The following is a 144179-nucleotide window of genomic DNA, read 5'->3' as shown; positions in this document are numbered from 1 at the left end:
TAGAAAGCCCAGAGATAAACCCACCCACATATGGTCACCTTATCTTTGATAAAGGGGGCAAGAATATACAGTGGAGAAAAGACAGCCTCTTCAGTAAGTGGTGCTGGGAAGACTGGACAGGTACATATAAAAGTATTAGATTAGAACACTCCCTAACACCATACACAAACGTAAGCTCAAAATGGATTAAAGATCTAAATATAAGGCCAGAAGCTGTCAAAGGCTTAGAGGAAAGCATAGGCCGAACACTCTATGCTATAAATCACAGCAAGATACTTTTTGACCCTCCTTCTAGAAAAATGGAAATTAAAATAAATAAATAAATAAACAAATGGGACCTAATGAAACTTAAAAGCTTTTGCACAGGAAATGAAACCATAAACAAGACAAAAAGACAACCCTCAGAATGGGAGAAAATATTTGCAAATGAAGCAACTGACAAAGGATAAATCTCCAAAATTTACAAGCGGCTCATGCTGATAAATAACAGAAAAACAAACACCCCAATCCAAAAATGGGCAGAAGATCTAAATAGACATTTCTCCAAAGAACATATACAGATTGCCAACAAACACATGAAAGAATGCTCAACATCATTAATCATTAGATAAATGCAAATCAAAACTACTATGAGAAATCATCTCACACCAGTCAGAATGGCCATCATCAAAAAATCCAGAAACAATAAATGCTGGAGAAGGTGTGGAGAAAAGGTAACACTCTTGCACTGCTGGTGGGAATGTAAATTGATACAGCTACTATGGAAAACAGTATGGCGGTTCCTTAAAAAACTACAAATAGAATTACCATACAACCCAGCAATCCCACTACTGGGCATATACCCTGAGAAAACCCTAATTCAAAAAGAGTCATGTACCAAAATGTTCATTGCAGCTCTATTTACAATAGCCAGGAAATGGAAACAACCTAAGTGTCCATCATCAGATGAATGGATAAAGAAGATGTGGCACATGTATACAATGGAATATTACTCAGCCATAAAAGGAAACGAAATAGAGTTATTCGTAGTGAGGTGGATGGACCTCTAGGTCTGTCATACAGAGTGAAGTAAGTCAGAAAGAGAAAAACAAATACCATATGCTAACACATATATATGGAATCTAAGGGGAAAAAAAAAGGTCATGAAGGACCTAGGGGTAAGACAGGAATAAAGACACAGACCTACTAGAGAATGGACTTGAGGATATGGAGAGGGGGAAGGGTAAGCTGTGACAAAGTGAGAGAGTGGCATGGACGTATATACATTATCAAACATAAAATAGATAGCTAGTGGGAAGCAACCACATGGCACAGGGAGACCAGCTTGGTGCTTTGTGACCACCTAGATGGGTGGGATAGGGAGGGTGGGAGGGATGGAGATGCAAGAGGGAAGAGATATGGGAACATATGTATATGTATAACTGATTCACTTTGTTATAAACCACTAACTAACACACCATTGTAAATCAATTATACTCCAATAAAGATGTTAAAAAAAAAGAAAAACTAAATCAACTAGAATTTACTGAAAATCTATTATATATGTGATGTTGTGCAGGGACAAACGTTCAAAACTGTGTTGGGCAAAAATTGTTACATATAAGACACACAGAGGATAACATAAAACAAATGTAATCAAGTGCTAAATATTGTGGAACTGGTAACAAATACCTTAGGTATTTAGAAAAGGAAAGGTTACTATATTTGAAATGATTAAGGAAGGCTCCATGGAGGAGCATGAACATAAGGATGGGTAAATTAGAAGAGGCAGGGAAAGATTTCATTAGGCCTTCAAATTATGGCAATGGCATATTCCTGTGTAATCTGTTATATATATACATATGTGTGTGTGAGTTTGTTTATTATATATCTATGTTAAATTGGAGACCCTATTGCAATTTTTTTACAGTATACATGGATAAAACATCTACTGATACAACTGAAATGTTGTTTTTGCAGAGATAAATTATATATTATTAATCTGTTTTATATATAATATATAAAATATAGCAAATATTATATTTATGCAATAATATATATTTATAAGTATATATTTATATGCATATCATATATAAAACAGATGTATATTATATATATAATTTATCTCAATAAAAACAGAACATTTCAGTTGCATAGCTATTTTACCCACGTACACTAGAAAATTGCAATAGATTCTACAATTATTTCTTCCCCCTTTCCTATGATTGTACATCCTCATTCTATGTCATGTGATTTGCAGCACCCTCTGTGGAAGGAATATACCTCCTCACACTAATGCACAGAACTTGTTTTGGCCCAAAGAATGTAAGCAAATGTGAGGTGTACTATGTCTGAAAAGAAGCTTTAAGAGCTACCGAGAATTCCTTTTCTTCGCCTTGAGAACAATATGTCATAAATATGGACTACTTCTTCAGCCTTAGCCCTGAATGGAAAATCATGAGTAGAGTCACAGCAAACCCACAGGCGATGTATGAAGTAAGTCTGAAATAAACATTTGGTTTTGTGAGTCACTGATTATTGGTTCCAAAGATTGGAGATCAATCACTGGAGATTACTACAAGAAAATTAACACCTATACTAAAATTTGTTGTTTCCAAATGAATACAAATGAGATTTTAAAAATTAAAAAAAAACCAGAAGGCATGTAGAAAAGAGCAGAAGACTTATTCCCAAGAAGGTGCAATTAAAGAAGGTGCAATTAACAAACAGAGCAATTAAATAAGTACTGGGATGCTGACAGTGTTGTCGTTGTTATTCCAGGCTGTCAGGAGCAATACCTGTATATAACCAATACCTCATCTGCTAGTTGAAGTACTCTGGGCACTTAAAGAATTCTGTCCAAACCCCTGCACTGAAAAACTTGACCAAAATGTAAAGTGGCTTCTAGCAACCTCAGGCTATGTCCCTGGGATGGCCCAAACAACTTTTGAGTCCCTCTCTGGAAAAGCTAAATGCTGTCACAAGAATTTGTTCTAGTCAACACCTGATGATATGTGTCCAACCTCCCCTTTCTTAGAGCATTTACTACAAAGGGTTTACAATTGTGAGTCCTTCCTTTGTCCCTTGAGATGTATACATATCTCCTACAGCCCTAGAGTGCCTTTCTAAAGGATCTGAAAGCCATTCCTTTGAAATTTAATCATCAGAAAGAATAGGGCTTCTGTCTCCTAGTCTCAGTGGGAGGTTATAACCCTAATTTAGGTAACTGTCAGCTAGCAAGCACAGCTGGCCTAAATCCATTTACTTTGCCAATCCTTTATAATTTTTCACTATCCTGACTCTACTTGAGCCCTGTTCCTCTGGTCTTCATTCTCCCTTTAAAGCACTCAGACATCTCTGCACAAATAAGAATGAAATGCAGTTCTTTACTCTTAGTAGTTACTGAATAAAATCTGTTTCCACCACTTTAGCTAATGGCTGGCTTTGTTAGTCTTTCACAGAGTACACTGGCATGTAGTTTAAAGAGTAAGTTATGACTATTTTATATCAAAGCATGCATCACAACATGTGTGTTTTTATAGGATTCTACTAACCACATAATAATAACAACAGTAATTAGCATCTACTATATTTACATTTACTGTAAAATTTTGAAACTTTACATTTATTCACTTTTTTTCAGTATTTATTTCTGTGCTAATGGTGTAGGGGCCCTAAGTCAGCATCTGTGAGATTCTCTTGGCCTTCTCAAGGTTGCAAGATTGCCACTACCAACTACAAGCATGAAATCCTTACATGTCAGCCTTCACAGCAGGGAAGGGAGGAGGGAAGTACACAAAGGGAGGTCTCCTCACATATTTGTCTTTTTTAACTATGAATCAAGCAAAATATTGTCCATAAAATATAATCACATTAGTTAGAACTAGGTCACATCCCTAGGCCAAGGACTAGATACACTTTCCTTGAAATAGGGATCTCTGCCAATACCTGAGCAAAACAACAGTTAGTACTAAAAGAATGCAGGAGGGTGGGCATGATTCTGGATAAAAAACAAACAGTATCTTCCATAACTACTAAACTGTACATTTTTCTCAAATTGTTCTCCATCCCATCTTCTAGAACTCACATCTAATTCCTAGGGAAGGGTATATGCTACATAAATAAGTAAATAAAAACAAAATGAACTGATGTAGTAAGAAGCTGAAAATTGTGTGCAGTATTTTTGCCAGCAGTCTTAATAGTAAAATCAATGCACCAGTGCCCTCAATATTGGGCAGTGTCAGACACTGCATGAATGTCAGCTTGCATCGAGAGCAGTGATGGATGCCTTCAGTGGTCATCAGCAGTGTAGTTACAACTTTTGGTGTTGGCATCAACAGAAGATATACTCACGGCACTCCAAAACAAGAAAGAAGGAAAATGACCAATATCAGGTCTGGTTCAAGGAATACATGTAAGATACCCTCTGAAGATACCCAGACAATTGAACAGACATTTGAAGGAGCCTGGAATTCTACAGAGCCAGATGGGGGCAGCACCAACAATGTCTATATTGAGACTGTTCCTGTGAACTACATTTACCCTCAGGCTAGTATAACCTGGGCTACAGAAGTTGGGATTTTTTTTCCCAAGACAATAATGTATGTCAGTTTAAAAATGCATTCTGTGCTTCAATACATTCTCTCTAGGAGTCCAGCTAAGGCTAAGATTTATAATAATCCTTTAGATTGTTTTCCTCCCTGGGGCTCACTCTGGTGTGTACCCCTTCACATTTAGATGACTTTTTGTACATGAGTTGCACCGTAAGTAACTAATAAATACAGGTCACTAAAGGAATAAAAAAACAACATTGAAATAAGTGTGATTTAATTCAAGTTTTCTAAAGAAAGAGAAATAGCTGATTAAAAGTATAGGCGAGGGCTTCCCTGGTGGCGCAGTGGTTGAGAGTCCGCCTGTGGATGCAGGGGGCGCGGGTTTGAGCCCCGGTCTGGGAGGATCCCACATGCCGTGGAGCTGCTGGGCCCGTGAGCCATGGCCGCTGAGCCTGCGCGTCCGGAGCCTGTGCTCCGCAACGGGAGAGGCCACAACAGTGAGAGGCCCACGTACCGCAAAAAAAAAAAAAAAAAAAAAATGTATAGGCGAGAAAGAAGCAATCTCCAGTACAAAAAGCTGAGAGGCAGTCCTGAAATTTCCAATATAAGCAGCTGGAAACACATTTAAAATTGTCAAAAATCAAGAAAATGAGATTAAGTCTTATTTCAACATACGCTATCTCCATTTTTTTTAAATGATAGCTTTCAAAAGTTTAAAAACATGTTTGAGAGGATTAGTATGGGTAAAAAAATATATATATATGATTTTAGCCCTCTTTTCTTCAGATAACATAATTCTGAGCTCTGAACCTCAAAAAATATAGAGCTGTAACACAACCAAAATGAAAGATGCAAGGATTTATCTTTTGTGCTAATAGAGCCTGCATCTCCCTCTCGAACAAGATGTTCCTGACCACAAATCCAGACCCTAATTCAGCTTCTCTCTTCTATCAGGTTGAAAAAGACAAAAACCGAACAAGTAAGAAAACTGATTTCATGAAAATTCTTGCAATAGGGAGAGTACTCCAGATCCAAAGATCAGAGTATCTGAGCACAGTGGTTTTTACCTTAAACTTTTATAGGGACAAGCTGGCAAATTATAAGAGGGGTGATTTATGGTTGTAACTTCTTAGAAATCAAGCAAAGTTTTGTTCAGTTAGCCAAACAGAAAACCTTTCTTTCTCTGTCTAGCTAATTTTAGGGAACAGTTGTAACCTCAGCTAATCATGTATAAGACAAAGAATGGGGAGTTGGAGGGCAGAATTAGGCAAGAGCAGAAAGATGTATTTAGCCTTGTCACAGGTAAACAAAGGATCATCCAAGTGTCTTATGAGAGTCATGAGAAAGAGTGGACAGCAAGTCTTCTCTAAGTCTTAAGGGGAAAGGTGGCTATCTGTCTGCAGTAAAGAGTTTCCCATAAAACAAAAGTGGTGGGGGGGATTACTTGACCTGCACTGTTTTCCAGAAACATAGGGCTCAGTTAAACTTCAAAATTGTCAGTTCTCCCTTTTGATTAAGGTGAGTGAATATCATTTGTTGCTGAGCAACTCAGATGTGATCATAAATCTGAGTGGGGTGAAGCAGGGTCTAAAAAGTGTCTTGAGGACTCTTGTTGACGTTTTTCCTTCAAAATCAGTTAACAAATCTGTTGAGAGTTAGTAACAAAGATCAGTTGTTTTGGAGTCCTGGGAGATCAGGCATCTTAAAAGAGGGGTGTCTGAAACTGTAAAAGAGATATTGTACAGAAAAGAGTTAATATAGCAGGCCTGAGACTCTCATCCTCAGAAAACCATGCTTGCAAGGTTGACCCTTGGCTGGTATCTGTAACCTGAATGAATGGTAACAGTTCCCTACATTGAAATAAAACTTTCCCTAAATGAAAAGAGTGACTCACTATGCCTAGACTTTTATATATATATATATATATATATATATATATATATATATATATAAAATCAAAGTGGTTTATGCTATACCAGCTTTTTTTCTGGGAATCTGGAATTTTGGTACTTACTAGGCAATAGGTCCCTATATGGCCAGCCACCAATAAATTCCTTGAATACTGAGTCGCTAATAAAATTTCTTGGTAGACAATAATTTATGTGTGCTGTAACACTTTGATACTAGAAGAATTATGTACATCCTGCGTGACTCCACTGGGAGAGGACTTTTGGAAACTTGACCTAGTTTTCTCTGGAACTTTTCCCATGCACATTTTTCCTATGACTTCCTTTGTATCTTTTCACTGAAACCTTAACTGTAACTACCCCATGCTGAGTCCTGGGAGTCATCTAGCAAATCATCAAAACTAATGGTGGACTTGGGGACACCCAACAGAAATAGTAATAAAAATGATTGATTGTATTAAAATAAAAACCCACTAACCTAATCCTGAGGGTATCTGGTCCAGCAAATTCTAAGAGGTGAGTAGATGGACATCTTTCAACTATATATCACTGCTTGCTGAATTCCCTGAAGCTAAGATTTCTAATGCTCTTGGTGATATCCATCGTCATGGTTACCTCTTATATAAAAGGGCATGCATGGCCTGAACATTTCACCAGATTTCATAAGTGGTCCAGAGAGTGGCTCATTCAAGGAGAAATCTGGCCCATTCATGATACCTTATGGTGATGAGTCTTTAGAGGCCTATATCAAGTTATCAGACTGTATCTCACAGAGCTCATTCAGATCCTGAAAAGGCCAGCTACAAGAAAACCTAAGCAGAATCCTGACAGGGATCTGAGTAGTCAAGATTTAGCTCTTAGCTATGAGTCAGGCAAGAGTGAAAAAGACTGGAAATGTCAGTTTAGAGTGTTGTATCCAGATACTGAAAATAACCATGTCTCTCCCTAAATTCACAGGTTAAAAACCTAACCCTCAGTGTGACTATATTTGGAGCAAGGGCCTTTAGGGGGGTAATTAAGGTTAAATGAGACCATAATGGTGGTGCCCTAATTCAACAGGACTAGTATCCTTATAAGAAGTGGAAGAGATACCAGGAGCATATGCATACAGAGGAAAAGGCAATGTGAGGATACAGAGAGAACACAACCATCTGCAAGCCAAGGAGAGAGGCCTAACCAGAAACCAACCCTGACAGCACCTTGATCTTAAGAGCTCCAGCCTCCAGAAGTGTGAGAAGATTATTTTTTATTAAGTCACCTAGTCTGTAAGTATTCTGTTATAGCAGTGCTAGCTGACTGATACAGAAGAAAAATAAAATAATTAAAAGTTTGGGTAACAGTTATCAATTTGTGCAGAAACTAGTACAATTTATAGGTAGGTACCAAAACTGATCTTTCCACAATGGGAGAGGAAATCACTTTAATTTCAGCCAGAGTTCCACTTCCAGAATGGCAATATGAAAAGCTGTGTGGTCCCATTCCCCAATGAAAACATTAAGTGGTGAAAATTACTTAAAAAAATAACAATTTAAAGCCTCTGGAAATTGATCTAAGATCTTACAGCAAATTAAATAACATTTCTAAAAGAATATATGCTAAAACTCAGTGAAAACAGTGGAGTCTGTGGAATTTGAACCATGGTCCACTCTTGTCCTACCCTCTCCCATTTCTCTTTGCTAGAAATTCCACTCCAGGTGGGTACTGCCAAAAACACAGGATTCCCTCTATTACCAGCTCCCAGTTAGAAAATTACATTACCTTCAAAGAGGGGTGAAATGCCAAGGGTTCTCACTCCCCTACTGTTGCTAATGCTAAAGTCCAGATGAATGCAGCCAAAAGGTGGGGAGCTTCATTTTTTCATCTAATCCCCACTCTAGAATTGAGGCTCTATCTCAAGTATGTCATAATGATAATACTGGGGCCCCAGTGGCCCTCACTTCATGTAAGGGATGTCAATGCCAGAAAAGGCAATCCGAGAAGTCCAGAGTTACCTCCCACACTTGGATCCATGCTCCTAAAGCAGAGGTATCACTATGAGGGAAGTTGGTCACTGGTCACACCCCTAAATCCACAGCCATGGCTCAGAGGTTTTTCAAACATAGGGGGAAACATCTTAAGAATGGAGAGCTCAGAAGATCTCCTAAAAGAAAATGACTTTTAGGGAAGGGGGGATTCAAGACTAAGGTCACTCTCAGAATGGAAATTTTGGTGGTAAGCAATTAAGAGGAGGACAGTAATTTCATGATACCAACAAGCGAAACCACAGGCAAGCTATTTTATCAGAGAGAAGAACAGAGAAAAAAAGAAAGAATAAGAAAAATGAACAGATCCTCAGAGAAATGTGGAAAACCATTCGGCAAATCAACATATACACAATGTGAGTACCAGAAGGAGAGGAGGGTGAGAAAGGAGCAGAAAAAAAAAAAAAATTCAAAGACACAATGGCTAAAGCCTTCACAAATTTGATGAAAAACAATCCATATATCCAAAAAGCTTAACCAAGGCCAAGCAGGATAAATACAAAAAGACCCACACCCATGTACATCATAGTCAAAATGTTGAAAGACAAAGAAAATTAAATTCTGAAACAGGAAGACAAAAAGGACTCATTACTTACAAGGGAGCCCCACTACCATTAATAGATGACTTCTCATCAGGAGTAATTAGGCCAGAAGGCAGAAAAAGTAATATATTCAACATACTGAAAGAAATAAATTGTCAACCATTAGTTTTGCATGCATCAAAACTAACTTTTAAAAATGAAGGCAAATTAAGAAATTATTTGTTCAAGATAAATGAAAACTGAGAATTCATTCCCAGCAAAACTGCCTTAAAGCAAATACTAAACAAATTTCTTCAGGTTGAAAGCAACCTGGTAATTTGAAATTACAGCTGGTAATTTGAAATTACATGAAAAAAATAAAGGGCACTGATAAAGGTAATTATGAAATTATGAAAGTCAGAATAAATGCATAGATCTTCTTTCTTATGTTAACTGATTTCAAAAGCAGTTGTAGAGACTATCTTTTCTCCATTGTATATTCTTGCCTCCTTTGTTGCAGATTAGGTGACCATAGGTATGTGGGTTTATCTCTGAACCTCCTATCCTGTTCCACTGATCTATATTTATGTTTTTGTGCCAGTACCATACTGTTTTGATTACTGTAGCTTTGTAGTATAGTCTGAAATCAGGGAGCTGGGAAAACTGGACAGCTGCATGTAAAAAAATAAAATTATAATGCTCCCTAACACCATACAAAAAATAAATAAACTCAATATTGTCACGATGTCAGTTCTTCCAAACTGGATCTATAGATTCAATGCAATCCAAAGCAAAATCCCAGCAACTTATTTTGTGGATATTAACAAATTGAAGTTTACATGGAAATGCATAAAGCCCAGAATAGCCAACATAATACTGAAGGAGAACAAAGTTGGAGACTGACACTACCTAACTGTATAACTTAGTTTAAAGCTACTGTCTTCAAAACATTGTGGTATCAGTGAAAGAAGACACAAATAGTTCAAGGGAACAGAATAAATAGTGCAATAATAGACCCACATAAATATAGTCAACTACCCTTTGATAAAGGAGCAAAAGCAATAAAATGCAACAAAGACAGTATACTCAACAAGTGGTGCTGTAACAACTGGACACTCACATAAAAAAAAATAGAATCTAGACACAGACCTTACACCCTTCACAAACTTAAATCAAAACCGATCATAAACCTAAATGTAAAATGTGAATCTATGTAACTCTCAGAAGGTAATGTAAGAGATGACCTTAGGTATAGTGATGTCTTCTTATATACAACACCAAAGGCACAATTCATGAAAGAAATAACTGATAAGCAGGATTTCATGAAAATTACAAAGTTCTGCTCTGCAAAAGACAATGTCAACAGAATGAGAAGACAAGCCACAGACTGAGAGAAAATACTGGCAAAACACATAGTTGAAAAAGGACTAGTATCCAAATATATAAGGAACTCTTAAAACTCAACAATAAGAAAATAAACAACCAAATTAAAAATTTTAAATGGGCAAAGATCTGAATAGACACTTCACCAAAGAAGATATACAAATGGCAAATAAACATATGAAAAGATGCTCCACATCATATGCCAGGGAAATGCAAATTAAAACAAGATACCACTTCACACCTATTAGAATGGCAAAAATCCAGAACAATGACAACAGCAAATGCTGGTGAGGATGTGGAGCAAGAGGAACTCTCATTCATTGCTGGTAGAAATGCACATGGTACAATAACTTTGTAAGACAGTTTGGCAGTTTCTTATAAAACCAAACATACTCTTACCATGAGATCTAGAAATTGCACTGCTTGGTATTTACCCAAAAGAGCTGAAAACTTATGTCCACACAAAAACCTGCACACAGATATCTATAGCAGTTTTGTTCATAATTGCCAAAACTGGGAAACAACCAAGATGTCCTTCAGTAGGTGAATAAACTGTGATACATCCAGATGATGGAATATTATTAAGTGCTAAAAAGAAATGAGCTATCAAGCCATGAAAAGCTACGGAGGAAACTTAAATGAATGTTACTAAGTGAAAGAACCCAATATGGGAAGGCTATATACTATAAGATACTATATACTGTAAGATTTCAACTTCCTAGAAGATAAAACATTCTAGGAAAGGCAAAACTATGGAGACAGTAAAAATGTAACTTGTTGTCAGGGGTTGCAGAGTGGGTAGATGTGGTGGGATGAATAGGCAGAGCACAGAGGATTTTTAGGGCAGTGAAAACACTGTGTGATACCATAATTATGGATACATGTCATCACACACTTGTCCAAAGCCATAGATTGTACAACACCAAGAGTGAACCATAATGTAAACTATGAACTTTGGGTGATTATGATGAGTTGATGTAGGTTCATCTTTTGCAATAAATGTAGCACTCTGGTGGGGGCTGTAGATAATGGGGGAGACTGTGGACATGTGGAGTAGGAGACATTTGGGAAGTTACTGTACTTTCCTCTTAATTTTGCTGTGAACCCAAACTGCTCTAAATATATAAAGTCTTTTAAAAAAAGCATAAAAGTTTATTCATAATAGCCCAAAATAGAAACAACCCAAATGTCCATCAACTGGTGAACTGATAAATATATTGCGGTTTATTCATATAATGGAATATTATTGGCCATAAAACTAATAAAGTACTGATTGATCCATGCTACAATGTGGATGAACCTTGAGAACATTATGCTAAGTGCAGGGAGGCAGCCACAAAAGACTACATATTATGATTCCATTTATATGAAAGGTTCAGAATGGGCAAATCTATAGTATAGATATTAGATTAGTGGTTGCGAGGTGCTGAGGATAAGAGAGAAATGGAGAATGACTCCTAATGAGTATAGAGTTAGATTAATGAAATATCCTAAAATTAACTGTGGTACTGGTTGCACATTTCTGTGAATATACTAAAACACAATGAACTGTATATTTCAAATGGGTACATTTTCCAATAGGTGAATTGTTATCTCAATAAATCTGTTACCAAAAAAATTTCTATCAGCTAACACAGAGTTTGCATGCCTATCCATTACCTGCAATTAACAAAGTGTTGCAAAATAGCTTGTAGATAATAAACAGAGTCAGAATCTGATAACCCAGATGAATGTGCAACTGATTTTCATAAAAACACAATATTTTCATCTACAGTTAGCCTCTTTGATAAAAAAAATGTCAAAGAAGATTTTTCATGGTCACAGAATAAAGTTGGTTTCATTACATTTGACCTGATTATTTACATAGTTGCAGCAAGAATGTTAATTTACCATATAGGCATCCTTAAAATTGTTTTGCTAGAAGTTTTCATAAGGAATCTCAGACTGAACTCTTGAGGCTAGAAAGCCAAACCAAGATCAGATGTCACTGACAGTATCTACAAATTTGGGTGAATACCTCTTTTCTCAGGATCCCCCAATTATCCTAAAATTCCTGTAAGCTAGGTGCCAGGTCAGTTTCCTCATAAGAGCTTTGCAAATACTGGCTCCAAATAGTCAATATTATTTTCTTAAATGTATCTGGTCATATCTGATTAAATGAGCATCATTCTCAAATATGACATTTCAGAAAAGTCCTTGGTTGCAGAACCGAGGTTTCAAATTATGTCCTATTAACAAGAAGGATATAGTTTTAACTCAACTTATTCCAACAACAACATTGCTATGGGAAAAATAAAATTCAATAAGAGTTTCCAGATACTACAGGCACCATGCAAGGAGGAAAAGACTGTTTCATTTACAAAAGCATAGTCTATTGACTGTTATGAATTATAGATGGTTTAAGAGGAAAGAGAAATGGCTTCCTTTAGAAATGGGTTCTACTCCAGAGAGAAGAACAATAAAACATCAGGAATTCCAAAATCAAACGTACAGTTATTGCTCCATTTCATTTATTTCTATGTAATTGGTTTTTGTTCAGCTCAATTTTGGGTTAGCAGTCTCATGAACCCACTGGTTTCTCAACAAGAGTTCTGTTAATCCTGACTCAGTCAACTGGGTAAGGTCTCAAAGCTGTTTTAGCAATACCATCAGAAGTCTGTGCACAAATATTATTCTTTTCCCTGAGTATCTGAGACAGTCCTTCTTTGAGACAAAGCCCTCTGGCTTATGGCTGATTTCTACTGCTTTCAAGCATCAGAGTTGCTATGGACTGAATGTTTATATGCCCTCCAAATTCATATATTGAAGTTCTAACTCCCCGCCCAGTGCTGTATTTGGAGATGGGGCCTCTAAGGAAGTAATTAGGGTTAAATGAGGTTTAAGGGTGGGATCCTGATCCTATATGCTCAGTATTCTTATAAAAAGAAACACCAGGGAGCCTTCTCCCACTCCCCCCTCCCCAGCTGAAAACAACAACCTAGAATATACTAGATTCAAATTAAAGAAGTCAAGTTGTGACCAAGATAACATTTTTTAAAACAACTGCAATTATGACCAAGAGCACTATACTGTTTTGGTCTAATATCAGAGAATACAGTATCAGGTTTCTCTTAAATAGAAACATCTCATGGGTCATGAGGGAACTGATAAATATCTAGGAACTTCATACAATTTATGAAATATTTATGTTAATAAAATTTTACCCATACATATTTAACCTAGTATATCTTCTGCTTTGGCAATGCTTTTCATGCAACCATAATGTATCAAAAAAAATCTACTGATTTCTAGTTCCTCTTGTTTTACAACGTGAAAGAGTAAGTCCTTTGTGATTTTCAATGGACTCTCTGAGCTATTTCAAAGAAAGTCTTAGATATAAAATATATCATTTTGGATTTGAATTTGGGAAGGCAAAATATCAAAAGCTGTCAGGAAATTTTGAACATTTGATTCAATAGTATCATGGGTTATTGAAAAAGAGCATCATGGTATCAATTTGATCAAAATGACAAAAGATTTTAAAAGTAAACATGAGAAGTAACATAACTGTAAGGAATCTTAGCTCTTTTAAAAGTGAGAAGAATTTATTCACTTAATTAAGGACATTATAAGTCAACATAAATCACAGAAAACTATTCTGAAAAAACACAGAATCTTATCCTTCTAGGCAGATTATTCAGAGGTAAAGAAAAACATTTTATAACTTCTTATTAAAAGGAGACCAACAATCAATTCTACAAGAAGATAAAACAATGTTTAATGTACCTCCACTTAACAGCAGAATATCAAAATATTTGAGGCAAAGTGCAGCTCCCACCATGGCTGAAGAGTAAGTTGCTGTCCCGATGGAGAAAGTTATCTGGATTCAGAGGGTGTTTATAAACCTGCTGGACTCATACAGCAGCAGAAACATTGGTAAGTTTCTTTCTAACTGTGTTGTCAGTGGCCTCACTTGAAGAAATTACCAAAGAGGAAGAGGAAGATGAAAATATCTGTGATGCCAGAAGCCTCCTCAGCCAAACTGAAGAAGGCATATTCCAGATCATGGGCATGCTTTCCAAGCTTGAAATCCCCTGGCCCAATTGTTCCATGGAGACATTGTGCCATCTCTTGAGAAGACCTTCTCGTGTGTCTGCTGGAGTATGATGTTATCATATATAACATCACTGAGAAGCCCCAGCAAATGGAGGAAGCCATCTGGGCAGTCTCTGGCCAGTGAGATGCACCCTTGATCTCCAGGGACAGGACTTTTATGCAATTTACTTTACCTAAGAGTCATCTAAGGAGAGCTAGGCAAATTAGGACCATGGAAGAACTGATCTTAGACTCACTTAAAACACAAAATGAAATCAGACTAGTGGATATGCCTAGCAGTTACAAGATAAACTGAGGCATATGAAAATCTTTAAGAGTTTATGTGAGCAAAAATTGATTCGTATTGGGCAGCACCAAGCTGGAAGTGGTTAGGAGCTTCACCAACAGGAGGTAGGGACAAGACTTTCATAGAGAAGAGCCAAATGCAAAGCAATTATTTGATTGGCTATAGCTGAAGCATTTCCCTTATTTGGGAGAGCCTAGTTGGCTGTTTGTGATTAGTTGTTCTTAGGTTTGTGTTTGCTTATTTAGGCTGCTAAGCTATTAGGACCACCTCAGTCTAAAAGCTTCCTTTTTTAATTAATTTAGCAATAGGTCCTTCCAAAGAAAAGAATTTTTTAATTGAAGTATAGTTGATATACAGTATTATATAACTTACAGGTGTATGATATAGTGATTCACAATTTTTAAAGATTATACTCCAGTTATTATAAAATACTCCCTGTATTCCAAGTGTTGTACAATATATACTTATAGCTTATTTTATACCTAATAGTTTCTACTTCTTATTCCCCTACTTCTATATTAACCCCCCCTTCCCTCTCCCCACTGGTAACCACTAGTTTGTTCTCTATATCTGTGAGTCTGCTTCTTTTTTGTTATATTCACTTGTTTGTTGCACTTTTTTAGATTTAATATATGAGAAACATCATACAGTATTTGTCTTTCTCTGACTTATTTCACTTAGTGTAATGCCCTTCAAGACCATCCATGTTGTTGCAAATGGCAAAATTTCATTTTTTATATAGCTGAGTAACATTCCATTAGAATATATATATACTACTTATTTTTTATCCATTCATCTGTTGATGGACACTTAGGATGCTTCCATATCTTGGCAATTGTAAATAATGCTGCTGTGAATATTGGGGTGCATGTATCTTTTCAAATTAGCATTTTTGGTTATTTTCAGATATATACCCAGGAGTGGAAATGTTGGGTCATGTGGTAGTTCTATGTTTAGTTATTTGAGAAACTGCCATACTGTTTTCCACAGTGGCTGTCCCAATGTACATTCCCACCAACAGTGTAAGAGGGTTCCCTTTTCTCTACATCCTTGCCAACATTTGTTATTTGTGTTCTTTTTGATGATAGACATTCTGACAGATATGAGGTGATACCTCATTGTGGTTTTGATTTGCATATCCCTGGTGATTATCAATGTTGAACATCTTTTCATGTGCCTGTTGGCCAGCTGCATTTCCTCTTTGGAAAAATGTCTATTCAGTTCTTCTGCCTGGTTTGTAATCAGGTTGTTTGTTTTCTGATGTTGAGTTGTATGAACTATTTATATATGTTGGATATTAACCCCTTAACATTCATATTATTTGCAAATATTTTCTCCCATTAGTAGGTTGTCTTTTAACTTTGTTGATGGTTTCCTTTGCTGTGCAAAACCTTTTAAGTTTAATTTGGTCCCACTTGCTTATTTTTTGCTTTTATTTCCTTTACTTTAAGAGAGAGATACAACAAAATATTGCTACGATTTATGTCAAATAGTGTTCTGCCTAGGTTTCCCCCTAGGAGTTTTTTGGTTTCCAGTCTTACCATTTACGTCTTTAATCCATTTTGAGTATATTTTTGTATATCATGTTAGCAAATCTTCTAATTTCATTCTTTTACATGTAGCTGTCCAGTATAGCTGTCCAATTTCCCCAGCACCAGCTATTGAAGAGACTGTCTTTTCCCCATTGTATATTCTTGCCTCCTTTGTCATGGATTAACTGACCATAAGTTCACGGGTTTATTTCTGGGCTCTCTATTCTGTTCCATTGATGTATGTGTCTGAAGAATAGAATATTTTTAATCATTGAAAGAAATGAAATATTAAAGAAAATACTTGAGGCAAAAACTGATACAATTGCAAGGAGAAATAGAAAATGCCAATATTTATAGTTGGAAGGTTCAGCATCACAACTGATCTCATAGACATTAAAAGGATTTTTAAAAAAGAAGACTATGAACAACTCTATGCCCACAAAATTTATAATTTATGAAATAAGCTGTGACCTAGGACCCTCTACCAGAGTTCATGCACCTGGACAAATGTCTCCTGAGCAACAGGTTACAAAGAAACTATGAGTGACTAAAAATAACTGTACACATGTGCAGTTGGGGCAATTATGAACAATAGGATACAAAAAGGCCACAAACCAACTACCATTTCTGAGGTACTGGGAGCAAAAGCAGGGTACTGTACATGATCTCTGCACACAGTACCATCAAGGGGGATGGACAGACCACCTAAGCTATGCCTCCTGCCCAACCCACCAATCCAACCCTACCCTCATCCCATTTAAGGAATCAGCTCTACACCCCACCACACCCCCACCTGCAGAGTAAGCAAGGGCACCTGTTTCTTGTTTTTGCTCCCTGATGCTATGGCACAAGCCCCCAAAAAGCCTTGCTTGAAATTCTCGTCTGGCCTCTTATCAATTTCCATTGATTGAAGAGTCCAAGGGCTGGGGTCAGTAACACTTAGATGAAACAGACTGATTCTCTGAAAGACACAAATTACCAAAATGCACACAAGGAGAAATAGATCATCTGAATAGTCCTATATTTATTAGAAAAAATTAAAAAATAATACTCTTCAAAAAGGAAAGCACCAGGTCCAGCTGCTTTCACAGGTAAATTCTACCAAACGTTTAAGGAATAAATGGTATCAGTTCTCTATAAGTATAACCAGAAAATAGAAGCAGAGAGAACACCATCTAATTCATTCTATTAGGCCAGCATTACCTTAAAATCAAACCAGAAAAATACATTATAAGGAAGGAAAACTGCATAACAATGCCTCTCATGAATATTGATACAAAAATTCTCATGAAATATTAACAAATCAAGTCCAACAGTGTTTTAAAACAATTATGCACCACAACCAAGTGTGATTCATTACAGGTATTCAAGGCTGGTACAACATTTGAAAATCAATTTATGTAATCCAGCACATCAACAAGATAAGAAGAAAAATCATATTATTATATTGATAGATGTAAGAAGCATCTCACAAAATCCAACACTCATTCAAGATAAAAACTCTCAGCAAACTAAGAATAGAGGAAATGTTCTCAATTTGATAAAGTTCACCTACTAAAAACCTGTAACTAATGTCATATCTAATGCTGAAAAACTGCACTTTCTAAGATTGGGAACAAGTAATGGATGCCATTTCTTACCATGCTTATTCAGCATCATTCTGGAATTTCTATGTAGTGTAATAAACAAGAGGAATGTATATATATTGGAAAGGGAAAAGTAAAAGTGCTTTATTCACAGATAACATGACTGTCTGTGTAGAAAATCCCAATGAATTGGTCAAAAAGACAAAAACCTTCTGAATCCAATAAGCAAGTATAGCAAGGTCTCAGTATACAAGGCTTATAGACAAAAGTCAACTGCTTACTTACATATCAGCAACAAACAGTTAAATTTGAAATTTTGCAATACTACCATATATAATAACACCAAAAATATTTAAACAGTCAAATATCTGACCAAATATGTACAAGATCTACATGTGAAAAAAACACAAAAATCTGATGAAAAAAAATCAAAGAAAATCTAAATCAGTGTATAGATATTCCATGTTCATGGATTGGAAGACTCAATACTGTTAAGATGTTAATTCTTCCCAACATGATGTACAGATTAAACACAATCCCAGTCAAACTCCCAGCAAGTTATTTTGTAGCTAGAAAAAATAATCCTATGTAGAAAAGCAAAACACCTAGAATAGCTAGCACAATACTGAATAAAAACAAAGCTGAAAGACTCAAGACTTACTATAAAGCTACAATAATCAAGGAGTGTATGGGATTAGTAAATAAATATACATATAGATCAATGAAACAGAATGGAGGGCCCTGAAATTGTTGGACACAAATATAGTCATCTGATCTTTGACAAAGGAGCAATGGAAATTCAATGGAGAAGAAACAGTATTTTCAACAAATGGTGCTAGAACAACTGGTTGTCCATATGCAAAAGAAAATAATGAACCCAGACATAGAGTATACACCTTTTGCAAAATTAAACTCAAAGTGGATGATAGGCATAAGTGTAAATACTTAAAACTATATAACTCCTTGAAAAAACATAGAAAATCAATGTGACTTTGACTGATGAATTTTTAGATACAATACAAAAAAGATGATGAATGAAAGAAAACATTAATAAATTAGACTTCATTAAATTTAAAAACTTGCAATCTGTAAAAGTCACTGTTAAGTGAATGAAAAGATAAGCCACAGACCAGGAGGAAATATTTGCAAAACACATAAATGACAAAATAATGTATAAAAAATATACAAAGCCCTCCCATAATGATTTCATTTTAATTATTTAATAATTAATTAACTAATAATAAATAATTATTTAATTATTTCTCTAGAGACCATACTTCCAAATAAAGTCACATTCTGAGCTACTGGGGTCTAGGACTCTAACAACAACTACTACCTTTTTTTGAGGGTGTGTGGGAAGAGGAGGAGGGGCACAATTCAATCCATAAGCTTATATAGTATATTAATCATAGTCCTAGATATTTACCAAACTGATCTGAAAACTTATATCCATGCAAAGACCTGCAAGCAAATATCTATACCACCTTCTCCCTTGGGAGGAAAGAAAAGAATGAAACTTATGTCCAATTTTCTGTTTCCTTGAGTCTGCCTGAAAGGCTGGTTTCAGAGTATTAACAGGGAGCCATATACTTTGCATGCATGGTGGCCACTGAGAGCAAGGAGAGCTGCTGGGTTTGTTGCAGCACCAGAGAACCTGCAGTACAACAGAGAGACACCAGAGGTAACAAGAGATTACAAACTGCTCAAAATGAAACCCCAAAATTTCTCTAATTGGGAGATTACATGCACAAACCCAGGGAAGACAAATTCCCAGAAAATGTTTACAAGGCCCACAGAATCTCTAGCTGGGAGCACTGGTGAAGGTCTTCCCATGTATACAGCTGGTCAGTAAAGACTGGGACAGGTGAACGTTTTTTCAAATGCCCAAATTCAACAAAAGATCACGAGGCATACAAAAACAAAAACACACACACAAAAAGCTGGGAAACATGGCCCAATCAAAGGAAAACAATATCCAAAAACCAACCCTAAAGAAACAGAGATCCATAAATTACCTGACAAAGAATTCAAAATAATTGTCTTAATAAGCTAAAACAGAACACAGACAACTAAACAACATCAAGAAAATGACACATGAATAAAATGACATTATCAACAGCAAGTAAGGAAAACAGGGACAAAAGAACTACAACACAGACAGAAAACAATTAAGAAAATGACAATAGTAAGTTCTTCCCCATCAAGAAATACTTCAAATATAAATAAAGTCACCAATCAAAAGACAGAGAATGGCTAAATGGATTAAATAAAACAAGATCCCACTACATGCTGTATACAGGAGACTCACTATAGATGTTAGGATGCACATGTCGATGTAAGGCTGAAAGTAAAAGGATGAAAAAAAGATATTCCATGCAAATAGTAACCAAAAGAGAGCAGGTGTGTCCATCCTTATGTCAGATGAAAGAGATTTTAAGTGCATAACTGTCAAAAGAGACAAAAAGAACATAAAATGATGAAAGGGTCAATTCACCAGGAAGACAGAATAATTATTAATTTATGCAATTAAAATAACAGCACACAAATATATAAAGCAAATAGTTAAAGAGCTGAAGGGAGAAATATATAGTAACAATAATAATAGATGATTACAGGGCTTCCCTGGTGGTGCAGTGGTTGAGAGTCCACCTGCTGATGCAGGGGACGTGGGTTCGTGCCTCGGACCAGGAAGATCCCACATGCTGTGGAGTGGCTGGGCCCATGAGCCATGGCTGCTGAGCCTGCGCGTCCAGAGCCTGTGCTCCATTACAATACCCCTACTTTCAATAACGGATAAAACAACCAGACAGAAAAGCAGTAAGGAAACAGAGAATTTGTACTATAATATAAACCAATACTACAGACCAACAGACATATACAGAAAACTCCAACAGCAGCATACACATTCTACTCAAGGTCACATGGAACATTCTCCAGGATAGATCTCATGTTAGATCACAAAATCAGTCTTAACAAACTTAAAAAGACTGAAGTTATACCAAGTGTCTTTTCCAACTACAGTGGAATGAAACTAAATATCAAAAGCAATCTAAAGTAGTCAAACTCATAGAATAATGGCTGCCATGGGCTAGGGGGAGGGTAAAATAGGGAGTTGCTATTCCATGCACCTACAGTTTGAGTAATACAACATGAATAAGTCTTAGAGATCTGTTGCACAACATTGTGTCTACATTTAACATATTTTATTATGCACTTAAAAATCCACCAAGAGGGTGTACCTAATGTTAAGTATTCTTAACACAATATAATAAAAATTAAAATTTTGAAAAAGGGAAATGGGAAAATTTACAAATATACAGAAATTAAACAACACACTCTTGACAACCAAGGAGGCAAAGAAGAAATTAAAAGGGAAATTAGAAAATATCTTGGGATAAATGAAAACAATAACATAACAAAATTCATGGGATGCAGCAAAAGCTAAGAGGGAATTTTATAGTGGTAAATACTTACATTAAAAAAGAGTAAAAATCAAATAAATAACCTAACTTTACAAATCAGAGAAATAGAACAAGAAAACTAAATATAAATTTAGTGGAAGGAAGAAAATAATAAATATTAGAGCAAAAATAAATGTAATAGAGGGGAATGGCCAAGATGGGAAGACTCTGAGCTCACCTCCTCTAATGGGCACAGCAAAACTATAAATATTTACATAACAGCTATTGATAAGACTGAAAGACTAGAAGAAGAGATCTTCTACAACTAAAGACATAAAGAAGGAACCACAATATGACGGGTAGAAGTAGGGGACACATGGTATAGTCAAGACCCATACTCCTGGGTAGATGAGCCACAAACAGGAGGTTAATTACAATTGCAGAGATTCACCTCAAGGAGTGAGGGGTCCAAGCCCCACATTGGGCTCCCCAGCCCAGGGGTCCTGTACCAGGAAGATGAGCCTCCAGAATGTTTGGCTTTGAAAGCCAGTGGAAACCCAGAGGGATGAAAGAAATAGAGACTCCACTCTTAAAGGGTACACAAAATCTCACACATTCCAGAACCCAGGGTCGAAGCCATTATATGAAAGGAGCCACCTGCTGATCTTAGAGAGACTCCTGGAAAGGCAGGAGGCAACCAGAGCTCACCCTAGGGACACAGACACTGGCAGCATCCATTTGAGGGAGCTCATTCTTCCATGCGGACACTGGTGCTGGCAAGAGCCATTTTGGAATCGTCTCTCTAGCTTATTAGTGCCAGGACCCAGCCCCACCCATCATCCTGTTGGCCCCAACACTGGGACACATTAGGTCAAGCAACTAGCCAGGTGAGGACACAGCCCCACCTACTAGTAGGCCTGCTAATTTAAGACCCCCTGAGCCCACAGCTACCCTGGGATACAGCCCTGTTTAACACAAGGCCCAGGACCCAGCCCCATACACCAATGTGCTGGCACTAGCTGCAGGAACACATGGACCACAGCCTCGCCCACTAGCATGCCAAAACACTAACTCTGGGACCCTGAGGGCCCTGCAGAGACCCTGGTACCTGGCTCGACTCACCAGCACGCCAGCACTAACTAGCTCAGGGAGCCCCCTGGGCCTCAACCCCACCAACAAGCAGGAGGACACCAGCTCCAGGGATCATTGGGCCCTGCAGCCAGAGACCCCAGGACCCATCTCTGCCCATCAATTGGCCGGCACTAGCCCCAGGACCCACCAGTGGGTGGGCACCAGGCCCTGGATCACCTGGGCCACAACCCCACCCACCAGTGGATGGATACTAACTCTGGAACATCTTGGACCCCTCAGCCAACCACCCCAGGATCTGGCTCCACTCACCAGGCAGCCAACACCAGCTTTGGGACATCTAAGTCCCAGCAGTCAGCCTTGTCAGGAATTGGCCCAGCCACCAGCAGGCCCACCAGCTCCAGGACCCTCAGGGCCCTACAACCAGAGAACTCAGGACCTGGCTTCACCTACTGGTAGGCTGACACCAGCTCTGAGACACCTTGAACTCCTCAGCCAGCCATCCAAGGATCCAGCCCCACACACTAGCACTCCAACAATAACTTTGGGACACCCTGGACCTGACAGCAGAACCGTGTCAGGAACCAGCCTGCCCACCAACAGATTGATGCTAGATCTGGGACCCACAGGCAAGCAACCACTTACGCAGAACCCAGCTCTGCTGACCATTGGGCAACCTGTACCCCAGAATGTCCCAGGGCTGCACAGACAAGTGCCTCATAACTTGGCCCCACAAACCAGTAGCCAGCATCCTCTGCACAAGGCTACCTAAAACAAAAAGATGTAAAATATGATGTTAAAAACAATAAACATGAAGGAAGACAGAAAATTGCAGGGCTGTTAAAATGCTTCTGAACTTAAGTGATCAGCAACTTAATCATGTGTATACACAGATTGTTATATATAAACCTCATAGTAACCACAAACCAAAAATCTGTAATTGATACACACACACAAAAGAGAAAGGAATCCAAACATGACACTAAAGATAGTCATCTAATCACAAGGGAAGAAAGCAAAAGAAGAAGAAAGGAACAAAAAAGAACTATAAAAACGACCCAAAAACATTTAACAAAATGGCAATAAGTACATACTTATAAATAACTACTTTAGGAAGAAAGAAGAACTACAATCCTGCAGCCTGTGGGAAAAAAAAAAACACATTCACAGAAAGATAGACAGGATGAAAAGGCAGTGGGTTATGTACCAGATGAAGGAACAAGTTAAAACCCTAGATAAACAACTAAATAAAGTGGAGATAGGCAACCTTCCAGGAAAAGAATTCAGAATAATGATAGTGAAGATGATCCAGGACCTCAGAAAAAGAATGGAAGCAAAGATCGAGAAGATGCAAGAAATGTTTAACAAAGACCTAGAAGATTTAAAGAACAAACAAACAGAGATGAACAATACAATAAATGAAATGAAAACTACACTAGAATGAATCAATAACAGAATAACTGAGGCAGAAGAACGGATAAGTGACCTGGAAGACAGGGTGGTGGAATTCACTGCTGTGGAACAGAATAAAGAAAAAAGAATGAAAAGAAATGAAGACAGCCTAAGAGACTTCAGGGATAACATTAAACACAACAACATTTGCATTATAGGGGTCCCAGAAGGAGAAGAGAGAGAGAAAGGACACAAGAAAATATTTGAAGAGATTATAGTTGAAAACTTCCTTAACATGGGAAAGGAAATAGCCACCCAAGTCCAGGAAGCACAGCGAGTCCCATACAGGATAAACCCAAGGAGAAACACGCTGAGACACATAGTAATCAAACTGGCAAAAATTAAAGACAAAGAAAAATTATTGAAAGCAGCAAGGGAACAATGACAAATAACATACAAGGGAACTCCCATAAGGTTAATGTGTTGCAGATTTCTCAGCAGAAACTCTACAAACCAGAAGGGAGTGGCATGATATACTTAAAGTGATGAAAGGGAAGAACTTACAATCAAGATTACTCTACCCAGCAAGGATCTCATTCAGATTCTATGGAGAAATCAAAAGCTTTACAGACAAGCAAAAGCTAAGAGAATTCAGCACAACCAAACCAGCTCTACAACAAATGGTAAAGGAACTTCTCTAAGTGGGAAACACAAGAGAAGAAAAGAATCTACAAAAACAAACCCAAAACAATTAAGAAAATGGTCAAAGGAACATATATATCGATAATTACCTTAAACGTGAATGGATTAAATACTCCAAACAAAAGACACAGGCTTGCTGAATAGATACAAAAACAAGACCCATATATATGCTGTCTACAAGAGACCCACTTCAGACGTAGGGACACATACAGACTGAAAGTGAGGGGATGGAAAAAGATATCCCATGCAAATGGAAATCAAAAGAAAGCTGGAGTAGCTATACTCATATAAGAAAAAATAGACTTTAAAATAAAGAATGTTACAAGAGAAAAGGAAGGTCACTACATAATGATGAAGGGATCAATTCAAGAAGAAGATACAACAATTATAAATATATATGAATCCAACATAGGAGCACCTCAATACATAAGGCAACTGCTAACAGTTATAAAAGAGGAAATCGACAGTAACATAATAATAGTGGGGGACTTTAACACCTCACTTACACCAACGGACAGGTCATCCAAAGTAAAAATAAATAAGGAAACAGAAGCTTTAAATGACACAATAGACCAGATAGATTGAATTGATATTTATACGACATTCCATCCAAAAACAGCAGATTACACTTTCTTCTCAAGTGCACATGGAAAATTCTCTAGGATAAATCATATACTGGGTCACAAATCAAGCCTCAGTAAATTAAAAAAAAATGGAAATCATATCAAGAACCTTTTCTGACAGCAACACTATGAGATTAGAAATGAATTACAGGGAAAAAAACATAAAAAACACAAACACATGGAGACTAAACAATACGTTACTAAACAACCAAGAGATCACTGAAGAAATCAAAGAGGAAATCAAAAAATACCTAGAGACAAATGACAATGAAAACACGATGATCCAAAACCTATGGCATGCAGCAAAAGCAGTTCTAAGAGGGAAGTTTATAGCTATACAAGCCTACGTCAAGAAACAAGAAAAATCTCAAGTAAACAATCTAACCTTACACCTAAAGGAACTAGAGAAAGAACAAACAAAACCCAAAGCTAGCAGAAGGAAAGAAATCATAAAGCTCAGAGCAGAAATAAATGAAATAGAAACAAAGAAAACATAGCAAAGATCAATAAAACTAAAAGCTGTTTCTTTGAGAAGATAAACAAAATTGATAAACCATTAGCCAGACTCATCAAGCAAAAGAGGGAGAGGACTCAAATCAGTAAAATTATAAATGAAAAAGCAGAAGTTACAACAGACACCGCAGAAATACAAAGCATCCTAAGAGACTACTACAAGCAACTCTATGCCAATAAAATGGACAACCTGGAAGAAATCGACAAATTCTTAAAAAGGTATAACCTTCCAAGACTGTACCAGGAAGAAACAGAAAGTATGAACAGACCAATCACAAGTAATGAACTTGAAACTGTGATTAAAGATCTTCCAGCAAACAAAAGTCCAGGACCAGATGCCTTCACAGGTGAATTCTATCAAACATTTAGAGAAGAGCTAACACTCATCCTTCTCAAACTCTTCCAAAAAATTGCAGAGGAAGGGAACACTCCCAAGCTCATTTTATGAGGCTACCATCACCCTGATACCAAAACCAGACAAAGATACCACAAAAAAAGAAAATTACAGACCAATGTCACTGATGAATATAGATGCAAAAATCCTCAACAAAATACTAGCAAGCAGAATCCAACAACACATTAAAAGGATCATACACCATGATCAAGTGGAATTTATCCCAGGGATGCAAGGATTCTTCAATATACACAAATCAATCAATGTGATGCACCATATTAACTAATTGAAGGAGAAAAACCATAGTATCATCTCAATAGATGCAGAAAAAGCTTTCGACAAAATTCAACACCATTTATGATAAAAAAAACTCTCCAGAAAGTGGGCATAGAGGGAACCTACCTCAACATAATAAAGGCCATATATGACAAACCCACAGCAAATGTCATCCTCAATGATGAAAAACTGAAAGCATTTCCTCTAAGATCAGGAATGAGACAAGGATGTCCACTCTCACCACTCTTATTCAACATAGTTTTGGAAGTCCTAGCCACGGCAATCAGAGAAGAAAAAGAAATAGAAGGAATCCAAGTGGAAAAGAGGAAGTAAAACTGTCACTGTTTGCAGATGACATACTATACATAGAGAATCCTAAAAATGCCACAGAAAACTACTAGAGTGAATCAATGAATTTGGTAAAGTTGCAGGATACAAAATTAATGCACAGGAATCTCTTCCATTCCTATACACTAATGATGAAAAATCTCAAGGAGAAATTATGGAAACACTCCCATTTATCACTGCAACAAAAAGAATAAAATACCTAGGAATAAACCTACCTAGGGAGACAAAAGACCTGTATGCAGAAAATTATAAGACACTGATGAAATAAATTAAAGGTGATAGCAACAGATGGAGAGACACACCATGTTCTTGGATTGGAAGAATCAATATTGTGAAAATGACTATACTACCCAAAGCAATCTACAGATTCAATGCAATCCCTATCAATTTACCAATGGCATTTTTTACGGAACTAGAACAAATCATCTTAAAATTGGTATGGAGACACAAAAGACCCCGAATACCCAAAGCAGTCTTGAGGGAAAAAAAACAGAGCTGGAGGAATCAGACTCCCTGACTTCAGACTATACTACAAAGTTACATTAATAAAGACAGTATGGTACTGGCACAAAAACAGAAACATAGATCAATAGAACAAGATAGAAAGCCCAGAGATAAACCCACACACCTATGGTCAACTAATCTATGACAAAGGAGGCAAAGATATACAATGGAGAAAAGATAGTCTCTTCAATAAGTGGTGCTGGGAAAACTGTAGAGCTACATGTAAAAGAATGAAATTAGAACACTCCCTAACACCATACACAAAAATAAACTCAAAATGGATTCGAGATCTAAATGTAAGACCAGACACTCTAAAACTCTTAGAGCAAAAAACAGGAAGAACACTCTTTGGCATAAATCACAGCAAGATCTTTTTTGATCCACCTCCTAGAGTAATGGAAATAAAAATAAACAATGGGACCTAATGAAACTTCAAAGCTTTTGCACAGCAAAGGAAACCATAAACAAGATGAAAAGACAAACCTCAGAATGGGAGAAAATATTTGCAAACTAATCAATGGCCAAAGGATTAATCTCCAAAATATATAAACAGCTCATGCAGCTCAATATTAAAGAAACAAACAACCCAATCCAAACATGGGCAGAAGGCCTAAATAGACATTTCTCCAAAGAAGACATACAGATGGCCAAGAAGCACATGAAAAGCTGCTCAACATCACTAATTATTAGAGAAATGCAAATCAAAACTACAATGAGGTGTCACCTCACACCAGTTAGAATGGGCATCATCAGAAAACCTACAAACAACAAGTGCTGGAGAGGCTGTGGAGAAAAGGGAACCCTCTTGTACTGTTGGTGAGAATGTAAATTGATACAGCCACTATGGAGAACAGTATGGAGGTTCCTTAAAAAACTAAAAATAGAATTACAATATGACCCAGCAATCCCACTACTGGGCATATACCCAGAGAAAACCATAATTCAAAAAGACACATGCACCCCAGTGTTCATTGCAACACTATTTACAATAGCCAAGTCATGGAAGCAACCTAAATGCCCATCAACAGATGAATGGATAAAGAAATTGTGGTACATATATACAATGGAACATTACTCAGCCATAAAAAGGAACAAAATTGTGTCATTTGTTGAGACATAGTTGGATCTAAAAACTGTCATACAGAGTGAAGTAAATCAGAAAGAGAAAAACAAATATATATTAATGCATGTATGTGGAACCTAGAAAAATGGTACAGATGAACCAGTTTGCAGGGCAGAAGTTGAGACACAGATGTAGAGAACAAACATATGGACACCAAGGGGGTAAAACCGATGTGGGGTGGGGATGGTGATGTGCTGAATTGGGGGACTGGGATTGACATGTATACACTGATGTGTATAAAATTGATGACTAATAAGTACCTGCAGCATAAAAAAACAAACAAACAAAAACAACTAATACTAAACTTTCTTTGGGTTATTTGTATGGAAATATGTTAATATAAATATTTCAGACATTACATGAAATTTCTAAAAATCTTATATGTTCTTGTATAATGTTATAGGTCATAATTCTAGTTATTACTTTAAAATGTATATCTCAGAAGTAACTAAATTTCCTTGTCAATTGCATTATTATGAACTTTCATCAAATCTTTAACCATGGTCATTTTTAAGTCTTTTGTCATTACAGACAATTCTGGTTGTACTCTGATGCTTTTGCAAAATTGTTCCTATGAAAGGGTTTCATCTTCAAGGAATTCATGGAAAAAACTCTGACAAGTACAGGTTTCTGGTAACTGACTATACTACTGAACTGAATGAATAAGCATTTTCAGAACTCTAACGGAAAACTGATGAATTCATAAAATTGCTAACAAAAGATCAAGATGAAAAAAAATTAATTACATGGGACTGAGTGAACTGATGAGGATGATTATAATTTTTGTGACTTTCTGTTTGAATAAAAAAAAAATCCCACAAGGACTCAGAGGCAAAAAATATACAAATCAATTTTCACTGCAAAGTAAAGGAGCTGTTACAGTGGAGGATTACTGGCATGAATGTCAATATTATGACATATTATGTGTGGGTTTCGTGTTTGGTAATTGCAATCATTGTTGCTTTTGTTGTGGTCATCCATTTACAATGTTTGGTGTCAGTTTATACAAACAAAAAAAAGATCAAAATACAAAACATTAGCTTATATATGTATCTGTATATAAATATATTGTGAAACTATGTTTCAAATTTCCAAACTATTATATGCTCTCCTTGTGACATTCTCTAAACAACACAATCTACAAAAAATGTGAGCATCTGATAATAGATATCAAAATGTATTATGAAAAATTGTGTAAAATCATCACATAAGCAGTCTTTTACCGATACCTCTAGAACAAAATATGTGGAAAATATTCTGTGGTTCTGAAAAATGACTCTTTAATTCACAGATGGTTGTCAGTAGACACATTTAATTTTTAAGTAAGATGTATGTCATTGTAATAAAAAATTAGCACCTTCAGAACATACGTTAAAACAGAGCATTTCTCAAAGTGTGTTCTAAGGAACAATAAGTCCATGGGATATTAATAGATATCATGCCATGAAACAATGGCGGGGGGGGGTTGTGATCAAAATACCAAGTAAATTTTGGAAATGACATGTTAAAGAAGTTAAATAGATTACTTTATTGCATGATTTCTCAAAGTTTTTATATTCTAATTAATATCCACTGTGAATCTCTAAAAAGAAAAAATATATATCTTTTTTTCCCCAAATTTAATTGTCCATGGAACAAACCCTCGTATCTTGGAGCATCTTAAGAAGAAGAAGGTCCTACGGAGGATTCTTTGATACATGTTGCTCTAATATATAAAAACCTATGTGGTGACATATATTACTAATAGCATAGTCTGGGATACAGCAGTAAATTAGTTTAGTAGAGATGATCATGTACTGACAAGGCAAATCAGAAAAAGGCAAATCAACAAAATATCTTTTTTTCTGTATCTGACCTTCTCAACGAGGATTCCTCATCTTAATCAAGGACAAAGAAAATAATTTGATTGACTATCTTCTCAATTCTTTCAAGGATAGTACATGACTACAGATCTTCTTCAACTTACAGTGAGGTTAAGTCTCAATAAAGCAATATTGAGGCAGGGTGTTTCCAATGACAGATTGAATTCACAGTGAAAATAGCCCCCATTTTCTTCTTTTTAAAAATGCTTTAGATATTGTACAGCATAGGGAAATATAGCCATTATTTTGAAATAACTTTAAATGGAGTATAATCTATAAAAATATTGAAACACTGTGTTGTACACCTGAAACTAATATAATATTGTAAGTCGACAATACTTCAATTTTTTTTAAAGTAAAATGTTTCTAAAACTAAAACTGAACTTCCAGATGACCCAGCAATCCCACTACTGGGCATATACCCAGAGAAAACTATAATTCAAAAAGACACATGCACCCCAATCTTCATAGCAGCACTATTTACAATAGCCAGGAGATGGGAAAAACCAAAATGTCCATCAACAGAAGGATGGATAAAGAAGATGTGGTACATACATACAGTGGGCTATTATCCATAAAAAGGAATGAAACTGGGTCATTTGTAGAGATGTGGATGGACCTAGAGACTCATACAGAGTGAAGTAAGTCAGAAAGAGAAAAACAAATATCGTATATTAACACATATATGTGAAATCTGAAAACACTGGTATAGATGATCTTATTTACAAAGCAGAAATAAAGACACAGACATAGAGAAAGATCATATGGATACCAAGGGAGAAGCGGAGGTAGGATGAATTGGGAACTTGGATCAACATATATACACTATTCCTACTATGTATAAAATAGATAACTAATGAGAACCTACTGCATAGCACAAGGAACTCTACTTAATGCACTGCGATGACCTAAATGGGAAGGAAATCCATATATATATATGATTTATTTTGCTGTACAATAGAAACTAACACATTGTAAAGCAACTATACTCCAATAAAAATTAATTTAAAAAATAAAGTAAAATGCTTTACAGGAATGTCTCATATAAAACTCTTATGAATTGGTGTTAATTAGCCATATGACCACTCTGCCATATATTTAGCATTTAAGATACTAGGGGTCAGGCATGATAAGGCTATTTGAAGTTCAAGATTTACAGTCTCTTAGGATCCAGCCTAAGTAGCACTACACAGAGGATTATAAAATGGCTGCAGTGAAGTCATACTGCCTGCACTAGACTAGATTTAATTATTTAGCAAAGGAAAATATCTATTTTATCCACCCAGATGTAGTTCATTCTTTATTCTTGCAATTCCTCAATTTGTTATCTGAGAGAATTCCTAACCTTCAAGATCCAATTAAGTGGTTCTTTCCCTGGGAAGTATCTTTGGTCAGGCTTCATTGATCACTGTCCTTCATGCTACCATTATTCCTTGCACTTACTTCTTTCATAACACTGGTCACACTAAACTACATTTTTTAAAATTTAAGTGTCTCTTTTTTTCCCATTACAATGTAAGCTAGAACCTTGTTTGGCCTTAACTTTGTGAAGGCAGGGGCCAAGTTTATTTCATCATTGCTTGATGTGTCTCCCCCAACTAAATTATAAAGTACAAGAGTGTAGGGTCCACATCATTTCTTTTAATCACCACCGTATTCCATTTCACAGGCATTTATAAAGTGCTTTCTTCTATGCCAGGCCCTATTCTAAGTACTTTACAGATATTTACTAAGGTAATCTCTACCACTTAGCATAATTACTACCTCCTAGTAGGTGCTCAATAAATATCTGTCAAAATAATGAGTGAAAAGAAACGAAGGGAAATTCGTAAATGAAGCTGCCAATTTGCTGTTATTCATCTCTCATTTCAATTCAATTCAAAGATCATCCATTGGGATCCTAAATGTGCCAAGCATTATGCTAGACTTTTAGCATACAAGGATAACTATCACAATAGTTATGCCTTCAAAAGGCTCAACGAATGGTTTTCAAGAGTTTTGGTACTGATTAAACTGCAGACATGAAGCTACTTTTTTCATCTATCCATCCATCTATTAATTAATTACACAAATAAATATGCATTGTGTACTTACTCTATGCTAACCACTCTGGGAAGCACTAGGAAATCAATGGTGAGCAAAAGAAAATAGCATAGTCACTTCTGTTTTATGTCTTGTAGTGAAAAGGAAGAACAGGCACTGATCAAAAATTCACAGACATAACGTAACAACTACAATCAGTGTTATTACTAAGAACAGGTAAGGTAGATGGACAATGACAGCATAAAATGAGAAGAAACCAATCTAATCATGTAGATTAGGGATAGCTGAGACCTGGAGTTAACAATAAAGAGAAGAGAACAATAAAGAGAAGAGAACTGTTTTATATTTGTTCTATTTGGAAGAAGGTGGAACATTCAAATCCTAGAGAGCTGATTTCAAGGTAAAGCAGAAGGCAAATTCTCACCTGGTCCTCACCTCCATAGTTCTCTGACTTACTGACTTTTTGCTGTCAATTCTAGCTAGCATGCTGGATGCCACCTCTCTGGTCCTTCCTTGTGGGACAGGAGTTTATCCCTTTGAAAGATGGGAGGCTAGAGAGTAGAAGGGACTCAAGGTAGGCACTAATACAGTGAAAAGTTATACCCCTGAAGGGACATCTCTAGCCTTGTAGTGATGTAAGGACATGTTCTGTAATACCTCTCTGGATTATCAAATCAAATCATTGAGAACACTTTTCAAGTACCAATTTAAAATAAAGACACTGTTCTGTATTCTAAATATACAAAGGTTGTATAGTACCTCCTTCTTCAAGGAGCTCACAAACAGTGCTCATGAAGATAAAGGGAGTTCACATTCTACAAGAATATTAGTTCTTGGCCACAACTGAACTGATTATCCAACCTTACATTACATGGGGAAAAGTAGACAATCCTAATAGATTTATTTACACTACAATATTTTTTAGGGGATGGATCGAGATGGCAGAGTAGGAGGACATGAAACTCACCTTCCCCCAAAACAAATCAAAAATACATATACATGTGGAACAATTCTCACTGAAAACTAACTGGACACTGGCAGAAAGGCTCCTGTACAACCAAAGCTGTAAGAAAGATCCACGTAGAATCATGTAGGAAGGAAAAAGAAGTGATCAAGTTTGGACCTGTGCCCCTGGGAGGGGATTGATGGGGAAAGGGAGATTAAATGGGCAGAGATCCTCTCTGAGGAGTGAGTGGTTCAAGTCACCTATTGGGCGCCCAAGTCCTGGGGTCTGACACCTGGAAGATGAACCCCCATGGCTAGTTGAAGGGCTGGTGGGATGAACAAGAGGGCTGTGGGAAGACTGGATTCCAGTCATGAGGAGTTCAAGCACACTGACTAGCTCCTAAATCAAGGTAGAGAAGGCAAGTTGAGGACTGCTCCAGTGGCTGTTAAGTTTCCTCGATTGCCCTGGTGTGTGTGCCAGCCTGAGCCAAGCAAACGCTCCAGACCTGTTTACTTCATGTCACAGTTCCACATGGGGTGAGGGTTGCCATAGCAAATATAGCAGATCACAATGAGTAAAGATCTATGTGACTTGAAATAATTAGTGAAGACTTCAAGGAGGAAGTGGGGCCTGAGCTGGGCTTTTAGGGATGATCAGGATTTTAAACTGTGATCAGAGGTAAGGGCATTCTTAGGAAAACTGACACAAAGAAGGGTGTGAATAAACATAGTATGCTTGAAGGATTATTGAGAGCGTGACTGACGTAAAAGATCATATTAGGAAAAAAGAAGTGAGTTTTCACACGGCTAATAATAGATGATAGAGGCTATCAAAAAATAAAAGCCCATTTTTACAAAATTGTGAACATTGAAAAAATATGATCTCAAGATGGGTCAAATACCTCCCTTTTAAATGTCACTTTATCTATAGGACATTTACTCCTTTTCTCTTTCTGTGCCATGACTGAATGAATCCTCATAAATCTCATAGATGCTCAGAACTTGCCTCTCAATAGTGGGAATAATAGAGCTTTTGAGTCAAACAGACATGGATTTGATTCCTAGCTAGACTATCTATTAGCTATGGTCATTCATTTGGAAGTAACATTTCCAGGCCTCAGTATCATAAATTTTAAAAATGAAACTAATAAACCCTAATCTACATGGCTGTTGTGAAGATTAACTGTAGTTTCTTGAAATCCCTTTGCACCATATCTGGCATATAGCTGACCCAATAAATGTTAAGATCTCTTCTCTTCCCCTCATCATCATCTTCGTTAATAGCTATGCCTTTCCATAGATACATTTGTTTTATTTCTTCAACTGAAATAAACCTTTCATAACACCTCCCCCCAATTACAATTACAATCACTAACTTATTTCATTTATTTTTCTCAGGATTTTTGAGTATATGCTGTCCTAAAAATGCCAAATTGTGTTTATAATGTTAATGTTCCCTTAACTTTCTCTAGATCAATTTATGTCACAGCCACAGCATTATACAACCCAATGACTAAAACAAAAACACCAATTTTATATTCTATTACCTAGTACGGGGATTCATCAAACTACGGCCATGGACCAAATCTGAACCACCTCCCATTTTTGTAAATAAAATTTTATTGGAAAATAGCCACACTCATTCATTTGCATATTGTCAAGGGCTGCTTTTGTACTACCAAGGCAGAATTTGAGACTTGCAACAGAAACTGTACGGCCCACAAAGCCTAAAATATTTAGTATCTGGCACTTTTTAGAAAGTCTATTGACACCTGACCAAGAATGCACAGAAAGCACCTCATTCAGGTGATAAAGTACTGTTATCAATAATAACCTATACCCAATTATTTTCTGACAAAACTTTTGTTTCAATATAGTGAGAAAGTATTATTTCAAGTCAACAGCTACTTAGATTTTTCTATAGACTGTCAGATACAGGTAGAAATGGTATCAGTAATATTTCTATCATCTTGCTACAACAATTTCCATAGTACCTTGCTCGCCAGAAAATGTACATGATTATTCAACTTAAGACTGAGAGTGTCAGAGTTCTTACCAGGTCTCTTTCTATGAATTGAAAATATAATCAAAGAAAAATAATATTTTTTCCTATCTTATTTTTTAAAAGCCAATACATCTGTTAAATATTTTAAATGAGATTTATGAAAAGTCAGGCTATTATATTGATTACACAGGGGACACCAATGCAAGACATTTGTATATCCACTTGGAATTCACAGAGAAGTCTAGAAATATGTAAATCTATACTATAACCTATATGTAAACCAGCACCAAACATGGGCTTCTTTAAGTATAAAAAGTTTAAGTTTGAAAGCAAGAATGATTCAATATCTAGAAATATAGCCAAGTATGGATCAATAAAAAGAATATAATTAAGTGCTAATTGTAGGTAAGTAGGAGAAATCTTGACTGGCTTTCCATGTTCTCGTGCTGACCCAAAACATTTTCTGAAAGAGACAAAATAATCTTCTCCATAACCAGAACCTTAGGATTTTTTATATTCCTTTGTACATATTTAGTTCTCTGCATGCTAATAACTTCCCAGTGAATGTAAAATAAAACTTTTAAACTGTTTCTTCAAGTCAGAAGAAAATGACAATGAAAGATATTTCCTTTGATAAGCAGAGAAACATCTTATAGGGAGGTACCAGATTAGATGTTTAGAGAGGAACAAAGACAAGGTCTATATTCTGTGTTCCCCCTTCATGCTCACCACATTAATGGGAATACCATAATTCAACATCAGTGAATATTGGTTTGGTGGTTGTTGAATAAAAATCTTCTAACAAAAATGTTACAAAGCAATTATTAGAAATCAAAGATATTCTTTGGAGTTAGGAGTCTTATCCCCCCCACCCCACAAGACAGCTAAAAAAACATATCTAGGAACTATACCTCTCATCATAAAGCAATAGCATAACATAAAAATAATTCTGTATGAATACATCACCTCCTTTTTTTTGCTATTTATAAGTCCTTTTTCTAAAACTTAGAATCATGAAGTTTTATATGATATCTGAAATTCATAAACAGACTTCTTAGAAGCAAACGTCTATGATCTAGAATCAGAAAGCAGACTCACTTAACCCACAGCAGAAACATCCTCTGTGGGTTTATAAAGGAGAAAAGTTTCCTATACAAAGAGTAATTATTTGGAGGCTGTAACTTATCCCTATCATTCAAGGATTAGATTAGGAATTTAAAATGTAGTAAAATAACATAACATGAAAATAATAAAATAAGTAAAAATTTTTAATAAAATAAGATTTTAAAAAGTAACATGAAATCAATTAAATTTGAAAAGAAACTAAATTAATACAAAATAAAATAATTTAAATAAAAATAAAACACAAAATTAATTTAATTATAAATAAAATAAATAACATAATATAAAATGAAAAAGTTGACATAAAATAAAACAAAATGTTGTGCTCAAAGAGTTCTACTCCACTTTAGAGTACACAAGAATAATAATCAAAGTAGCATTACTATAGCTATATACTTCCAAAGTTCTGTTGCTCAGTTTGTTTTGATTTTTTTGAGAAATCAGTGTAATTCTTTAGTGAAAATTTTGTCTCATGGGCAAGCAGATCACAATTTAAGAATTAACTTTTAAAACATCAGAGAATTTCAAACCATTTCCATAAAATTAAAAACCAACATCCTAACCCGCAGTTTCTCAACAGCAATACTATTGACATTTAGGGCAGACTAATTCTGTATTGAAGGAGACAGGGACTTTCCTGTGCATTATAGGATATTTAGCAGCATCCGCCTCTATTCACTAGATGCCAGTAGCACCCTTTCATCCCAGTTCAGACAACCAAAGCTATCTCCAAACATTGCCAGCTGTCCCCTGAGCAGAAAATCATTCCAATTGAGAGCTACTGCTAAGCTAATTTTCTCAAATTCTATTAAAAAATTTTATATTCAAATGCACTCTATCTGTAGTTAAACCAGGCCCTTGTTCCTTTCGTTTACAGTATTCTACTGTTCTTTCTTTTCTCCATTTAGTTGTTGTATAGAATTAGATTTGTTTTCTGGAAGATGAAATATTGGGGGGTGAATTATAAACTGGACTGGCTACCTGGCACTACTGTTCTACCTTTGTTTAAAACATGGCATAAAACATAAAATATGAAAACAAGATATAAAAATTTGGGGAATATATGCACTAACAGCAGAAGTAGAATTTCTGTAGCACCCTAATTCCTAGTAGACTGTTTAAAATACGAATCACTTCCTAAGATAAACAGGATTCTACATGTCAAATTTAGAACCACTGTAAATGTTTTATCCCCTACAAAGTTAAACTATTTATTCTGCCCATAAAAGTTGAAATTAAAACTTAGTAATTTCTTTTCATAGCATAACCTCTTAAAAATGTCAAATTGTATTTATAATATTGCATAACAGAGTACATTTTATTATTCCCAGACCAACCTTGTGCTAAGTAACAAAGAGGTCATTATATTAGCTTGTACTCCTTAAATTTCACAGTTATACATATCTAAGAAGTAGCCTTATTTATAGGGTCAGGTTTTCTATGGTACTCAAGCCAAAGAAAGCTTTTCCTTAAAACACCCCAGTGAACTGAAATGTTTAATGACTTTTCATAAAAAACCTAAACAGTAAGCATAACGTTACTAATTTAATGTAAGCTCAGCTGATGTATAAAGGAATTCCATATTTGAGAGAAAGTAATATTCTTTCATATAAACCACAGAAACATAATTTTAAGATTGTTCAGAAACTATGGTCCTAGCATATTTAGGAGATAAGTATTAAATTTAATTTGAAACAATGAAAATAATATTTGCTAGTAATATAGTATCATTAAGCTCTTTTCTATTTATTATTTATTTCATTATCACAATGTTAAAAGACTTACCAGGGAATAAATTTCCAGATGGTCTCTTCCATTTAGCTGTTAAAATGAGAGTAAGACTATGACTGACCAATACCACTTTGTTACTTTCATTATATAAATTGTTGAATATTACTGACCTTTCAGTATTCCATTTAACCCTTGGTGATCTCTTTGCTACTAACCAAACCTCTAGTTAATCTGAATAATAGAACAAAATTTGATTTTATGACATTCCATTGACAGTTAAGGGAGAGAGGACCCTGAGAGAGTGAATAAAATACTAACCTGGTGAATTCTGCTTAGAGTGGGGAGAACAACTAGAGATGGGGAGGGGGCCAGTAAGCACCTAAAAGAAAAAGACTTTAATGCTGACAAAAGGCAACTAATCTCCTGAATTTAACTGCTCCCTGAATTAGCTTATGCACCACAAGTTCCACTATATCCACTTTTTGTGTATTTAAAGACCAGAGAAAATAAGTTCTGTAATTTCTGTAATGAAAATTCTGACAGATATTTAACTGTGGAAACATGAATTCTGACACAATAATTATAGATAAGGATGTATTAAACACTTTATGAAGTGTCAAGCAACAAGTTGCATGAATCAGAGTACTGCTTATGCACTTTAGTGGCAATCAGTTTTGCTGACAGCAAAGCTGAATGACAGTAAGCTTCTTAGTTTAGGAGACCAAAGATGACAAAGGACTTTTCTTTAGGAAATGTGACATGCTCTATCTCTCTTTCATCCCTTGTATCTACTATCTGGGACATTTTAAAAGACACACTGAGCTGTATAGAGTTCTTTCATAAATCTGGTATTTTTATTTTTGTGGCATTGCTTATAGCATGTATTAAAACAGTAATGAAATGAAACAAGTATTTCTCCACAAGAGTAGGCCCACGTCTGTCTTGCTCATCACTATTCTTGAGTCAGAAAAACCTAGGTTCCTCCTACACTGTTGGTGGGAATGTAAGTTGGTGCAGCCACTATGAAAACCAGTATGGAGGTTCCTCAAAAAGCTAAAAATAGAGTTTCCATATGATCCAGCAATCCGACTTCTGGGCATATATCGAGACAAAACTAATTCAAAGAGATACATGCACCCCTATGTTCATAGCAGCACTATTCACAATAGCCAAGACATGGAAGAGGAATGGATAAAGAAGATGTGGTACATATATACAATGGAATATTACTCAGCCATAAAAAGGAGCAAAATAATGACATTTGCTGCAACATGGATGGACCTAGAGATTGTCATATGGAGTGATGTAAGTCAGACAGAGAAAGACAAATATGATATGATATCATTTATACATGGAATCTAAAAATATGGTACAAAATAATTTATTTACAAAACGGAAACAGACTCACAGACTTCAAAAACAAACTTATGATTACCAAAGGGGAAAGGTTGGGGGTGTGGGGATAAATTAGGAGGATTGGGATTAACAGATACACATGACTATATGTAAAATAGATAAGCAACAAGGATCTACTGTACAGCACAGGGAACTATATTCAATATCCTGTGATAAACCATAATGGAAAAGAATATTTAAAAAGTTTATATATGTATAACTGAATCACTTTGCTGTACAGCAGAAATTAAGACAACATTGTGAATCAACTATACTTTAACTAAAAAAAGAAATAAAAAGAAAAACCTGGGTTCAAATAGAGGCTCTTCCATTTAAGAGCTGAGTGAAAATGGATACATTATCAACCTCTGCACCTCTGTTTGTAAAATGGGTATATTATCCACCTCATAGAGATCCTGTGACAATATAGGTAAAACATGGTAACAGGCATACAGCAGTGACCCAGTGTTGATTCTGTTGTTCTGTTCTGCTAGATAAATTTTGCACTTTACATCCTGCCTCAAGGTCAATCTAATGTCAACTGAACTATGAGATATTTGTGGCTCAACTTTCAAGATCCCTGCTTCAAACTGAATATGCCAATGCCTGGGGACCAGAGCCCCAGACATTCCCAGTTACAAAAGCACTGGTAAGGTAGTTATAGTGCTTCCAGCACAGCCTACACTTCATGAGAAATCTGAATGCATTGAACGCCACAGCAGCCTTGGTAAAGAATGGACAGAGTAAATGGGCATAAAGGTGGCAGTGGGGGTACAATACACTGCAGATGTAATGCTTTGATGAGGGGGCCAACTGCCTTGGCCATCCATCCCTCTGCTGGAACACTCTTGCCACTGATAACCACATGACTCAGATCTCCTCATCTTCCTCAGATCTAAATCCAATGTCCAGTTCTCAGCGAAAAGCCTTCCCTAGACACTATATATCAATAAGAGACAAACCCTCATATTCACTACCTTTCTTGTCTGCTTTACTTACTCTTCAGGGTTTATCACCCACTAATAGCATATACGTTGCTTATCAGTATGTTTACTGTCTGTTTCCCTCCATTAGAAAAGTAAGTTCCAGAAGAGAAAGGATCTTTTTTTTTCCTCACTGTTTTATCCCTAGCACCTAAAATAAAGAGTGTTTTGGCACAGAGTGGTGGATCACTAAATCTCTTGATTTAATTACTTAAATCAGTAAGTACTGGTTAGTTGCTATGTTGGACACACAGTAGAAACAGAACCCGTTATTTGAAAATGATCATTATATGATATTGTAAGGGAAAAAAACTTGCCACCCCAAGTATCTCTTCAGTATACAGATTATTTTCAACTGCAAACATCAAGGCCCAAAAGACTTAAGAAGGAACTCTGACCTTCCCCCTAATTACCTACAAAAATTAGAGGGCTAGTTCCTGGAATAAAGCTATCACCATAGATATCTACAAGGAATATGGGCTAGGTGTGGTGGTCAGAGTCCACTCTGTGTCCCATTGTCTCTGCATGGCCCAGGAAACATTTATTTACCAAACATTTGCTTTTCCATCTCCACGTGAATTGCCTCCCTCCCCTTTGAAGTCCCAAATCACTACCCACAACATCTTTTGTCTTTAGCTGAGGATGGTACTTAAGGTGAGGGTTTCAGTCATTTTGGTGAGTTAATTAGTTTTTTTGGTCTCTCCCATGTATACATATTCTAAAACCTTGATGATTTTCTCCTGCTAATCTGTCTCATGTCAATTTTAATTCTTAGACCAGCCAGAAGAACCTAGAAGGGTAGAGAAAATTTCTTCCTCCCTAAGTATATATGTATTTTTTTTCCTAATTATATTTTTACATAAATTAAAGCCTCTACTAGACAATCTTGGTTAGTCTACTTCAAGTTCATGTACAACACTTAAAGTAAAAGTGCTTTTCTTCTAACATATCTTAATATTCAAATAATTCACAAAACCCTACATTGCTTCACTACTTTCTAAATTACACAGATTTTCTTGTTTTAAGTTGTATTCCAGAGCTCTTTTTAAGGCTCTTGTCTAGAACCTTAAGCTCTTGTTATCCCTCATATGAACTGTCTCCTGAAGTTTCCCAGTAACCAGTTTCTCAGTATCTAGTCTAACTATGCAACACACTTCTGTCATCCTCTTACCCAATAAATGCACTCAAACTGCCCCAGTGATCTTTATCACTAAGCTGTTCAAAACCTTTTAATGATTCTCCACTACCATCATGAGAAAATATAAAGCCCTTAGTATAAATCCCCAGATTTTCCATGGCTTGTTTGGTCCAGCTTGCCAGAGATCTTTAGACAACCCATTGGGGATAGGCTGCACGCTTTCTTGTTATTATTATACCACTTGTGTATTACTGTGTAATTATTATACCACACATGTGGTGTAATTATACTTCATCTGTGAACATGGGAAATTACTAAATTTTCACTAGGTGGCCATGGTACAGCAAGGCTTAAGCATTCCATTCCTATGAGATAATTTATGTAGGTTTCTGTTTTTGTTTTGGTTTTTGGGTTTTTTTGCCGTAGCGGGCCTCTCACTGTTGCGGCCTCTCCCATTGCGGAGCACAGGCTCAGCGGCCATGGCTCACGGGCCCAGCCACTCCGCGGCATGTGGGATCTTCCCGGACCGGGGCACGAACCTGCGTCCCCTGCATCGGCAGGCGGACTCTCAACCACTGCACCACCAGGGAAGCCCTTTATGTAGGTTTTAACAAGTTAATAAATAAGATTATGCTATGTTCCCTTGTTTTATTTCATATTGTTTAATATTATATTATCTTTATAATTTCTGTTTGTTACTTCATACTACCTCTGGAGAGAATGGAAGTTCCTTTTTGGTGATACAATTAAGAAAAAGAAAACTTTAGCTGTGTGAAATAAAATTCATATTTTACAGCAAGACAAGAAAAATTCAGAAATAAAAATTCTTTTCTGCCCTTTGGCCTCCTCTCTCCCCTCACTGATTGGACCTCATCCAATCAGTTCAAAGCCTTAAGAGAAAAAGACTGAGGTCCCTGAAGAAGCAAGGAATTCTGCCTCCAGACTGCCTTCGACTCTTGCAACATCAGCACTTCCCTGTGTCACCAGCCTGCATGCCTGCCCTGCAAAATTTGGACTTGAGAGCCCCACAATCACACTAGCCAATTCCTTAAAATAAATCACTCCCACTGTCTAACCAACCACCCTCTCTATACATAGCATTCACATCATATTGGTTCTGTTTCTCTATAAAACTCTGGCTAATACGGAGTTCAACAGTTAGAGAAACTTTACTATTGAAGGACCAAGAAACACATCCAGGTAATATCTGTTCATTTCTTCCCCTTGCCTTTGGTAGAAAGTAGAGAGAATCTACTGAAAAAATTTTCTCACTAATATCTGCCTTGGTTGTGAACATTTCACCCACTGACTCCTGAAGGAGAGGAGTCCCCTAATTTTGTCCTAAAATTTAGAATAAAAAGTTAATTTTTTTTTTGCGGTATTTGGGCCTCTCACTGTTGTGGCCTCTCCCGTTGCGGAGCACAGGCTCCGGACGCGCAGGCTCAGCGGCCATGGCTCACGGGCCCATCCGCTCCGCGGCATGTGGGATCCTCCCGGACCAGGGCACAAACCCCTGTCCCCTGCATCGGCAGGCGGACTCTCAACCACTGCGCCACCAGGGAAGCCCTAAAAGTTAATATTTTAATAAATGTTTATTGAATCAAAAATATCAACTTGCTGACAATTTTGAAAAAAATATTTGAGAAACTTGCAATTCATAGTAATATGAATATAAAAATCTTAAGTGAAGATTTCATGCCATATGAGGATATTAATTTTAATAACCCTTGCTTTGTCAAATTGCCTTTGGGGAAAAAAGAGATCTGCAGTACCACCTGTAAAGTAACAAAGTTGTGCCACCATTCGTTTCCATTTAGCCTTAAGAAACTTGACAATACCTCAGTATTCTCACTCATTCTAATAACTTCTTTACCACAGGCACAAAGAGGATAAAAGACTGCCTCTAAAAGTTAGAGGAGAACCAGGAAATTGTATTTCTGGCTTCCAGCCCAGCAGACCTGACTACTTCTCCAGAACAATCTTATCTAATTCAGTGGTACTCATTCACATTCTCAACTTGAAAGAATTTTTATATCCCTAAAAAAAAAGGTACATTAAATTGTATAGCTTTAGCTAAAATTGTGAACTAAAAATGTATAAATGTATTTTAACAATTAGTCTTTTCTAATTGAAACTATTAACTAGTCCTTCTCAGTATAAAGATTTGAGAGCTTGTTATTCAATTATTTTCCTTATTTTGGAACTTATCTCACATAAGGCCTAGAAGTTCATTAATTTCAATCCTTTTATAGAAATTTGTTTGCAACATATAAAAATTGATAGCCACAGCACAGAGCAGTCCAGAAGAAAATTATAAAAAACAAAACAAAACAAAAATCCAAAGAAGAGGTTTCTCCTCATTAGGCCATGATATTACAAAAATGCATAGGTAAAAAACCCGATACCTTTTCCAAACTAGTCTTTAAGGAATCTATTTAGAGAAGAGGAGGAGGGACCAACCCAAATGTATATAAATCTCAACCATTATAAAAACAATTTTATTAATCTGAAACTATTGCCTTGTACTTTTGACTTTAAAGGTTCACTGCCATTTTCCAATAAGAATGGCCTGAAAACATTCCATCTTTCTAAGCCATGATGAATGAACATCGATTAAAGGCAGCTAAAAGAAGAAAAGCCACTAATGTATTTTATACAGTCACTGATCAGTTACTGACATGTAATATTTCATTTTCTTTAGAACATTAAGAGATGTTGTGTACCGAAAAATAACAGCTTTCCTGATAGTGCATCTATCATTACATGCATCATAAAAGCAAGAACATAAATTAGTTTCTGCCTGTTAAAGTCTAATTATTTGTAAAATCATTACTTGGCAGTTTAACAAATTGACACAATGAAGTTAATGATCCTTAACATATTAAAATCTGCAGTGTATTTTTGCTAACCATATTCCTAAACCTTAGTCAAAGTTTAGTGGTGTGGGTGACATTATATGGAGCATACTAGCTTAAATTTCTCTGCTAAGTGATAGTAGTGCCACTACTATTATTCATGAATGTGTTTCTACAACTCTTAATGAAAATTAAACAATGAAACAACTCAATGAAAATTAAAACAATACCATTAGGTCACAGTTCATTTTTCATTACACTGCTAAACCTTATTGATAATATAGCTACATGGATAATCACAGTATAAACAACTATAAACAAGGGTATTACCTTGGCATAGAAAATGACCAAGAATGAGAGCTTACTGTAAAATATTATGAAGTAGATTTTTTAAACTTCAAGTTCATTTTGAGACAATATTAATTTTAAAAAGACAATAGAGCTAAATCTAATATTAAAATATACAAAGTACCCATACATATTTAGCTTAAATACAGAAGGTATAGCATCTTGCCACAAGTATTCAATGTGTTTGGAAGTTTGAAAAACTCTTTCAAAGCTCAGCAGCTGTACAATTAATGAGAAAACATCTGATCTTAACAAATGTCCTAGAATTGAAGTGTGAATAATCTGCTCAACCATATATAATAGATATATTTGAAAACGGTTTCAAAGTTTTAGACAGTGCCAAGCACATTAGTAGTTGTTAATGAACTCTAGATTATCTTAGAACCTTAGATTTCTTTCAGTATCTGTGGTACTATTTTTTCAAGTCCCACAGAGGTTTAAATAATTTGAAATGTATAGTGATAGGTCATATAAAGAGAAAAGAAAAACCTTTTCCTTATTATAGGAAGGCACTGTGGGGTAGAAACAAAATATGAATGCCAGACTGGGTTCAAAGCCTAGTTTCAACACTTACTAGCTGTACAGTCTGGTCAAGTTACTTAACATTTCTGTACTCAGTTTCTCTATGTATAAAATGGCAATGAAAATACCAACTTCATAAGGTTATTGTGTAGATTAAAAGAATTAATAAACTCAGGTCACTCAATGTTTGTTTTAGTTTACTGCTCTGACCTACAGATAACCTGCAAATACTCTTTTACATGAATCTTTTAGAATATGACAAAACACAGGAAGAGCTATATAGTGCGTCAAAAATCTCTACTTTGTCACATGGAGGTTATATTCAGAAGCAACCAGAAGAAAACATAATTCCTTTTTAGAGTTTGGGGAATTACTAGGGAATTAGGGAGTTATTGCTAATTTCCTAAACTTGGGTCTCTCTTACTAATTTTTATATGTGAAAAAGTAATAGTACATCAGCAAATTTCCATCAGTCAATTCAAGAGAGACCAATAATAGGGTGTTCTTTCACTTTGCTTTAAACATTATATTTTCCACGGATATTTCAATTCTTGAAGATTTTATTAGCCCTGAAGATCCTCCTACCTCAGACATGCAAGAAAACCTAAGGTTTAAGCTGCTGGTATTTATTTTAAAATAAAATTTTAATACCAAAGATAAGCAGTAACATGCCTAAAGAAATGTGATGCTACCACAGGAAATAGTGAACTCTGAATTTTCTTCAATTACAGTTAAACACACAGATTTTAAAATATTTTTAAAAAAACCCTTTAAACCCAAGCTGTTAGAGCAGTGAGTACACACTGAGAATTTTAACATCGCCCCTCCCTTTCCCGACACGCCCCCAAAAGCCTTAAAGAGAAAACACACAGTGTCTCACACACACACACACACACACACACACACACACACACACACACACGCGCGCGCGCAAGAAGGCAGGGGAGGGGGAGGAGGGGAGGAGCAGAGAGGAGGAGAGAAGCGGAGAAGGCAAGGGAGAAGCTAGGGATAAGAAAAAGTAAGGGAAGTCAGAAAAAAAAAACATGACCATTGAAGCCCCTACTTTTCCCTGCCTGTAGACTTACTTTCTTGCCTCCAAGCAGCCTGCGGAGCAGTCAGGGCCGCTGTCCTGGGCGCCTAAGTGGTGAAGCCAAGTAACTTCTAGTTTTGGTGCCCTCCCCTCCGCGCGTGGCGCCTACGCACACGATGTCAAACAAGCACAAACTGCATCACAATCGGACACTCAGGGTACTTAGAGGCGTTGCTCCTGGCTCGCCAGAATCCCACAGTTCAGTTTCAGCTGGCTGCGCGCTGGCTGCCCTCTGGCTGCAGTCCCTCTGCAACAGCGGCAGCGGCCCAGCAGAGCCCTCGTGACCTATTTTTTTAAATAAATTTATTTATTTTATTTGTTTATGTTTTATTTTTGGCTGTGTTTAGTCTTCGTTGCTGCACGCGGGCTATCTCTAGTTGTGGCAATCAGGGTCTACTCTGTTGCAGTGCGCAGGCTTCTCATTGCAGTGGCTTCTCTTGTTGCGGAGCATGGGCTCTAGGCACGCGGGCTTCAGTAGTTGTGACACCCGGGCTCAGTAGTTGTGGCTTGCAGGCTCTAGAGTGCAGGCTCAGTAGTTGTGGCACTTGGGCTTAGTTGCTCCGTGGCATGTGGGATCTTCCTGGACCAGGGTTCGAACCCGTGTCCCCTTCATTGGCAGGTGGATTCTCAACCACTGCGCCACCAGGGAAGTCACTGAAGTTCTTTATATGCTCAAATATCCTGAGTTTCTCCATGCCAAAATTGATGAACTCATCTTTATTCTGCAATCCAACCAAGCTCAAGATACTATCCTGAGAGCCATTAACAGCACTCCCAGTATTTGACTTGTGTAAGATGAAATTCCTGCTTGCAGAAAGTTCCAAACAATGAAAAACATAAACATTGGAGAAAATGAGAGTACAAAAGGTCTAAAAGAAAAATAAATTTATACTTTACCAAGCAAATTACTGGTATTTTATTATTTACCATTTTAAATACAGAATATAAGAACAGGAAAATAGAAAAAAAGAGACAGAAAAAGAATTAAAACAGTATTTTCAAAGGATGTAGTAAGAGTAAGGCAAAATTACACAGAAAATAACTTGTCAGTTTTTACTTTAACATTTTTTCTTCACTGTAAACAGTACAGATGACACCAGTGTGTTACATTTCAGAATTTTGGTGCCTGGATTTTACTCATCAATTGCTCATTAATTTCAGAAGGAAATGTAACTTGGATTTAAAAATTCTTATTTAATAAAAAATGAACAGAAGGTAAAAATATGAAAGATCCCAATAGCTACAAATACCAGATTATTTCATGAATAGCTTCACAAATACTAAAGTATAAAATGGAAAATATGAAAGGGAAAGACAAGAAATATATTTTGCATTGACCTAAAATGAAGCAGATTTTTTAGGAAAGGAGTTGGAGAGAAAGGGAATAAGAATAGAGACTTAAATGTTTACATAACATTTACATCATATGTAAATGTTTTTTAAAAGAGCAAAATCTCCCTTTTTACTGTTACTGTCTTATACTAAATCCATGTGTTGACCAAAGACAAGAAAAGTAGATCAGGGGCTTCCCTGGTGGCGCAGTGGTTGAGAGTCCACCTGCCGATGCAGGGGACACGGGTTTGTGCCCCGGTCCGGGAAGATCCCACATGCCGCGGAGCGGCTAGGCCCGTGAGACATGGCGGCTGAGCCTGCGCGTCCAGAGCCTGTGCTCCGCAACGGGAGAGGCCACAACAGTGAGAGGCCTGCGTACCTCAAAAAATAAATAAATGAATAAAAATAGTAGATCAGAAAAAAATAATTCCATCTGTAAAGGTTTATTTTTTTTCCTTTTAAAGTGTTAAATACATCATTTTTGCTGATGAAGAACAGTTTCATATTTCATATTAGCAACTTGTAAAAATTGCTGTTCAGTATAAAAGATAGTTTTACATTTTTCATAAGGAAGTTATTTACCTAAAAAGATTTTTAAAGAAATGAGATACTTGATAACTCAGACTTATCATCTAATAAAACAAGGCTAATGAATGGCACTCAACAAGTGGTACTCTTAACAAATTATTTTAAAACTAAGGAAGTTGTGCTTTGAACTATATTTCCTTGGTATGCTGCATTCAAAAATCTCTATTACTAGGATTTCACACATGGTAGCAAACAATACAGCTTAGACCGGAAGAATTCACAGGTAAACTTATCTAAATGGTAGGAAGGAAATGTTTACATCACAAATGAAGGAGAAAATAGTAAATACAAGTTTAAAAGTATATAGTTTCATGTTTTAAGCTTGGATTATTCCAGTGTCTCAACTGTCCTCTGGGTATGTGTATATAATTCATATTTCTTAATTGGGTATTTTGTCAGACTTCTTCAGTAGTTAATAGGGCTGCTCCTTCAGTAATAGCTCCAGCATAAAACCCATCCCAAGCAGTGACAAATCTATCTAGATTGATTCCAAGTTTTTTAGTTTGTTTGAGCAGATCTCTCTAGCACCTGGTAAGAATGGGTGTTTTACAGAGGAGTGTGTTTACCCCCAAACACAGATTGGGTGAGATAACAACCTGCCCAACTGGCTGGGAAAAAAAAAATATATATATATATATATATATATATATAGACATTGGACCCACAAATAAAATATGAATCACTCTGGAGGTAGGGTGAAAAACTCATAGTTTTATAGTTGTTGCTTGCCAGAGTGAAGCTAGTATTGGGACTGACTCAACAATATCCACTCCTTTCAGCTGGGCCAGTGTCCTGGCAGATATCATTGCAGCAGTTTAGGCCCGTGGATTGAAGATTTGTTTTAATGTTTTCTTTCAAGAAAAACATGTTTTCCCTCTTCAAGGGTATACTGGGAAGAATGTGCTAAGTTCAGAGATTTACTGGAGACTCAGTTTGGATGGGACCCTGTGTTAAATGGCAGTGGTAATGATAGAAAGACTTTCTTGGGTAGGGAGCTGGTATTTGTAAAGGAGCGACGGAGCTGATGAGAAAAAGTAAGCAGGAACAACAATCATAGGTGATATTAGCTTCATAAGCATGCCAGCCAAAAATAGCCAAAGATTTTGAAGCTGAGGAATGGAGAAAGGAGAAGGGGCAGGACATAGCAGATATACAGTAAGAATGGGAAGCATTCTATGATCAGCACTTGGAGATAATTTTAGAGATGTACAAATTTAACCTTAGGATGTAAAGGGAAATACTAAATTTGAGTCAAGTTTTTGTTCCATTATTTTGTGCAGAAGCTGCTCACTATCTGATGTCATCTGCTTCTTCCAATTTTTAAGGAATATCTGCCTCCTTTGTGCTATCATGTGCTTCAGAAAAGTTTTGAGAGCCCTCAGTTTAGGGACTCTGGTTAAAGTAAAAGTTGAGTTAATCGGAGGTGTATGTCTCTTCAGCTGGGATACAAAGAACAAAAGGTCTAGATTTTTGTAGCTTGTCTTCCCTGTTAGTGATAAGCAGGATCTGGTAGAGGCACTTCCAGTGGGGCTCCAGGACAGCTTTTTGGTGACATCTATTCTAGTAAACTAAGTCTCCTGGTTTTAAGTCCAGAAGGTGGCTCCTTTAGAAAGGCGGCTTGACCCTGTTGATAAGTTTGAGTATATTGCACTAGTCCTTTACATTATTGGGCCACTTTTGCTTCCAACAAAATGGAGTTTAAAATTGGTGTGTAGTGCCCAGTCTCCCTGGTCTGCCTGTGACAAATTCATAAGGTCAGAATCTGTGTTTATCGTTAGGGTCTATTGGAGTAGATTATGCCAAGGTAATTTTATGTCTTCAGAGAGTTTAGCAAGTTTTAATTTCAAAGTATCCTTAGCTCTTTCAATTTTTCCTGAGGATTAAAGATGGTAAGGAGAGCCAACACTTTTCAAAATTCCTTAATTATAGTCACAGTAAAATGAGTAGCTCTTCACTGGAAAATTAAGTAAGGATTCCATAAATGGGAAAAACAAACTAAACATTTTTACCCATAATAACAACAGTTTCCTTTCAGGAAGTTTGGAAAGCCTTTTACCATCTAGAAAAGAGGCAGACAATAATAAGTACATTTCCAAGTTTTGTGATGTTAGGGTGTTATATAAAGTCCATCTGAAAGTGTGCAAAAGCTCCCTTGTGGTTCCTACCTATGTACCACTTTTACCATTTTTTCCAGAGTTACAAGCTTGGTAGGTGTGACATACACTGGAGGCCTTTCTCCACTATTTAATTTTCCCCATTAATGTTGTTTCAGAATAGTTTTTAAGTTTTCTGTATGGTGAGGGGCCATTGTGTGCACATTTTCACCAAGCTCCATTTCAGAGGGTTTGGAGAGGCCAAGTGGTCATCTTGCTATATCTATAACCATCGAATTGGAGGGCACACCCAGATTTCTCCAAATACCTTTTTTCAGAATCTGATAGTTGTGATTTCAGTTTGCTCAAAACTTCATAAAATGACCTGGATTAACCAAATCATCTTTAATTTGTCGACATAGTTGAACTTGGGTAAGAGTAACTTGGTTAACATACTGGTCAGCTGAAACATTTCCTTTTCCTTTATGGATTTTTTCTCTAGTATGAGCTTCAACATTAGGTACAGTCAATATTTTAGGGAGAAGCAAGGCACTATTAAAACTCAAATTTGCTCACTGTACTTTATGAGAACACCAGCAGCAGTTAAGAAATCATGTTGCTTCCATAACATCATGAAACACACCAAAAACACATGTGCTGTCTATATATGTTAGCCCTTTGATCCTTTGCTGGCTGACAGGCTCTATCTAGTCAAGCTAGTTTAGCTAGTTGTGCTGATTTGACTTCAGGAAAAGAATTAGATTCAGTAAACTCTTGGAAAGTGGTAAAAGCATATCCAGCTTGAAAATAGTCTCGTTCACTCTTAAGATATGACCCATTTACAAAGAATTCTAAGTTGGGTCTTATAGAACAGATCAGAGTAAGTCAGGGAACGTTCTTGGGTTAATGTTAAAAAATTTGCTCCTCTGGAAGAGGGAATAAGGTAGGTAGGCAGCTGGATTAAGGTTGTGACAACTATGGATGTTTTACAGTTCACCTTTGCCTCGTGCTCTTCTCTTTCATTAAATGATATCAGATGTAAAAACACCCCACACAGGAGCCACAGACTGCAAGTAATTCAAAGGTTTATTCCTCTTTCAGGAATTTGCAAAGTAAGGGAAGTCTCAGGGTGAGAGAGCCAATAAATGAGAGAGCCCACTGGGAAGAGGGCCCTCTGATGTTTAGAAAAGGAAGAGGGAATGAGCCTGGTCCTAAGGGCATTTATAGGACTGGCATCCATGGGTGGGATTTTGTTGAATAATATTAGGGATTGAATAACTTCAGGTCACCCACCCCCTGCAGGGAGTGAGGAATCAAAGGGATAGTCCTCCTTAATGTTTCAGGTTTTAGGGTACCCAAGGGAATATAAGGAGAGGCAGTGTGGGGTCTATATTGACTCATTAAAGTTCTGTGTTTATTTTTCCCACATCTGCAGATGAGGTAGCCCAGAGGAAATTTGGTATTAAGAAAAGTAAATCAGAAAATTTAGGTAATTCTAAGGTGGAAGACACAAGAGTCTAGAGTAGTCAAGTGGAGCCATGTAATATGGTATATTTGACTATCAGCATCTGGGACAACAAGAAAAAGTCCTTTGGATGTGCACCTAATAGTAGCTCCCAATTAAGTGAAAATATCCATCCTATTAAATTAGTGAAGATGAGAAGACTGAGGACAAAGGCTCATTGAGAATTTAAGATTCTCAGGGAGATAGGCAAAGAGGATTTGCCTTTTTATTGAGGAGGGTGGTGGGAAATTAGGAAAGATTATTGGTAGAGAGTGTGACTCCAATGTCTACTAATAACAAGATTGGGTGGCCATTTACTAATGTAGTTATTTCCCCTTGTTGATCCAAAGACAATTGGGTCACTGGAATAGGTCTTCCTCAGAGAGGAGTTGTTTTGTTTCTGATTGAGCAGGCTATTGTGTGGCTTGTTTCCTGGCTGGAGAAAGACAATTGTGGACCCAGTAGCCTTTTTCTTTGCAGTATCTTCAAGAATCCTTGCTTACCTGTATTGTGTCTATCAAGCTGTTTTAAATTGCAGTGCCATAGTTTTGTGGTATGTGTTTTTCTTTTTTATTATGCTATCCTCAAAATGCCAGGCTGTATGGTCTGCCAGACTACACTATGTTTTAGAATGGCATCTGTTTTGGTAAAGATTGCCTGTGGTAGTGTTAATGTGAATGTCAAATGCAAGTTCATGTGCCCGACGCACAGTGAGACCAAACAAACTGAAACGTCGGGGTTTGGAGTAGAGAAAGGTTTATTGCAGGGCCATGCAAGGAGAAAGGATGGCTCTTGTCCCCCCAAACCCCGAACTCTCCAAAGGGTTTCAGCAAAGCATTTTTAAAGGCCAGGTGAGGGAGGGAGGTCACAGGGTATGTGATAAGCTTGTGCACGGTTCTCTGATTGGTTGATGTTGAGGTAGCAGGGTGGTTAACATTATCAATCCTTTGACGTCAGGAGGTCTGGAGACTGCATGCTCATGATCATGAAGTAGTTAATTTCTTGCATTTGGTGGTGGTTTTTAGCATCTGAAAAACTCAGTAAATATACATGAGATACTATTAGCTGGGTACTTCAAAGAGGAGCTACGCAGAGGATGTGGGGAGGGGTCTGTCACTGGAAGGCCCCATAGTGTTCTGCTTGGTTACAAGTATTTCATAAAAGTGGTTTCTAGTCGATGTCTAAAGTTAAGAAACAGATTAAGCTGTGGACAAGGTTGGATTATCCTACAGTAAATCTTAGGGGGAATCTTTTAGGAATTGCCTTTAAAAGACTTTCTCCTACCCCCAATTCTTTCACCTATTTGGAGGGGAGGCAGTGAAGGTCCTACTCTAAAGGTGAAAAAAGCTGGGAAAGAAAAGGAGGAGGAGAAAAAATTAGAATGGAAGCTAGGGAGCAAAATAGGAGGAGGCCAGAAGGCAGTGGCGCTATAAGGGGCAGAAACAGAATTAGGAGCAGGTCTCTGGGGAGGGAGAAGGCTGAAGTTGTTTTAAGAAAGGCCTCAATAGATTGGAACCTCTTGAATTGTTTCTTTGCTAAGCTTCTTTGTACCAGTTAAAGAAAGCTGCTCACTGTAAGTTGGCTATATTATTTCCTTTTTGTTTTAAGGCACCTTGAAAGAGGCCACTAAGTTCAAGATTGTCTTCCCTGAAGTCACACTACTATCTGTAAAAGGTTACAGATAGAAGAAGGGAAAAAGGCTTTTTCCTCCCATAAGACAATCATCTAATTCTCCACTTGGCCAGATATCCCAAAAAGATAAAAGGAAAATAGAGGCAGTGACTTCAGTCAAGAAAATAGGTTAACCCTTTCAAAGATTCAAAACAGCAAACTTTGTGTTACTGGAAAAACTGGAGCACAAGAGAAGGAGCACCACTCAACCCAGCTGTGACCCCAGAGAAGGGAAGAAGCCTGAGTTCTTTGGTGCACTCTGTCCTACTGTGAAATCTCAGCAGGAGATGTTCATCCAGAAAGGATCTGTGTCACAGAACAAAATCATCAAGGAAAACAGAAATAGTGAAACTGGCCCAAATAGAAGTTAAAGGCTTTATTCAACTGATGCACGTCAGAAAGCACCTTAGACCTGGTGACTATCTGAAGGCAGAATTGGAGTTATCATAGGGTGAGGAGAAGAGAGAAGTATGTGACCGTTGATGGAAATAATCAATAAACAATCTATAATAGGAATAGAAAAGAGTTTTCTTCGAGCCAAACTTAGGACTATAGGCTGAGAGACATAGATTCAAGAAGCACGTGAATCGTGTTCCATAAGACCTGTACAAGGAGTGAATCACTGAAATTCTCCTAGGGGTATGTCTACCACAGTGACCATGTTCCTGTCAAAGATTTTAGATTTCTTTATCTGTAACTGCTGCAAAACTTGCAGTTGGAATGGTTGGAGGTGCAGCCTACTAGGTATTATTTGTGCAACCTCATTTTTGCAACTGTCAGAACAGTCCTTTCAAGAGCTATATTTATTACCCTTTCAGGCTGTCTGTTAGCTGTCTAATGCCAGTTATAGTTCAGAAGAAGGTGAGATAGAAAGTAGAAAGAAAGAAAGAAAGAAAGAAGAAAAAGGAGGGAAAAGAAGAGAAGAGAAATAAAAACAAGAAGGCAAAGGTAGAAGCAAGGAAAAGTGAGGCCTTTTAAAATTCTTTTGCAGTAAGTTTCAAGAAAATGTTAAATTTTCTTTCTTTCCTTTAATAACAGATTTAAGGTGCCTATTCAAGCTAAAGGTATTGCAGTTTTTGGCATGCCCAATATAATACCAGGCATATGTTAGATGCTCAGTAGTTAACTTGAATACATAGGGCAAATTTCAATTTCATCCATTATGAATTGTTCCTGATACTAAAACAAGCCAAATGAATTAGGTTTTAGCAAACGTTTCTCTTACTCGAGACTATATTTTATTCCAAAATTAACTTAAAGGGTGGACATGTTAATGACTGAATTAGGACAGCTGTAAATCAATAGCAAAGATTCAGGAATTAACATATAAAATTATGCCACTGAAAATTAGATTTTCCTATTCATATAAAGTCCTGGATAGTTTCTTAATAGTGCATATTCATACTTTAAGTTGTATATATTCTCACTGCACAACAAGCATGGGAAAAGGCTACTGTCAACGTCATAATAACTTCCGGTGCTCTACTATGCTTCCAATTTTAAGAAGTTCTAATAGACTATGCCAGCACTTTCTATTACTTTAATATCTTTTAAAATACCTCCATGTTTTCAAAATAAGGAAGGGGGTACATGCTTTAATTTTGGAAATACTCCTAACAGGATTTCTGACATGCTAGCAACAGATATTGTAATTATTTCGGTAAGAGTTAAAACAGAGTTTATAAATGCTAAATTAAAATGAGAAGAAATTGATTTCTTTTGAAAAATAGCACTGCTAACTAAATGAGACACATATTATAATATTGGCCTTCAAACTGTACTCATAACAATAAAATAAATGATACTTTTAAAAAGACAAAGACGTGGTGAATGAATAGGGCTTGCATTCAACAAATTAGAATGAATTCTCAGATATGCTATCATATAGAAGTAAACAAAGTCTTCATATTGGATGAAATGACCTTTGTAGTAATGTTATCTTTTCTTTATATAATTTGTAATTTTTCTGTCTTCCTCTATAAAAATTGTTGTGTGAGCAGTATCCTGTGCTGTAGAACTGCATTAAGATATGAACTATCCCACTGAATACTGAAAAAATACACTTTGTTATTCTTATACGTGAACATATGGATATTCATAAATATCTAGATGGTCATGTATACCTGTAAAACAAAAGGATAGTACACAGTTTTTCACTTATCATCTGTTTAGCATTTTGTAGAGTTATCCTATAATTGAAATATATGATGAAGTATCACCATTATTTTAAATATTAGTCTATGTCTACATATGCAGAATTTGTTGATTGAATGAGGAGAAAAAAATCCATTTAAGTTCTTTGGGAAATCACTACCCCCTGTTATCTCTTCTCCAACTAGGTTTGCTTCAAATCAATTAGTCACCTAACAAGTACTTGATGAGTACCTACCCCAGCTGATTCATGCTTTTCTTAAATCTATTATGATATGAGATATCAGGATTCTCCCTTGTTTATCAATCTGATTCTTTGGTGATGTTACCATGTTGTTGATTTTCCTTAGTGTTTTGGCTATGTAAGGTCACTTTAAGGTATTACAGTGTCTTCTTTACTCAGATACAAGAAAGTCACTCCCTGCTTTTGTGCTGCTCCAGAAATCTTGCTTCATTTGATTCCTTCTCCTGTTCCTCAGCAACTGTATCAGTTTTATAGACATATTATTCCTCTGAACATCTCTTATATGATGGGTACTACAGACTGAAAAAATAATGCACTACCTAAAAGTTGAGAATTCTGTTTTATTCAGCAGCCTTATTGAGAACTATAGCCTGGGAGGGAAGCCTCTGAGGGGACTGTTCCAAAGAAGTAAGGGAGGAGCCAGGAGATATATATATAAGTATTTGCTGAAAAAAAAGCATGTGGTGGAACATCGAAAGATTACTGCTAATCACAAAACACAAACATTTCAAGTTGATAATTTTAGTGATTTTCTATGTATGGGAAGATGCAAGAGTCTGCGCTGACTGAAATAATTTCTTTGTTAATGCATCTTAACTATCTAGGGCCAGTATCTTGTTTTTGCTCCATCCTGAATTCCCCTCAGTGTATGACATCTGGGGCAACTGCAGTAGTTGATGGCATTATGGCCATAACTTCCTTTGTTTACTGAAATGACAGGTGACATTCTTTGTCCACAGTGCCTCCTATTAGTCACAACCAACGTTTGGAAGGCATTTTGTGACCAATTTTGTCCACAGTGCTAGGAAGGCTCATTCTTAGATCAGGCAAGAATTCTGTTTAGAGGTCACTCAATGTGCTATTTTTTGGATTAAGCCCAGTTGATAATCTAAAATTCTCTAGATCACCTCTTTTACTAGTCTATTATGATCTAGGAAATGTTTTCCCTTGTTGCTTCTTCCTGTATCTACAGTTGCACTATTACAATTATTCTATGTAGATATATATGATCAATTGCTTTAAGATGTTTAGCCATCATTAATTTTATTGGAGGCCTGGTTACACATTAGGGAATGCAAGAGACAACAATCTTAAAAAATAGACAGGGTTATAGGTAATACAGCTGTAACATTAATAAAGTCACAAGGCATAAATAATGTGAAAACAACAAGATAGAACAAATTAAAACAATGATTAGTAGAGCTAGTTGTAATCTGTTTGCAATCAGACATCAAGTTCACAGGAGAGCCAGCTGCAGAAGTCAAATTCTGGAGCAATCAGGTAGAGAGAACAAGATAAATATTTCATCTTCATTTACAAAGGCATACTTTATCAACTTGTTGTAGGTCATACTTAGTGTAGGAGGAAAGGTTTTCTGGAAAACAAAGAGTAAAAGCCAGTATATTTCAGAAAAAAAGTTATAAAATTACAAATCATATTTATCACTTCATTTGGTCCCGTGTAATTAATTCCTGCTCATCAGGATGAAGTCATAAGGCTTTACATTAGAGTTTTGTAATTTCTTACCCAGTTTTGTGGTATGATCTAAAAGTCATCAGGACCTTACATTGGTCAAAGTTTTCTTCTTGAATATCTTCATTTTATAAAAGCTTCAGAATAAAATAACTGTCTGCAAGTGACAAAAACTTAAAATGGGATGGTTAAAGATCTGATGACAATGCAATTGATAACAAAGTTGATTATTCCTTTGACGTAAAATATTTTATAGCTAGAATTAACATTATATGAAGACATACCAGGTTTTTAGGAATTCCATATAAATTTTGAAATATCTGTATTAATGATAATTTCCCATACAATATAACTGAAGACGGTTTTATCAAGACTTATTTGACAATGTTTCCCATGTGATTTAACATACCAAACAAACCTAATTAGTTTTACCTAATTAGTTTACCTAAATATCCCTTTGGGATATTTCCAGGGCCTGTTGAAGCCTCCCAAAGTTAGTTGGAGGTCAAAAGAATCTTAATTAGAATTTGATATTGGGGAAATTTGTCCAAAAAATATTAAAAGTTTTACAACACCTGGTCAAATAGGATCATAGGTCACTGTGAACTATCACTTATTCATTCAACCAAACTGACAATAAAATAGTTTTAAGGCAAATTCAGATCATTTAGAAAACAAAGAAACTCACAATATGTTATCAAATGTAGCTCAACATTGCAAGAAAACTTTGTTCTCTTGACAGAAAGAACTAAACTCCAGTCCTGCATCAGCCCACCCTTAGTAACAAAATTCATTTACCTAACCAAATTCAATCCAATCACAGCTTGACCTTGTACAAAACTCTTGTCTCAGAGCTCCCTGTTTACAATTCTTCCACAAACTTTTATATCTATATTAGTTTATCTCTTATTTTTCTTTTCCATTTAGAAATAACCAACTTTAGGACAAAGAAAAATCATTTTATTTCCCCTTAACATAATGCATTTCCATTCCCTGTACCTTTTTTTGTTGAAAACACACATCCTACTTTCCTTGCATATGAAAATGTTTTCCTTATTATCCCAGTAGCTTTAATTACATATTACAATTTTGACCCTTAAAAACCTTAATCTCTAGCAAAAACCGACAAGCAAGTAGTTGTGAACTGTTTGTCATATTAGCATTTCCTGACTGGAAAATTTAGGAATATTCCATAACATCTAGAAATATACATCTTCTCATAGCATAATTACTTTCCTCAGTATGGTACAAGACATGTGTCTAGTACACCCAATATCTTGAGTTTTCCTCTTGTAAGAAGACAAAAATAGGAAACTTACACTCGTTTAGCAGTCAATGTTCCAGTACTTTATCTTATTTGAAATGATTTCGATATTCAATGAATTCCATAATTTAACTTTGAAAACTCTACATTTTTAGGAGACAGCCTGGAGAACTTCTTTTAGATAGACATATGCAGAACATAATTATTCCTAAAGAGTTCACCTGAAAACATTTATCTATTTACCTTTGTTTTTTAACTTATGAAAATATCATCCTGCCAAGTTATGTTTTTCCTTGCTGGCAAACTCTGCAACAGAAAGATTTAATATAAGCTTATTAAACTTCAGTAAACATAGGTACAATAAAAATAAGACATGCCTGTATTGATTAAACCAAGAAGCTTAAGCTAGCTTTAATACCAGATATTAATTTAATACTGAATATTCCTAGACCATGTGAACCTGAAATTCATTCTGGGAAGTTTCCTTTATATTTAGAAATATTTAACTTGTAATTGCTTACTTTTAAGTCAATTACATAGAGCTCTTTCATGAATTTAATTTGATAATATTATCCAGAGGTAGAGATATCATATGTATAATGTACACACAGACATATAAACAGACAAAACTAGAGATCTCAGGGCTTCACTTTAAGAACTTAGTTATGAATCACATATTGCAATATAAACTTACTAGTTTATGAATAAGAGTTGGAATAAGTTAAATTTGTTTGCTCAGATGACAAAGGCTTTATTATTTGTGGGAAAGATTTTTAAGATTTGAATTTGTCCTCAATAGATCCTTAAGGAAGCTGTGAATTAGATTTTGGGTGAGGGAGCCTTTCCAGTGGTCTGTGTTTAAAAAGGCCCTTTTTTCCTATTTTTTCCCCTTTGATTTCAGGTACTACCAGATTGACCTAAGTTAGGTTCAGTCTGAGGTAACTGTGAGTTGTATTTACATTTCTGCTTTGTAGAGATACGCAAGACAAAGACATTTGCTTTAAATTCCTCAAAGAACCAGTCTGCTGCCTAAATGATTTTCAAAGATTGATTTGCCCAACTATATATTTTTTTAATCTGCTTTTTTATATCAATGAGAATATTTCCAACTCAACTCAAAATCAAGAGTTCTGTGTTCTAGAACTTTAGGGCTCAATTTTTCATACCATCAAAAATTTGCACAAGGTAATCAACAAAGCGCCTGTGTGTGAGTGCACAAATTAAACCCAGAGCAAGAAACAATGAACAAAACAAACAAACAAAAACACCTCTGTTATTGTTTTATTATTCCTTTAATATTAGCTCCCAGTTTTATTTTATATTGTGTGGGCTCAGGAAACCCTGTTGGTTTCCATTAGTATGTAAAATTAATATCAATATTTCCTGAGGGGCAGATTCTTAGGCCCTGTCTTATAATACCAAGCAGGGGAAGCATTCCCTAGTGAGACATAATGTCTATCCCACAATATAATCAGGCAAAAGTGATGTAACCATCTTATCTAAAGCCCATTTAAATATACCAATTTTTATAAAATTTCATCTCAATTCTATCAACTTTTATACCATTAACTAGTTTCCATTAGCACCCCATCAACAAGCCTTTCTCTTACAAGGAGTCCTAGAAGCTTTCCTTTCTTTTTATCTCCTGACAATCCATTTTATCTACTTTTGTAAAAAGGCTCTGGGATCCCCAAGTGAGAGGTTGAACCTAGAGACACAGGACCTTTAGTCAATCTTTTAGTTTGTTTAATTGGCCTAACTGTTGCCCCAAGCAATGTTTGGTCATCTATCTCAGTGTAATTTTCTTCTAGCTTTTTAAATATATATATACATATATATATATATAAACTTTGGAGCCCTTTAATGTTGGAAACCAATTGGGGGTCCCTTTGGCCTGGTCAACCTTAGGTAGTGTTGTATCAAAACCTTTGTTTTAATATCATTAATGTCCATTTTATTTATCCCATTCCTTAATAACCATCTAAAGATTTTTGTCCTTTTGGGATGAGCCCCTTTAAATTTTTCACCTTTGTTGGGAAGAAGTCTCTAGACTTTACTTTCAGTTCTTTTTTCCTTATTTCCCTGTTAATCAATGTAATTAACATTAATTATCCTAACATTTTTGTTAGCATTTGTAAGATCCATTGAGGGGAAGCAGAGACCACAAATGAGGTTCCAACACTGCTTTTTTTTTCAGTTAGTCTCATTTTAATCACTTAGATATTGAGATCAGCATTGTCATAAATGCTGTTGGTGCTCTGTCCACTTTTCTTGTAGCATGTACCTCTTCATGCTAAAGGACACTTAGTGCAAAAACCTGTAAGTTTTTGAGAGATTTTTTCTAGCCAAGGAGCATGCTCAGCTAAGACATAGGGGAAGGCTGGAGAATTAATGCCCCTGGAAGCAGCCCCAATAAGTGATGCTGGGTAGGTGAGGGATTGGTGGATAAATAACTAGGTTCCTATCACCTCTTGGTTGAGATAATTTTGAGACTTTTTCCACATTGTCTCCCAGAGTTCCCCAGTGGGATCAGCTCAAGTTGCCCAAAGTGGCTTAGTAACTCACCCTTTACTGGCTACCTTCTTGTCTTTTCTTACTTCAATTCCTTAACAGTGTTCCTTAGGATCACCCCCCAAATAAAATACTTGGACTTAAATTTATGTCTCCAGATGTGCTCCCAAACCAAAATAACCATTTTGTGTTCATAACAAGGCAATGAAGAGAAGCTTCATCTCATGAAATTGTCATTTCCCCCCCATATTTTGTGTTGTTCGACCCATTCTGCCTTTTATACTATCTATTTCAACTCCAGAATTTTCAGTTGGTTCTTTTTTAGTTTCCATCTCTTTGTTTATGATTGATTTTTTTCATGCATCATTTTCCTGATTTCATTTAGTGGTTTGTTTGTGTTCTATACACATTGAACTTAAGACACCAATTTTGAAATCTTTGTCAGGTAATTCATAGACATCTGTTTATTTAGGGTCAATTTCTGGAGATTTATTTTTGTTCCTTTGATTAGGCCATGTTTCCCTGTTTCTTTGTATGCCTTGTAATTTTTTTCCTCTGAGAGTGGGATATTTGAAAAAATAGCCACCTCTTCCAGTCTTTATGGAACAATTTTGTACAAGGGAAGACCTTCACCAGTCAGACAGGCCAGAGATTCTGGGGACCTCTCAAGCCTTTCCTGGGAACCCATCTTCTGTGGGCTTATGCAGAGAATTTCCCAATCAGAGAGATTTGCTGGCTTACTTTTTAGGAGCTTGTAATCTCTTGCTCTTTCTGTCTGTTTGTGGTACTGCAGTTTCTTTGGTGCTGCAACAAGTCCCAGAGTTCTCTTTTGTTCTCCATGACCCCTAGGCATTCAAAATATCAGGAAGACAGAAACCAGTCCCTTGGGCAGCCCCTGAGAAGCCAGAACGTTGGATGCACATTCCAAGCTTCTCTTTCCCTCCCAAGGGAGAAGCCACAAGTTGGGGGTTTTCTCCCTATTGTGCCAAGCTGTGCCAGCTGAGGTGAGGTGCAATTGCAGAGAGAATGAAATGGTTTTCCTTACTCGTTTCAGCATGGCTGTTCTTGGCTTCACACTCACCTGGGGTTCTGCAAATTCTTAACTCGTTTCTGAAGTTCTTGGGAAGGCGTTTGGGGCTATATATTGTTGAGTCAGTGTCTCTGTGTGGGAATGAGGGCTGGAGCTTTCTATTCTGTTATCTTTCTGACATCATTCTATTTTTTTTGAACATCTTTATTGGAGTATAATTGCTTTACATTTTTGTGTTAGTTCCTGTTGTATAACAAAGTGAATATGCTATACATATACTTATATCCCCATATCCCCTCCGTCTTGCATCTCCCTCCCACCCTCCCTAACCCACCCTTCTAGGTGGTCACAAAGCACTGAACTGACCTCTCTGTGCTATGTGGCTGCTTCCCACTAGCTATCTATTTTACATTTGGTAGTGTATATATGTACATGCCACTCTCTCACTTTGTCACAGCTTACCCGTCCCCATCCCCGTGTCCTCAAGTCCATTCTCTACGTCTGAGTCTTTAATCCTGTCCCGCCACTAGGTTCTTCAGAACCATTTATTTCTTTAGATTCCATATATATGTGTTAGCATATGGTATTTGTTCTTCTCTTTCTGACTTACTTCACTCTGTATGACAGACTCTAAGTCCATCTCATTACAAATAACTCAATTTCATTTCTTTTTATGGCTGAGTAATATTCCATTGTATATATGTGCCACATCATTTTATACATTCATCTGTCAATGGACACTTAGGTTGCTTCCATGTCCTGGCTATTGTAAACAGTGATGCCATGAACATTGTGCTACATGACTCTTTTTGAATTATGGTTTTCTCAGGGTATATGCCCAGTAGTGGGATTGCTGGGTCGTATGGTGGTTCTATTTTTAGTTTTTTAAGGAACCTCCATACTGTTCTCCATAGTGGCTGTATCAATTTACATTCCCACCAACAGTGCAAGAGGGTTCCCTTTTCTTCACACCCCCTCCAGCATTTATTGTTTGTAGATTTTTTGATGATGGCCATTCTGACTGGTGTGAGGTGATACCTCATTGTAGTTTTGATTCACATTTCTCTAATAACTAGTGATGTTGAGCATCCTTTCATGTGCTCATACTTGCAAGTACCTAGTTAATTGGGGAAATTATACTAAAGGAGAGCTCAACATAAATGGCCAAATTAGGGTTCTTCTGATATTCTAAAAATTGCTATTTTTGCATGCACAGTTAAAAAAAGCCAGCCATAAGATCAAACAGACTGAATGGAATGCTTATTTTGATTGGTATCTAGACGTTTCTAAAAGAGGAAATGATAGAGTAACTTTTTGAAACTATATCAGAACTAAAAAAAAGGCTGCCAGCATTCTGTCTCTGACTCCATCTCTCCCTCTACTCCTCCCATGTATCCTTTTCTATCAGGACTGCCTGACCCAGACGCTATCTTTTTCTCTTCCAACTCTTCCCTCTACTGCTCCTCCCTCTTCCCCAGCAAAGGAGTATTAAAAAAAATCAGAAGTGATTATAGCTCCCTTTAAGGAGAAACCTCTTACAGGGAATGGTGGACTGTCCTCAGTGCTTACATACACAACCTGGACCTGAGCAGAACTTAGATCCTTAGCTAATTTCCCAGTCTGAGTCAGGATCCATTGGGATTTGCTAAGGAATTTTAGTTAACCCTCCAGACCTACGAGCCTCTATAGCAATTAGTATTTACTTAATTGGAAATTAAAGGAAATCTCACCCTAAAAATGAGGAGGCTCTTTTACTGCATACTCAGTTAAATTAAGGTTAAATAAAACCTGGCTTGATAAAAATATCTTCTCAGAATTCTGACTTTAAACAAAGGCCTCTAGGGGGAAACTTGCATTTCTCTTCCTGTGTCTTTGCGGTGTAAATGTTATGCCTTATCTTCCTAGGATGTTCCCTGTATGTGTGTATATGTAGTTGTTTTGAAAACTGGACCTCTGCCATCTTTGAGAATAAACTTAGGTTACATCCTCCCCCACTCTTTTATGGGGAAGCCTCTTGCATCTTAATGGTTTGAATCACTATAAATATATATACTTTAATAATGGTCAAATGATGGATCCTTTTAAAATTGGAGAAACTAACAAATTGGTGAATCTAGGGCATTCTTATCATAAACAGCTGTTTTATTGGTATCTATAAAAACAAAAATCAAATTAAAGGTGGAAAAAAAGGAAATATATCTAATGACTACCTAAGAACTTCTTTAGCTTAAAACAATTAAGAATAACTGGTCTGGGAAGTTTCTTTTGTGGTCTTTGCCTTCCCTCAATGGGTTCTACAGTTGCTAATAAAAGCATTAGAATAATTAAAGTTAACAGGAAAAATACTGTAAGGAAAGTCTGGATACAATTTTTTTTTTTTTTTAGTACGCGGGGCTCTCACTGTTGTGGCCTCTCCTGTTGCGGAACACAGGCTCTGGACACGCAGGCTCAGCGGCCATGGCTCACGGACCCAGCCGCTCCGCGGCATGTGGAATCTTCCCGGACCAGGGCACGAACCTGTGTCCCCTGCATCGGCAGAAGGACTCTCAACCACTGCGCCACCAGGGAAGCCCCTGGATACTATTTCTAACAAGGTAGAAATTTTAAAATAATTATCTCAAATGATTAAAGAAATCTTTAGATGGTTATTTAAAAAGGGATAAATAAAATGCACATTTATTTGATTTAAACACAAGATTTTGATATTACACCACCTAAGGTTAAGTGGGCTAAAAGGGACCCCCTATTGGTCCCCAACATTAAACACCAAACAAGTCTGTTCTCTTTACTCCAGGTTAAAATATATTTAATGGGCTAGGAAAAAACAAAATTACACTTGAGATACCTGACCAGCAATTATTTGGGACAACAGTTAGACCAACGGGTCTGAGTTCCTTGGCTCAACCCCACTCTGGGTATCCCAGACCCTTTTATATAAAAATAGATAAAATGGACAGGGAACAAAAAGAAGAAAAATATTTAGAACTCCTCCTGTAAGATAAAAGCTTGTTGGTTGGATCCTAATGAAAGCTAAAGTTAAAGGGTTAAAAGTTGACAGAATTGAGATAAAAATGTATAAAATTGGGTACACTGTGGACTTGGAGAGACACTAAAAGAGTGGGGATGGGTGCTGTTGGCTGAGCAGATTCACCTATCAGTGTGCCAGGGTTGCCTCCTCGGAGCAGCATACACCAGGCTGCCCCTGCAAGAGCAGAGACAGTGAGAGGACATGTGTGCACCATTCTGCACGGGAAACCTGTAGGGACGGAGGCCAGCACAACCTTGTGGTTCTCCCTCCAGCCATGTGCATGAAAGGCTCTTTGTGCTGCAACCAGTAGCCAGTGCTGTGCCTCTGAGGTGGGACAGCCAACAACAGGACACTGGTCCACAAGAGACCTCACAGCTCCAAATAATATCAAATGGCAGAAAACTCCCAGAGATCTCCATCTCAACACAAACACCCAGCTTCACTCAACGACCAGAAAGCTACAGTACTGGAAACCCTAGACCAAACAACTAGCAAGACAGGAACACAACCCACCCATTAGCAGAGAGGCTGCCTAAAATCATAATAAGTCCACAGACACCCCAAAACACACTACCAGACGTGGACCTGCCCACTAGAAAGACAAGATCCAGCCTCACCCACCAGAACACAGGCACTAGCCCCCTCCACCAGGAAGCCTACACAACACACTGAACCAATTTTAGCCACTGGGGACAAACACCAAAAACAACGGGAACTACAAACCGACAGCCTGCAAAAAGGAGACCCCAAACACAGTAAGATAAGCAAAATGAGAAGACAGAAAAACACACAGAAGATGAAGGAGCAAGATAAAAACACACCAGACCTAACAAATTAAGAGGAAATAGACAGTCTACCTGAAAAATAATTCAGAATAATGATAGTAAAGATGATCCAAAATCTTGGAAATAGAATAGACAAAATGCAAGAAACATTTAACAAGGACCTAGAAGAACTAAAGATGAAACAAGCTATGATGAAAAACACAATAAATGAAATTAAAAATACTCTAGAAGGGATCAATATCAGTATACCTGAGGCAGAAGAACATATAAGTGACCTGGAAGATAAAACACTTGAAATAACTACTGCAGAGCAGAATAAAGAAAAATGAATGAAAAGAACTGAGGACAGTCTCAGAGACCTCTGGGACAACATTAAACACAACAACATTCGAATTACAGGGGTTCCAGGAGAAGAAGAGAAAAAGAAATGGACTGAGAAAATATTTGAAGAGATTACAGTTGAAAATTTCCCTAATATGGGAAAGGAAATAGTTAAACAAGTCCAGGATGCACAGAGAGTCCCATACAGGATAAATCCAAGGAGAAACATGCCAAGACACATATTAATCAACTGTCAAGAATTAAACACAAACAAAACATATTAAAAGCAGCAAGTGAAAAACATCAAATAACACACAAGGGAGTCCCCATAAGGTTAACAGCTGATCTTTCAGCAGAAACTCTGCAAGCCAGAAGGGAGTGGCAGGACATATTTAAAGTGATGAAGGAGAAAAACCTACAACCAAGATTACTCTACCCAGCAAGGATCCATTCAGATTTGATGGAGAAATTAAAAGCTTTAGGTACAAGCAAAAGCTGAGAGGGTGCAGCACCACCAAACCAGCTTTCCAACAAATGCTAAAGGATCTTCTCTAGGCAAGAAACACAAGAGAAGGAATATGCCTACAATGACAAACCCAAAACAATTAAGAAAATGGGAATACAAACATACATATCGATAATTACCTTACATGTAAATGGATTAAATGCTCCCACCAAAAGACACAGACTAGCTGAATGGATACAAAAACAAGACCCATATATATGCTGTACACAAGAGACCCACTTCAGACCTAGAGACACATACAGACAGAAAGAGAGGGGATGGAAAACGATATTCCATGCAAATGGAAACCAAAAGAGAGCTGGAGTAACAATTCTCATACCAGACATAAAGACTTTAAATAAAGACTATTAAAAGAGACAAAGAAGGACACTACATAATGATCAAAGGATCGATCCAAGAAGAAGATATAACAATTGTAAATATTTATGCCCCCAACATACAAGAACCTCAAATACTAACAGCCATAAAAGGGGAAATCGACAGTAACACCATCATAGTAGGGGACTTTAACACCCCACTTTCACCAATGGACAGATCATCCAAAATGAAAATAAATAAGGAAACACAAGCTTTAAATTATACCTTAAACAAGATGGAGTTAATTGATATTTATAGGACATTCCATCCAAAAACAACAGAATACACAATTTTCTCAAGTGCTCATGGAACATTCTCCAGGATAGATCATATCTTGCGTCACAAATCAAGCCTTGGTTTATTTAAGAAAATTGAAATTGTATCAAGTAACTTTTCCGACCACAATGCTGCGAGACTAGATATCAATTATTGGAAAAGATCTTTAAAAAATACAAACACATGGAGGCTAAACAATACCTTACTTAAAAACGAAGTGATCACTGAAGAAATTTAAGAGGAAATAAAAAATACCTAGAAACAAATGACAATGGAGACACGATGACACAAAACCTGTGGGATGCAGCAAAAGCAGTTCTAAGAGGGAAGTTTATAGCAATACAATCCTACCTTAAGAAACAGGAAACATCGCAAATAAACAACCTAACCTTGCACCTAAAGCAATTAGAGAAAGAAGAACAAAAAAACTCCAAAGTTAGCAGAAGGAAAGAAATCATGAAAATCTGATCTGAAACAAATGAAAAAGAAATGAAGGAAACGATTGCAAAGATCAATAAAACTAAAAGCTGGTTTTTTGAGATGATAAAATTGATAAACCATAAGCCACACTCATCAAGAAAAAAAGGGATAAGACTCAAATCAATAGAATTACAAAAGAAAAAGTAACAACTGGGACTGCAGAAATACAAAAGATCATGAGAGATTACTACAAGCAACTCTATGCCAATAAAATGGACATCCGGGAAAAAATGGACAAATACTTAGAAATACACAACCTGCTAAGATTGAATCAGGAAGAAATAGAAGCATGAACAGACCAATCACAACCATTGAAATTGAAACCGTGATTAAATATTTTCCAACAAACAAAAGCCCAGGACCAGATGGCTTCACAGGAGAATTCTATCAAACATTTAGAGAAGAGCTAACATCTATCCTTCTCAAACTCTTCCAAAATATAGCAGAGGGAGGAACACTCCCAAACTCATTCTACGAGGCCACCATCACCCTGATACCAATACCAGACAAGGAGGTCACAAAGAAAGAAAACTACAGGCCAATATCACTGATGAACATAGATGCAAAAATCCTCACAAAATACTAGCAAACAGAATCCAGCGGCACATTAAGAGGATCATACACCATGATCAAGTGGGGTTTATTCCAGGAAGGCAAGGATTCTTCAATATATGCAAATCAAACAATGTGATGCAACATATTAACAAACTGAAGGAGAAAAACCATATGATCATCTCAATAGATGCAGAGAAAGCTTTCATCAAAACTCAACACCCACTTATGATAAAAACCCTGAAGAAAGTAGGCATAGAGGGAACTTTCCTCAACATAATAAAGGCCATATATGACAAAACCACAGCCAACATCATCCTCAATGGTGAAAAACTGAAAGCATTTCCACTAAGATCAGGAACAAGACAAGGTTGCCCACTCTCACCACTCTTATTCAACATAGTTTTGGAAGTTTTAGCCACAGCAATCAGAGAAGAAAAGGAAATAAAAGGAATCCAAATCGGAAAAGAAGAAGTAAAGCTGTCGCTGTTTGCAGATGACATGATACTCTACATAGAGAATCCTAAAGATGCTATCAGAAAACTACTAGAGCTAATCAATGAATTTGGTAAAGTAACAGGATACAAAATTAATGCACAGAAATCTCTGGCATTCCTATATATTAATAATGAAAAATCTGAAAGTGAAATCAAGAAAACACTCTCATTTACCATTGCCACAAAAAGAATAAAATATCTAGGAATAAACCTACCTAAGGAGACAAAAGACGTGTATGCAGAAAATTATAAGACACTAATGAAAGAAATTAAAGATGTTACAAATAGATGGAGAGATATACCATGTTCTTGGATTGGAAGAAGCAACATTGTGAAAATGACTCTACTACCAAAAGCAATCTATAGATTCAATGCAATCCCTATCAAACTACCACCGGTATTTTTCACAGAACTAGAACAAAAAATTTCACAATTTGTATGGAAACACAAAAGACCCCGAATAGCCAAAACAAACTTGAGAACAAAAAACGGAGCTGGAGGAATCAGGCTCCCTGACTTCAGACTATACTACAAAGCTACAGTAATCAAGACAGTATGGTACTGGCACAAAAACAGAAAGATAGATCAGTGGAGCAGGATAGAAAGCCCAGAGATAAACCCACGCACATATGGAGACCTTATCTTTGATAAAGGAGGCAGGAATGTACAGTGGAGAAAGGACAGCCTTTTCCATAAATGGTGCTGGGAAAACTGGACAGGTACATGTCAAAATATGGGATTAAATCACTCCCTAACACCATACACAAAAATAAGCTCAAAATGGATTAAAGACCTAAATGTAAGGCCAGAAACTATCAAACACTTAGAGGAAAACATAGGCAGAACACTCTATGACATAAATCACAGCTAGATCCTTTTTGACCCACCTCCTAGAGAAATAGAAATAAAAATAAACAAATGAGACCTAATGAAACTTCAAAGCTTTTGCACAGCAAAGGAAACCATAAAAAAGACCAAAAGACAACCCTCAGAATGGGAGAAAATATTTGCAAATGAAGCAACTGACAAAGGATTAATCTCCAAAATTTACAAGCAGCCCATGCTGCTCAATAACAGGAAAACAAACAACCCAACCCAAAAATGGGCAGAAGACCTAAATAGACATTTCTCCAAAGAAGATATACAGACTGCCAACAAACACATGAAAGAATGCTCAACATCATTAATCATTAGAGAAATGCAAATCAAAACTACAATGAGATATCATCTCACTTCAGTCAGAATGGCCATCATCAAAAAATCTAGAAACAATAAATGCTGGAGAGGATGTGGAGAAAAGGGAACACTCTTGCACTGCTGGTGGGAATGTGAATTGGTATAGCCACTATGGAACACAGTATGGAGGTTCCTTAAAAAAACACAAATAGAACTACCACATGACCCAGCAATCCCACTACTGGGCATATACCCTTAGAAAACCAAAATTCAAAAAGAGTCATGTACCAAAATGTCTATTGCAGCTCTATTTACAATGGCCCGGAGATGGAAACAACCTAAGTGCCCATCATTGGATGAATGGATAAAGAAGATGTGGGACATATATACAATGGAATATTACTCAGCCATAGAAAAAAAGAAACTGAGCTATTTGTAATGAGGTGGATTGACCTAGAGTCTGTCATACAGAGTGAAGTAAGTCAGAAAGAAAAAGAAAAATACCATATGCTAACACATATATATGGAATTAAAAAAAAAATGTCATGAAGAACCTACGGGTAAGACAGGAATAAAGACACAGACCTACTGGAGAAAGGACTTGAGGATATGGGGAGGGGGAAGGGTGAGCTCTGACAGGGCTAGAGAGAGGCATGGACATATATACACTAACAAACGTAAGGTAGATAGCTAGTGGGAAGCAGTCGCATGGCACAGGGATATCGGCTTTGTGCTTTGTGACTGCCTGGAGGGGTGAGATAGGGAGGGTGGGAGGGAGGGAGATGCAAGAGGGAAGAGATATGGGAACATATGTGTATGTATAACTGATTCACTTTGTTATAAAGCAGAAACTAACACACCATTGTAAAGCAATTATACCCCAATAAAAATGTTAAAAAATATTCAACACCCATTTATGGTGAAAACCCTGCAGAAAGTAGGCATAGAGGGAATTTTCCTCATTATAATAAAGGCCATATATGACAAACCTCAAGCCAACACTGTCCTCATTGGTGAAAAACTGAAAGCATTTCTACTAAGATCAGGAATAAGACAAGTTTGCCAACTCTCACCACTCTTATTCAACATAGTTTTGGAAGTTTTAGCCAAAGCAATCAGAGAAGAAAAGGAAATAAAACGAATCTAAATTGGAAAAGTAGAAGTAAAGCTGTCACTGTTTGCAGATGACATGATACTATACATAGTGAATTCTAAATTGCTACCAGAAAACTACTAGAGCTAATCAATGAATTTGGTAATAGCAGGATACAAATAAATGCACAGAAATTGCTGGCATTCCTATACACTAATGATGAAAAATCTGAAAGTGAAATTAAGAAAACACTCCCATTTACAAATGCAACAAAAACAATAAAATATCTAGCAATAAACCTACCTAAGGAGACAAAAGAACTGTATGCAGAAAATGATAAGACACGGGTGAAAGAAATTAAAGATATAGATGGAGAGATATACCATGTTCTTGGATTGGAACAATCAACATTGTGAAAATGACTATACTACCCAAAGCAATCTACAGATTGAATGCAATCCCTATCAAACTACAACAGGCATTTTCCACAGAACTAGAACAAAAGAATTTCACCTTTTGTATGGAAGCACAAAAGACCCCAAATAGCCAGAGCAAACTTGAAAAAGAAAAATGGAGCTGGAAGAATCAGGTTCACTGACTTCAGAGTATAATACAAAGCTACAGTAATCAAGACAGTATGGTACTGGCACAAAAACAGAAAGATAGATCAATAGAACAGCATAGAAGGCCCAGAGATAACCCCACGCACATATGGTCACCTTATCTTTGATAAAGGAGACAGGAATGTACAGTGGAGAAAGGACAGCCTCTTCAATAAGTGGTGCTGGGAAAACTGGACAGGTACATATAAAAGTATGAGATTATAACACTCCTTAATACCATACGCAAAAATAAGCTCAAAATGGATTAAAGACCTAAATGTAAGGCCAGAAACTATCAAACTCTTAGAGAAAAACGTAGGCAGAACACTCTATGACATAAATCACAGCAAGATCCTTTTTGACACACCTCCTAGAGAAATGGAAATAAAAACAAATATAAACAAATGGGACCTAATGAAACTTGAAAGCTTTTGCACAGCAAAGGAAACCATAAACAAGACCAAAAGACAACCCTCAGAATGGGAGAAAATATTTGCAAATGAAGAAACTGACAAAGGATTAATCTCCAAAATTTATAAGCAGCTCATGCAGCTCGATAACAAACAACACAATCCAAAAATGGGCAGCACAGCTAAATAGATATTTCTCCAAAGAAGGTATACAGATTGCCAACAAACACATGAAAGAATACTCAACATCATTAATCATTAGAGAAAGGCAAATCAAAACTGCAATGAGATATCATCTCACACCGGTCAGAATGGCCATCATCAAGAACGGTAGAAACAATAAATACTGGAGAGGGTGTGGAGAAAAGGGAAGACTCTTGCACTGCTGGTGTGAATGTGAATTGGTACAGCCACTATGGAGAACAGTATGAAGGTTCCTTAAAAAACTACAAATAGAACTATCATATGACCCAGCAATCCCACTATTCGGCATATACCCTGGGAAAACCATAATTCAAAAATAGTCATGTACCAAAATGTTCATTGCAGCTCTATTTACAATAGTCAAGAGATGGAAACAACCTAAGTGTCCATCACTGGATGAATGAATAGAGAAGTGGGCACATATATACAATGGAATATAACTCAGCCATAAAAAAAACATTGAGTTATTTGTAGTGAGGTGGATGGACCTAGAGTCTGTCATACAGAGTGAAGTAATTCAGAAAGCAAAAGACAAATATCATATGCTAACACATATATATGGAATCTAAGGGGAAAAAATGTCATGAAGAACCTAGGGGTAAGTTGTGAATAAAGACACAGACGTACTAGAGAATGGACTTGAGCATATGGGGAGCAGGAATGGTAAGCTGTGACAAACTGAGAGAGTGGCATGGACCTATATACACTATCAAAGGTAAATTAGATAGTTAGTGGGAAGCAGCCGCATAGCACAGGGAGATCAGCTCGGTGTCTTTGTGACCACCTAGAGGGGTGGGATATGGAGGGTGGGAGGGAGGGACTCTCAAGAGGGAAGAGATATGGGAACATATGTATATGTATAACTGATTCACTTTGTTATAAAGCAGAAAGGAACACACCATTGTAAAGGAATTATACTCCAATAAAGTTGTTTAAAAACATGCAAATGTCTTTATCATGCGTATCTCTACAAATCAGGAATGTAAATACAACTCACAGTTACCTCAGACTGCGCTTAACTTAGGACAATCTGGTAGTACCTGAAATCAAAGGGGAAATAATGGGAAAAAGGGGCCTTTCTAACACAGACCACTGGAAAGGCTCTTTCACCCAAAATCTAATTCATAGATTCCTTAAGGATTTATTGAGGACAGATTCAAATCTTAATAATCTTTTCCACAAATAATAAAGCCTTTGTCATCTGAGAAAACAAATTTAACTTTTTCCAATTCTTTTTCATAAACTAGTAAGTTTATATTGCAATATGTGATTCATAACTAAGTTCTTAAAGTGAAGCCCTGAGATCTCTAGTTTTGTCTGTTTATATATCTGTGTGTACATTATACATATGATATCTCTACCTCTGGATAATAGTATCAAAATTAAATTCATGGAAGAGCTCTATGTAATTGACTTAAAAGTAAGCAGTTGCAAGTTAAATATTTCTAAATATAAAGGAAACTTCCCAGAATGAATTTCAGGTTCACATGGTCTAGGAATATTCAGTACTAAATTATTTTTTATTTTATTATTTTTTATTTTTTTACATCTTTATTGGAGTATAATTGCTTTACAATGGTGTGTTAGTTTCTGCTTTATAAAAAACTGAATCAGTTATACATATACCTATATTCCCATATCTCTTCCCTCTTGCATCTCCCTCCCTCCCACCCGCCCTATCCCACCCCTCTAGGTGGTCACAAAGCACCAAGTTGATCTCACTGTGCTATGCGGCTGCTTCCCACTAGCTACCTATTTTATGTTTGGTAGTGTATACATGTCCATGCCACTCTCTCACTTTGTCACAGCTTACCCTTCCCCCTCCCCATATCCTTAAGTCCATTCTCTAGTAGGTCTGTGTCTTTATTCCTGTCTTATCACTAGGCTCTTCATGACATATTTTTTTCTTAGATTTCTTATATATGTGTTAGCACACGGTATTTGTCTTTCTCTTTCTGACTTACTTCACTCTGTATGACAGACTTTTGATCCATCAACCTCACTACAAATAACTCAATTTCGTTTCTTTTTATTGCTGATTAATATTCCATTATATATATGTGCCACATCTTCTTTATCCATTCATCTCATGATGGACATTTAGGTTTTTTCCATATCCTGGCTATTGTAAAAAGAGCTGCAATGAACATTTTGGTACATGATGCTTTTTGAATTATGGTTTTCTCAGGGTATATGCCCACTAGTGGGAGTGCTAGGTCATATTGTAGTTCTATTTGTACTTTTTTAAGGAACCTCCATACTATTCTCCATAGTGGCTGTACCAATTCACATTCCCACCAGCAGTGTAAGAGTCTTCCCTTTTCACCACACCCCTCCAGCATTTATAGTTTCTAGATTTTTTTTTCTTTTTTTGTGCGGTATGTGGGGATTTCATTGTTGTGGCCTCTCCCGTTGTAGAATACAGGCTACAGACGCGGAGGCTCGGTGGCCATGTCTTATGGGCCTAGCCGCTCCAGGGCATGTGGGATCTTCCTGGGCCAGGGCACTAACCCGTGTCCCCTGCATTGGTAGTCGGAGTCTCAACCACTGCGCCACCAGGGAAACCCTGTTTCTAGATTTTTTGATGATGGCCATTCTGACTGGTGTGAGATGATATCTCATTGTACTTTTATTTGCATTTCTCTAATGATTAATGTTGTTGAGCATTCTTTCATGTGTTTTTTGAAACTCTGTATATCTTCTTTGGAGAAATGTCTATTTAGGTCTTCTGACCATTTTTGGATTGGGTTGTTTATTTTTTTATATTGAGCTGCATGAGCTGCTTGTAAATTTTGGAGATTAATCCTTTGTCAGTTGCTTCATTTGCAAATATCTTCTCCCATTCTGAGGGTTGTCTTTTGGTCCTGTTTATGGTTTCCTTTGCTGTGCAAAATCTTTGAAGTTTCATTAGGTCCCATTTGTTTATATTTGTTTTTATTTCCATTTCTCTAGGACGTGAGTCAAAAGGAATTGCTGTGATTTATGCCATAGAGTGATCTGCCTATGTTTTCCAATAAGAGTTTGATAGTTTCTGGCCTTACATTTAGGTCTTTAATCCATTTTGAGCTTATTTTTGTGTATGGTGTTAGGGAGTGTTATAATCTCATTCTTTTAAATGTACCTGTCCTGTTTTCCCAGGACCACATATTGAATAGGCTGTCCTTTCTCCACTGTACATTCCTGCCTCCTTTATCAAAGATAAGGTGACCATATGTTGTGGGTTTATCTCTGGGCTTTCTATCCTGTTCCACTGATCTATATTTCTGTTTTTGTGCCAGTACCATACTCTCTTGATTACTGTAGCTTTGTAGTATTGTCTGAAGTCCAGGAGCCTGATTCCATCAGGTCCATTTTTCATTCTCAAGATTGCTTTGGCTATACGGGGTCTTTTGTGTTCCCATACAAATTGTGAAATTTTTTGTTCTTATGCTGTGAAAAATGCCAGTGGCAGTTTGTGAGGGATTGCATTGAGTCTGTAGATTGCTTTGGGTAGTACAGACATTTTCAAAACTTTGATTCTTCCAATCCAAGAAGATGGTATAACTTTCCATCTATTTGTATCATCTTTAATTTCTTTTATCAGTGTCTTATAATTTTCTGCAAACAGGTCTTTTGTCTCCTTAGGTAGGTTTATAGCTAGATATTTTATTCTTTCTTTTTTTGCAGTGGTAAATGGGAGTGTTTTCTTGAATTCACTTTCAGATTTTTCATCATTAGTTTTTAGGATTGCCAGAGATTTCCGTGCATTTATTTTGGATCCTGCTACTTTACCAAATTCATTGATTAGCTCTAGTAGTTTTCTGGTAGCATCTTTCGGATTCTCTATGTATAGTATCATGGCATCTGCAAAGAGTGACAACTTTACTTCTTCTGTTCCGATTTCGATTCCTTTTATTTCTTTTTCTTCTCTGCTTGCTGTGGCTAAAACTTCCAAAACTATGTTGAATAAGAGTGGTGAGAGTGGACAACCTTGTCTTGTTTCTGATCTTAGTGAAAATGCTTTCAGTTTTTCACCATTGAGGATGATGTTGGCTGTGGTTTTGTCATATATGGCCTTTATTATGTTGAGGAAAGTTCCCTCTATGCCTACTTTCTGCAGGGTTTTTATCATAAATGGGTGTTGAATTTTGTTGAAAGCTTTCTCAGCATCTATTGAGATGATCATATGTTTTTTCTCCTTCAATTTGTTAATATGGTGTATCACATGGATTGATTTGCGTATATTGAAGAATCCTTGCATTCCTGGAATAAACCCCACTTGATCATGGTGTATGATCCTTTTAATGTGCTATTGAATTCTGTTTGCTAGTATTTCGTTGAGGATTTTTGCATCTATGTTCATCAGTGATATTGGCCTGTCGTTTTCTTTCTTTGTGACATCCTTGTCTGGTATTGGTATCAGGGTGATGGTGGCCTCGTAGAATGAGTTTGGTAGTGTTCCTCCCTCTGCTATATTTTGGAAGATTTTCAGATGGATAGGTGTTAGCTCTTCTCTAAATATTTTATACAATTCCCCTGTGAAGCCATCTGGTCCTGGGCTTTTGTTTGTTGGAAGGTTTTTAATCACAGTTTCAATTTCAGTGCTTGTGATTTGTCTGTTCATATTTTCTATTTCTTCCTGATTCTGTCTTGGCAGGTTGTGCATTTCTAAGAATTTGTCCATTTCTTCCAGGTTGTCCATTTCATAGGCATAGGGTTCCTTGTAGTAATCTCTCATGATCTTTTGTATTTCTGCAGTTTCAGCTGTTACTTATTCTTTTTCTTTTCTAATTCTATTGATTTGAGTCTTCTCCCTTTTTTGCTTGATGAGTCTGGCTAATGTTTTGTTAATTTTGTTTACCTTCTCAAAGGACCAGCTTTTAGATATATTGATCTTTGCTATCATTTCCTTCATTTCTGTTTCATTAATTTCTGATCCGATCTTTCTGATTGCTTTCCTTGTGCTAACTTTTGGGTTTTTTTGTTCTTCTTTCTCTAATTGCTTAAGGTGCAAGGTTACGTTGTTTGTTCGAGATGTTTCCTGTTCCTCAAGGTAGGATTGTATTGCTATAAACTTCCCTCTTAGAACTGCTTTTGCTGCATCCCATAGGTTTTGTGTCATCGTATCTCCATTGTCATTTTTCTAGGTATTTTTAAATTTCCTCTTTGATTTCTTCAGTGATCACTTCGTGATTATGTAGTGTATTGTTTAGCCTCCATGTGTTTGTATTTTTTACAGATCTTTTCCTGTAATTGATATGCAATCTCATAGCCTTGTGGTCGGAAAAGATACTTGATACAATTTCAATTCTCTTAAATTAACCAAGGCTTGATTTGTGACACAAGATATGATCTATCCTGGAGAATGTTCCATGAGCACTTGAGAAAAATGTGTATTCTGTTGTTTTTGGATGGAATGTCCTATAAATATCAATTAACTCCATCTTGTTAAATGTATCATTTAAAGCTTGTGTTTCCTTATTTATTTTCATTTTGGATGATCTGTCCATTGGTAAAAGTGGGGTGTTAAAGTCCCCTACTATGAGGGTGTTACTGTCGATTTCCCCTTTTATGTCTGTTAGTATTTGAGGTGTTCGTATGTAGGGTGCAAAAATGTTTACAATTCTTATATCTTCTTCTTGGATCGATCCCTTGATTATTATGTAGTGTCCTTGTTTGTCTCTTCTAATAGTCTTTATTTTAAAGTCTATGTTTTCTGGTATGAGAATTGCTACTCCAGCTTTCTTTTGGTTTCTGTTTGCATGGAATATCTTTTTCCATCCACTTACTTTCAGTCTGCATGTGTCTCTAGGTCTTAAGTGGGTCTCTTGTAGACAGCATATATATGGGTCTTGTTTTTGTATCCATCCAGCCAGTCTGTGTCTTTTGGTGGGAGCATTTTATCCTTTTAAATTTAAGGTAATTATCGATATGTATGTTTGTATTCCCATTTTCTTAATTGTTTTGAGTTTGTTATTGTAGCTCTTTTACTTCTCTTGTGTTTCTGGCCTAGAGAAGATCCTTTAGCATTTGTTGGAAAGCTGGTTTGGTGGTGCTGAACTCTCTCAGCTTTTGCTTGTCTGTAAAGGTTATAATTTCTCCATCAAATCTGAAGGATCCTTGCTGGGTAGAGTAATCTTGGTTGTAGGTTTTTCTCCTTCATCACATTAAATATGTCCTGTCAGTCCCTTCTGGCTTGCAGAGTTTCTGCTGAAAGATCAGCTGTTAACCTTATGGGGACTCCCTTGTGTGTTATTTGTTGTTTTTCCCTTGCTGCTTTTAATATGTTTTCCCTGTATTTAATTTTTGACAGTTTGATTAATATGTGTCTTGACATGTTTCTCCTTGGATTTATCCTGTATGGGACTCTCTGTGCTTCCTGGACTTAACTATTTCCTTTCCCATATCAGCGAAGTTTTCAACTATAATCTCTTCAAATATTTTCTCAGTCCCTTTCTTTTTCTCTTCTTCTTCCGGGATCCCTATAATTCGAATGTTGGTGCATTTAGTGTTGTCCCAGATGTCTCTGAGACTGTCCTCAGTTCTTTTCATTCTTTTTTTTTTTTTTCTGCTCTGCAGTAGTTATTTCCCCTATTTAATCTTCCGGGTCACTTATCTGTTCTTCTGCCTCAGTTTTTCTGATATTGTTCCCTTCTAGAGTAATTTTAGTTTCATTTATTGTGTTGTTCACCATTGCTTGTTTCCTCTTTATTTCTTCTATGTCCTTGTTAAACATTTCTTGCAATATCTCTATTTTATTTCCAAATTTTGGATCATCTTTACTATCATTATTTTGAATTCTTTTTCATGTAGGCTGTCTATTTCCTCTTCATTTGTTAGGTGTGGTGGGTTTTTCTCTTGCTACTTCAACTGTGGTGTGCTTTTTGTCTTCTCATTTTGCTTATCTTACTGTGTTTGGGGTCTCGTTTTTGCAGGCTGCAGGTCTGTAGTTCCTGTTGTTTTTGGTGTTTGTTCCCAGTGGCTAAATTTGTTTCAGTGGGGTGTGTAGGCTTCCTGGTGGAGGGGACTAGTGCCTGTGTTCTGGTGGATGAGGCTGGATGTTTTCTTTTTGGTGGGCAGGTCCACATCTGGTGGTGTGTTTTGGGGTGTCTGTGGATTTATTATGATTTTAGGCAGCCTCTCTGCTAATGCATGGGGTTGTGTTCCTGTCTTGCTAGTTGTTTGGCATAGGTTGTGCAGCACTGTAGCTTGCTGGTCTTTTAGTGAAGCTGCATGTTGGTGTTGAGATGGAGATCTCTGGGAGATTTTTGCCATTTGATATTATGTGGAGCTAGGAGGTCTCTTGTCGCCCAATGTCCTGAAGTTGGCTCTCCCACCTCAGAGGCACAGCACTGACTCCTGGCTGCAGCGCGAAGAGCATTTCATCCACATTGCTCAGAATAAAAGGGAGAAAAAGTAGAAAGAAAGAAAGAGGATAAAAGAAAATAAAATAAATCAAGTTAAAATAAAATACAATTATTAAAATAAAACATAATTATTAAGAACAAAATTTAAAACAACAACAACAACAACAAAAAGAACGGATAGAACCCTAAGACAAATGGTGGAAGCAAAGCGATACAGAGAAAATCTCACACAGAAGCATACACATACAGACGCACAAACAGAGGAAAAGAGGAAAAAAAATTAATAAATCTTGCTCTCAAAGTCCACCTCCTCAATTTGGGATGATTTGTTGTCAATTCAGGTATTCCACAGATACAGGGTGCATCAAGTTGATGTGGAGATTTAATCCGCTGCTCCTGAGGCTTCTGGGAGAGATTTCCCTTTCTCTTTTTTTTCGGCACAGCTCTGGGGTCTCAGATTTGCATTTGGCTCTGCCTCTATTTTTCGATCGCAGGAGGGCTTCTTGTCTTCGCTCAGACAGGAAGGTGTTAAAGGAGCAGCTGGCTCAGGGGCTGTGGCTCACTCAGGTCTGGGGGAGGGATGGGCACATTGTGGGTCGAGCCTGCATCGGTGGGGGCCAGTGCAACATTGTGCCAGCCTGAGTCATGCCATGCATTCTCCCAGGGAATTTGTCCCTGGATCCCGGGACCCTGGCAGTGGCGGGCTGCACAGGCTCCCTGGAAGGTGTGGATAGTGACCTGTGCTCACACACAGGCTTCTTGGTGGTGGCAGCAGCAACTTAAGCCTCTCATGCCCGTCTCTGGGGTCCGCGCTGTCAGCCGAGGTTCGCGTCCGTCTCTGGAGCTCCTTTAAGGAGCACTCTTAATCCCCTCTCCTCACGCACCAGGAAACAAAGAGGGAAGAAAAAGTCTCTTGTCTCTTCAGCAGGTCCAGACTTTTCCCTGGACTCCCTCCCATCTAGCTGTGGTGCACTAACCCCTTCAGGCTGTGTTCACGCTGCCTCAGTATTAAATTAACATCTGGTATTAAAACTAGGTTAAGCTTCTTGGTTTAATCAATACAGACATGTCTTACTTTTATTGTACCTAGGTTTAGTCAAGGTTTATAAGCTTATATTAAATCTTTCTGTTGCAGTTTGCCAGCAAGGAAAAAAAAAATAACTTGGCAGGATGATATTTTCATAAGTTAAAAAACAAAGGTAAATAGATAAATGTTTTCAGGTGAACTCTTTAGGAATAATTATGTTCTGCATATGTCTATCTAAAAGAAGTTTTCCAGGCTGTCTCCTAAAAATGTAGAGTTTTCAAAGTTAAATTATGGAATTCATTGAATATCGAAATCATTTCAAATAAGATAAAGTACTAGAACATTGATTGCTAAACGAGTGTAAATTTCCTATTTTTGTCTTCTTACAAGAGGAAAACGCAAGATATTGGGTGTACTAGACACATGCCTTGTACCATACTGAAGAAAGTAATTATGCTATGAGAAGATGTATATTTCTAGACGTTATGGAATATTCCTAAATTTTGCAGTCAGGGAATGCTAATATGACAAACAGTTCACAATTACTTGCGTGTCAGTTTTTGCTAGTGATTAAGGTTTTTTTCGTTTTGTTTTGTTTTGTTTTGTTTACATCTTTATTGGTGTATAATTGTTTTACAGTGGTGTGTGAATTTCTGCTTTATAACAAAGTAAATCAGTTATACATATACATATGTTCCCATATCTCTTCCCATTGCGTCTCCCTCCCTCAGACCCCCCCTATCCCATCCCTCTAGGTGGTCACAAAGCACCGAGCTGATCTCCCTGTGCTATGCTGCTGCTTCACACTAGCTATCTATTTTACATTTGGTAGTGTATATACGTCCATGCCACTCTTTCACTTTGTTAAAGCTTACCCATTCCCCTCCCAATATCCTCAAGTCCATTCTCTAGTAGGTCTGTGTCTTTATTCCTGTCTTACCCCTAGGTTCTTCATGATACATTTTTTTCTTAAATTCCATATATATGTGTTAGCACACGGTATTTGTCTTTCTCTTTCTGACTTACTTCACTCTGTATGACAGACTCTCGGTCAATCCACCTCATTACAAATAGCTCAATTTCGTTTATTTTTATGTCTGAGTAATACTCCATTGTATATATGTGCCACATCTTCTTTATCCATTCATCCGATGATGGGCACTTAGGTTCTTTCTATCTCCTGTGTATTGTAAGTAGAGCTGCAATGAACATTTTGGTACATGACTCGTTTTGAATTATGGTTTTCTCAGGGTTTATGCCCAGTGGTGGGATTGCTAGGTCATATGGTAGTTCTATTTGTAGTTTTTAAGGAACCTCCATACTGTTCTCCAAAGTGGCTGTACCAATTCACATTCCCACCAGCAGTGCAAGAGTGTTCCCTTTTCTCCAAACCCTCTATAGCATTTATTGTTTCTAGAGTTTTTGAAGATGCCCATTCTGACTGGTTTGAGATGATATCTCACTGTAGTTTTGATTTGCATTTCTCTAATGATTAATGATGTTGAGCATTCTTTCATGTGTTTGTTGGCAGTCTGTATATCTTCTTTGGAGAAATGTCTATTTAGGTCTTCTGACCATTTTTGGATTGGGTTGTTTGTTTTTATGTTGTTGAGCTACATGAGCTGCTTATAAATTTTGGAGATTAATCCTTTATCAGTTGCTTCATTTGCAAATATTTTCTCCCATTCTGTGGGTTGTCTTTTGGACTTGTTTATGGATTCCTTTGCTGTGCAAATGCTATGGAGTTTTTATTAGATCCCTTTTGTGTATTTTTGTTTTTATTTCCATTTCTCTAGGAGGTGGGTCAAAAAGGTTTCTTCTGTGATTTATGTCATAGTGTGTTCTGCCTATGTTTTCCTCTAAGAGTTTGAGTTTCTGGCCTTACATTTAGGTCTTTAATCCATGTTGAGCTTACTTTTGTGTATGGTGTTAAGCAGTGATCTAATCTCATATTTTTATATGTACCTGTCCAGTTTTCCCTTTTATATGTACCTGTCCAGTTTTCCCAGCACCACTTATTGAAGAGGCTGTCCTTTCTCCACTGTACATTCCTGCCTCCTTTATCAAGATAAGGTGACCATATGTGCGTGGGTTTATCTCTGGGCTTTCTATCCTGTTCCATTGATCTATCTTTCTGTTTTTGTGCCACTACCATACTGTCTTGATTACTGTAGCTTTGTAGTATAGTCTGAAGTCAGGGAGCCTGATTCCTCCAGCTCCATTTTTCGTTCTCAAGATTGCTTCGACTATTCAGAGTCTTTTGTGTTTCCATATAAATTGTGAAATTTTTGAATCTAGTTCTATGAAAAATGCCAGTGGTAGTTTGATAGGGATTGCATTGAAACTGTAGATTGCTTTGGGTAGTAGAGTCATTCTCACAATGTTGATTCTTCCAATCCAAGAACATTGTATATCTCTCCATCTATTTGTAACATCTTTAATTTCTTTCATCAGTGTCTTATAATTTTCGGCATACAGGTCTCTTGTCTCCTTAGGTAGGTTTATTGCTAAATATTTTATTCTTTTTGTTGCAATGGTAAATGGGAGTGATTTCTTGATTTTACTTTCAGATTTTTCATCATTAGTGTATAGGAATGTGAGAGATTTCTATGCATTAATTTTGTATCCTGCTGCTTTAGCAAATTCACTGACGAGCACTAGTAGTTTTCTGGTAGTATCTTTAGGATTTGCTATGTATAGCATCATATCATCTGCAAACAGTGACAGCTTTACTTCTTCTTTTCTGATTTGGATTCCTTTTATTACTTTTTCTTTTCTGATTGCTGTCACTAAAACTTCCAAAACTATGTTGAATAAGAGTGGTGAGAATGGGCAACCTTGTCTTGTTCCTAATCTTAGTGGAAATGTTTTCAGTTTTTTACCATTGAGAACGATGTTGGCTGTTGGTTTGTCATATATGGCCTTTATTATGTTGAGGAAAGTTCCCTCTTTGCATACTTTCAGCAGGATTTTTATCATAAATGAGTGTTGAATTTTGTCAAAAGCTTTCTCTGCATTTATTGAGATGATCATATGTTTTTACTCCCTCCATTTGTTAATATGGTGTATCACGTTAATTGATTTGCATACACTGAAGAATCCTTGCATTCCTGGAATAAACCCCACTTGATCATGGTGTATGATCCTTTTAATGTGCTGTTGGATTCTGTTTGCTAGTATTTTGTTGAGGATTTTTGCATCTATGCTCATCAGTGATATTGGCCTGTAGTTTTCTTTCTTTGTGACATCCTTGTCTGGTTTTGGTATCAGGGTGATGGTGGCCTCATAGAATAAGTTTGGGAGTGTTCCTCCCTCTGATATATTTTGGAAGAGTTTCAGACGGATAAGTGTTAGCTCTTCTCTAAATGTTTGATAGAATTCACCTGTGAAGCCATGTCGTCCTGGGCTTTTGTTTGTTGGAAGACTTTTTATCACGGTTTCATTTCCGTGTTTGTGATTGCCTGTTCATATTTTCTATTTCTTCCTGATTCAGTCTTGGCGGGTTGTGCATTTGTAAGAATTTGTCTTTTTTTTCCAAGTTGTCCATTTTATGGGCATAGAGTTCCTTGTAGTAATCTCTCATGATCTTTTGTATTTCTGCAGTGTGAGTTGTTACTTCTCCTTTTTCATTTCTAATTCTATTGTTTTGAGTCTTCTCCCTTTTTTGATTGGTGAGTGTGGCTAATGTTTTTTTCAATTTTGTGTATCATCTCAAAGAACCAGCTTTTAGTTCTATTGATCTTTGCTATAGTTTCCCTCATTTCTTTTTCATTTACTTCTGATCTTATTTTTATGATTTCTTTCCTTCTGCTAACTTTGCAGTTTTTTGTTCTTCTTTCTCTAATTGCTTTAGGTGCAAGGTTAGGTTGTTTATTTGAGATATTTCCTGTTTCTTAAGGTAGGATTATATTGCTATAAACTTCCCTCTCAGAACTGCTTTTTCTGCATCGCATAGGTTTTGGATCCTCGTGTCTCCATTGTCATTTGTTTCTAGGTATTTTTTTATTTCCTCTCTGATTTCTTCACTGATCACTTCGTTATTAAGTAGTGTATTGTTTAGCCTCCATGTGTTTGTATTTTTACAGATCTTTTCCTGTTAACTGATATCTAGTCTCATAGCATTGTGGTCAGAAAAGATACCTGATACAACTTTAATTTTCTTAAATTTACCAAGGCTTGATTTTTGACCCAAGATATGATCTATCTCAGAGAATGTTCCATGAACACTTTAGAAAAATGTGTATTCTGTTGTTTTTGGATGGAATGTCCTATAAATATCAATTAAGTCCACCTCGTTTAATGTATCATTTAAAGCTCGTTTTCCCTTATTTATTTTAATTTTGGATGATCTGTCCATTGGTGAAACTGGGGTGCTAAAGTTCCCTACTATGAATGTGTTACTGTCGATTTCCCCTTTTATGGCTGTTAGTATTTGCCTTATGTATTGAGGTGCTCCTATGTTGTGTGCATAAATATTTACAATTGTTATATCTTCTTGTTGGATCGATCCCTTGATCTTTATGTAGTGTCCTCCTTTGTCTCTTCTAATAGTCTTTATTTTAAAGTCTATTTTTTCTGGTATGAGAATTGCTATTCCAGCTTTCTTTTGGTTTCCATTTGCATGGAGTATCTTTTTCCATCCCTTATGTTTAGTCTGTATGTGTCTCTAGGTGTGAAGTGGGTCTCTTATAGGCAGCATAGATATGGTTCTTTTTTTTGTATCCTTTTAGCCAATCTGTGTCTTTTGGTGGGAGCATTTAGTCCATTTACATTTAAGGTAATTATCGATATGTATGCTCCTATTCCCATTTTCTTAATTATTTTTGGTTCCTTATTGTAGGTCTTTTCCTTCTCTTCTGTTTCTTGCCTAGAGAAGTTCCTTTAGCATTTGTTGTAAAGCTGGTTTGGTGGTGCTGAACTCTCTCAGCTTTTTCTTGTCTGTAAATGTTTTAATTTCTCCATCAAATCTGAATGAGATCCTTGCTGATTAGAGTAATCATGGTTGCAGGTTTTCCTCCTTCATCACTTTAAATATGTCCTGCCCGTCCCTTCTGGCTTGCAGAGTTTCTGCTGTAAGATCACCTGTTAACCTTCTGGGGATTCCCTTGTGTGTTATTCGTTGTTTTTCCCTTGCTGCTTTTAATATGTTTTCTCTGTATTTAATTTTTGACAGTTTGATTAGAATGTGTCTTGACCTATTTCTCCTTGCGTTTATCTTGTATGGGACACTCTGTGCTTCCTGGACTGGATTAACTATTTCCTTTCCCATATTAGGGAAGTTTTCAACTATAATCTCTTCAAATATTTTCTCAGTCCCTTTCTTTTTCTCTTCTTCTTCTGGAACCCCTATAATTCGAATGTTGGTGTGTTTAATGTTGTCCCAGACGTCTCTGAGACTGTCCTCAGTTCTTTTCATTCTTTTTTCTTTATTCTGCTCTGCAGTAGTTATTTCCATTATTTTATCTTCCAGGTCACTTATCCGTTCTTCTGCCTCAGTTATTCTGCTCTTGATCACATCTAGAGTACTTTTAATTTCATTTAACGTGTTGTTCATCGTTGCTTGTTTCATCTTTAGGTCTTCCAAGTCCTTGTTAAACATTTCTTGCATTTTGTCTATTCTATTTCCCAGATTTTGGATCATGTTTTCTATCATTATTCTGAATTCTTTTTCATGTAGACTGCGTATTTCCTCTTCATTTGTTAGGTCTCGTGGGTTTTTATTTTCCTTCTTCATCTGCTGTGTGTTTTTCTGTCTTCTCATTTTGCTTATCTTACTGTGTTTGTGGTCTCCTTTTTGCTGGCTGCAGTGTTCATAGTTCCCATTGTTCTTGGTGTCTGTCCCCAGTGGCTAAAGTTGGTTCAGTGGGCTGTGTAGGCTTCCTGGTGGAGAGGACTAGTGCCAGTGTTCTGGTGGTTGAGCCTGGATCTTCTCTTTCTGATGGCAGGTCCACCTCTGATGGTGTGTTTTGGGGTGTCTGTGGACTTATTATGATTTTAGGCAGCCTCTCTGCTAATGGGTGTGGTTGTGTTCCTGTTTTGCTGGTTGTTTGGCATAGGGTGTTCAGCACTGTCGCTTGCTGGTCTTTGAGTGAAGCTGGGTGTTGTTGTTGATATGGAGATCTCTGGGAGATTTTAGCCATTTGATGTTATGTGGAGCTGGGAGGTCTCTTGTGGACCAGTATCATGAAGTTGGCTCTCCCACCTCAGAGGCACAGCCCTGACTCCTGGCTAGAGCAACAATAGTGGTTCATCCACACGGCTCAGAATAAAAGGGAGAAACAGTAGAAAGAAAGAAAGAAAGAAAGAAAGAAAGAAAGAAAGAAAGAAAGAAAGAAAGAAAGAAAGGAGGGAGGGAGGGAGGGTGGGAGGAGGGAAGGAAGGAAGGAAGGAAGAAGGAAAGGAAGGAAGGAGGAAAGGAAGGAAAAAACGAAAGAAAGATGATAAAATAATATCAAACAAAGTAAGATAAAATAAAATAATTATTAAAATATAAATTAATTATTACAAAAAAATTATTTTGGAAAAGAAAAAAAATGTGACAGATAATACCTTAGGACATATTGTGGAAGCAAAGGTATACAGACAAAATCTCACACAGAAACATACACATACACACTCACAAAGAGAGGAAAAGGGGAAAAAAATCATAAAACTTGCTCTCAAAGTCCACCTCCTCAATTTGAGTTGTTTCGTTGTCTATGCAGGTATTCCACAGATGCAGGGTCCATCAAGTTGATTGTGGAGCTTTAATCCGCTGCTTCTGAGGCTGCTGGGAGAGATTTCCTTTTCTTCTTTATTCTCACAGCTCCCGGGGCTCAGCTTTAGATTTGGCCCCGCCTATGCATGTAGGTCGCCGGAGGGCATCTGTTCTTCGCTCAGACAGGACGGGGTTAAAGAAGCAGCTGCTTCAGAGACTCTGGCTCACTCAGACCAGGGGGAGGGAGGGGTACAGAGTGCGGGGAGAGCCTGCGGCGGCAGAGGCCGGCGTGACGTTGCACCAGCCTGAGGCGTGCCGTGCGTTCTCCCAGGGAAGTTGTCCCTGGATCCCAGGACCCTGGCAGTGGCGGGCTGCACAGGCTCCCCAGAAGGAGGGTGTGCATAGTGTCCTGTGCTCACACACAGGCTTCTTTGTGGCGGCAGCAGCAGCCTTAGCGTCTCATGCCTGTCTCTGGTGTCCGTGCTTTTAGCTGTGGCTCGCGCCCATCTCTGGGGCTCTTTTAAGCAGCGCTCTTAATCCCCTCTCCTCGCGCACCAGGAAACAAAGAGGGAAGAAAAAGTCTCTTGACTCTTCGGCAGGTCAAGACTTTCCCCCGGACTCCCTCCCGGTTATCAATGGTGCACTAACCCCCTGCAGGTTGTGTTCATGCTGCCAACCCCAGTCCTCTCCCTGCGCTCCGACTGAAGCCCGAGCCTCAGCTCCCAGCCCTGTCCACCCCGGCGGGTGAGCAGACAAGCCTCTCGGGCTGGTGAGTGCCGGTCAGCACCGATCCTCTGTGCGGGAATCTCTCCACTTTGCCCTCCGCACCCCTGTTGCTGTTCTCTACTCCGTGGCTCCGAAGCTTTCCCCTCCGCTTCCCACAGTCTCTGCCCGCGAAGGGGCTTCCTAGTGTGTGGAAACCTTTCCTCCTTCACAGCTCCCTCCCACTGTTGCGGGTCCCGTCCCTATCCTTTTTTCTCTGTTTATTCTTTCTTCTGTAGCCTTAACCAGGTACGTGGGGCCTTTCTTGCCTTTTGGGAGGTCTGAGGTCTTCTGCCAGTGTTCAGTAGGTGTTCTGTAGGAGTTGTTCCACGTGTAGATGTAGTTCTGATGTATCTGTGGGGAGAAAGGTGATCTCCGCGTCTTACTCTTCTGCCATCTTCCCCTCCATGAGATTACGGTTTTCAAGTGTTAAAATTTTAATATATAATTTAAGCTACTGGGATAATAAGGAAAACATTTCCATATGCAAGGAATGTAGGATGTGTGTTTTCAGCAAAAGAAAGTACAGGGAATGGAAATGCATTTTGTTAAGCGGAAATAAAATGATTTTTCTTTGTCCTAAAGCTGGTTATTTCTAAATGGAAAAGAAAAATAAGAGATAAACTAATATAGATATAAAAGGTTGTGGAAGAATTGTAAACAGGGAGCTCTGAGACAAGAGTTTTTTACAAGGTCAAGCTGCGATTGGATTGAATTTACTTAGGTGAATGAATTTTGTTACTAAGGGTGGGCTGATGCAGGACTGGAGTTTAGTTCTTTCTATTAAGAGAACAAAGTTTCCTTGGATTGTTGACACTCATGGGAACCTCTGAACTGTAGTGATTAGAATCACAGTTTAAGAAACCTGGACTTTTGGCTAGGCTCTGAAGTAGTGGTGGGTTGGCGGGGGTGGGGGGTGTTTGGTGTCTTGTAAAGCTGAGCACTTAACCTATGGGAACTGATGGTATCTCCAGGTAGATTGTCAGAATTGAATTGAATTTTAGGAGATCCAGGTGGTGTCTGAGGATTGCTTGATGTTGTGTGGGAAACCCTTGCTACACACACACACAGACACACACACACACACACACACACACACACACACACATTGAAATTGAGTTCAGGAAGCCCAAAGACTACAAAAACCTTTTCTTTTTTTTCTTTCTTTCTTTCTTTCTTTCTCTTTCTTTCTTTCTTTCTCTCTTTCTTTTTTCTCTTCCTTCCTTCCTTTCTTTCTTTTCTCTCTTTCTTACTATTTAGCTATCTATCCAACTGTAAGCAGATAGAGTAGGACATCCCTGAAGAGAAAGAACCAGGCATAGCTTTCTTGACATAAGAGAAGCCATTTTAGGCCTAGGCCAATTTGTGATCTAAGCCTGGCCACAATGCTTGCCCATGCAGAAAAACATGTCTGAGTAGTTAATGATTGTAAGGAACAAATGAATGTAGGAACAAGCAGCTATTGCCAGGCCAGGGGAATAACCATATCAGAGACAATAAATCAGTCACTAAGACTCCCAGTTCTGTTTCAAAGTTAAAGAATAGCCTGACACACACTCTTGAGCTGTTTTACAGGGTCCAAACCCCCTTAAACAATCAACAACCAGACTAACTGGAGCCAGAGAATTGATTATGCTGAACTTTGCTGGCCTTTGTGACTTCAATCAACTAAAACCTTAACTCCAACCTAGGATGGCTCTTGCCCCAGTTATATGCTAAATTGCTGTTTGAGCAAGTCCCCTTATGGATATGCATGAACTTAAAACTTCCTCAATTTTACTGTTTGGGTAGACAGTAGACTGCTTTTGTGTTCTCCTTACTTGTTGCAAGTAATAAAATTTTTCCTTCTCCTGTTCTTTGGCTTGATTGTATCTTTTGTTTTGACATCCACCAAGAGGCAAACCCAGGTTCTGGGTAACACAACTATCTGTCTAATTAAAATCCATGAGTTCATACTGATTCTTCCAATACCATTTCAATAGCACTTCAAGGTTTGTTCCAGCCTTCCCCCTTTCTTTGTTAGTTCTTTCTCTGACAGTGAGAAATGAGACCTTTGTTATCTACAGTATATTTACAGATTTGTTCACCATTAATATACAAATAAATTAGTTTCAGAATCTCTAACCCATAAGCCGGTGAGAAGTAACTTTGTCCCCTGGGGTATAATGTTTGTGTGCAGGGTTTTTTGTACTTTAAAAAATTTTTTTTGGTATTAGACTATCTAGTCAAAGCACTGTTTCCCAAAGTTATTTAGGTCAGCTTCATTCTTCTCCATGTTTTTCAATATAATTATGTGATTCATTTTTAATACAATTGGATTTATTTTTTACAGCCTACTTTCCCCACCTCATTTTGGTTGACTTTTAAAATTAATATATAATAAAATTCACTTTTGTTGTTATAGTTCTGTGGATTTTGAAATGCATAGAGTCATATGTCCATCAACAAACTTCCATATAGAAGAGTTTAATCACCCCAAACTTCCCCAGTACTATCCCCTTATAGTTACCCCTCCCTATATGCCCAAACATTGGCATCCACTGATCTATTTTCCTCTCCATGGTTACGGCTTCTTCAGAGTGTCATACAAATGGAATTATACAATATAAAGATTTTGAGTTTGGCTTCTTCACCTTTGCAAAGTACATTTAAGGTTCATCTATGTTGATGCATTAATCAATAGCTCATTCCTTTCTCTTGCTATGTAGTATTCCCTTGTATGGATGTACCGTTGTTTTCTAACCACTCAGTGGTTAATGGACACCTAAATTGTTTCCATTTTTGACAATTATGAATAAAGCTGCTGTAAATGTTTGCATACTGGTTTTTGCATAAGCATAAGTACTCAATTCAGTTGAGAAGATACACAGGAGTGAGACCTCTGGGTTATATGGTAAAGTGTATGTTTAAATTTAAGGAACTTAAAAAGTATTTTCCAAAGTGGCTCTACCATTTTGGATTCTCAGCAGAAATGTATGAGAATTACAGTTTTTCTGCATCTTCAATAGCACTTAGCATTGACAGGGATAGGTTTTCTGTTTGTTTTATTTCCTTTCTTGTTTTGTTTTGCTTTAAGATATTTTTGAAAGTGGATGGTGGTATTATTGTGGGTTTCACTGAATTTTCAAATGATTGATTAAGAATGATTAACATCTTTTCATGTGCTTATTTACCACCTATATATCTTTGTTGTTGAATTCTCTTCAGATCTTTTGCCAATTAAAAAAAGTGGAGGTTGTTAGTTTTCTTATTTTGTTTTTTATGTATTATTTAGTTATTCTTTATGTAAGCCCTTTGTCAGAAATGTGGTTTGCAAATGTTTTCTCCTAGTTTTTGGTTTGTATTTTATTTTATTAATAGTGTAGACCAAAGGACAATGGTATTTTAAAATTTTCAGTGAAGCCCAATTTATAAACTTTTTACTGGGTTAGACAAAGAATTCAGGAAAGACCTGAACAAATGCTTTGGCCAACCCAGTACTTTATGGATTTTGCTTTTTGTATTGTATCTAAAAGCTCTTTTTCTTAACACAAGTTTCACAGTTTTTCTCCTATGATTTTATCTACAAAGTTTATAGCTTTATATTTTGCATTTCAGTCTATGATCCATTTAAAGTTAATTTTGTATAACCTGTTAGATCTAGGCCAATGTTCTTTTTTTTGCATATAATCCTTCAATTGTTTCAACACTATTTGCTGAAAAGACTATCCTTTGTCCATTGAATTGCCTTATTGTTTTGTCAAAAATTAACTATGTTTGTGGGTCTATTTCTGGCCTCTCTATTCTGTTGTATTAATATATATGTCCTTATTTTCACCAAAACCACACTGTGTTAATTATTATGGTTTTATAATAAATCTTGAAATTATAAAATTCAAAGAACCAGCTTTGGGTTTCATTGATTTTGTATACTGTTTTTATGTTTTCAATTTTATTGTTTCTTGCTGTTATCTTAATTATTTCCTTCTTTCTCTGTGCTTATGGTTGAATTTGCTATTCTTCTTGTAGTTTAGATTATACTGGTTTGAGACTTTCTTTTTTATAATATAGCCATTTAACACAATAAATTTCCCTCTATACATTCCACAAATTTTGATATGCTGTATTTTGTTTTCATTCAGTACATTTTTTTTTTTACCTTTCCATTTGGATTTCTCTTTGACCTATACTTATGTAAAATGGGCTTTTCAAACTTCCAAAAAAATGGAGATTTTACAAATATCTTTCTGTTATTGAATTCTAGTTAAATTGCACTATGATCTGAGAATCTGATTTTATGATTTTTATTCTTTCAAATTTGTAGATATTTCTTTTATTACCCAATATATTATCAATTTTGCTCAATGCTTCAGGTTCACTTTGTTGACCTGAAATAAATCATCTGCCAGATATTTCTCTAGTAAAGATGGGTCTATTTGGGATCAGTGGAGAATTGCAATTCAGGGTCTGCAACCATGGCAAGCCACATGCAGGTTCCTGCACAGCATGGTAATGAGGACTGTTTTATAGAGACAAAATGGAATTTGGGAGGTCTATAATAAACAGAGATTCCATGACTTTTTATTGGCTGATTCCTTGCCAGGAAAGGAGAGAAGCCTTCTTCCTGTGTAGTTCTGCTATTATCCCAGGGCATAAGAGTTCCCCCATCTGGTCTCATGATTATTTAATTAAATGTTTTTATCAAATTTTCACATTTCCCCCTTTTGATCAAGGTCTTTCGCTGAATGCATGCTGATCAAGAGTCAGTTTTTTTAGTTTCAGCAGCTTTTTGTCCCTCAGGGTCAGGAAAGACCTTTCCTGGGTGTAATGTCTCATGGAAAGGAAAGTGCACAGATTGGAAACTTATTAAGGTCACATTCAAGTACTAAGAAGGGCTAGGAAGGAGAACTCTTGGGCACTTTTTATCTAAAGTCCGTATGTTATCAAGATGATAGACCTTGGAGATTATCTGAAATATTGTGTCATCATCAATGGTTTGGTAACAGACTTCCAATAGGTGTCATCTGCTTCAATTCTGAGAAATGTTTAATTTCAGGTCACTAGTTGAAGTGCAGGTCCAATTAGGTTTGGCGCTTTCTTTAGGTGTGTCATATGAATCCAAGAGCCCATTTCTTGGAGTTTGGTTATCAGTACCTGATAGGGGTCTTTTCAATGAGGTTGAAGAGAGTTCTTCTGGACGTGTCTTTTCCAATAGGTGAAATTTCTAGGTTGCAAGGTGTGATGCTTAAAATCTTCATCTCCTGAGCGCACACAGTGAAAAAATTTCTCTATCAAAGCATGCTTATTTTTAGTAGAAGCAATTAGGCCTTTGCAATATTGGAGTATATCTCCTTTTATCAGATGTGGATAAACGGAAGCAGAAGCCAAGTGCATTGGGTATACTATGACTATCTTAATGGGTGAGAGTTTGTGAGTACCAAAAGGAGTGGATCTGAGATTTAGAAGGACCAATGGTAATGTTTTTGGCCAAGGTATTTGGAGGGTGTCTACAAATTTCGCCATTTGAGTCTTAATATTGCCATTAGTATGTCCAACTAAACCAGAGGATTGGGGATAGTAAGCATAGTGAAAGTGCTATAAAACTGGCCAAATAGAGCAGATTTGTTGAAGTACCTGGCCAGTTAAATGGGCTCCTCAATCATCACAAAATTTAAGAAGAGTTCCCCAGGTAGAGATAGTCTTTTCCAAAAGGACTTTATCCACAGAAGAAGCAGTAGCCTGTCTGCAAGGGAAAGTTTCAGTCAGTGTGAAAGCATACAGACCATGACCAAAACATATTTGTATCCATAAGACAGAGGAAGTTATATGAAGTCAATTTGCCAGATCTTGAATGGTCCATTAGGCAGTTTAAAATCTCTGGGAGCAGTACAAACAAGTTTCCCTGGGTTGTATTTCAGACAAGTGGGACAAGTGAGGTAGGCACTTTTGCAAACTTGTTAATGTTTTCCCACCAATATTGATTCATGAGGCTATCATTTGTCAGTAGACTAATGGGTTAATTCAGGTGCAGTGAGGAGTAAGAATTTTAGAGTTTCTGGTAGGACTGGGTTTTTATTTGATCCAAACCAGAGCTTTCTCTCTTTATCAAACAATCGTTGAATTTCAAATCTTGTGTTTTTTTTTTCTTTTCTGAGGCCAATTGTTGGGTTTCTCTAGCTAGTTTTTCCAAGTTATTATTTGGGCAAATATTTCTTTGGACCATGACAGAGGTTTGACTGCTGTTGGTTCCTTTAAAGGCAGCAGCATTCTTTTTGGAAATGTCAGCAAGTTGATTTCCCTTAGCTTCCAGAGAGTCAAGTTTAGAATGCCCCAGAATTTTAATAATAGCAAAAGTGGCAGGTTAAAGTATTGCATCCAATAATTCCTGAACATAGGGGACGTTTTTAATTTTATTTCTTCTGGAAGCAAGGAAACTACTTTACTTCCACAATATTCCAAAATCATGAGCTACTCCAAAAGCATATCTGCTATCAGTATAAATATTGATAGTTTTGTCCTTGGCTAAAGTACAAGCGTATGTAAGAGAATATAGTTCAGGCTGTTGGACTGAAGTAGCCATAGGTAAAGATGCTGCCTCAATCAAAAGGATGTGTAAATAGCATACCCAGAACAATATTTGTCATTGTCACCTTTTAAATAAGAACCATCATTTAACCATGAGAAGTCATCATTACCTAAAGAATTTGCTACAGGAGTCAGGAGGTGATCCATCAGCATTAAGCAGTGGTTAGTGACTTCATCAGTGCTGGGAGGGGATAAGAGTGGCAGGGCTAAGATTATTGATATTATAATGTAAAATAGTTATAAGAAGAGCATTTAACAAAAGGACTTCATAGGAGGTAAGGCATCTGACTGAGAAATGTTGAGTTGAGAATTCAGGAGGGCTTCTACTACATAAGGTACAAAAATGGTTAAAGAGGATCTCACAACGTTTTTTTCAGTGGACTTAACCAAATGGGCAGTGGTCATAATGGCTCTAAGTCAAGGTGAGTATCCCTGTGCCACAGGGTCCAGTCACTGGCTATTCTATCCTCTGGGTGGATGGTGGTCCCAGTGTTTTGGGATGAGTAACCCAAGGGCATTCCCTTCCCTTTCATATTCAAAACAGAAAAGGGGACTCTTATAATTGGGATTCCTAAGGGCAGGTGGGTTTCTCAAACTCTCCGTTAAGACCTTGAAATCTATGTCATCTGGTTCTTCCCATAAAAGTGGGTCAGTGTTGTTATAGTTGAGCAAAACATACAGAAGTTTGGCCATAAGAGAGAAATTTAGAATCCAACTTCAACAATAACGAAGTAGCCCAAGAAAACCTTGCAGTTGACACTTAGTTTTAGGTTTGGGGAAACTTAGGACACCCTGAAGTCTAATTAGTGCAGCCTTTGTTCTAATATCAAGTGCCTTAATATTGAACCTGTGTTTGGGCAACTGCGATTTTTCTTTGGTGACCTTTATATTCCTTTAAGGCTAAAAGCTTTAGTAAATGGACACTATCTCTCTGTGAGGAGACTTGAGTAGAAGAGAAAAGAAGCAAATCACCCCCATACTGAAACAAAGTAGAATCTCTAGGAAACTTTATGTCATCCAGATCAGCCTTTAAGATTTGCTGAAGAAATAAGGACTCTCAGTAAAACCCTGAGGCACCACTGTCCTGGTGAATTGTTTTTCTTCCCAAGAGAAGGTAAAAATGTATTGACTAATTTCATCAACTGAAATACTAAAGAATGCACTGTAAAAAGCAATTATAGTAAATAATTTACTTCGGGTGGAATGGATGTTAGTAACATATGAGGGTTAGAAACAACAGGATGTTGAGGAATAACAATGTTGTTTATTACTCAGGGTCCTAGACAAACGTCCTCCCACGGTCCTTAGGTTTTTTCACTGGTAAAATGAGAGTATTACAGAGGCTAGTACAAGGGATAGTAACATCTTGGGTCTTGTCATCTTCTATTATGGGCTATATTCATTGAAAGTCTTCTTTACATAAAGAGTATTGATTAATTCTGAGGGGAGGTTTTGAGGGATCTATTTGAATCTTGATGGGAGGTGCATTGTGAATTTTTCCAATATCAGTTGGAAAATTTGCCCATAAAGAAGATGGCAGCTGATTCAATAAGGACTAATAATCAGTGTTTCCAGAGTCAGTTCTAGTACCATTAGAGATGGAACAAATAAAATATGTCAAAGAGTTATGTCATTCTCCTAGTTGGTTACTTTGACTACCGTCAAATTATAGAATTATCCCTCCATTTTGGGAGAAAGAATTTCTGGCATGATATTTCTCTAATTCTCAGTCTAATAAATGTGTAAGTGTGGAGGAACTAAGGAGAAAAATGTATGTATCTCCCAAAGGGCCTAAACAAAAGGGAATAGGTTCAGAGACAGGAACCTCTTGAGGCAGGGACTATTTTATAGCAGTGGGGTTGATCACTGAGGGTGTGGCTCTAATGTCAATTAGAACTGGAAGAGATTCATCCCACACCTGGAGAAATGTTTCTTCAAGCTGATTAAGAGGGAAGATTGGAAAGAGCCCCTGTATTTCCTCAGAGTTCCATCACTGAGCATTGGGAGGACACAGGAAGGCTGGTTAGAGGGCTGAAGGCACCTAAATCACTTCAATTTGTAACAATCTCTGTTCCAATATCTTGCCTCTTTGCAATAATAGCAGAAAATAGGAGGGCTTTTGTTTTGTTTAGAAGCCTTCATTTTCTGGAGTTGAAGATTAAGAATTTTTGTGGCCTTCCTTGTGAAGCCAAATCCGGCCTCTGTACCCTGACACCAAATTAAATCTTGGAGACAGAGTTTGGGGTGAAGTAGAAAAGAATAGCTTTATTGCTTTGCCAAGCAAAGGGGGTCATAGTGGGCTAATGCCTTCAAAACTGTGTGTACCTACCTGGAGAGAGTAGTGAGGAGTTTTATAGTAATGGTTCAAAGAGGGTGTGACCAGCTCGTGGACATTCTTCTGATTGGTTGGTGGTGAGGTAAGTGAGAATCAGCATCATCAGCCTTCTGGTTCCAACTGGTCTAGGGTCCATGTGCTTGTGGGCAGCATGCTGTTAACTTCTCCCACCTGGTGGGGGTTTCAGTATCTGCAAAACAGCTCAAAGATATTGTTATGTATATCCCACGAGGGGGAACCAGGACCCTATCCCAAGGCTGCACTATCTTTTCTTGACTGTTCCTTGTCTCTGCATCCCCTCCCTTCCCTAATTAGCAACTGTTTGAATCTGCCAGTTTGAACTCAGGGAAAGTCATGGAGACTGAATGAAGCCTATTACTTGTAATCAACAAATAGGGGACACAGAAAGGCTTTTGTGCTCAGGAGCCCCATAGGGTCCCACTTGGTTTTACTTGGTGGTGACTCATCTAGAGTGTGAGAAAGCTGGTTTTCCAGATTAACTAAATCTGGAGTGAACATAGTTTCCCATTCAATCCTGGTCTTTTCACAAGAAGGGGTCCCAGTTCAGCCTATTAATATACATAAAGTTAAAAGCTAGTTAGGTGAAATAAACATCTGAAGGAAGACCAGGATTTTCTTTAAAAACAATCTGAAGTCAATTGAAATAATCATGAACACATTCATCAGATTTTTGTGTACAAGGCTGAATTTTGTTCCAATCATCAGGCTTTGGAAAAGCCCTAGGAATTGCTCAATGAATTCACTTAGCAATTGCTTGAGCCTGATCATATAAGTTAGTGGGCTGGTCTCCTGGTTGTAATTCTAGAGACCTTTCAGGATTTTCCCAATTAGTGGGTTTTATTCAATGCTGGGCTTGGCCTTCATTGGCTAGCATATGAACTAGCTGCCATAAGCTGGAAAACCAGGCTTATAAGTTTTAATCACTATATTAAATTCCTCAGCAAACCTGTGAGAATCTTTGGTTACTTTTTTTTTTTTCCTTTGGTTACTTTGAGAAAACCTTTGACTATGGCTCACAGTTCAGCTTTAGACCAGGGAATATAAGAAATTAAGAGTTTAGCTTCTGAATTCTTAAAAGGCTTAATCTTAAAAGGACATGCTCTGACAAGTTCAGAGGAAAAGGGAATGAGGAGAACTTCAGAGAAAAGGGGAAGTTAGGTGAGAGAATTCATATGGGGGAATTGAGGGTATAGGGGAGCTGTAGGCAGAATAGAAGGGAAAGATGAAGATGGTGCCAGAAGTGGAGTCTGGCCATGAGGAGCTGAGGGAGAGAGATAAGATGGTGTCAGAGGTAGAGCCTGAGACAAAGAAGCTAGAGCCTAAGTAAGTCTTCAGGAGACATTATATCTTTCTTTAATTGTTTGTTAGCCTCAGTTAATCTTAAAATCTTATTTTGTAGAGAGGCAATTTTAGACTCCTTATAACATTGGGAAGCCTTAAAATACTAATAGAAATAAGCATTCCACTCAGTTCTGGGGATTTTTTTAATATTGTAGTCCAATTCAGTTTTAAGAAAATTAAGATTGAGGATTTCAAAAGTTCTTCATAATCTCCATTGATTTTCTGAATTACCTTTGGTCAGGTTGGTCCAAGTAGTTAGAAATGCACATGACAAAGGACCATGATTTTTAAATGTAATATTGGCCAGAATCCCTGTGGGTTGGGGCACCCTCAAAATACTTAGATAACTGGGATTCCATTTATAAGAGGTTTTTCCTCTAGAGTAAAGAACAATTTTCAAACAACTTAAACAGCGTACAGTACAAATAGCTCAATTCTAACAACTAACAAGCCAATCCCAGCCAGTACTAAGAATACAGCTTGATTCTGAGGAGGAGCCAGGCTGAAGGTTTTTTTTTTGCCAATCGCCAGAGATAGGTTTTCCAAAGGAATAGGCTGGAAGTCTAAAAAACTGGCACAGTTTCATCTGAAGCAGTTCATTCCCAAAGGAATTGGGTCAAAGACATTTTCAGCCAGCTTTGGTTGAGACAGAGCTCAAAATCAGGCTGAAGTGCCAAACAACGACTCATATACAGAACAAGGTTTTAATCAGAAAAGCAAAACCTTAAAATTGATCCTGAATAAAACCTGGGGACCTTTTAGCACAAAGAGTGTGTGAGCTTGGATCTAGGATAAAGACATAACTTCAAACCATGTGGTCATCAAGAAAACAGCGAGCAACAATGGACTCGATTATAACTCAGTTGTACCTCAAATGGGTACTGCACCTATTTGCTCACCATCCCCAGATCCATCAGAGGGTCTTCTCTGGTCCCTGTCCAGGCCACCAAAATGTTGACCTGAAATATATATTGTGGCAGATATTTCTGTAGCAAAGATGAGTTTATTCAGGATCAGCAGAGGATTGCAATATGGGGTCTGCAACCATGGTGAACCACATACAAGTCCCCACACAGCAAGGGAGGGCATTTTCTTTTTGTAGAGTGGAAATAAAAGTTGGAAGGGCTATCATAAACAAAGATGCCATGACTTTTCATTGACTGAGTCCTTGCCAGGAAAGAAGAGGAGTGTTTCTTCTTCCTGTGGGTTTTGCTTTCATCACAGGACATGGGAGCTCCCCCTTCTGGTCTCCCAACTCTTTTCATTTGAGGTTTCTGTTTGTTAATTTTTTACAACTTGAAAATAAATTATATTCTGTTCTTGTTGGATAGTGTTTTATAATAGCCAATTAGTTCTAGCTGTTTGATAATGTTCAGGTCTTCTACATACTTACTGATTTCTGTTTACATGTTGTATCAGTAACTGAAAGAAAGGTGATGGAGTCTCCAAATATAATTGTGGATTTGTCTATTTCTCCTTTCAGTTCCATCCATTTGTCTCATATATTTTGAAGTTCTGACGTTAGGTGCATGACCATTTAGGATTCAATTTTCTTTTAATGAATTGACCTGTTTATCATTGTTTAATGTTTTCTTTAGCCTTGATACTATTCCTCATATTAATATAGCTATTCCAGCTAAATTTGGGATAATGTTTTAATGGTGTATTTTTCTCCATCGTTTTATGTTTAACCTACTATAGCTTTATATTTAAAATGAGTTTCTTGTAGCCAGCATAGAGTTGGGTCTTGGTCATTTTTAAATCAAATTTGATAATCTCTTATAACCGGTGTGATTAGACAATTCATATTTAATGTGCCTAGTGATACATTTTCCCCTAGTTGTTCCATCTGTTCTTTGTTTCCTTTATTTTCTTGACTTCTCTTGGTGTTAATCAACATTTTGGGATTTCACTATATTTCTTCTATTGATTAATTATTTTATTTTGCTTTTAAAATAATTGGTTTTAGTGGTTACAATTGGGTCTACAAAATACTTCTTTAATTAATCAGAGCCTAACTTTAAATAACCTTATATAGTTTCAAGTGCATTATTAGAAACTTAAAATGGAAAATTCTCAATTCCCCCCACATCTGTGCTATTATTGTCATACTTTTTACTTTTATATATACTATAAACAATAAAAAGCATTGCTATTATTTTTGCTTCAGACTATATATTTAGACTTTTAGAGCAATAAAAAAGACAAAAATGAATTTTATTTATTTTTAATAAAAATTGTTTTGATACACATATACATAGTGAAATGATTATTACAGTCAGGCTAATTAACATATCCACCTCCGCACATAGTTATATTTTGTGTGTGTGTGGTGAGAGCAACTGAAATTTATTCTCTTGGCAAATGTCTAGATTATAGTTAATAATACAGTACAGTAGTATTTGATCAGCATCTCCTCTTTTCCCCCACCTCCCCACTCTGCTTCTATGAATTTGACTTTTTTAGATTCCACGTATAAGTGAGATCATACAGTATTTTTCTTTCTGTGTCTGGCTTATTTCACTGTTCCTATTCCAATTTGCACCATGGAATGGTACACCAATCAACAGTCAGGTAGATCAGTATAAACATGGGAGCCATCTCATTCTTGATAGAGTCCTAAACAAAGGTCCTGGCAGTTTTATGGATTCTGGTGTTGGGGAGAGGGTGCAATATTGTGATTTATAAGAAATATATATTTGGTCCTTTAGATCAGGGGTCCCCAACTCCTGGGCCATGGACTGGTACTGGTCTGTGGCCTTTTAGGAACCATGTCACACAGCAGGAGGTGAGCAGTGAGCGAGCCAGCTAAGCTTCATCTGCCACTCCCCATTGCTCCCCAATGCTCACATTACTACCTGCACCATCCCCTCTCTCCCCCGGTCTGTGGAAAAATTGTCTTCCGTGAAACTGTTTCCTGGTGCCAAAACGGTTCGGGACCGCCACTTTAAATGACCAAAATATATTTCTCATATGTATTTGGTCTTTATCCACAGTTCCTGACTCACAGATCCCAAAATCCTTGGAATTTCCTAAGTGTTGAGAGGAGTGAATAAAAGTGTCCTGTGTTACATGAATGAGGTGACTTTTAGAAGCGTCTAAAAATGGTGGCTCATTGCCAGGAGAACCAACCAAGTGATTAGAAGGTTGGAACTTTCAGTCTCATTGCTGATTTCTGAGGGGAGAGAGGCTGGAGGTTGAATCAATCACTACTGGCCAATGATTAGTCAATTGTGACTATGTAATGAAACCTCTATAAAAACCCAAAAGGACAGCTTTTTGTTCCTTATCAGAGAGCTTCCATGTGGGAGAAGCAGGGTGCTTCTTTGTGCCACTGTGTCAGGGCCCCAAGCTCCACAAGGACAGAATCTCCTTTGTTCAGGACCTCACCCTATGTATCTCTTTATCTGGTCATTGATTCATATCCTTTAAAATCCTTTTATAATAAATTAGTAATCTAGTGAGTAAACAGTTTTCCTGAGTTCTATGAGCTGTTCTGGCCAATTAATTTAACCTGAGGAGGGGGTTAGGAGAACCTCTGACTTATAGCCAGTTGGTCAGAAGTACAGGTAACAACCTAGACTTGTGATTAGCATTCTGTGTTGGAAGGGGTCACTGGAACCTCCAATTTACATCCAGTCAGTCAGAAACACAATAACAACTTGGGCTTGAGACTGGCACCTGAAGTGGAGAGTGGTCTTGTAGGATTGAGCCCACACATGTTGGAATTGGGTCCAGGGCCAGGGGAGAGGCCTGGGTACTGGGTGAGAGTATGGAAATGTCCTCAAGGTTTCTTCCTCTTTCCCCCATAAGAAGGTCTCTGCAGAGATGTGTAAAGAGGAACTATGCCCATGGCCTCAGACAAAGAGACCTAAGAATGAAAGTGCTGGGACTAGGAATGTAAATATTTGAGGAGCATGACCTGCCAGAGAAGCTTGAGTCCTAGACTGCAACTTCCTTCACAGGCTGCTATGCATTGGCTGTGTCCCTTGTCTGGCATGGGGAGGGCATCTTCCCCCATGAGGTTTGCCAAGGAAGGCCTTTGTAATTGCTTGTGGTCAGGCATAAAAAAATCACACATAGATTTTTAACCAGGAGCTGGACTCCTTAACTCTACTGTTGTACTTTTTATGACATGAGCAAGAAACTTAGGCTACTCCATCATGAACCTGAATAAGTTAGACTTTGAGGTGCTGTGACAATAACCAGGTGATTAGTCAGAGACAACAGCAGACTAAGGCTATGATCAAGACCACTCCAAGCAGGATGATCAGGCCTGCCTGGAGGATTGAACATAACCATGAATTTCAGTTGCTTAGCCAGGAAAAAATATTTCATAACTTATCATTAGGGTCTAATTTAGAGAGACAGGAGGAGGTTTTTACCTTTCTTTTTCAAAATTGAAGTATATTTGATTTACAATGCTGTATTAGTCTCAGGTGTACAACATAGTGATTTGATATTTTTATAGTTTGTACTCCACTTAAAGTTATTACAAAATATTAACTACATTCCTTGTGCTGTACATTTTGTATCTCATTTATTTTATACCTAGTAGTTTGTACCTCTTAATCCCCTTCTCTTAACTCTCCCCCACTCCCCTTTCCTCTCCCTGCTGGTAACCATTAGTTTTTTCTCTATATCTAGGAGTCTTCTTCTTTTATATGCACTATTTAGTTTTATTTTTTAGATTCCACATATAAGTGAAAACGTGGAATATCTGTTGTTCTCTGTCTGACTTATTTCAGTAAGTGTAATACACTCCAGGTCCACCTATGTTGCTGCAAATGACAAAATTTCATTATTGTTTATTATTATTTATGGCTGAGTAGTATTCCATTGTGTATGTGTATATATGTATATATACGCCACATCTTCTTTATCCATTCATCCGTTGATGGACAGCTGGGTTGTTTCCATATCTTGGCAATTGTAAATAATGTTGCTATACTGTTATGAACATTGGGGTACATATATCTTTTCAAAGTGTTTTCGTTTTCTTAAGCTATATATCCAGGAGTGGAGTTGCTGGATCATATTGTAGTTCTATTTTTAATTTTTTAAAGAACCTCCATACTGTTTCCTCAGGAGGCTTTTTCTTTAAGTTTTTGTATAAATCTTTTTTATTTTTACCTGGCCTGAGGTATCAATTTAGGCACAGCACAGCTGACCCGAATGACTTCCAGTGGTGAAGCAATGTAATGATAATCAGGGTACATACATAAGAAGCATAATCCCAGAGGACACATTTGGTATCCCTGAAAACAAAGAGTTTACATTGTTAGGTCATTCTAAACTAGACATATATTCATCAGACAGTCACGTTAACAAGGCCTTCAATGTGACTTTCCAGTATGGGGGTCTCTTGCTGTGGGATTCCCTGTCTAGTCCATATCATTTAGTTTAGTATTTGGTTTAAGAAGGACTGCCCGAAGCAGTCAGTTTTAAACAGTTTTATTTGTCCGTGACATCAGTGTATCTGCCACACAAATGTGGATGACATATAGAGATATTTCATGTGGAAATCGCAGGAGCTGAGGCCATCCTTTGTTGTCTCATTGTTAACATTGTCAGGTGTGATCATAGGCTCAGCAGTCAGTCTGAAGAAGCAGTCAGTCTGCAGCTTGGAAAAATAACACAGAGAGTTGTTTTTAAAAGGAGGGGAACTCTTTCAGGAGTAGTTCTGAAACATAAAGATTATTAATGCCCTCTACCACCCCTGTGTTTTCCTAAGTGTTGGGGATTTAATTTGTGGTTTTCATTATCAGTGTGTCCCATATTACATTTTAAATCATTCCTCAGTTTTATCTAGACATTTTGTTCCGAAGGATTGCATGCAAGAGGAACAAAAGTATTTTTACAGAAAAATATTTTTATAATGTAATCATAAAACACATCATGTTTAAGAATTGGTTAGAACAAAGCCCTGAATTTTCAAAAGATTTCAAAAATGTGTTTATATAATTCCCCAACCCTTGTTGTTTAATAGCTATTTCAATCTCCCATTTACCTGAGTCTTTGAAAAGGAGTCAAAGGGAATAGAAGGCTCTTGCAGCATCTTCCACAGTGACTAAGGTGTGAATAACTATAAAAGAAGGGTGTACAATTGAAGGAAGAGAGCAGACAGTCTGGTCAAACATAAGGAGCAAATGAGAAGTACCCTTTTGGGGAACTGCTGCATTAAAAGACCAGACTGCTTGCCTGAGATGTTTAGTCTAGACTGGGGTTGTCTTGTCCCCTCCCGTCAGTTGCTTAAGCCTGTCTTTTAATAGTCCATTAGAACACTCAACCACACTTGCAGCTTGGGGCTGATATAGAGCATGGATATTCCATAGTATGCTTCATGATTGGGTCCACCAATATGTAGCTTGGTCCACAAATTCAGGCTGTTATCTGATGCAATATGCTCAGGAAATCTGAACAGGAGACCAATGTGGTCTCATAGGGCCTGGATAGTGTGGTCTGAGTCAATGGAACACTTGGAGATAGAAAGGCCAAATCTGGTGAAATTATCAACTGCAGAAAAACCATCTGGATGGCATGAGAGGCCCAATATGATCTACCTACCAAGAAAGTCCTGGTCTGTTGGGTGGTATTTTGAGCTTTGGCCAGGCTCTGGCAGACAGGGTAGCTATTCATGCTGCTTTGGCAACTTCTGATGATAGTGGCAGTCCATATGTACAGGTCTAGTAAGATGGTGTCTGACTTTTTATGGACTGTCGTCTTATGGGTCTAGGAAGTAGCTGTACATCCGATTGCTCTGGGACAGAGGACAGGCCAATCTCTACATTTAACTATCAAGCACAGTCTGCTTGTTGGTTATGGTCTCCCTTGTCAGCATAATGTTCTCTCTGGTAAAAAGCTTATTTGGGGTCAGAAAGAATTTTTATCCAAATGCCTTATCCTCATAGGGGGGCTTATTTTATGTCAGTCTAAGGCTTTCCTATGGTCCAATCAAACGGTGAGGTTATTAGTTATAGCCTATGAATCAGGAAGGCTTACAGTCTTCTATATGCCCCTTTATAATGCCCCTAAGTACAGCAATTCCTATCAGAGCTTGGAGGCAAAGGCTAGCAGAGGTGCACAGAAACATCAACATCAATAATACATTCAGTAATGGGGACTATAATGGTGGAGGTTTGTAGGGACCCAAAGGGACATACCTATAGTCAGACTTGGGTTACAGTGGCATCATATCCCAAACTAGAGAACATTATTTTGCTTTTCCCCCTTCTTAGTGCCAGGCATTGCAGGGATAACAGTCATCTAAGCACCAGTACCTAAAAGCTCAAGAAGTATATTTTCTTTTTTATATTGAACTCAAATCTTGACATAGGTCCTCCAGTTCTTCCTGAGTGCAGAGAGACATCAGTCTAACTCCTAGCCTTGTTTATTTTTAAAAGCTGAAATGTGTGGATAAATGATAGTGAGGCACTCCAAGCTATCCCTAGGCCCACAGGGAAGGGCAGAAGGAACCAAATCTTTTTCAGTCACAGGGGCTGCTCATCAGAGTTTGGCCTTGCATTTTATGGGGCTGCAGAGGGAGTGAAGAGCCTGGTGGAGCAGCCAGCAGGGATGGACATCAATTTTTTGTTTGGAACTCCCAGGGGTTTCCTGAGCTGGGACATGCATCTTCTGTTGCCTTGGCATCAGTGCTCCTGGGTCTTAGGCCTTCAGATTCAGACTGAATTACACCACCAGTTTTCCTAGTCCTCCAATTTGCAGATTCTCTCTCTCTCTCTCTTTCATACACACACCCACACATACACACACACTCAGGTCCAAATTCATCCTGTGGTTATTACCCCTGTTCTGGAAAGCATAATTGGAAGAGACATCCTAAGCAACTGGCAGAAGCCTTATATTGGTTCCATAATTGTAGAGTGAGGATTATTATGGTGGGAAAGGCCAAGTGGAAACCACTAGAACTGCTTCTACCTATGAAAATAGTAAATCAAAAGCAATACCTCACTCTTTGAGGCATTGCAGAGATTAATGCCACCATCAAGGACTTGAAAAATGCAGGGGTGGTGATTCCCACCTTATCCTCATTCAACTCCCGTATTTGGCTTTTGCAGAAAACAGTTGGCTCTTGGGGAATGAAGGTAGATTATCATAAGCTTAACCAGGTGGTGACTCCAATTTTAGCTGCTATACTATACGTAGATTCATTTCTTGGGAAAATTCACACATCCACTGGTACTTGGTATGCAGCTATTGAGTTGATAATTTTTTTCCCCTTATCTGTTGGTAAAGACTACCAGAATAAGTATGATTTCAATTAGCAAGACAAACAATATAACTTGACTGTCCTACCCTAGGTGTATATCAATTCTCCAGGCCTAAGTCATAATTTAGTACATAGAGATCATTGTTTGCCTTTCCTGTCCACAAGACATCACACTAGTCCATTTAATTGATGAAATTATGCTGATTGGAGCTAGTGAGCAGGAAGTAGCACCTACTTTAGACTTATTGCCAACGTATTTGCATGTCAGAGGGTAGGAAATATATTCTATGAAGATTCAGAAGTCTTCTATCTCAGTCAGATTTCTAGGAGTCCAGTGTTGTGAAGCATGTCAAGATATCCCTTCTAAGGTGAAAAGCAATTTGTTGCATCTGACCCTTGCTACAACCTAAGAGGAGGTACAGTGCCTAATGAGCCTCTTTGGATTTTGAAGGGAACATATTTTCTGTTTGGATGTAATACTTCAACCCCTTTACCATGTGACCCCAAAAGCTGCTAGTTTTGAGTGAGACCTAGAACAAGAGAAGGCTCTAATGTCCAGGCTGCCATGCAAGCTGCTCTGCCACATGGGCTATATGACCCAGCAGATTCAATGGTGCTTGAAGTGACAGTGGCGGAAAGTGATGCTTTTTGGACCTTTTGCAGTCCCCTATAGGTAAATCACAGTGCAGGCTCTTAAGATTTTGAAGCAAAGTCCTGTCATTTTCTGTGGATAATTACTTTCAAAAGCCATTGAGAAATAGCTTTGGGCTTGCTACTGGGCCTTAATATAGACTGAATGCTTAAGCACAGTCCATCAAGTTACCATGTACCTCAACTGTCTATCATGAACTGGGTGTGTCTGATGCACCAAGCCATAAAGTTGGGCATGCACAGCAGTCCTCCACTATCAAATAGAAGTGGTGTATATGAGATTGGACTTGAGCAGGCCCTGAAGGAAAATGCAAGTCACTTGAGGAATTGGTCCACATGCTCATGGTCCTTACCCCTGCTACACTACCTTCTCTTTCTCATCCTGTACCTACTGCCTCATGGGGCTTTCCTTACAATCAGTTAACAGAGGAAGAGAAAATGCAGTTCTCTTTTACAGATAATTCTGTGTTATATGCAGGCAATACCTGTAAATGGATGGCTGCAACACCACAGCCTCTTTCTGGGACATTTCTGAAGGAATGTGGTAAAAGAAATTCTTCCAGTGGGCAGAACTTTTATATGTACCTAGCTGTTCATCTTCCATGGAAGAAGAAATGGACAGATGAGCAACTATATACCTATTCAAGGACTGTGGCCCATGGGTTGCCTGGATGGTCAGGGCCATGGAAAAATAATCATTGAGTAATTGGTGACAAGGAGGTCTGGGTAAGAGGTATGTGGATTGACCTCTCTGAATGGATGAAAAACATGAAGATATTTGTGTTGCATGCGAATGCTCACCAAGGGGAGTCCTCATCAGAGGAGTATTTTAATAATCAAGTGGATGGGATGACCTTTTCTGTAGAATCCAGCCAACTTTTTCCCCCATCCACCCATGGCATGGCCCAATGAGCTCATGAACAAAGTGGCCATAGCGGCAGTTATGTAGGTTATGTATGGGCTCTACAACACGGCTTCCACTCACCAAGCAAACCTGGCTATAGTCACTGCTGAGTGCCAAATCTGCTGATGTTGGAGACCAGCACCGAATCCCCAACACGGCACCATTATCTATGGTAATCATCTAGCTACCCAGTGGCAGTTTAATTACATTGGGGTGCTTCCAAATTGGTGTTGTTTCATTTTTACTGGAATAGATACTTACTCTAGATACAGATTTGCCTTTCTGGCATGCAGTGCTTTTGCTACCATCTTTGGACTTACAGACATTTTTTTTTTTGGCTGCATCAGGTCTTCGTTGCTGCATGTGGGCTTTCTCTAGTTGCAGTGAGCGGGGGCTACTCTTCGCTGTGGTGTGCGGGCTTCTCAGTGAGATGACATCTCTTGTTGAGGAGCATGGGCTCTAGGTGCGTGGGCTTCAGTAGTTGTGGCACGTGGGCTCTAGAGCACAGGCTCAGTAGTTGTGGTGCATGGGCTTAGTTCCTCCGCGGCATGTGGGATCTTCCTGGACCAGGGCTTGAACCCATGTCCCCTGCATTAGCAGGCGGATTCTTAACCACTGTGCCACCAGGGAAGCCCTTACACAATGTTTTATCCACAGTCATGGTGTTCCACATAGCACTGCTTCTGATCAAAGACCTTACTTTACAGCAAATATAGGTGGCAATGAGGACATGCTCATGGAATTCACTGATCTTGCCATGTTCTCCATCGTCTTGAAGCAACTGTCTTGATTGGATGATGAATGACCCTTTGAGGGCTCAGTTATAAGGCCTGCTAGGTGGCAAGACCTTGTAGGGTTGGGACAAATTTCTTCAGGGGGTCTGTATATGCCCTGAATCATTATTCAATAAGTGATGTTATTTCTCCCATAGCTATGATTCAAGCCAGGAATCAAGGAGTGGAAATGGATGTCTTACCACTCACTGTTACCCATATTTATGAACTGGCATTTTTTTTCTTTCTGTTCCTGTGAACTTATGCTCTGCTGGCCTAGAGGTCTTAGTTCCAAAAGGAGAAATGATTCCACCAGGAAACACAACAATGATTTCATTGAACTGGAGGTTAAGATTGTTTCACAGCCACTTTGGGCTCCTCATGTGTCTGAAACAACAAGCAAAGAAATGAGTTACTTTGGTAACTGTATTGACTGATGCTGATTACCAGGGGAAAATTGGACTACTACTCCACAAGTAGATGTATAGAAGAGTATGTCTGGAATACAGAGGAACCTTTAGGGCATATTACCAAGCCCTGTGATTAAAGTCAATGGAAATCTACAATAACCCAATTTAGGCAGGACTACTAATGGCCCAGACCCTTCAGGAATGAAAATTTAGGTCACCTGTTTGGATAAGAAAACCACTTGTAGTGTTTACTAAGCACAAAGGGAATACATAATAGATAGTGGAGGAAGGTAGTTTTATTTTATTTTTTGGAAGAAGATAGTTTTAAATACTAGATACAACCATGTGACCAGTAACAGAATCAAGGACTATAATTGTCATGAGCATTACTTCTTAATATGTATGAATATGTATATATATCACAAATATCATTGTTTTCTTCCTTATCTTGTTCCCTCATCATAGAACATAAACTGTACTGACTTTTAATCACACAGCATTTAAGTACTGTTGACTTTATCCTAGTGTTCTAGTTAACAGGATATCAGGATATCAAAGAGAAGAGAGGATATCACTAAAGAAATTTGTCATTTTCTGGGGAAGGAGTAGTGTAATGTATTTTTGATTATACTCAGGATTTTTTTTTATCACATTAGGCAGCTGTACCACCTTGTTATTGTTTCTATTTGGGAATTAAGCATCGTTTTAGGAGATGTGTATGGATGTTAAGTTGACAACAGTATTACTTGTGATGGTTAACTTTATGTGTCAACTTGGCTAGGTCATGGTACCCAGATATCTGGTTAAACACTAATCTAGATATTGCTGTGAAAGTGTTTTTTTTTAATTTTCTTTCTTTCCTTCTTTCTTTCTCTTTCTTTCTTTCTTTCTTTCTTTCTTTCTTTCTTTCTTTCTTTCTTTCTTTCTTTCCTTCTTTCTCTTTCTTTCGGCTGTGCTGTGTGGCTTGTGGGGTCTTACTTCCCTTACCAGGGATTAAACCTGGACCCCCTGCAGTGGAAGCATGGAGTCCTAACCACTGGACTGCCAAGGAATTCCTGAAAGCATTTTTTATTTTTATTTTTATTTTTTTGCGGTATGCGGGCCTCTCACTGTTGTGGCCTCTCCTGTTGCAGAACACAGGCTCCGGACGCGCAGGCTCAGTGGCCATGGCTCACGGACCCAGCCGCTCCGCGGCATGTGGGATCTTCCCGGACCGGGACACGAACCTGTGCCCCTGCATCGGCAGGCGGACTCTCAACCACTGCGCCACCAGGGAAGCCCCTGAAAGCATTTTTTAAATGAGGTTACTACTTAAATCAGTTGACTTTGAGTAAGTCAGATTGCCCTCCATAATGTGGGTAGACCTCATCCAGTCATTGAAGGCCTTAAGAAATAAGAGACTGACATTACCCAAAGAAGTGAGAAATCTGCCTTTAAATTGTCTTTGGACTGAAGCTGCAAAATTAACTCTTTCCTGGGCCTACACTCTGCTAGCCTCCCCTGAATATTTTTAACTTGCCAGCATCCACAACTGTGTGAATGAAGTCCTTAAAAATCTCTCTCTCCCTCTCTCCCTATATATAATATATATATATTTAATATATATAAATATATACTATATATTATATATATTCTATAATATATAGTATATATTCTGTAGTACGTAGTATACATATAAAATATATGTTATATATTTTATAATATATATATTTCTTTTTTTTACTCCCCTAGGGAACCCTGATCAATACACAGTCACACTGGTAAAAAGTCATAAGTACTATTGGGGAAGGCTGGGAGAAAGATTACTAACATTAAGTTTTTGACACTGTATCAGAATCCTTCCTTTATGGAAGCCAGCTTCCTCTTCATCCAAGGAGTTTTGGGGCTGTAAACTGTCTCAAGTCTGGGAATTTGTTTAGGGGTTCCCTCACAAATTTATTTCTCATAGTCATGGTGAGAAGATGTGTCCTCTACATCCTTCCAGGTTGTGTCAGCAGATCCTAAATGACAAATGCACACTAACATTCCTTTCTCCCAAAGCCTTTGAATCCCTTCTTCTATAATATACCAAACCAAGTCTTTTTTCAACTGCATTTAGTGTAGTTTACCTTTTTGTCCATGTTGCAGCTAATGAACCAAACTGTTAGAGCCCTCTCTAACTCCAGAGCTGTTATATTAAATCCAGAATCTCTGCTTAGTGGGCTCATATTAGTAAATTTGGCCTTATCCAACTTTATGTTCCTTCCACTGTTATCCTACATCCATAATATTCATTCCCACACAGATTCCCTAAATTTTTATTCATCAATGTCAGAAAAAATCATTTAGTTCTTTTGGTTGTGTGCCTCATGAGTCACATTTTGTACCTCATACTTCCTCATATTTAGGGGCCTGCTGTGACTTGAGTCTAGTTATATGTCTAAAAACAAAGAAGTATAGTAGGTGAGGGTCCTGAGGAGAATCAGCTCTCTCTTGCAAGGTAACTAACTCTGTGTTGGCCATTATAGTTTGGCAGGCAAAGCAGGTTTAATCTCATCAGATGTGGCAGGAACAGCTGCTTCTACTGGCAAAGAAGACTCATTATAATTTAGGGGTCCATTATCCCCAGCTTTACTAGAATTTTCCATTATGTCCCTCTTCCAATTTTCTGTGTCTCATTCCTTCCCATTCTATGCCCTTGCTTTGACAGTAGACACCCTGTGAGGTTGTAAATTCAACTTGTATTTTAATTCAGCAATTCATAGGGTGAGACTCTGAGTCTGATCTTTAGCAATCTCAGCTCTGAAGCTACAGTAGATAAAGCTTTCTTTCAAGGAAAACCTAAAAACTTTCAAGTCATTTATGTGTCACTTGAGCTGGGAAATTGAATCCTTGAGCTCATCCTCTTCTTTCTCTACTTTGCCCAGGGCAATTAGGAGAACCCAGCCAATCTCATTCTTCATCATTTAGATCCTTGATTCTTATGTGTGTTTGATTACGAATATCTGATGGTGATATATATTTATTTTGAAGAATTGGCCCAGGCAATTGTGGGAGCTCTAATGTCTGAAATCTGCAGGGAAGGCCAGCAGCCTGGAGACCCAGGGAAGTGTTGATTTTGCAGCTCTATTCTGAAGTCAGTCTGGAGACAGAATTCCCTCTTCCTCAGGGAACCTCAGTCTTTTTCTCTTTAGTCCTTTAACTGATTGGATGAGGCTCACTCACTTTGTGTAGGGTAAACTGCTTTACTCAATGTATACTGATTTAAATATTAATCTCATCTTAAAAATATCTTCACAGAGGCATCTAGACTGATGTTTGACCAAATATCTGGGTAGTGGCCTATCACAGTTGACACATAAAATTAACCATCACACACAGTGTCTCACCTGCCCATATTTTGTCTTAGGAAAGTTGTCAAATATTCTAGCTGAACTCTTCTTACCAGTGTCTGCTTTCATCTCCTTCAGGTGAGGACATGATAACCTCTCTCCCCTTCTCTCTAGGTTTTGTCTCTCCTTTAATTTTGGTGTGGGTAGCTCCTCTGCAACTTCAGCTTCTTGGTAGGTTTGAAAAAAATTCATGAATTTAAGTTAATACAGCTCATGTTGGGAGCAATGCTTGTTCTAACTCCCTATATCCTGAGAGGAACTAAGATGTCAGCACTATATGTAAAAATCTTTATGTTTCTATGTATACTTGCCTGTTGCTTCTACTTGCAGCATAAGACTCTGAGACAGGAAGACAAGAGTACAGTCATTTTGGGAAAGGACTGGAGAACAGCCTTGGGAAAAACAGGCCTTGCAAGCTAAAGAACAAAGGTACTGGGGATCTGAGTCCTAGAGACAAAAAACAGGCAGGCAGGAATAAAAGATTATCTTTGTTACACTGAGTATACCTAGTTGCCACAAGGCAAGAAACTCAACTATAAATTTTAACCCTATCTGTTCCTGTGCTTTCTTACAGAAAATTCTCATGCATTTCTTTCCCCTCACAGAAGCACTCCCTATTCCTGATAGCCACCATAGAGCCAATTGCTACTGATCAAAAAAGTATTACAATTTCTAGAAATTATCAATGATCATGAGACAAGCCCCCCTTTTGTTATAAAAGAAACTTGCCCCTTCTACTCCGGGAGCTGACTTTTTTTTTTCTGCCTTCTCCCTTGTGCACAAGCTATCTCTTTTAATAAAAAGCTTTGCTTGCCTGGACTTCCCTGGTGGTCCAGTGGGTAAGACTCCGTGCCCCCACTGCAGGGAGCCCTGGTTCAATACCTGGTCAGGGAACTAGATCCCACATGCATGCCACAACTAAGAGTTCGCATGCTGTAGCTAAGAAGTCCTCATGATGCAAAGAAGTCTGAACGCTGTAACTAAAAGATCCCGCATACCGCAACTGAGACTTGGCACAGCCAAAATAAATTTAAAAAAAGAAATAAAAGAAACAAAATCTCTTTTAAAAAATAATAATAATTTTTAATAAAAAAATTCAAAAACTAAAGTTAAAACACTTTTTAAATTAAAAAAATTAATTAAAAATTTACAAAAATAAAAATTGTAAAATATATTAAAAAAGCTTTGCTTGACTAAGAGTCTTGTGGAAGTGATATTCATTTCTATGGTAGTGCTGTCCAAGAATCTGGAAAGGGCCCAGTAACAACTCCATGATGTGCATTCACTGAATTTTGTTTAATTATCGTGAAAAACACTACTTGTATGCATGAAGTTATAGACATGTTTGAGAATTTCTTTGCATATAAATCCAGAAGTTTTTCCAAACTTTGAAAATGACCTATATAGAGACACAATTTAAAATGGACAAGATAAAAGGATTATAAAAATGAAAGCTTTTTGTTGTTCTTTTTTGTTTTTCCAGGCCTTCCTTTGCCATTACTACAATTATTAGTAGGCTGGTGGGTAGAAACTAATAGCAATATCTATATATGTATTTGTATATTAAAGAATTATAACCCACCAAACAGTTGGGGAAATCCTAGAGAAAAGTCTTTCAAAATATGGGCTCTGATGCAGGTCACGTGAAGGATCAGAGATTTTACCCTATTTGTACACTAACAATTTAGCTTGCCACAGTTCTGTAGATGTTGCCAGAATGGCACAAATTTTCTGGGTCAGAGACAAAGAACTTTATTACTCATGGCACAATAGGCAGCATGAGCTTCATGTTTTTATCAGTTCCTCTTGTCACCAAATCCCACAGGAAAGATGCAGAGAAGTGCAGGTCAATGCTACACACACAGTGGGTTTGTGTCACAGCTGAGAAACCGGGAACGTAGGAAACCCCTTGATTTTATAAGGGGGCTGCTAGAAAACTTGTCCAGTGTTAGCCCCAGAGGAACACATTATCTTTGTTATACTGGTCAAGAAATAAACCAGCTCTCCACCCAGGAGGGAGATTCTACATCTTACAAGACTTCTTTCTATACAATCATACTTGAAATGATAGTTTAAAACAAACTATGATCTGAATGTTGTTGCCTTCCCCCATTCATATGTTGAAGTACTTCCCCTCAAGGTGATGGTATTAGGAGGTGGAGCCTTTGGGAGGTGATTATATCATGAAGATGGAGTCCTCGTGAATGGGATTAATGCCCTTATAAAAGAGGCCAAAGAAAGCTCCCTTGTCCCTTCCACCATGTGAAGTTACAGTGAGAAGACCATCTATAAGGAAGCAGTATCTCACCAGACACCAAATCTACTGGCACCTTAATCTTGGACTTCCCAGCCTCCAGAACTGTGAGAAATAAGCTTCTGTTGTGTATAAGCCACCCAATTTATGGTATTTTGTTATAGCAATCAAATGGACTGACAATGCCTACACTCATGGAAACATGAGATAACATGGAGAATTGTTTCTCCATTATCCATTAGTAGGTCAGGAAATCTTTTTAGTGGGTCACAACTAGCACATTAATACATATATACACATATATGTAATTGGTCATGATGAACAATGTGTTTCTTATTGTGGGTTATTGTCACAGAAGTTTGAAAGCCACTGCCCTAGAACAGTTTAAATTGCAAAAGTTTTATTGAGCTAAGAATTCATGAAAAAATTAGGGATTTGAAGTGTATCTTACCCTGGAACTTTAATGAGATATCTGGAAAATCTTTATTAATATTTGTAACAGGAAAGAGCCAATTCTGACTCCATGTTGGATCTGTTTCTTTTACTTTAACCTTTGCTTTTCATTGCTTTTGTTATTATATTCACTGTCTATAGCTGTAAGCACACATAATGGCCTGCCACAGAGAACTCTGCCCCTCTGCCTGACTGTTAAACTAAAGTGCTTTTGTTCAGGTCACAGAGAGACATTCTGACCCTGCCCACCTGTGAATGGCTGCAGAAAATAAGAAATTAACACATCCCCTCCCCGATGCAGGCCTTGGGAAGAGATGTTTTGCAAGATAAATGGCCTTTTTATTTTACTTCCTCACCTCCGCCCCCTCTCTGTTCTATAAAAGGAACTGGCATCCAGACCCCATAAGATGATTTTCTGGGGACTCTAGTCTGCCATCTTCTTCATCTGCTGGCTTTCCAAATAAAGTCTCTATCTCTTGCCTCAACACCTCATCTCCCGATTTTTTGGCCTGTCGTGCAGTGACCAGAGTGATCTTGGATTTGGTAAAAATTTTGGCTTAGCCAGTCAGGAGCCTTGCTGCTCGTGGCTAGCCAGCACCAGTCAGGGAATACTGGGGCAAGGCCCTAGCAGCTGCCAGGATTAGTTGCCCTGAGGATCTTCCCTTCAAGATTCCCTGAAGCAGCACCCGCTACCCCAGCACTTGGCAGTTGAAGCAAGGAACCGACAAACTTCTACAAGTAGATGGACTCGATTTTAGAGGGTAAGTCGCTCCAGTGTGCACACTGAGAACATATCCCCCCCCCCCTCAATTTGGACTTTTCCTTTACAGGACAAGCCAGTTTGTTTGGTTGGGGTACCATGTTGGAGAGGGGAATTATTGTTGGACTTCATCTGATTTGGGAACCGGTTCGTTGGTTTTGGTTTTGGTTTTGTGTGTGTCGATGTTGGAATTTGTTTGCGTGTTTTGTGCTTTGGTGTTATCAAACTTATAAAAACGGGAAATACTCCATCTATCCAAAAGGAGAGTCCTTTGGGGAGTATATTAGAGAAATGGGCAAAACATAGCTGTGAGCCTATGACTAAGAAAGACATGATATACTATTTTAATAGGGTGTGGACCAAATATATGTTAAGTTCAGAAGAGCGATGGCTCCTGAATGGCTCACTCAATTATTATACGATCTTGCAATTAGAAGTGTTTTGCGGAAGAGCAGGGAAAAGAGATGAGATTCCGTATGTAGAAGCATTTGTGCTATTGCATCAAGAGGAAAAGGAGTCAGAGAAGTGCCACCTTATGGTGTAGCAGTCTGAAAGGAAACCCAAGGGGGAACCTGGCCTATCCAGCTCCCCCACTGGCCAAGCAGGCTGCACCGGTGGTTTTTCCAACTGCCCCCTCCCGCATATTCATTACTTTCACCATCTCCTGTTTCCCCTACCCACGGGGATCGAATAGAAGTTTCTATGTTAACTCCTGGAACACAGAGACCTGGTTTAGTATTACCATCTAAGATCTAACAGGGAACCCAATTTGGACTGGGAGCCACTTCTGCATCAGGGCATTTTCCCTTGTGCCGATATCCTGTAAGAGGCCAGGGGACGCCCTTAGACTTGAGGCATCCAATTCTAATTTCCCCACAGGAGCCCCAGGTAACTTTGACAGTGGGGAACAAGTTGATTGACTTCTAATAGATATGGGTGCCACATATTTTGTGGTAAACACCAAGGTGGTACAGAAAACATCTCAGTCTATCATGGTCACAGGAGTTTCTGGAGAAGTACAAAACCATCCATTATTACAGCCTTTAGAATGCCAACTATGGGACCTCACCCTGAAACATAGCTTCTTATATATGCCAGAGTGTCCAATCCCCCTTTTTTGGGATGACATCTCCTTTGTAAATTAAATGCTCAAGTAACTTTTTTGCTAGAATATCTTGACATCAGGGTCCTACCAGAGCATGCTTTAAACCTACAAATGGTGCTCATGGAAACCCCAGAGAAGGAAAAAAGTCATCCAAGGAGAAACTTGCCTGTATCTTTGAGATGCAAATGTCCTATCTGGTCTTCTCAGGAACACTCATCTCTGTCATCCCTTTTTTTTTTTTTTTGCATTGAATGTCTCTATTATTTTCTCTATGTCATTATTTTTCATTCTGATTTTTATTATATCTTTTCTTCTGCTTGTTATAAGTTCAGCTTGCTTTTCTTTTTCCAGTGTTTAATAGTGGAAGGTTAAGATATTAATTTTAGATTTGTCTTTTTTAATACAAGTATTCACAGCCATAAATTACCTTCTCAAAACTACTTTACCTGAATTCTGTAAGTTTTTACTATTCTGTGTGTTTTTTCATTCAGTTGGAAATAGCACATAAGCTTTTTTATTTAAATTAATTTTTCTTGGAGTATAATTGCTTTACAATGTTGTGTTAGGTTCTACTGTACAGAAAAATGAATCAGCCATACATATACATGTAACCCCTCCCATTTGGACTTCCTTCCCATTCAGGTCACCACAATGCATTAAGTAGAGTTCCCTGTGCTATACAGTATGTTCTCATTAGTTATCTATTTTATACATAGTATCAATAGTGTATATGTGTTAATACCAACCTCCCAATTCCTCCCACCCTCCTTTCCCTCTTGGTATCCATCCATTTGTTCTCTACACCTGTGTCTCTATTTCTGCTTTTCTGCCATCCTTTTAAAATGTAAATTTTGAAAAGAAGGTAAAGTAATTTAGAAATTGACTTGTCAAGGGTAAATAGAAATCCTAAGTGTCTTTTCTGTAAATATTTAGCCAACTAGACAAGTGAGCTTGATTGTTCCATCTGCCAGAAATGTATTTTAATCCAACCTCTTTTGTAAACTGATGGGTTTTACATTGCTGTACCTGATTCAGGGCTGAAATTTTGAAATAAGAACTATGAGGTCGCTCTGTCTGTCTGTGTGTTTGTATGTGTCTTTGTCTTTGGATAACATTGCTGAGGTTAATCTGTAAATGAGCTCTATTTAATTGGCATGAAGAAAAGTAAGCACTTACTTACAAATCAAACAATTCTAAATACAAGAGAAATTAAGCTAAATGAGTTTTAGGTTCATGTGAACTGGGAAATATTTAGTATTAAATAATACCTGGTATTAATGTTTAAGTTTGTTGATATAATTAATATACATGTGTCTTTAGAGTCATCAACATTAAGTATAATACTTTCACTGCACCTAGGTTTAATAGAAGTTAAATGAAATCTTGTTATACCTGTTGCAAATTTGTCAGCAAGAAAAATAACTTGATATGATGAAACTTTAAAGTAAATGTAAATGAGATAAGAGCCTTTAGGTTAACTCTATAGGAATAATTATGTTCTGAAAAATTATCTAAAAGTCTCTCCAGATTTTGGTAACTATTACTTGCCTCTTGGTTTTCACTAGAAATTAAGGTTTTTAAGAGTTGGCAATTCTAATTTAAATATATAATTAAAGCTACTGAAAATTAAAAAGAAAAACAACATTTCAGTATGGTAGAGTGTGTGTTTTCAGTTAAGAAGGTATGAGGAATGGAATTACATTTTACAGGTAAAGTTTTATAAATGGTCAAGATTAACTAACTTTAGATTGAAGTTAACTAAGTAAATGAATTTTGTTAAGTAAGCTAATACAAGACTGGAATTTGATCTCTCTCCCTGTTAGAAGTGCTCCTTTTTGATAACATTGTATGAATTTCTGTGCCCTTAGTTGATCCATATTTGTTTTCTTTTAATCGGTTTGTGGCTTTGGTTAAATGAATAAGTATTATTTCACAGTGACCTATGATCCTGTTGTGTTTTAAATCCTTTCTGATATTTTTAACAAACTTCCCAAATATCAAAATCTGACTAAAGCTTTTTAGCTTCCAGCTGATTCTGGGATACTTCAAAAGAACATCTCTGAGACATCTCAGAGAGGAATGTCAAACTATGTTTATTTGGTATGTTAAATTACTTCAAAAACATTGTCAAGTGACTGGAGATGAACCTTTGGTTATAGAGTAAGGATAAATGTCATTAATATAGATATTCCAAATTTTATATGGAATCCCTAACATCTGATATGTCCTAATATGTTATCAATCATAATTCTAGTTATTCTAAAATGTTATATGTAACAGAAATAGCCACATTTCCTGCTAATTGCATTGTACTCAAATCTTTAACCAGACTATTTTGTTTCGTTCTGATGCTTTTACAAAATGATTTTCAAGAAGACTTATAAAAAGGAACTTTTTAACAATTATGAATTTCTGATGGCCTTTAGATAATATCATGGGACTGGGTAACAAATGACAAAACTAGTGGAAAACCTGATTACTTCAACCAGATCAACAGGAATTAATTACATGGGACTGAATGAACTGGTAAATATGATTTATAACTTTATGTCTTTGGGAAATATACTGGCTTTAATCTTTGTTTTTTCTAAAAAAAACAACCAAAACAAAACCTTTTCTCTTATGCTATGATGTATGACAAGTTGATAAAGTATGTCTTTGTAAAAAGAAAGGAAACATTTATCTTTTTCTCTCTACCTGGTTGATCCTGCCAGTAGCATATGCTTGTCTCAAAGATTAAGGCCATGCATGTCTAAGTATGCATGGCCAGTACAGTGAAATTGTGGATACCTCATTAAATCAGTTATGGTTCCTTTGGCTGCACATTATTGCAGCTGGATTACAACTAGTTATACTAATCATTGTTTTAATTTGTTCTTTGTTTCCAAAATGTTTGTGTTTTGTGTCTCCCTGCTGCACGGTGACTTTGTCAATGTTACTAGCTGCATCAATTTTACCCTATTTTATAAAATTGTTGTGTCTTACAGTACCTAGTGTGTAACCAGGACTCCAACAAAATATATGATGGCTAACATCTTGAGGAAATAGATCCCATTTATAACATAAAATAACTGTAATAGTGTGATTCTAGTTATGGGAAGAGGCAACAAGGGAAAATATCTCCTGGATCATATTAGACTAGTAAGAGGATCCAGAGAATCTTTAATTATCAATAGGACCTAATCAGAAAATTAGCACCTGGAGTGGCATAGTAAGAATTTTCGCCTGATCTGGGATGAGCCTCCAAGCGCTGTGGGACAAAATTTCATCATGAGATGTCTCCCAAATATTGGTGAAATTCCTTAACAAGAGGAAAGGATCTGAGAAATGGAATATTTCCTGCCATATCTGTCATCAGCAATTGCAGCCCTCCAAAGTGAGCAAGTGAGACCTGAGGATATTAAGGAAGGAGAAGAATACCTGCCATTTAGCAGCCATCAGACTGCAGTCATTCCCTATGGTGAGCCCTGAGGAAACTCAGGATATGAGAATATAGGATACAGGCCCCCAGATAGCTGAGGTGCATATCAAAGGAATGATTTCAGTGAGCCCAGATTCTTGCATCTTCCCATACATAGAAAAACATTAAATTCCTTAACTTGAGAAGTGGCTCTCAGGCTTGAAGTCCTCAAAATTCCCAGTAACTCTCAATTTTAGGTTGTGAATACTTTTAAAGTCTACAGGTGTAAAGTAAACACTTTTCAAAGAGGAACAAAAGAGGACAAATCTCAAAATTGGAATACTGGCACTGATGGCAGACAGTCCCAGAAAGATCCATTTGATGAAGCAGTTAGAATGGTTGTCACCACTTTTTCCACAAGATTGCCAAACGGACATTGACAGTGGGGAGTTGTAACAGGAAGGAGGCAATTCTGACTCCATGTTAGATCTGTTTCTTTTCCTTTAAACTTTGCTTTTCGTTGCTTTTGTTATTATAATCACTGTCTATAGCTGTAAGCATACATAATGGCCTGCTACAGGGAACTCTGCCCCTCTGTCTGACTGTTAAACTAAAGTGCTTTTGTTCAGGTCACAGAGAGACATTCTGACCCCACCCACCTGGGAATGACTGCAGAAAAGAAGAAATTAACACATTCCCTCCCTGAGGCAGGCCATGGGAGGAGATGTTTTGCAAGATAAATGGCCTTTTTACTTTACTTCCTCACCTCCTCCCCCCTCTGTTCTATAAAAGGAACTGGCATCCAGACCCTGATAAGGTGATATTTTGTAAGATGGTATTTTGGGAACCCTAGGCTGTTAACCCAAGTTCGAGTGCTCGACTCACAGTGAGGCCAAACAAACTGAAACATCAGAATTTGGGGCAGAGAAAGGTTTATTGCAAGGAGACAAGGTGGCTCATACCCTGAAAAGGCTCGAGCTCCCCAAAAGGTTTCGGCAAACCATTTTTAAAGCCAGGGGGTGGGGAGAGAGATCACAGGGTACATGATCAGCTTGTGCACAGTTCTCTGATTGGCTGATGGTGAGGCAGCAGGGTGGTGTCACTGGGGTTAAGTTTGTCAGTCCTTAGGCTCCAGGAAGCCAGGGGCTATGTGCTCATAATCATAAAGTAGTTCTTCCATTTGGTGTGTGCGTCTGTGTGTGTGGGGGGGGGTAGGGGGGTTCACATCTGTAAAACAACGCAGGAAATTTGCATCAAACATTGTCTAAGTACCTCAGAGAGGAGCTAAAGCAGAGGATATGAAAGAAGGCCTGTCCTGGGAAGGCCGCATAGGGTCCTGTTTGGTTAAAATTCCCCCCTTTTCTTTGTCACTGCTCAATCATGAGGAGAACATTTTTTTTTTAAATATCTTTATTGGGGTATAATTGCTTAACAATGTTCTGTTAGTTTCTGCTGTATAATAAAGTGAAACAGCTATATGTATACATATATCTCCATATCCGCTCCCTCTTGCATCTCCCTCACACCCTCCCTATCCCACCCCTCTGGTGGTCACAAAGCATGAGCTGATTTCCCTGTGCTATGCAGCTGCATCCCACTAGCTATCTATTTTACATTTGGGAGTGTATATATGTCCATGGCACTCTCATTTCATCCCAGCTTACCCTACCTCCTCCCTGTGTCCTAAAGTCCATTCTCCATATCTTCATCTTTATTCCTGCTCTGCCCCTAAGTTCTTCAGAACGATTATTTTTTATTTTTAGATTCCATATATATGTGTTAACATACGGTATTAGTTTTTCTCTTTCTGACTTACTTCACTCTGTAGGACAGACTCTAGGTATATCCACCTCATTAAAAATAGCTCAATTTTGTTTCTTTTTATGGCTGAGTAATATTCCATTGTATATATGTGCCACATCTTCTTTATCCATTCATTCGATGATGGATACTTAGGTTGTTTCCATCTCTCCGGGCTATTGTAAATAGAGCTGCAATGAACATTTTGGTACATGACTCTTTTTGAATTATGGTTTTCTCAGGGTATATGCCCAGTAGTGGGATTGCTGGGTCATATGGTAGTTCTATTTGTAGTTTTTTAAGGAACCTCCATACTGTTTTCCATAGTGGCTGTACCAATTCACATTCCCACCAGCAGAGCAAGAGTGTTCCCTTTTCTCCACACTCTCTCCAGCATTTATTGTTTCTAGATTTTTTGATGATGGCCATTCTGACTGGTGTGAGGTGATACTTCATTGTCGTTCTGGTTTGCATTTCTCTAATAATTAGTGATTTTGAGCGTGCTTTCACGGCAATCAGTATATCTTCTTTGGCAAAATGTCTATTTAGGTCTTCTGCTCAGTTTTGGATTGGGTTGTTTGTTTTTTTGATATTGAGCTGCATGAGCAGCTTGTATATTTTAGAGATTAATCCTTTGTCAGTTACTTCATTTGCAAATATTTTCTCCCATTTTGAGGGTTGTCTTTTCATCATGTTTATGGTTTCCTTTGCTGTGAAAAAGCTTTTAAGTTTAATTAGATCCCATTTGTTTATATATATTTTTTTATTTCCATTACTCTAAGAAGTGGGTCAAAAACAATCTTGCTGTGATTTATGTCATAGAGTGTTCTGCCTATGTCTTCATCTAAGAGTTTTATAGTGTCTGGCCTTACATTTAGGTCTTTAATACATTTTGAGTTTACTTTTGTGTATGGGGTTAGGAAGTGTTCTAATTTCCTTCTTTTACATGTAGCTGTCCATTTTTCCCAGCACCACTTATTGAAGAGGCTGTCTTTTATCCATTGTATATTCTTGCCTACTTTATCAAAGATAAGGTGACCATAGGTGCGTGGGTTTGTCTCAGGGCTTTCTATCCTGTTCCACTGATCTATATTTCTGTTTTTGGGCCAGTACCGTACTGTCTTGATTACTGTAGCTTTGTAGTATAGTTTGAAGTCTGGGAGCCTGATTCTTCCAGCTCCATTTTTCTTTTTCAAGATTGCTTTGGCTATTCAGGGTCTTTTGTGTTTCCATACAAATTGTAAAATATTTTGTTCTGCCTAGAGAGTTTTCTTTAGCATTTGTTGTAAAGCTGGTTTGGTGCTGCTGAATTCTCTTAGCTTTTGCTTGTCTGTAAAGGTTTTAATTTCTCTGTCGAATCTGAATGTGATCCTTGCTGGGTAGGGTAATCTTGGTTGTAGGTTTTTCCCTTTCATCACTTCAAATATGTCCTGCCACTCCCTTCTGGCTTGCAGTGTTTCTGCTGAAAGATCAGCTGTTAACCTTACAGAGATCCCCTTGTGTGCTATTTGTTGCTTTTCCCTTGCTGCTTTTAATATGTTTTCTTTGTATTTAATTTTTGATAGTTTGATTCATATGTGTCTTGGCCTGTTTCTCCTTTGATTTATCCTGTATGGGACTCTCTGCACTTTCTGGACTTGATTGACTATTTCCTTTCCCATATTAGGGAAGTTTTCAACTATAATCTCATCAAATATTTTCTCAGTCCCTTTTTTTCCCTCTTCCTCTTCTGGGACCCCTCTAGTTTGAATGTTCCTGCGTTTATTGTTGTCCCTGAGGTCTCTGAGGCTGTCCTCAATTCTTTTCATCCTTTTTTTTTCTGCTCTGCAGTTGTTATTTCCACTCTTTTATCTTCCAGGTCACTTATCCATTCTTCCGCCTCAGTGATTCTTCTGTTGATTCCTTCTAGAGAATTTTTAATTTCATTTATTGTATTGTTCATCATTGTTTGTTTGCTCTTTAGTTCTTCAAGGTCCTTGTTAAACATTTCTTGTATTTTCCCCATTTTTATTTCCAAGATTTTGGATCATCTTTACTATCATTACTCTGAATTCCTTTTCAGGTAGACTGCCTATTTCCTCTTCATTTGGTTGGTCTGGTAGGTTTTTACCTTGCTCCTTCATCTGCTGTGTGTTTCTCTGTCTTCTTATTTTGCTTAATTTACTGTGTTTGGGGTCTCCTTTTTGCAGCCTGCAGGTTCGTAGATCTTGTTGTTTTTGGTGTGTGCCCCCAGTAGGTAAGGTTGGTTCAGTGGCTTGTGTAGGCTTCCTGGTGGAGGGGACTGTTTCCTGTGTTCTGACGGATGAGGCTGTTTCTTGTCTTTTTGGTAGGCAGGACCTCATCTGGTGGTGTGTTTTGGAGTGTCTGTGAACTTCTTATGATTTTAGGCAGCCTCTCTGCTAGTGGGTGGGGTTATGTTCCTGTCTTGCTAGTTGTTTGGCATGGGCTCTCCAGCACTGTAACTTGGCAGTCGTTGAGTGCAGCTGGATCTTAGCTTTGAGATGGAGATGTCTGGGAGAGCTTTGGCCAGTTGACATTTTGTGGAGCTGGGAGGTCTCTGGTGGACCAATGTCCTGAGCATGGTTCTCCCACCACAGAGGCTCAGGCCTGACACCTGGCTGGAGCACCAAGACCCAGTCAGCCACACTGCTTAGAAGAAAAGGGAGAGAGAGAGAGAAAGAAGGAAAGAGATAGAGAGAGAGAGAGAGAGAAAGAAGGAATAGAAAAGTAAAATAACATAAAGGTTTTAAAATAAAAAAGAAATATTAAAAAATAAATTAAAAAGTAATAAATAGGAAAAGAAAAGAAAGAAAGAGGAGAGCAACCAAACCAAAAAACAAATCCACCAATGATAACAAGCACTAAAAGCTATACTTAAAAAGAAAAAAAAAAAGGACAGACGGAACCCTAGGACAAATTGTAAAAGCAAATATATACAGATAAAATCACACAAAGAAGCAAGCATACACATACACAGTCACAAAAAAAGAAAAAGGAAAAAGAAAAAAATATATACATATATTAAAAAAAAGGAAGAGAGCAACCAAATCAATAAACAAGTCTACCAATGATAATAACCTCTAAATACTAAACTAAAATAAGCAGAAAATCAGAAACAAATTAGATGCAGAAAGCAAACCCCAAGTTTACAGTTGCTCCCAAAGTCCACCACCTCAATTTTGGGATGATTCATTGTCTTTTCCGATATTCTAGAGATGCAGGGTACAGCAAGTTGATGTGGAGATTTAAACCTCTGTTCCTGAAGCTGCTGGGAGTAATTTCCTTTTCTCTTCTTTGTTTGCACAGCTCCTGGGGTTCAACTTTGGATTTAGCCCCACCACTGCATGTAGGTCACTTGAGGGCATCTGTTCCCCACCCAGACAGGATAGAGTTAATGTAGCAGGTGATTAGGAGGCTCTGGCTCACTCAGGCTGGGGGAAGGGAGGGGTATGGAATGCGGAGCGAGCCTGTGCCGGCCAGAGCCCAACATGACACTGCAACAGACTGAGGTGTGCCATGTGTTCTCCTGGGGAAGTTGTCCCTGGATCATGGGACCCTGACAGTGGTGGGATGCACAGGCTCCTGGGAGTGGAGGTGTGGATAGTGACCTGTGCTTGCACACAGGCTTCTTTGTTGCTGCAGCAGCAGCCTTAGCATTTCATGCTTGTCTCTGGTGTCTGTGCTGATAGCTGTGGCTCACACCCGTCTCTGGAGCTTGTTTAGGTGCTGCTCTGAATCCCCTCTCCTTGCGCACCCCAAAACAATGGTCTCTTGCCTCTTAGGCAGTTCCAGACATTTTCCTGGACTCCCTGCCAGCTAGCTGTCCTGCACTAGCCCCCTTCAGGCTGTCTTCATGCAGCCAACCTCAGTCCTCTCTCTGGGATCTGAACTCTGAAGCCCGAGCCACAACTCCTAGCCCCCATCCGCCCCAGTGAGCAGAAAAGCCTCTCATGCTGGTGAGTGCTGGCTGGCACTGATCCTCTGTGCAGGAATCTCTCTACTTTGCCCTCTGCACTCCTGTTGCTGCACTCTCCTCTACTACACTCTCCTCCATGGCTCTGAAGCTTCCCACACACACACACCCCATCTCCACCAGTGAAGGGGCTTCCTAGTGTGTGGAAACTTTTCCTCCTTCACAGCTCCTTCCCAGACATGAAGGTCCTATCACTATTCTTTGTCTCTGTTTTTCCTTTTTTCTTTTGCCCTACCCAGATACGTGGGGAGTTTCTTGCCTTTTGGGAAATCTGAGGTCTTCTGCCAGCGTTCAGTAGGTGTTCTGTAGGAGTTGTCCCATATATAGATGTATTTTTGATGTATTTGAGAGGAGAGAGGTGATCTCAATGTCTTACTCCTCCACCATCTTGAAGGTCCCACCCCCACACCAGGAGAACAAGTTTTGATCAAGAAAAGGAATAAAGGTTCAGATAGAGAGGTTAATCATAAACTTGACAGAGGGACCCATAGTGTCCCTCTTGGTTACAATTATTCCAGCAGACACTGCTTTGAGAATGGCTGGTGGCTTCTGAGTCTGACACAGCTACTCCATTTTTACTTCCAGATGCATTTCTCTCCTCAATGGCCAAAGCAGATGTCACCATTAGTGATTTTAATGCTTTTCTAAATATGAGAAGATGCAAGAATTTGGGCTCATATAATCTGAAAGTATCTAAGGCCTGATCCTGCCAGCCTTTTCCAGAGCACAGAATGCCCCATTCGTGATCTCCACCCTGGCGTCCTTTTAGGGGGTGTTGAAGGCCAGCAGCTGCAATGAAGAGGTAGATGGCAAGTGTCAATTTCCAGCTGGTCCCTTCCTGGTCATAAATTTGATCATGGTTTTGGGGGCTCTTCATGACCATTTTGTCCCACAATGCTAGGAGTGCTCATTCTCAGGTCTGGCAAAGATTTCACTGGTTGGCCACTCAATGTGCTATCACTGGACTAGACCTTAGTGCCAAAAGTCTCAGTATCTCCTGTCTTACTAGCCTCTTATGTTCCAGGAAAATATTCCCTCTTGTTGCTTCTTCTCATACCTAGAGTTTCACTATTAAAATCACTGATGGTATATGGAACTATATATTATTTTATCAGAGGCTCAGTCACACATTTGTTAATGAAAGAAACAACAAAATAGGCAATATAGGTTATAAGTTGTTGCCAGTATCTCCTGGTTTCAGCCAGACTCAGGAGGAGATATGTTACTTTCTTCCTTCCTGCAGCCATTCACATGTGGGCTGGGTCAAGATGTTCCCAGTGAGCTGAACAAAGTATTCTAGTTTAACGTTCAATTGTGGGGACAGGGTTCCCTGTGATGGGCTATTATGTATACTTTAAGCTATAGGCAATGCCTCTGTATTGATGAACTTGTAGCAAAAGCAACAGAATACAAAAATTAAAATAAAAGAAACAGGTCTAATAGGGAGTCAGATTTGTTCTTCCCTATTACACTTACTGACTGTCAATGTCCATTCCACAGTCTTTTGGGGAAAGGCACAACAACCGCTCTTAGATACTTCCTGCTGTACGGGGGCAATGAAGGGTGATTGTGAAATAGAACTGATCAGCCTTGGGCAGGGAATATTAAACCCCTTAGCCTTGTTATTTAATTTGTAATTGGACCTACTTATTCATTTTAACTTTCTCACTGTGTCATAACTATACTTAGGGAGAGAGATTTCCTTACATCTGGATAAACACAGATTAAAAGCCAGTAATATTTCAGGCAATATCAAAAATTACAACCATATTCATCAGTTTACTCAGTCCTATATAATTATCCTTTTTACTAACAGTTTTATGAAATCACAGTTTCCATTACACTTTTAAAATATCTTACCTAGTTCACCAGTGTGATTTAAAAGTTATCAGAAACCTGTTTTTGTCAAAACACCCTTTTATGACTCTTGAAGATGTGGCAGTTTTGTAAAGCATCAACTTAGCTGCCTGTGAATGATAAAAGTCTTAAAAAGGCAAGGTTAAAGATCTGATTACCATTCTTTCTTTCAAAGATGCTTATGCAAGCTGTTGTGACATGCAATATTTTAAGATAACTAAAATTATAACATCATACCAGGATATATATAAATTTCAGAAACTTTATATGATTTCTACAATGTCTATATTAATAACACTTATTCATACTGTATAATCTGAGGAGGCTTATCACTCATTTGACAATGCTTTCTGTGTAATTTAGCATACCAACCAATTCTAGTCAGTTTAGTATATATATATATATATATATATATATACACATATATGCAATCTTTTTTTTTTTTTTCCTGAGGTGCCTCAGGGACCCTCTGAAGCATCCCAATGTTAGCTGAAGTCAAAGGAACTTTACTTAGTATTTGATAGGAAGGTCATCAAAATATCATAAAGTTTATTTTTTTTAAAAAAAATTTGGTCAGATAGAATATTTAAGAACAAATTCAAATCAGTTAAATGCAAGATAGTTCACACAATCAGTTGTCAAAAGCAGCATTCTAAGTAAACTTGTTCTCTTAACAAAGAGGAACCAAGTCTGGTCCTGCACCCATCTACTTTTATTTATTTATTTATTTATTTATTTATTTATTTATTTATTGTTTTTCTTTTTGCGGTACATGGGCCTCTCACTGTTGTGGCCTCTCCCGTTGTGGAGCGCAGGCTCAGCGGCCATGTCTCATGGGCCCAGCCACTCCGTGGCATGTGAGATCCTCCCAGACCGGGGCATGAACCCATGTCCCCTGCATCGGCAGGCGGACTCTCAACCACTGCACCACCAGGGAAGCCCTACCCATCTACTTTTAATAACAAAATTCATTTCCCAATTAAGTATAATTTAATCTCAGCCTGACCAAAACTCCTATTTTACTCAAAATATATCACTTTCCTACTGGATAGTGAAATGTTTTATTATTTTTAGTAGCTTTAATTACATATCTAAATTAGAATCCCCAGCACTTAAAACCTTAGTTTCTAGTGAAAACCAAGTAATAGTTACCAAAATCTGGAGAGACTATTTTAGATAATTTTTCAGAACATAATTATTCCTATAGAGTTAACCTAAAGGCTCTTATCTCGTTTACATTTACTTTAAAGTTTCATCATATCAAGTTATTTTTCTTGTTGAAAATGTGAAACAGGTGTAATAAGATTTCATTTAATTTCTGTTAAACCTAGGTGCAGTGAAAGTATTATACTTAATGTTGATGACTCTAAAGACACATGTATATTAATTATATCAACAAACTTAAACATTAATACCAGGTATTAATTTAATTCTAAATATTTCCCAGTTCATGTGAACCTAAAAGTCATTTAGCTTAATTTTTCTTGTATTTAGAATTGTTTGACTTGTAAGTGCTTACTTTCCTTTACGCCAATAGTGCTTATTTACAGATTTACCTCAGCAATGTTATCCAAAGACAAAGACATAGACAAACACACACAGACAAACAGAGAGACCTCATAGTTTTCATTTCAAAATTTCAGCCCTGAGTCAGGTACAGCAATGTAAAACCCATTAGTTTACAAAAGGGGTTGGATTAAAATTAAGTTTCTGGCAGATGGAACAAATCAAGTTCACTTGTCTAGATGGCTAAATATTTGCAGAAAAAAACACTTACAATTTCTATTTACCCTTGACAAGTCAATTTCTAAATTACTCTCCTTTCAAAATTTGCATTTTAAAAGGATGGCAGAGATGAGGATTCCTGAGAAGACCAAATAGGACATTTGCATCTCAAAGATACAGGTAAATTTCTCCTTGGATGACTTTGTTTCCCCTTTGTTGGTCTCTGAGGTGTCAAAGCCATTGCCATCATGGGCCTTTTGCATATTTCTCTGGGTGCATTCAGCCTTTTCAACCATATTCCTATTATTGAAAACCAAATAAGCCAATTGAAACAAATCATTCATTGGAGTCTGAGGACCAGCAGTTGCTTTCTGAATTTTGCGTCTGAGGTCTGGGATAGACTGGCTATGAAATGCATAGCCGAAAGGGCCTGTCCCTTGGGGGAGGAGGGATCCACGTTTGTATACTTCTTAAAGTGTCCACTAGTCTCCCTTGGATGACTGAAGGATTTTTGTGCTGTCCCTGTTGCACCTCTTTCACCTTTTTATAATTAATAGATTTTACTGTAAGTTTTTTCATACCCTAATGAAAGTTATGAATTAAAGTTTGGCTGAGGGAACATTCCCAGCAGTTTTGAATGTTATTCTTGCACTCCCTTTTTTCTTCATTTCCAAGCAACACAGATTGATTAGATCAGCTCCAGAGAGCCCAGGTAGATCATTTATATCTCAAAGGCACAGGAAGAGAAATGCAAATTCCTCTTCTAACTACTTATACAAAACCCAGCCATCTCAGGCTATTTTCAGGGAACTTTACTTTTTCTCAGTTCCCAAATATCCACCTCAGTTTAAACAAACAAATACATACATATCATCCACTCACATTCACGTGCCCCTTTTCCAGCAAAACCAGGAAGAGAAAAAGGGATTCGGACTCAGGTACCGAGACACCCATTCACATACACACACGTACCCCCAAGACAAAAGCAATTGCAAAAGACCCACTTTGACATAGTAGCCAAGCCATTAGGGGCCTTTGCCGTCCAGATCTCAGGGAGTATTGAAGCATTTTCTTTCATTTAGGGAACATAGCTAAAGATCTCTTAGTTTTGCAAAAGCACCCCAGGGGACGATAAGATGGAACAGAGCTCTGATCATCCATACTTAATTATTAATGGCCGGTGTTATCAAATATCAAGCAAACAGCAATTCAAATCGGTCTCTCAGGTTCACAGTTCCCTAGCCCCTAAAAGGAAGAAAGTCCTAACCAATGTTCTGCCACAGGCAAAACCAAGGCAATAAGGAAGGATACCCTGGTGTCGTCACACAGGAGCCCTGTTATTGACCAAAATGTCTCAGCTGGCCAATGCAAGTACTAACACACATACAAACAACCAACGCATGGTCCCGCAAACAAAGAATCAGACGAGGCGTAGCCCAGAAATTCCACTTCCATTCCCAAAGACTCCAGAGAGGCCTGCCTCCTGAAAAAGAATGGACCATTAGTGGCTCACCCCAAAACGATACACACAAAAACACAAACAACAACTAAGTTACAGTCACACAGACAGAAAATCAGAAGAGGTGTAGTCTAGAATTCCCCTTTCACTCCCCAATGGAGGCCAAGTCCGGCTCTCGCAAATGAACCGGTTTCCAAATCGGGTAGAGTCCAACAACAATTCCCATCTCCAACAAGGTACCCCAACCAAACAAATTGGCTTGTCCCATAAAGGAAAATCCAGTCTGTGGAGGGAATATGTTCCTGGTGTGCACACTGGAGCGACTTACTCCTCAGGTGGCTCACTTCCTGCAAGGGAAGCAGCCCAAATGGAGTGGAGAGAATTACAAGCCTGCACAAGCTGAAGTGACTCACCCAATGACACCAAATGTGGACTGCAGCTCCAGACATTTCTCGACTCCAAACAGCCTCAGGCCATGGGTGACCAGCGCCTGTCGGGACGGTCCCTCCAAGATCCCAGGAGCGAAACGGACTCAATAGTTGCTGGGGCTCAGGGAAGCTGATGCCCCAGGCTGGGGTTGACCTGCCACGGACACGAACTCCTGGCTGGCTGGCCAAAATTTTTAATGCACATTCGTGTCCCCAACGCACAGTGAGGCCAAACAAACTGAAACATCAGTTTGAAGCAGAGAAAGGTTTATTGCAAGGCCATGCAAGGAGACGAGGTGGCTCATGCCCTGAAAAGCCTTGAGCTCCCCAAAAGCTTTAGGCAAAGCATTTTTAAAGACCGGGAAGGGGGGGGCGTCACAGGGTACGTAATCAGCTTGTTCACAATTATCTGATTGGCTGATGGTGAGGCAGCAGCGTGGTGTCACAGGGGTTAACCTTGTCAGTCCTTAGGCACCAGGAGGCCTGGGGCTATGTGCTGATAGTCATCAAGTAGTTCTTCCATTTGGTGTGTGTGTGGAGGGGGTGGTCATATCTGCAAAACACCTCAGGAAATTTGCATCAAATACTATTATCTAGGTACTTCAGAGAGGAGCTAAAGCAGAGGATATGGGGGAAGGCCCCATAGGGTCTTGCTCCGTTACAGTCCGCCATCTTCTTGGTCTGCTGGCTTTCCGAATAATGTTGCTATTCCTTGCCTCAACACCTCATCTCCCTAGTTTGGACTCCGTAACATATTGTTGACTTAAAAAATATTCACAACCTAAAAGTTGAGAGCTATGTTTTATTTTTAGGACTTCAAGCCTGGGAGGCAGCATCTCAAGTAACCCTGAGAAAACTGCTCTGAGGGGGCAAGGGGGGCGGCGAGCCAGGATGTATAGGAGTTTTGCAACAAAAGGCAGGTAGTAGGAACATCAAAAGATTTCTGTTAATTAAAGAAATTAATTAATTAATTTCTTAATTAAAGAAAACCATACACCTGTCTGTGTATGGGAAGATGCAAGAGTCTGGGCTCACTGAAATTATTCCTTTGATATGCACCTCAGCTATATGGTGCCCTGTGTTTTATATCTTGAGTTCCCTCAGGGCTCACATTGGAGGGCTGCAATTGCAGATGACTGTGACATCCTTTGTTTACTGATATGGCAGGAAATATTCAATTTCTCAATATCCTCCTGTATCATGAATGCCATGAATTGGAAAATAATTTATTTACTTTATTTGCTTGTTCATAGAATTTATAGTTGCTCTGTTGGAACTGTTCATCTTCAATATCTAATTTTAGAAAGCAAACCTCATGTATGATCTAGATAAAAGTAATCCAGCTATTGAAAGATTCAACTATTACTTAATCCAACTTAAAATAGCACTGATGCTCATGGTCCCTTTTTTTGTTTATCTTGAGGACAAAACTGATAGCTCAAGTAACTGAACTTAGAAATCCTTAAGAATGCTCAAAGAGCAGAGCTGGGGAATTGTAGCTCTGGTATTTTTGTTTGTTTTGTTCTCATGGTGAATAACTCCCTTTTGCATTGTTAAAAGGAGTCATTCATTTCTTAATGTTAGTTGTTATTCTTTCACCCAAATAATATACCTTAGCAGACCAATGCTTTCCTGATTTTTATTTTTTTAGGCCTCACAGCATGTGGGATCTTAGTTCCCCAACCAGGGATCTAACCCCCACCCCCTGCAGTGGAAGCTCAGAGTCTTAACCACTGGACCACCAGGGAAGTCCAGACCAATGTGTTCTTTAATTGCTAATTGAAAACAAAGAAAACCAGTCATTGAAATGACTTCTGGCAGTCACTTATTAGTATTCTAGCATTATGAGGAAACTAATGCTAATTCTTTTTTAAAAGACAGCACATTTCCCCCTTCATTTTTCTTGTTAGAGAAATCTCTAAGAGATGAGAGAGACTTAGCTTTCCTAGTGTCATCAGGACCATTGTATAAATGCTAATAACTCCACTTTTAGCCTGTATGCCAATGACTTTCAAAACTATATGCCCAGCTCAAGATTTTTTCCTAGACCCCATACCCAATAATCTGATTGATAGAGGAGTCATCTAAATGCCTCACATAAAAATCAATTCATTCAACATATCCAACTCAACTGAACTCTTGATCTACCCTCCGCAAACCTGCTACTGTGTTGTGTCACTTTTTTAGGAAAAGGCAGCATTCTCCTGGTTGACCAGTTCAGAAACTTGGAATTAATTCAAGATCAGTGCATTTCAAACTTTTGGTCTCAGGATTCTTTTACACTCTTAAAGATTATTAATGATCCTGTGGGCAGTGGGGAATAATTTTTCCTCTATCCTTCTGGATTCTTGGTTGATACCATCCTGTAATAAAAAGACAGATTAACAGCAGAAACATAAATTTAAAAGCATACTTCTGGGAGTCCCACAAAGATATGAGACCAAAGGCAGCCAGGCAATTGAGGCTTATATACCATCCTGAGTAAGGAGAAGTGGGTAGTGGTCTGGGGCATCAAAGGAGAGGAAGGCAATTCACAGGAAGTTGAGAAGAGTAAATGTTTGGTAAATAAATATTTGCCCTGCCATGTAGATAACTTTCTCAGATATAAAAAGTTATCTCTTGTAGTAGCACTTTTCCTGGTACAAGCTCCCTTTTCTGATTTCTTTTAGGCAGTTAAGGGGGAGGTAAAAACTTTTCTTGACTCTGGTGGGTCTTGATTGCCTTCAGCTCCACATGGTAAAGTGGCATATTTGGAGTGTTACATTCTGCTAAAATTCAATCCCAATCAGATTTTATTTAAGTGGTTCATATGTGTTGATATTTACATATTAAAAATTAAAGCAGAAATTTCAAAACTATTTTTCCAAAAATAACAATAAACACTTTACATGTTAAATAACCTATTTTTAAAGGTTTCATCATAATTTTATTATTTTTCTTTTTTCTTATTTTAATTGAAACATAATTGATTTACAATATTATATTAGTTTCAGGTGTACAACATAGTGATTCAATATGTTTATAAATTGTACTCCATTTAGAGTTATTACAAAATAATGACTGTTTTCCCTGTGCTGTACAATATATCCTTGTTGTTTATTTATTTTATACCTGGTAGTTTGTATCTCTTAATCCCATACTTCTCTCTAGCCCATTCCCCCTTCCCTCTCCATACTAGTAACCACTAGTTTGTTCTCATATAAGTGATAATATAGAGTATTTGTGTTTTTCTGTCTGTTTGTTCTCATATAAGTGATAATATAGAGTATTTGTGTTTTTCTGTCTGACCTACTTTACCTTAGATGCTGCCATGAAACCAATATCCTAATCTTTTATATTTGAAAAGTCTTTCCTGTCTGTCCTGTCTTCTGCATCCTTATTAACACTGCTTTCATTTAGACCCTAATCATCTCTCATCTGGATTCTCAAAATACGTTCTGATCTGGTCTCTGTATTTAACCTGTCTCTTGCAATTTGTTTTCTATTCTGTCCTTACAATGATTTTTCTAACATGCAAATCTGAACTTATCATTCTTCAGTTCAAATTATTGAATTGTTCTTTATCACTCATAAGATCAAGTGTAATTGTCTTTAGGTAGGCTATAAGACCACCCACATTCAGGCCTCTTCCTGCCTCTCCAATAATTTGTGGTGTAGTCATATTGAATATGAACAAAAAGTTATTTCTTGTTTACCATATACTTTGTAATGCTTTTATATCTTTGTGTTATGTTCCTTCTGTCCATGATGCCCTTTTTGTCCCTTATCTACCTGTGAAATCCTACTCATCTGTCAAGGTTCAAAGGAGGTATAATTACCTAACAACGTACTCCCTTCCCATCTCCATGCCAGAATTGGGTAGTTTTTGGTATCTCCAGCTGAATAGGACGAAAGGAGCCATGTATTAACACTTCACAAAATGCTCATCAAATAAGACACACTCAATGAACATTTAATTTTCTTTCTGTAGTGTGGAAATCCCTGCTTCTTTTTGGTCCCTTACTAGAAACACTAAATGCTTCATTCACACAGTTATCTAAGGTAAATTTTAGGGGGAGGAGGGAAAAGGTTAATGTAATATAGTATTTTGTAAATGCTATCTTAATACAGTTTTGAAGTCATGCCTAAAATCTCTCAGTTTCCTTTTGCAAGCAGTTTACTAAGCTCCCACACCAACAGGGACAGCCCTTAGGCCTATGAACCTGGGAAATTTTTCAGGTAACCCAATCCACAGGGAACTTGGGAAACCTACCTCACCCCATCCCGCCTTGCCATACATATGTTGCCCCTTGTTCCTTGTCCCCTGTCTCTGGGTGCAACTCCCTGTGTGGCAGCCTTGTCTAGTTTGCAACTGTAAGTAACAAAGAGTTCTGCCTTTCAACTATCTAAGATTAATTTGTTCTATCCCACCATCAAGAACCTTTAAATTTTATAAAATAGTAATGTAATCTGTAGTCTAAATTCTTAGAATAATCTTGTTGAAGAACTTCCAAACATAACTTGAGTTACATGTTCACAGATTTAGCAAAGAAATGCTATTTCCTTTAATAAATGGTGATAGATAAAGAGAACTCAGAATGATATTTTAAGTGGAAAGCAATATTTCTTTAAGAGTTCACTCAGAAATTTTCAAAACAATTTAAACATTTATTGCATTAATTATTTGATGAATCCAAGGGTGCACTTAATTCCTACCTTTTATGCAATCTGTAATGAGGCTGAATAGCTCAAATTCTCTTATCTGCAAAGCTATGAAGTATTTAAGCTATGCCTATAACCATAAATGGGTTTGAATATTGCCAGTAAAGTTAATCAAAACATTTTTATGTAAAAAATAAAATCACTTGGGGAAGAGGTATGCTGGTAACTAAGTCAAAATACGTTAAATCTTAGCAATCTGCATTAGTACAGAATCTCACCCTCTTTTGTTAACAAATAATAATTCAAGTAGTGCAGTGAACTACATGGTCTATTAAAGAGTGCTCATTTCTCACCTGCTTAAAAATCATTTTTGATGATTGCAAATGCAGATTACTGGGCCCTCCTATAGGTGAGATTCAGGAATTTGCATTTTTAACAAGGCTTCAAATTGATTTTTTTTGTACTCTAAAGTTTGTGTGTATTTCTAAAAAATAGCCAGAGGGGGATACTTCGTGTGACCGACATCCTTGTGAATGCACCCTTTCATGAATTCCCAAATTCCCAATTAAACTTACAGATTCTCTTAGCCCATGCCTTCTCCCCCAGCCATCATAAGAATATCAGAGGTACAGACTTGACCTGTGAAATCATCTTGCTGGCAGCCCAGCACAAGCTTATCCTAAAAGGATAAATATAATGAAGCGAAATAATAAATACAACTCCAATTATTGAATGTGTATTCAACGGTACAGGTTAAGTGTTTTTCATATATCATCTTATTCTTAAAACTAGGAAGTGTTATAGACAATATTCCGATTTAGTATTTGAAGAAACTAAGGTTCGAGCCACCCTGGTGGCTCCCAACCACTTTTGGGAGTCCACCTGCCGATGCAGGGGACACGGGTTCGTGCCCCGGTCCGGGAAGATCGCACATGCCGTGGAGCGGCTGGGCCCGTGGGCCATGGCTACTGGGCCTGTGCATCCGGAGCCTGTGCTCTGTGGCGGGAGAGGCCACAACAGTGAGGGGCCCGCGTACCACCAAAAAATAAAAATAAAATAATTAAAAAAAAGAAACTAAGGTTCATAGGGGTTAGGTAACATATTTAGAGTCACACAATTAGATATTGTCACACAATTAGATATTGGTGGAGCCTGGATAAGAACACAGGTTTTTGCTCTGAGCTCCCATTCTTTCTCCACACTATCTCTGATCATAAAAAATTTAAATCAATAATTAGGGAAGAAAAGATAAAAGAAAAAATGTCCCCATGTCACCAAATCCTCTTTCTTTCATGATACAGTAGTGACTGGCTGTACATGGCTATTCCAATGTAATTAATTTAATATTTTAATTTAAAATTAATTAAAATTGAATAAAAATCCAGTTGCCTGATCACACTAAACTTCAAGTGGTCAATATCTACAGCGGCTAGTGTCTACTATATTGGATAGTACAGATATAGAACATGCCTATTTGGCATCACTGCCTGAATGTATAGGTAAAAGGAAATTTTATATTTGAGGTGTTAGTACTTTTGATAAATATTTTTGACTTATTTTGATAAATATTTTTTTAAATGTTAAGCCATTAATATTTTCATATTTTTACTTAAAATTTTAATCCCTCTCTGCCATTAAAAAGAGTAGATTATAGTATTTTTTAAAGGTTTTAAGTAATCTGCTTATTTCACTGGTTAGACATTCCTGAATGTACAAGTTCTAAAGGGAAAATTGGATCTTTTCCAGCACACACAAGTATTTTCATAAAATTAATTTTTACCTTTACAATCAGATACATCCAAGCAGTTAAGACTGCTGGGGTGCAATTCTCTGTGGTGTTTCTACACATCTTGTGACAGTATTTGTCCTAGACTACTCTTTCAAGGACATTTGTGTAGCAAACAGCCTTGGAAGATAGAGGGCCTTCCAGGGTGGAGGATGGATTTGTTTCCTGAGCAGGTTAATAAAGATTGCATTTCCTTCTGGGGCAAAAGTTGGTCAGGTTTGGTAGAATTTCCCTTTCTAAGATTGGGGGTTTCCTTAGCTTGGGGTAACTTGGCTGTTACACAAACCCACTGTAGGTGCAGCACCCTCCTGGTCTGCTCCACATCTCCCCGTTGAGTGTTGTGGGGCAAGGGGAACCAATGTCATGTGAAGCTCATGCTGCCTGCTGGGCCCTAAGTCCTGTCTCTAACCCAAGAGTCTGTGTCATTCTGCCAGCCTCCATTGGCTCACATGTAGGCCTGTAAGCTGGGTAAAATCTTAGACCATACACAGTTCTTGAGAAACCATAAGACAAATGAGTGCTAATACGTATGTCCTGAGAAGCAGCCTACAATCCAGAGTGGGAGAGAGGCAGAGTGACAACAAAGATAGGGATTGAAGGAGTGGGAGGTGGAGAAGACTGGGAATAAAACTCATCATTTTATTTTGTAACAACTCCAAATCCATTTAATTTTGCCAGTTAAATATGGACCTCAAAATAGAGGATGTTACCGAACCAAACTTGGGGCTGTTCTCCTGCTTGCAGTAAAGCCAGTCTACTGACACCGGGTTGCAGAGAAGGAAAGTGCAGCCTTTATTTTAAGGCTCCAGACAAGGAGTCTAGGGTAGCTAATGCTTAAAAAACCTGATCTCTCCAGTAGGTTTCAGGGAAGCATTTTTAAAAGGAAGATGAAGGAGGGAAGTCGCAGAATGTATGATCAGCACACAATTGTCTGATTTGTTGATGGTGAGGTAACAGGGTGGTGTCACAGAGGTTAACATCAATCCTCAGGCTCCATTAGGTCTGCGTCTACATGCTCATGGTCATCAAGTAGTTAACTTCTTCCATTTGGTGGGGGTTTAGCATCTGTAAATCAACTCAGTGTCTGCCTCAGATGCTGTTATCTATGTATTCCAGGGAGGAACTAAGGATTCCATGACTGTCATGGCTGATTTACTGTTTAAACTGTTACCAGTTCACCTGGCCCAACTGCTACTTTTGTCACTACATGGTCACATCCTTTCAATCATTAATTCTTGAGTCAGGCTTTTGTGACTCGGGAGCCCTGAGAAACTATGGCTTTTCTGCAGACAAGAGGCAGGCAGAGGACCTGGCGCGTGGGTCTTGCCCAGTTACAAGGATATTGGTTAATACTAATCTTGTTCAAAATCAACACCCATAGTTTCTTCAGAATAAAGTGGACACCTGACTAGCTTTGTAATCTTCATTGTTTGTCCTCACCGTTGTCAGTTCTAAAAGACTCACATTAAAAATTATCTCTCTGGTTGGTGGAACTGCTCTCCTTATCCTAAAGCCACCACCTCCTTGTTCTTGCTTTCCTAATGCTAAATCAATAACGAAAACTTAGTTAAAACTGGTCTCACACTCACCCAAACCCCCAACCTTACCCCCACTCACCAATCCCTCCTCCACCCTTGTTTCCACCTGCAGACTTGCTCCACCACCTCCACACACCCTGATACATAGGAGGTGTTACCACATATGCCCAGAGGATGCGGAGCCCTCCTTTCATAGAAAGCCGACAAAAGATAACCAATTAAACTGCCAGCTTTAATAAGGTGATGGGATTATCATTTATTTTTAAATTACATGGCGTATTTATTAGTCCATTCCCGAGCAATTCTGTCATACTTTGTCCTATCCTTTGTGTAGATCTTAGCAATTTCCGGAACCAAAGAATCATCTGCGTTGGTGTCGCACAACAGGGAGTAAATGGATAACAATACTTTGGAAATTGTCAGTGCTGGTGATCACTCAGATCTAAGGATGTCCAGGCAGATGTTTCTGTTTCTGTTAATGTTTGGATGGTAAACTTGGGTGGTGAATGCAATCTTGGGTGGTTTGAATGGGTAATTGGAAGGAAACTGGACCTTTAGGAAGAAGACTCCTGCCTGGTAGGGGTTGTCATTGGGCCCCATTATGGTCACATGCCAGTGGAATATGTCATCCCCCACTAGCCCTACTGAGCTCTGGGCGGGGGGGTGGGGGTGGGGGTGGGGTCGCGGGACAGGTCGAGGAGCTCCTTGTGGATGCACTTTAAGGCCATCATCTGTGACACGTGGCCAATCCTTGGCGCTGGGCCTGGCGACAGGTAGAAGGCGACGGTGGTGATCATGGGGTGGGAGGAACGGTGACAGACGGCGCAGGTAGATGGGTGGACTGAAGGCCGGCTGCGGCGTCGAGGGGGGGTGTCATGGCAGGCGGATGGTGGCGGAGAGTGGGAGAATGGGACTGAGGAGGGAGTCGGGCGCTCCACCATACCTGATGCGCCACGGGACGCTAGTAGCTCGTGGCCACCGCTTCCTCCTCGGCACTCTCCTGAGCTGGAGGCCACGCAGCCCGGAGGCCGTGCCGCCCCAAGACACAGCCGCCTGGAGACATTGTTAGTGCCGCCGCCAGGCGGGGACCTGCTCAGTGAGGTCACAGGGGCCACGCTGATGAGGCTGTGTGGTGTCTCCCAGGGCGGGTACCGCAGGGAGTGAGGTGGGTGGGGTGGGGTTTACGTTAGAGGGGGGAGGGGCAGGGAAGTGAAGGAGGAAGGGACCAGGTAGGGGGGCGTGGAAGGGGGCAGAGGCATGGAGGGGGGTCGGGGGTACAGGGGTCTGGGGAGGGATTGGGGGGTGGAGGGGCCGGGGCTCACCCAGCACCGGGGCTCTGGGCTGGCAAGTTGAGCCACACCCACTGTTCACCAATGAGAGTTACCTGAATAAATAAGAGCGGTTCAAGGAATTCCTCTCCAACAATAATACAGATAACACAATCAATAACACAGATTCAGCATCCCTTAACATTTTACCCCATCAGCTTTATATTAATTAATTCTCTGTCTCTCTGTCTCTATCTCTGTCTCTCTCTCTCATATATATATGTATGCACACACACACACACATATACACATACACTTCTGAGTGAGTTACATACATCCTGGCCTTTACTTACAGATACTTCTTTGTGTATTTCCTAAGAGAGACATTCTTTTATATGATCAACTTTAGCAAATTTAACATCGTTACAATACTTTTATAACTTTTTTTTTTAATTGAAGTATAGTTGATTTACAACATCATGCTAGTTTCAGGTGTACAACATAGCTACTCAACATTTTTACAGATTACACTCCATTAACTTTTTAAAGTAATGTTTCATAACGTTTTGGTAAATTCATTTTTTATGAAGAAATAAAGCCTTCAAAAATTCATTGTGGGGCTAAAATTTCTTTAATTTTTGAAAAACTTCTGACAGGAAAAGGAGGAAGGAAGGAAACCAGTACTCTATCTGGTATATATAATCATTAAATTTAACATCTATAAAATAATATCCATATTCCAGTTATGTCAATTGACATGTAGTGTCCTTAAAACTTATTTTTAAACCCCTCCAGTACAGAATCCAACCCAGGATCCAAGTATATTGCATTTAGCTGTTGTCTCTATTTAGTCTCCTTGAGTCTGGAACATTGCTACAGCCTTTCTGTCTTTTATGATACTGACATATTTGAAGAATTGCCGGGGGTGCGGGTGGGGGTGGGTGGCGGGGAACACACCTTTCCCTAGTCACACTTCCCAGTCTTAAAACTGTAACTTCAGTAAACCCAGATAGTATGGGAGAGAGGAGGAGGAAAAAGGGAAAAGAATGACTGCTCATATTTGTATTTTGAATGCTGCAGTAAAGTTGTTTAAATACTTTATGATGTGTGTTACATTAGGATGCATTCTCTATTGCTTTTTGTAAGATGAATGAACTTATCTCACCCACAGGAAGTTTGTATTCTCCAATCCCCTTTGAAAAGATGAGAAACTGACAAGTCTTTTGTTGATAATGATTACATTTCCAAGAAACTAAGAAAGAAATACAAGGCCATGTTGTATGGATTAGTTGATTCTGATTGTAGATTAAGATGTATCTACATATTTATCTGTAAATGTATGTGTATATATATATATATATATATATCTTAATCTGAAATTAGAATCAATTTATGTGTGTGTGTATTCTCACCGTTGAAAGAAATGTTATTTGAGTAAAATTGTTAATGTGAAGTACTTTACAGACTTACACCTTCCTTTTTAGTTTCCTATGCTGTTATAACAAAATTACACAAACTGGCTTAAAACAACAGGAATTTATTTTCTTATGGATCTGGAGGCAAGAAGTCTGAAATCCTGGTGTAAGCAGAGCTCTTTCTCTCTTGAAACCTCTAGGGCAGAACCCATCCTCACCTCCTCCTTGCTTCAGTGGTCCCAGCAATCCTTGTTGTCCCTTGGTTTGTGGCTGCATCACTCCAATCTCTGCCTCAGTCTTCATGTGGACTTCTTCCCTCTGTGTGTTTTTGTGGTTGTCCAACTCTTTTTCTCCTTATAAGGACACCAATCTTTGGATTTAGTGCCCACCCAAATCTAGTATAATCTCATTTAACTTCATTACACCTACAGATACTCTATTTCCAAGCAAGATCATATTCTGAGTTCCACGTAGGCATGGATTTTGGGAGGATACTGTTCAACCTAGTACAGTATGCTCTCTACCCCCCAAAATTCACATCTGTCTCACACAAAAATACAAAATGCAAAATATACTCATCCCACCCCAACATCCCCAACAGTCTTAAACCATTCTGGCATTAACTCTAAAATCTCATCTAAATATCAAGTCAAAAATTCCAAATCTCATTTAAGCACACTAAATCAGGTATGGGTGAGACTCTGGGTATGATTCACCTTGGGACAAAATTCCTCATCATCTGTGGACATGTGAAACAGAAAACAAGTTATCTGTTTGCAAATACAATGATAGTACAAGCAAAGGATAGACATTCCCATTATGAAAGGGAGAAATTGGAAGGAATAAATAAGTCAGTAGTCTCAAGCAAATCTGAAACCCAGAAGGGAAGAGTCCACTAGTTTTTGTAGCCTGAAAATAAACTTCTTTTACCAAATCTACCCTTTGGGCCCAAGGAGGCCCTGCCAGGCCCTGCCTCTGTTCCTGTCTCTAGCTTCTCTGCCTCTGCACCCATGACTCTGCCCTGAAAGTCATTCTTTTTCTTGAAGAAGAGCTCATGTTTGAATATTTCTATCAGTCTGTTTCTACCAGTAGAATCTCTGAAATCTGATAGCCTTTCTGCATTTCATCCTGTCTCTGGCTCCTTCAGTCACAGCTTGCAGTGTTCCTTCTGATATAACGTTCTCAAAAACCTTGTCAGTTCTTCCATGTATGTCAAGGGGATCCATGCCATTACAGAACTGGATAACCCACCTCTATTCCTGGCTTCTACTGAGATGGTTGACTGGATCCATGAGTCACAGGCATAATTTCTTCAGGAAAAGTTTGTGCAGTCACACACTTAGCCCAGAAAATGCTAACTGGGCATGCTAAGAATTTTCCAAATAATAAAGTCTGGTTCCTTTTTGCTTAACAGTTCTGTTCTCAGTTTATCTCATTCTTCTCACACTTT

The 144179-nt window shown here is 37.9% G+C and overlaps 1 pseudogene; it reads right to left on the bottom strand.

The window, feature by feature from the left end:
* Positions 1-140313: 140313 nt before the first annotated feature.
* Positions 140314-140898, bottom strand: LOC111178168 (ubiquitin-conjugating enzyme E2 D2-like; annotated as a pseudogene).
* Positions 140899-144179: the final 3281 nt, after the last annotated feature.

Source organism: Delphinapterus leucas, chromosome X (assembly GCF_059928025.1).
Source record: "Delphinapterus leucas isolate spDelLeu-1000000601 "Yukka" chromosome X, BTC_Dleu_Yukka2, whole genome shotgun sequence".
NCBI lineage: Eukaryota > Metazoa > Chordata > Mammalia > Artiodactyla > Monodontidae > Delphinapterus > Delphinapterus leucas.
The sequence above is the reverse complement of the archived record's forward strand: the minus strand, read 5'-3'. Positions and strand labels throughout refer to the sequence as shown.